At 37.3% G+C, this 115,048-nt stretch overlaps 1 long non-coding RNA gene across 1 annotated transcript; it reads left to right on the forward strand.

Moving 5' to 3' along the window:
* Positions 1-27,648: 27,648 nt before the first annotated feature.
* LOC119535520 lies at positions 27,649-86,383 on the forward strand. Its single transcript, XR_005217191.1, has 2 exons — positions 27,649-27,922; positions 86,023-86,383. It is a non-coding gene; the product is annotated as an uncharacterized LOC119535520 (long non-coding RNA).
* Positions 86,384-115,048: the final 28,665 nt, after the last annotated feature.

Raw genomic sequence — 115,048 nt, forward strand, 5'->3', positions numbered from 1 at the left:
CTGCTTGTGGTGGTTTGAAGTTGTGTGTACCCAGAAAAGGTCATATTCTTTTAATCCATTCCTATGGGTACAGACCTACTGTAGGTGGGAACTTTCGATTAGGTTATTTCTATTGAAATGTGAGCCACCTCATTCAAGGTGGGTCTAGATCCTCTTACTGGAGTTCTTTATAAGAGGATAAAATGCATCCAGAAGCTAAGAGCTGAAATTAAAGGAAGCTCACAGAAAAAGCCCCAGAGAAGCTGAGACGAAAGTCACTAAAGCCAGAAGCTGGAAGCAACGAAACCTGGGAGAGAAGGACCAGTAGATGTCGCCATCTTCCTATCTGACAGAGGAGCCCAAGCTCACCAGTAGCCGGTCTTCAGAAAAGGTATCATCCGGTTGATGCCTTAATTTGGACATTTTACACAGCCTAAGAACTGTAAGCTTGTAGGTTAATAAAGCCTCATCTTAAAAGTCAACCCATATCTGATACATTGCATTTTGTCATCTTTGCCAAACCAAAACACCTCTTAACTGTGTTTACTTTTGCTTTTTGGAAACATACATTAGAACCTTTGTTTTAGAGTTAACCAGTTGGCATTTTTTGATGATTTTTTTTTTTTTTTTAATTTGGAAACTGATACCCTAATTTGTACTTTTTTCTGCATTTGCACAGGATATTTACTTTATCTTTTCTCTTTTCTCTTTCACTGTTTCTTTTTATTTCTACTAATATATAAGCATTGGATCTATTTCAAACCCAATAGTTGTTGCACTTAGAATTTTAAGTGACATAAATGAACTTATTTTATTTAGGCAAAGACAAAGATGATAGTATATTTATTAATGATAAGTAAGACTTACAGAGAATTTACTGATTGCCAGACACCATATGAATGCTTTATAATAACAAAGAAATTAATCTTCACAACATCTGTCCGAGGTCAACATTCTTATCAAACTCAGTAATATTAGTGTGGCGACCACAGCTTTCTTGGGGTCAGTACTTCTGTGATATATTTTCAACTTTTATTTCCAAACTTTCCATCTACTTACATTTAAAGGATGTTTCTTCTAAATAGCATGTAGTTTTTTTTTTTTTAATCCAGTTGTACAATATCAGTATTTTAATTCAAGTGTTTATTATATTGACATTTAATATAAGACCTGACATCATTGGGTTTATATTTGCCATCTCATTATTTGTTTTCTATTTGAACCTTCAATTTAGAATATTTTTCTTTGCATTCCCATATTCTTTTGGAATAATAATACACTGTTCATTGACTATTCCATTTTCCTCTTATTAGGCTGTTAGTTATATATTATTTTCCTATTATTTTATTGCTTGCTAGGCAACTAGAATTGCATACTTGACATATTATGATCAATAATATGCTTTTGCCCAATTAGACTAGAATTTTAGAAGACTTTAGCCCTATTCATTCCTTTTCTACTCTATGCAATCTTGTGGCTTGTATTTGTAATTTCATGTGTAACGTAACTTCCTCAATAGTCATTTATAGCTGTCTACTTGTTTTCACATTTTTGTGCTCTCCTTTTTTTCATCTATTTCTATGCATCTTTCTGAGATCAATTTACTTTTTATAAAAGTGAATTTTTCTTTTAAGGCAGCCAAGTTGGTAATAAATTCTCTTTTTCTTTTGCCTGTATTTATCTTCATTACATTTGGAAGACTATTTCATTGTCTCTTGAGTTCTATATTGCCAGTTATTTTTTTTTTCAGTACATGAAAAATATCATTCTGTTATCTTCTTGCTTGAGATGTAAGTTGTCAATTTCGTTTTTACATTTTGAGGTGGTTTTTATTTCTTCCCTCTTTGGTAGCCAGTTTATTTGGTTGCCTTGCAATCTTAGGTCTCAGATGAGTTCAAAAAAATACTGTGATATTGTTTTCTATCCAGCTTTTTCCCCATTGTTAGGGTGAAAGTAATATTCTTTGTAGAGATTTATATTGTAAAAAGAAGCAGAAGTCTGCACACAACAAACTAGTAGATCACCTGTAACTCCAAGAAAGAATTGCAAGGGAAATTATAAAATATTCCCAGAGCTATGATAATGAAAATGCAGAATATCAAAGCAATGCTCTGAGTTTAATGCATAGCTTTAATTGCTTTCATTTATAAATGAATAATCAAAAAAAATTAGTTGATAAAAGGTTTAGGGTCTTAGAATAAGAAAAGGAAATATTTTGTAAGAAATCCATTTAATATACCAGCTACAAGATGAAAAAAGATATACAATACTAAAACTGATTAAAAATTTGAAAGAACACTGTTCTGAATTAAGCTAAAACTTGCAACTTAGGTCTTCTTTTTTATTTTTAAACTTTTAATTTTGAAATGCTTTCAAAATAATAGGACAGTTTCAGAAATAATAAAAATTCCATATATACTTAGAGTATTCTTTTTTCTATAGCTTTGGTGACTTTGAATGAACTGAGAACTTAGAAGATATAAGCTTGAATCTTGTCTCTGTCATTTATTCCTCCATTTATTTATTCCCTCAAAAATTTTATTAGCAATATGGGAATTAAAGAATGACAGGGCTTAAAAGGTACAGAGGAAAAAAAAACTAAAAAAGAGAGGAAAGTGAAGTAGGAGTCACATTTTAGGAATCAGTTTGGGATATTTCCATTTAAACTGCATCTATAAGCACTCAAACTAGGTTGAGACTTCCAAAAAACTGTAACAAAAATAGTGCAAAATCTACAGACATCAATGATGGAGGAAAAGTAAGTTCTGGAAACTATAAAATATTCACATTACTAGATTCTTAATTTCAGAAATAAATTATTGGAAGATTAAAATTTTGCATGTAGAACTGAGCATAGATTTTATTCTGAATATTTATAGGCATGGAATAACAATGAAACAAGATTTTCACTGTGGAACCCTTAGGATTTCTGTAACAAAGAAACTGCTCAATAGCTGATTCTGTACCTTAGATTATAAGTTTCCAGGGTCTGAAAAAGATCCAAGTTTTTATACTATGTCTACCTCTCTTCAACCTACATATGTTTAACTCCTTTTAAAAGACACAAAGTACTCATCTGCTTTTTCCACATTTCCAGTTATCATTCATTTTTTCAGACCAATGTTAGAATATCTGCAATGCAATTACACAACAGTTCCCCAAGCTCCAAGCTGACCTGCAAGCTCTTTTGGATAAATCAAGGAGTGTATGCCTGAGAGATCTTCAATTCGAGTGAGTAAATAAAGACTTCTCACATACTGAAAGCGTGAGAAAATCTACTACAATGCCTTGATTTGCTGCCATGGCACATTCAAAGGAAATATAGATGAATACAAATATCAGTCTGGTCAATTTACCAATATAATGAAATACATGTAAAACATCACTAAAAGGGATTCTCCAATGGTATTCAAAGTTATCAGAAACTTATGACATAATGTATAGCAAATGATTTATAAACTATAAAAATAAAATATATTGCAAAATTAAGTATATTCATTATTTTTTATCAAACATGCTTTTGCTAATTCATTCTTCTATCAAATATTTGGTCAGCGCTTACTATGTACCAGATACTAGGTAAAGAAGTTTACATTAGAATGGCAAGTAAAAAAGACAATCTCTGATCTCTTGGAACATACAGCTTAGTAGGAGAGACGGGCAATAAACAGTAAAGAGATAACACTGAAATCTGAACTCTAAAAGGAAATAAGGAAGGATGTTTTAATTTTCCTGGAATAAGTATTGTCAATGAAATATGTATATACTCCTCCTCCCAGGAGATGGAGCTTAGTTCCTCTCCCCTTGAGTGTGAGCTGGACTTAGGAACTGACTTCTAAAGAATAAAGTGTGGGAAGAGTACAATAGCAACTTTACAGTGGAGAAATCTGGAAGCCACCACCTTAACTAAGAGAACAAGGTTACCATCACCAGTGACAAGCCATGTTGCTATCATGACCCCCCTAACATTATATGGTGAAAAGAGCTCTTGACCTCTGTAGTCTTCTTTGCCAACACCCATAACCCCAGTCCAGTGATGAGAACATAGGACAAATCCAGACTTGAGATGTATTGTTAAGGTAGGTTTGACTAGATTTGGAGACGGGTTGGTTATAGTTGGCAAGGAGATGTTAGCAACAGAGGATGCCCCACTGGTTTCTAAGACTGAGCAGCTGGTTCACTGTTTTATTACTGAAGCAGATAAAATAGGTTTCAGACTTTGTTTAGGTTTGGAAATCTAATAGTTGTGATAATCGTGTTGTATAGAGGATCATGAGGCTCCAGATAGATATCTGGGCTTCCTGTGGCCATGTGGGCATTGTTTAAATGAGATGATACTTAAAGGGGATGAGAGGGGATGGGCCAGCAAGCAAAGGAGACTGGGAAAGAAAGACTGAGAGGTAGAAAGAAAACCAGAAAAGAGGGAAACCAAGAGATGAAGCTTTCAGGTATATGGGGAAAAGCAAGAGCTGACTGCAGACAAGAGGTGAAGTAGAAGATGGTCCATACATTTTGTCACAGATGACTTTTATCAGGGCAGTTACAGGGGAGTGACTTGGAAAGAAGCCAGACCAGCATGAACGGGAGGTGAGAAAGCGGAGTCAATATGTGGAGGATGCAATGGGGGCTTGAGACAGTAGTACCTGGATGGGAATGAGTCCCAGAAAGGCACTGGCTTATTATTGTGGTGGTGGTTGCTTGTTTGCATTTTTTTTTTTTTTTTTTTTTTTTTTTTGCTTTATTTTTATTATAAGATGGAAAGTATATTTATTGCTAATGAGAATGATCCAGTGATTAGTTTAAGATTAGATGCCACAGATTTGCATTCACAAAACTGGATTTTATGGAGAATGTACTATGATTCTAAAGCAATATATAAGAAGTAGTCGTATGAATTAGTAATGGTACTAAAGAAATTGAGTTTTCAATTGGTCACCTCTGTAAGGCAGTAGCAGTCTGTTCCATCTCATAGTGAGAAGTAGGAACTCAGTGTATTTTATGTTATGTTATTTTATTTTATTTTACTTTTTCCATTCTGCCATGAAACTATACCACATCTGCTACTGTTTCATGCATGCATTAAATTCCTGAATAGTATTATGCTGTTTTTAATTCATTCCTGGCCTTTTTCTCTACATAAATTTCTACTTTATTAATATGTAAATACATATATTTCTTGTTAAAGCTGCCCTAATATAGCTGGAAAGAGTTAGGAAATAAATAAGTAAAGTAGTTGTGCCGGTTTGAGTGTATTGTGTCCCCCAAATGCCATTATCTTTGTGGTCTTGTGTGGGGCAGGCGTTTTGGTGATGGTTGGATTTGCTTGGAATGTGCCCCACCCAGCTGTGGGCAATGATTCTGATGAGATGTTCCCATGGAGGCGTGGCCCCGCCCATTCAGGGTGGGCCCTTATCGGTGGAGCTATATAAATGAGCTGACTCGGGGGGAAGAAAGAGAGTGCAGCTGGGAGTGATGTTTTGAAGAGGAGCAAGCTTGCTAGAGAGGAACGTCCTGGGAGAAAGCCGTTTTGAGGCCGGAGCTTTGGAGCAGATGCCAGCTGCCTTCCTAGCTAACAGAGGTTTTCCGGAGGCCATTGGCTATCCTCCGGTGAGGATACCCGATTGCTGATGTGTTACCTTGCACGCTTTGTGGCCTTAAGACTGTAATTGTGTAGTGAAATAAACCCCCGTTTTATAAAAGCCTATCCATCTCTGGTGTTTTGCATTCTGCAGCATGAGCAAACTAGGACAGTAGTTTAGGTCCTAGAAACTTACTTAATTATCAACCTAATTTGCAACCATTATGATAAATCACTTGCAATTTTCAACTGAATATGTAATAATTATAAATTATTCTAAAAAGTCGACAAATTCTTAATGAAGAAATTTATTTTTTCTTTTCCTTAAGGATTTTACATGGCATATTAGATGAGCCCCTAAATGTATCATGGTTTCTCACCATGTTAGAGAATTGTAATGTCCTAATAAAGACTTGTTAACTTTTTACACCAGTCAATGAAAAATATGCTATACTTATGTAATTAAACACAATCTCATTAATCAAATTTAATTATGTTTTTACTCATTGAAAACTAATCTGCCATTCAAGTGATATGTGTTTATACGACATGGTTCTGCCTGATTAGGAAAAGACTAGAAGAATTACTGGAGGAAAAAAGGGTTGATCATAAACAAAATTAAAGTGCATATTGTGATGGAAATTTTCAATTTTATGCTAATTCATGTGAAAATAAATAGTATGATAATACGAATAGCAGCATCTGACATCTACTAGCCACTTCGTATGTATCAGGTACCATGTTAGTGGATAGATGAGGGTTATTATCTCATCTAATCTTCCCAACAACCCTAAGATATCGGTGCTGTTCATATGCCTGCATAACAAAAGGAGAAAACTGAGATAATGATTCATCTGCTCAAGTTTACTTAGCTAATAAGCTGCAGAATCTAAACTTGAATTCAGGCAGCCTTGCTTCATAGCCCAACTTCTAAACCATGATGTAATACAAAAATGAGATGTCTTAAGAGGCAAAAATATCTAGACTCAGACCTCTATTCTCTACCCTCAATGATTTGGCCCTAGACCAGGACATATCAATGTTAGCATCTGGTTTATATCTTTAGCATCCACCCTAGTCATCTTGGTTTATCTCTCTTTTATTTTATCTTCCTTCTGAAGCAACTGAGGCAAACAGATCTTTCTTGCATGCAGGTTGTTCATTTACTTAAAATCTTCAGGTGGACCTCAATTACTTTGGTTGATATTACAGCTTCTGGCCATATGCAGTGCCCTTAACAACTTTGCATCTGACTCTTTTCTAGTCTCAAATCCTGCTATATAAATTCTTGAAAAGAATGATTCAAGCATTCATAGACAAGTTGGCCTCTACCTCAAGTGTCCTTCCAAACTGTGAACTTTGGAAACTCCTACTTTTGCTTCAAGGCTAAGTTTAAATGTAAACTCATATTTATGATACATTATCAAAGTTATTGGCTCAGCGTAGACACAAAATGCACATACTCTGAATGGATTTTTAAAGGAAATAAGATGCAGTTAAACTGGGACTTGGGGGAACAAGGGATTTGATTGAATCAGCTCTCAATCAGAAGTAAATGAAGGCAGATGGAGGTCAGCAGCAAATGAAGTTGGCGTGCTGCCCATATCCCCTTTTTGCCTTGCACCCGGCTGACTTCCTACGTCAAAGCCCTGTTGCTTTCTGCCTAAAGGCTTCTCCTGGCCACATCAACGGGCTCACTCATATTAGTCCCCAGGAAGCAGCCTGCAACCAGTTAAGGATCAACACCCAGTTTCCTTGCCTCTCAGCTGGGACAACTCTGGGAATTGCTTTGTGCACGTCCCCAGTGGGGTCCCCCATAGTAACTCTTCATGAACATGTCCTGCCATGGGGTTTTCCTTCCTTGCCTGCCTTACTTGCTTATTACCTGAACAGTGCCTCCCAGGAGCACTTCCTAAAGAAATATGAGAACCTAAATCCTTAACTCAGGGTCTGCTTTTGGGAGGGGGGGGACCCAAACTAAAACTGAGACCCAACCAAATGTGCTCAGGTGGTGAGGGGAAACTAGCTCATTTGGTATGTCCATTCCTTGAGCTCCCAATTCTATGTCATGATGGGACATAACATATGGGACAGAAATTCAAAGCCAGTAAGCAGAAAAGAAGCAAAATCTATGGAATATGATGAGTCAAGGGTGCCAGTTATTTGCTGTTAGCATTAGCTTGTGCCTCCATGGCAATATCACATAGAAACAAAATGTACTCCAGATATCCTGAAAGGGCCCAGCCACTCATTTACATGTTTTCTTAATAGCCATTTACAGAACTTCTTAGCAACATTACAACAATGAACACTAGGCAATGATTCCTGATTAATTTAAAAGCAAGCTAAGTAGTTATTTTGGAAATTATCCTGTGACCATTTCTGAAGCTGATAACTAGCTATGTGAATTCTGCCAAGTCAATTAATCTTGCTAGGTTTCAGTTCCCATATGTGAAGGGTGGGGATTATTAGATGCTTCAGTGAGATATTTATTAAATACCCAGATAATTGTCCACAACTAGTGTTCAATAAATACTTCTGGAATCTGGGTGGTGCTGGCTTTTTTTAAATACCTGAAATATTTGCTTCAATTATTTTTGAAAATAAACTGGCAATGTTTCCCACAAATGCACTGGTAGGTAGCAAAGACTTACTAAGAATGATCGGTTTCCCCAGGATGAGACTGGACCTGGCATCATGGGATTGAGAAAGTCTTCTTGACCAAAAGGGGAAGAGAAATGAAACAAAATAAAGTTTCAATGGCTGAGAGATTTCAAATGGAGTTGAGAGGTCATTCTGGAAGTTATTTTTATGCATTACATAGATACCCCTTTTTAGTTTTTAGTGTATTGGAATAGCTAGAAGGAAATACCTGAAACTATTGTACTGCAACACGATAGCCTTGATTCTTAAAGATGATTGTGTAACCATATAGCTTATACAGTGTGACTGTGTGATTGTGAAAACCTTGTGGTTCACATTCCCTTTATCCAGTGTATGGACAGATGAGTAGAAAAATGGGGGCAAAAATTAAATGAAAAATAGGGTGGATGGGAGATGGGATGTTTGGGGTGTTCTCTTTTATTTTTATTTTTATTCTTAGTTTTTGTTTTTGGAGTAATGAAAATGTTCAAAAATTAATTGTGATGAATGCAGAACTATATGATGATAAAGTCAACAATTGATTATACACTTTGGATGATTGTATGGTATGTGAATATATCTCAATAAAATTTCATTAAAAATATAGGTTTTGATTCATACATTCCCTTCAGTGATGATTTTGATGTTTTTACAAATTCCAGCTTCTATTTTCTATATGTAGTGCCTCTACCTTTAAATAGAAAACCTTTATCCCTTATTCAACCATATAAAGAAATCTCTTCATTCATTAATGAAGCATTAAGTCAGCAAGTGTTTGTCCCATACTCAATAAAGGAGAGCAGGACAGAGAAAATGTTCATCCAATGTAAGGAAATTTTATTGGTTGCTGAATTCATTTGGCATCTCTGAGTCAATGTTAGTGCTCAAAAAGTTTTATTTTCATAGTGTAATTTTGATAAAAATGTTTAAATAGCAATTAATTATTTTATTCATGAGTATTTTTCAAGCACATACTAAATGTTAGAGACTGATTCTATCACAAGATGCAGTGATTAAATAAAGTCGGAACTTACACTTGAGAATATAAAATGTAGGGTCCATTAGAGAAAATAATCACATAATATCAGGTATTTTAAAGAAAATAGCTGTACCTGTAATACATAATGATAGAGGCAGCTATTTTTGATTGGGGAGTTATGGAAAGCATCTCTGAGAAACTATCATTTTAGCTGAGTAGGGTATGAGGAAATGTGTCATATTAATGAATTCAAGGTACTGGACAGCTAATGGGCGTGGGAGGAGGTTTGCAAAACCACTTGGAGAGGAAATAAATAGAAATGGCTAAGTTTGAAGAGTTTGCATATGGAGTGAGTCTACAAATTCATAAATGCAATGTCAAGGGGAAAGCAAGGGGTGAAATGAGAGAATGAATAATGTTTTGGGAACACAGTAGAGAGAGAATCTTGGAATCTTGGAGGAAATGCCATTCTGGGAAGCCACATGTAACAGAAAATGTGGAGAACTGAAGGTCAAGTGTGTATTTTAAAGGCAACTAGGTTCAGGAGTGGTAGTGGTGGAATGCATGTCCGAGAGCAAAGGCTGAGAGAAGTTCAGGGTGTGGAAATAAGTGACAGTTGAGTTTGGTTGGAGAGTAAGATGAATGGACGAAAATAAAGGAAGAGCATGTCCTTCTCTATCATTATACTGTGAAATTTTTGGTAATGGAAAAAAAATCCCTTTATTCATCTTTGTATCAGATAGAACCTGGAGCATGAAAGATTTTCAACAAATCTGTTGAATAAAAGAATGAATGTTTTGAGAATAAATTAGTTCAAAGACCAGGATTTGAGTTCTGTCTCTAGAATCCATTTACTACCATGTGAATTACTTTGGGCAAGTACATTAACTTCTCAGAGTCTCAGTTTCATTTTCCATTTAATGTTATTTATTAACAAATGACAGGGAGTTATTGCTCAAGTGAGTGAGGACAAAATCAAGATGCTATCTGATATTCAAAGACACAGAAAATTTCCCTTTCATATTTTCTTTATGAGGAAAGAATGGAAGATTTCTTTAAGCACAACTGTGGAGACACAAATCTGAATAAGCCACCATACTGCCCTAGATATCTATCTAGTGGGAAAGACAAAAGAAACAGGCATTTAAAATGAAATAGGGAGGCGGGGCAAGATGGCAGACTGGTGAGCTGTAAGTTTTAGTTACTCCTCCAGGAAAGTAGGTAAAAAGCCAGGAACTGCGTGGACTGGACACCACAGAGCAATCTGTCTTTGGGCATACTTCATACAACACTCATGAAAACGTGGAACTGCTGAGATCAGCGAAATCTGTAAGTTTTTGCGGCCAGGGGACCCGCGCCCCTCTCTGCCAGGCTCAGTCCCGGGGGAGGAGGGGCTGTCAGCTCCGGGAAGGAGAAGGGAGAACTGCAGTGGCTGCTCTTATAGAAAACTCATTCTACTGATTCAAACTCCAACCATAGATAGACTGAGACCAGACACCAGAGACTCTGAGAGCAGCCAGCCCAGCAGAGAGGAGACAGGCATAGAAAAAAAACAACACGAAAAACTCCAAAATAAAAGCAGAGGATTTTTGGAGTTCTGGTGAACACAGAAAGGGGAAGGGTGGAGCTCAGGCCTTGAGGCGCATATGCAAATCCGGAAGCAAAGCTGATCTCTCTGCCCTGTGGACCTTTCCTTAATGGCCCTGTTTGCTTTGTCTATTAGCATTTCAATAACCCATTAGATCTCTGAGAAAGGCCGTTTTTTTTTTTTTTTTTTTTTTTTAATCCTTTTTGCTTTTTCTAAAACAATTACTCTAAGAAGCTCAATACAGAAAGCTTCAAAGAATTGCAATTTGGGCACGTCAAGTCAAGAGCAGAACTAAGAGAGCACTGAGACAAAAGGCAATAATCCAGTGGCTGAGAAAATTCACTAAACAACACAACTTCCCAAGAAAAGGGGGGTGTCCACTCACAGCCACCATCCTGGTGGACAGGAAACACTCCTGCCCATCTCCAGCCCCATAGCCCAGAGCTGCCCCAGACAACCCAGTGTGACGGAAGTGCTTCAAATAACAGGCACACACCACAAAACTGGGCGTGGACATTAGCCTTCCCTGCAACCTCAGCTGAATGTCCCAGAGCTGTGAAGGTGGAGCAGTGTGAATTAACAAAGCCCCATTCAGCCATCATTTGAGCAGACTGGGAGCCTCCCTACACAGCCCAGCAGCCCAGAACTGCCCTGGGGGGACGGCACTCACCTGTGACATAGCACAGTCATCCCTCAACAGAGGACCCGGGGTGCACAACGTGGAAGAGGGGCCCACTTGCAAGTCTCAGGAGCCATACGCCAATACCAAAGACTTGTGGGTCAGTGGCAGAGACAAACTGTGGCAGGACTGAACTGAAGGATTAAACTATTGCAGCAGCTTTAAAACTCTAGGATCATCAGGGAGATTTGATTGTTAGGGCCACCCCCCCTCCCCGACTGCCCAGAAACACGCCCCACATACAGGGCAGGCAACACCAACTACACACGCAAGCTTGGTACACCAATTGGACCCCACAAGACTCACTCCCCCACTCACCAAAAAGGCTAAGCAGGGGAGATCTGGCTTGTGGAGAACAGGTGGCTCATGGACGCCACCTGCTGGTTAGTTAGAGAAAGTGTACTCCACGAAGCTGTAGATCTGGTAAATTAGAGATAAGGACTTCAATAGGTCTACAAACCCTAAAAGAACCCTATCAAGTTCAGCAAATGCCACGAGGCCAAAAACAACAGAAAATTATAAAGCATATGAAAAAACCAGACGATATGGATAACCCAAGCCCAACCACCCAAATCAAAAGACCAGAAGAGACACAGCACCTAGAGCAGCTACTCAAAGAACTAAAGATGAACAATGAGACCATAGTACGGGATATGAAGGAAATCAAGAAGACCCTAGAAGAGCATAAAGAAGACATTGCAAGACTAAATAAAAAAATGGATGATCTTATGGAAATTAAAGAAACTGTTGACCAAATTAAAAAGATTCTGGACACTCATAGTACAAGACTAGAGGAAGTTGAACAACAAATCAGTGAACTGGAAGATGACAGAATGGAAAATGAAAGCATAAAAGAAAGAATGGGGAAAAAAATTGAAAAACTCGAAATGGACCTCAGGGATATGATAGATAATATGAAACGTCCGAATATAAGACTCATTGGTGTCCCAGAAGGGGAAGAAAAGGGTAAAGGTCTAGGAAGAGTATTCAAAGAAATTGTTGGGGAAAACTTCCCAAATCTTCTAAACAACATAAATACACAAATCATAAATGCTCAGTGAACTCCAAATAGAATAAATCCAAAAAAACCCACTCCGAGACATATACTGATCACACTGTCAAACATAGAAGAGAAGGAGCAAGTTCTGAAAGCAGCAAGAGAAAAGCAATTCACCACATACAAAGGAAACAGCATAAGACTAAGTAGTGACTACTCAGCAGCCACCATGGAGGCAAGAAGGCAGTGGCACGATATATTTAAAATTCTGAGTGAGAAAAATTTCCAGCCAAGAATACTTTATCCAGCAAAGCTCTCCTTCAAATTTGAGGGAGAGCTTAAATTTTTCACAGACAAACAAATGCTGAGAGAATTTGCTAACAAGAGACCTGCCCTACTGGAGATACTAAAGGGAGCCCTACAGACAGAGAAACAAAGACAGGACAGAGAGACTTGGAGAAAGGTTCAGTACTAAAGAGATTCGGTATGGGTACAATAAAGGATATTAATAGAGAGAGGGAAAAATATGGCAAACATAATCCAAAGGATAAGATGGCCGATTCAAGAAATGCCTTCACGGTTTTAACGTTGAATGTAAATGGATTAAACTCCCCAACTAAAAGATATAGATTCGCAGAATGGATCAAAAAAAATGAACCATCAATATGTTGCATACAAGAGACTCATCTTAGACACAGGGACACAAAGAAACTGAAAGTGAAAGGATGGAAAAAAATATTTCATGCAAGCTACAGCCAAAAGAAATCAGGTGTAGCAATATTAATCTCAGATAAAATAGACTTCAAATGCAGGGATGTTTTGAGAGACAAAGAAGGCCACTACATACTAATAAAAGGGGCAATTCAGCAAGAAGAAATAACAATCGTAAATGTCTATGCACCCAATCAAGGTGCCACAAAATACATGAGAGAAACACTGGCAAAACTAAAGGAAGCAATTGATGTTTCCACAATAATTGTGGGAGACTTCAACACATCACTCTCTCCTATAGATAGATCAACCAGACAGAAGACCAATAAGGAAATTGAAAACCTAAACAATCTGATAAATGAATTAGATTTAACAGACATCTACAGGACATTACATCCCAAATCACCAGGATACACATACTTTTCTAGTGCTCACGGAACTTTCTCCAGAATAGATCATATGCTGGGACATAAAACAAGCCTCGATAAATTTAAAAAGATTGAAATTATTCAAAGCACATTCTCTGACCACAATGGAATACAATTAGAAGTCAATAACCATCAGAGACTTAGAAAATTCACAAATACCTGGAGGTTAAACAACACACTCCTAAACAATCAGTGGGTTAAAGAAGAAATAGCAAGAGAAATTGCTAAATATATAGAGACGAATGAAAATGAGAACGCAACATACCAAAACCTATGGGATGCAGCAAAAGCAGTGCTAAGGGGGAAATTTATAGCACTAAACGCATATATTAAAAAGGAAGAAAGAGCCAAAATCAAAGAACTAATGGATCAACTGAAGAAGCTAGAAAATGAACAGCAAACCAATCCTAAACCAAGTAGAAGAAAAGAAATAACAAGGATTAAAGCAGAAATAAATGACATAGAGAACAAAAAAACAATAGAAAGGATAAATATCACCAAAAGTTGGTTCTTTGAGAAGATCAACAAGATTGACAAGCCCCTAGCTAGACTGACAAAATCAAAAAGAGAGAAGACCCATATAAACGAAATAATGAATGAAAAAGGTGACATAACTGCAGATCCTGAAGAAATTAAAAAAACTTATAAGAGGATATTATGAACAACTGTATGGCAACAAACTGGATAATGTAGAAGAAATGGACAATTTCCTGGAAACATATGAACAACCTAGACTGACCAGAGAAGAAATAGAAGACCTCAACCAACCCATCACAAGCAAAGAGATCCAATCAGTCATCAAAAATCTTGCCACAAATAAATGCCCAGGGCCAGATGGCTTCACAGGGGAATTCTACCAAACTTTCCAGAAAGAACTGACACCAATCTTACTCAAACTCTTTCAAAACATTGAAAAAAATGGAACACTACCTAACTCATTTTATGAAGCTAACATCAATCTAATACCAAAACCAGGCAAAGATGCTACAAAAAAGGAAAACTACCGGCCAATCTCCCTAATGAATATAGATGCAAAAATCCTCAACAAAATACTTGCAAATCGAATCCAAAGACACATTAAAAAAATCATACACCACGACCAAGTGGGGTTCATTCCAGGCATGCAAGGATGGTTCAACATAAGAAAAACAATCAATGTATTACAACACATTAAAAACTCGAAAGGGAAAAATCAATTGATCATCTCAATAGATGCTGAAAAAGCATTTGACAAAATCCAACATCCCTTTTTGATAAAAACACTTCAAAAGGTAGGAATTGAAGGAAACTTCCTCAACATGATAAAGAGCATATATGAAAAACCCACAGCCAGCATAGTACTCAATGGTGAGGGACTGAAAGCCTTCCCTCTAAGATCAGGAACAAGACAAGGATGCCCGCTGTCACCACTGTTATTCAACATTGTGCTGGAAGTGCTAGCCAGGGCAATCCGGCAAGACAAAGAAATAAAAGGCATCCAAATTGGAAAAGAAGAAGTAAAACTGTCATTGTTTGCAGATGATATGATCTTATATCTAGAAAACCCTGAGAAATCAACGATACACCTACTAGAGCTAATAAACAAATTTAGCAAAGTAGCGGGATACAAGATTAATGCACATAAGTCAGTAATGTTTCTATATGCTAGAAATGAACAAACTGAAGAGACACTCAAGAAAAAGATACCATTTTCAATAGCAACTAAAAAAATCAAGTACCTAGGAATAAACTTAACCAAAGATGTAAAAGACCTATACAAAGAAAACTACATAACTCTACTAAAAGAAATAGAAGGGGACCTTAAAAGATGGAAAAATATTCCATGTTCATGGATAGGAAGGCTAAATGTCATTAAGATGTCAATTCTACCCAAACTCATCTACAGATTCAATGCAATCCCAATCAAAATTCCAACAACCTACTTTGCAGACTTGGAAAAGCTAGTTATCAAATTTATTTGGAAAGGGAAGATGCCTCGAATTGCTAAAGACACTCTAAAAAAGAAAAACGAAGTGGGAGGACTTACACTCCCTGACTTTGAAGCTTATTATAAAGCCACAGTTGCCAAAACAGCATGGTACTGGCACAAAGATAGACATATAGATCAATGGAATCGAATTGAGAATTCAGAGATAGACCCTCAGATCTATGGCCGACTGATCTTTGATAAGGCCCCCAAAGTCACCGAACTGAGCCATAATGGTCTTTTCAACAAATGGGGCTGGGAGAGTTGGATATCCATATCCAAAAGAATGAAAGAGGACCCCTACCTCACCCCCTACACAAAAATTAACTCAAAATGGACCAAAGATCTCAATATAAAAGAAAGTACCATAAAACTCCTAGAAGATAATGTAGGAAAACATTTTCAAGACCTTGTATTAGGAGGCCACTTCCTAGACTTTACACCCAAAGCACAAGCAACAAAAGAGAAAATAGATAAATGGGAACTCCTCAAGCTTAGAAGTTTCTGCACCTCAAAGGAATTTCTCAAAAAGGTAAAGAGGCAGCCAACTCAATGGGAAAAAATTTTTGGAAACCATGTATCTGACAAAAGACTGATATCTTGCATATACAAAGAAATCCTACAACTCAATGACAATAGTACAGACAGCCCAATTATAAAATGGGCAAAAGATATGAAAAGACAGTTCTCTGAAGAGGAAATACAAATGGCCAAGAAACACATGAAAAAATGTTCAGCTTCACTAGCTATTAGAGAGATGCAAATTAAGACTACAATGAGATACCATCTAACACCGGTTAGAATGGCTGCCATTAAACAGACAGGAAACTACAAATGCTGGAGGGGATGTGGAGAAATTGGAACTCTTATTCATTGTTGGTGGGACTGTATAATGGTTCAGCCACTCTGGAAGTCAGTCTGGCAGTTCCTTAGAAAACTAGATATAGAGTTACCATTCGATCCAGCGATTGCACTTCTTGGTGTATACCCGGAAGATCGGAAAGCAGTGACACGAACAGATATCTGCACGCCAATGTTCATAGCAGCATTATTCACAATTGCCAAGAGATGGAAACAACCCAAATGTCCTTCAACAGATGAGTGGATAAATAAAATGTGGTATATACACAGGATGGAATACTACGCGGCAGTAAGAAGGAACGATCTGGTGAAACATATGACAACATGGATGAACCTTGAAGACATAATGCTGAGCGAAATAAGCCAGGCACAAAAAGAGAAATATTATATGCTACCACTAATGTGAACTTTGAAAACTGTAAAACAAATGGTTTATAATGTAGAATGTAGGGGAACTAGCAGTAGAGAGCAATTAAGGAAGGGGGAACAATAATCCAAGAAGAACAGATAAGCTATTTAACGTTCTGGGGATGCCCAGGAATGACTATGGTCTGTTAATTTCTGATGGATATAGTAGGAACAAGTTCACAGAAATGTTGCTATATTAGGTAACTTTCTTGGGGTAAAGTAGGAACAGGTTGGAAGTTAAGGAGTTATCTTAGGATAGTTGTCTTTTTCTTACTCCCTTGTTATGGTCTCTTAGAAATGTTCTTTTATTGTATGTTTGTTTTCTTTTTAACTTTTTTTTCATACAGTTGATTTAAAAAAAAAGGGAAAGTTAAAAAAAAAAAAAAAAAGAAAAAAGACAAACAAGGAAAAAAAAAAAAAAGATGTAGTGCCCCCTTGAGGAGCCTGTGGAGAATGCAGGGGTATTCGCCTACCCCACCTCCATGGTTGCTAACATGACCACAGACATAGAGGACTGGTGGTTTGATGGGTTGAGCCCTCTACCGTAGGTTTTACCCTTGGGAAGACGGTTGCTGCAAAGGAGAGGCTAGGCCTCCCTGTATTTGTGCCTAAGAGTCTCCTCCTGAATGCCTCTTTGTTGCTCAGATGTGGCCCTCTCTCTCTGGCTAAGCCAACTTGAAAGGTGAAATCACTGCCCTCCCCCCTACGTGGGATCAGACACCCAGGGAAGTGAATCTCCCTGGCAACGTGGAATATGACTCCCGGGGAGGAATGTAGACCCGGCATCGTGGGATGGAGAACATCTTCTTGACCAAAAGGGGGATGTGAAAGGAAATGAAATAAGCTTCAGTGGCAGAGAGATTCCAAAAGGAGCCGAGAGGTCACTCTGGTGGGCACTCTTACGTACACTTTAGACAACCTTTTTTAGGTTCTAAAGAATTGGGGTAGCTGGTGGTGGATACCTGAAACTATTAAACTACAACCCAGAACCCATGAATCTCGAAGACAGTTGTATAAAAATGTAGCTTATGAGGGGTGACAGTGGGATTGGGAATGCCATAAGGACCACACTCCACTTTGTCTAGTTTATGGATGGATGTGTAGAAAAGTAGGGGAAGGAAACAAACAGACAAAGGTACCCAGTGTTCTTTTTTACTTCAATTGCTCTTTTTCACTCTAATTATTATTCTTGTTATTTTTGTGTGTGTGCTAATGAAGGTGTCAGGGATTGATTTAGGTGATGAATGTACAACTATGTAATGGTACTGTAAACAATCGAAAGTACAATTTGTTTTGTATGACTGCGTGGTATGTGAATATATCTCAATAAAATGATGATTAAAAAAAAATGAAATAGGATCTATAAAAGAAACACGTGATATTGCAAAGTTCAAACAAAATAAAGTATATAACCATTCTTTCTAAAATGTAAAACAATGTACCAATCTGTATCTATGTCTATTCTATATCTATATTTATATCCATACAAATATATTATGATTTCAGTCTGTCTTCTAATTTCCTAGAGACTTGCCCTTAGATTTTTCACTTTCATAAGACTTTGTGCACTGTTGGAAGACATGAATTAATTAAAGTTGGTAATCCATGTAGTGTGTTCTTGTTATGTGCATGTAGATTACTAGTCAGGGGATCAGATCAATTTAACTGGACAAAGGTGGGGTGGAAAATTGCTCATGAGAACCAAAGCACTAGGGCAGGTCAGCCATGGTAGGTGCCTTAGCTGGGTTTGGTTCCTAGGTGAATAAAGCACAGCATAACATTACAATGGATTTATTTCCAGTGTGTAATTATTTTGAAAGATCCTAAAGGTCATTGGGATTGAAAAAGGAAAGCCTTAATTTTTCTTGGTTTAGAGGGCCAGAAATCATGCAACAAAAATATTAGCTTCAGGATTTGTGTGAAATATTCTGGAGCAGTGAGTCTTAGAAAGCCACCAGTGAACTACAAGCAGCTGTTGCTATTTAAATGTCAAAATAAAAACACACAAGCTTCCTATGACGGAATCTTTGACATAAGCACCTGGGAATCTGCATGAAGTTCACAGGTGATTCTTAAGGACACAAAAGTTTTAGAAGTACAATTCTAAAGAGTCTACCCATTTAAAATTTATGATTATATTCACTTGTTTTGATTTTCTCTTGTGGATTTTGAAATTATGATAATCATAATTGAGCTACAATTTCCTGTACTTTGAAATCTCTTTGATGTTTACTTGTCTTGCTATCTTTCATCAAATAACATGTTTCTGCTAAGTTGATCTAACAAATAGATGTCAGAGCTCCAGAATATGTGAAGTTGGATTCCCCAGCATAACACCTGGGTATTATTTTTTTTTAATCTGACAGCAAAACAATGTCATAGTAGTTCAGTCTATCCTTGATTACAGAGACTCACAGATTCCACCAGTGCCCCAGTGTTTTTCTTCCTCACTTAGAAAGGCTGCACATATTTTCTGAAAGACTGTGTACTTTAAGCCAATGTCCTTATAGGAAAGTTCATAGCTAAACTACGGGATATCTGATAGTGAGATAGAAGAAGTAACTGTATTACCAAAGTATCTCTATTCTGGGAAAGGAGGTTAGATTGATATCATAGAGATCAACATGCTTTGAAAATTTTCTAATCAAATATCAGACTAGGTAATCAAAGTAGAACTAATAGAGGGAGAGAGAGAGAATGAATGAATGAGGGTCGTTTTCAAGTGGCAGCCATATACTAAACCAGTATTGATATTTTGCAGAGAATCTAGTATAAACTGGACCCTCCTTCCATCCCATTTAGTAGCAATTAGAAAAATCTATAACTAAAACAGTAAAAGTGATTTAGAAAAAGAGATTATTCCCCTTGAAAATTACAATGTTAAACACATTTTGGATTAAGGTTGAAATTCAAAATGCAATGGCAAAAAGTTCTGAGAAATAATAATCAAAAGCAAGCATATAAAAGTGCTCCGAGGAAAAGGTCACATCATGAAGACACTTAATCGATAAGAATTTTTAAAAATAAAAAAATAAAGAACTCACTGTACAATTCAAAAGTCTTAAAATCCTAAAAAGAGTACAAAGCAACACAAGAAATGACGAAACAAATCTATCAAAATTAGTGAAGGAAGATGTAGGGCTCATATGAAGTGCCTAGAAGGGAGCACCTGGGAGAATTCTGGGGTGCTGGAGATGTTCTATTTCTTGGTCTTGGAGTGTATGCAAAGTTAGTGAAAATCCTTTGGGGTGGGCTTATGACATGTGCACTTTTCCGTTTGTAGATCTTAGGTCCAATTTTGAAAACAGAATTTTTTTTCCAAATTAAAATCACAATAAAATACTAATGTACACTCACTAGAAATGTTAAATTTAAATGACAAACATGTTGGCAAGGATCTGAAGCAATGGACATTTTCATATCCTGCTGGTAAGAGGGTAAATTAGTGCAACTATTTTGTAAAAAGGTTTGATCGTGTAAATATTTATATTGTATAACCTAGAAATGTCACTCCTAGCTATATAACCAACAGAAACTCATCTGTATGTTTGACAGAAGACTACTACAAGAAAATGATGTGGCAGCACAATCCAGAATAGCCCCAGACTAGAAACACACTTATTGTCCATATTCATTAAAAAATAAAAATATAAAAGATTATAGTACATATAATGGAATCCATTACAGCAATAAGAATAGTATGAAATGAATGCACCAAATTCTTAAGCCAATTAACCCAGTAGTAAAGTATATAATATATGATTCCAGTTTTATAAACTTCAAAATCAGAAGAAACTAATCTATTATGATAAAAGTCAGGTTATTGATTACCCCTTGGAGATTGTGACAGAGGGTTCATGACAGAAGGGGTCTTCTTGTGGATTGCTATTTTTGTATTCCTGCTCTGTGTGTCACATACGTTGATCTGCTTACATTGTGAACATATATTAAGGTGTTCATGGATATGTATATATCTTATAATTTCATTTAAAATGCTCTATTCCTTAAATAGGCATACAAACAATGCCATCCCCTCAGTGCCAAGCCCTAGTTGCAAGAAAGTTTCAAAATACTCTGCATCACCAAAAGGAGCACGTGTTCCTTTGAGAAATTGCAGATTCCAGATACAAGATGGGAATTGCCTAGAATCGACATGCAGCGTTTTGCTTGATCAAAGACAAGTGGAATAATTGTAAAGAGATACTGACACTAACATGAAGTGGCTACCCCAACTTAAGATGACCAAATTCAAGTGTCAAATAGAAGAATGTTTGCAATGGATTGAATTACATCCAGTAGATAAAAATTCATGCTTTGGTGATGGATACTAAAGTAAAAAGTCAACATCTTATTTATTGATCATTGCCAATTTCTAGGGCAGTAGCTCGTTATTTGAAAATTGATAAAAGGAGAATAGATCAAGCATTTATATCACCTTTAAATTACCAAATAGTTAATGTGGAAAGCTCTTTACAGAATAATGACAGGAGAATAAATGATGTAACTAGAAAATTACCCTTTAAAATCCCAAGTGCAATGGTGGATTTGGGCAAAAGTGATCAGTGTATATAGAAATCATTGTCAAAAGTTGACATGGTGTTATATAACAGATAGATCAGGTTTTCATCCCCACGCTTCATGGACCAAATTTTTCATCACTCAAAAGAGGTTAACTGGACAGTATGTACCACCTGGTTTGAGGGATTAGCAAGTCCACAGCACTACTATGAAGTAGTTCTGGACAAAAATTAAACCTGGATCTTATTAAACCTCTGGATCTGAGTATTGGCTTACAGCAAATTCAGAAGTTATAGGAAAATGTCAAATAACACCATGGGAAAACTTTCAACTAAATCCAACATACAATACATTCCACTGGAAAAATGACAATAGCAACATACTGTCTTTCAATTTCTCCAACAAATAAATGGAGTGTGAAATAAAGGAATGGGAAAGGACTGTTTGGGGGAAAGAAAAAGACTTAAAAGACCCCTCAACCAAATTTTAGATTTTGGACTTTGTTTGGATCTAAGGACTTAGTCGAACTAAGTCTGAGCAGCCTGCTTCTCATCCCTTTTCTCATGATACCCATGTTGGCTTTGATTTAGCATCATTAGGGGATGTACATCCACATCCTCTGAAACACCCTCCAATAAAAAAGAGCCAGTCCCCACCAGGACAGAGATATTCCAAAGAAGATTGCTTGTATGAATGAAGTTCTATTTGAAATCATTTCAAAAATTTTGTTAGAAGCTCCTTCCCTGTCATGGTTGCCTCATTTTGCCTTACGGATTCCTTTGTACGTGATTCATACGTGGGGGCTTTCTTCATCCTCTTTGGAGGCTGAGCTAGAGAAGCAGCAAGAAAGACCTAACCTCTTTCCTGGGTGTCAGGGGAAGAATCTTTCTTGGCACATGTCTTTCAGGGTTGATGCTCCTTTTTTTTTTTTTTTTTAAGATGACTTGCTTCTGGAAAGCTTTACACTGCAGGAATGTCTGGGGAGAAGCGAGACTCTCAAAACCTGGCTAAAAATTTGGCTTAAACTATAGTATATAAAATTCCATAGGGCAAAAATGGCTACAAAGATAAATTTACAGTTTCAAGTTGTTTGCTTGGGACATGAATTTACCCTTGAGTCAGTTCGGTTCTTTAGTTTTGTGTAAAGCTTCTGACCTGCTCTTTCAGTTATACAAATACAGAAGCAGCCCTTTTTAGAAATGAAGAAATTAGAGAGAACATTAATGCAAGGCTGAAACTGTATAATAATGCAAGGAGATGTCTATTGTGGACAGGAATGTATCACAGGAGATCTTTTTTCTGCAGAGAAGTGCATCAAAAATTTTAGAGTGTCCATGTGGGAAGCCCAGGGGTGGAGACTCCTGTAGAATGGCCTAGCCAGTAGACACGAAGGCAGCTGCATTAGAAACTCAGCTGTAAGTAAGCTTCTGTGGATTGTATTTCCTTCTGCTGTCAGTGAATATTTAGGAAGGTTTATCAATAGCACATGGTCTCAGCAGCTAACCAGTGGATACTAGGATATTCTCAATGGAATATCTTTATGAAGACTTAAACACACAAGCATACCTCTAACATTGTCTTACACTACATTATTTCTGATAAAATTCAATCAAATAAATCTTTCTTGAGTTTCATATAAAAGCTATAAAATTATGGAATTCCTTTAACTTTATAATTTTTCTATAATTTCATCTTAAGTTATCATCTTTGTTACCACTTGTCTGTTACAAATTTCTAAAAATTAACAAAATGATTTAAAATATCACAAATAAATATGATGGAAAAACTTGTGGATATAATTTTTGAATTCATGTATAAATCTTTTGCAATATTGAGACCCATGACAAATAACATATTCAACTATATGCTTTGATAAAAAAAATTACATGATGTCGTGATACTTCGGAAAGTTTAAAAAGTGTGTATTTATATTATAATACAAATATACAGATTCAAAATTTATGAAGTGAAATTACTTCACTGACTTTATTGATAAGGGTTTTTTTTGAAATGCTTCATGCAGGTAACCAAATCCCATTATGAAATGATCATTTGATTAAAATTGACATTCAGAAATGGAAAAGCAGATAAGGTGTCTATTTTTAATAGTAGTTTAAGAAAGCATATTCCTGTTTAGAGAGGAATATCACATACAGAAGACTGTGTATAACCAAAATTCTCCAACATTTCAGCCATGAATAAACAAACATGATTATGATGATGATGTTGGTGATGATGATGATGATGACATGTATACATTTTTTGCAATCACTAGAGTTACCATAGAAGTCTAATGACTAGCTTAAATTTGGAATAAAGTGGAAGAGGTATTGTGTCTTTCCAATGTTATTTTGAACTGTGTATGGCAGGATAATGTTCTACATAAATTCTCTCACTGCTACCACTACGAAGTCTCCCACTCACCCCATCCCTGGGAATCTTTGGTGAAATAAAAAGAGACAGAGATGCTGTTAAAATAATGCACTGGAGTTGAAAAGCAATTCTTTGCATTTTGGTAATTGTGCCTACTTCATCATAGCCAGTTTATTGTCCCTCAGACGAAATCCAAGAGGAGTCCCATTTTGGCCACTTGGATGGGATATCATTGGGGTACACTTGAGCCAAGGATGTTGGGTTGGAAACTTTTGTAATGAACCCTAAATAAGGCACGTGCTGATTACTCTTGGTTCATCTAAGGCAACACACATGGCCTTTAACCATAAATTGAGGGAATTTGAGCTATGGATAATAAGGCAGAGATGAATAGATAAGAAACCTGTCTCATCTAAAGCACATCTAGGATGTGTAAAGACATTATAAGATGAATTCTTTATTGTTAAGTTCTTTACATCCAAAGTGAAAGTTCATGACATCCATTGAAAAGCCTATTTTGCAAGCCTGAAGTTGAGTAAGGGAATTCTGAAGGGTAATTAACTTGAAAAAATCTTATTTTAATCACGAAACATCCTGAAACATTCCAAAATTTTTCTGTGGCTCTACCAGTCATAAACAAAGAAATTCTTACTCAGTATAGTAAAAGGAGGAAAGATTTTAGCACACATTCACAGAGTGTGACATTTATGCAACCCAAGTGTTTTAAAGCATTTTGTTATTGAAGTTTTAAAATCCCTATATGAGAAGAAATGTCTGCAAATGTGTTTTTTGTGTTCCCAGTTTGGTCCGAAATGTACTTGGGTCTATAGATAATTAATCTTTCTTCCTCTGCTTTGGAGTCATAAACAAGAGACATTCAGGGTATTGAAAGAAACAGATGAAAATTCTGGGTTGCCTTCACCCAAAAAGATGAATAAGTCTAAACTTTCTCTTCTAATATTTTGGTCACTGTTTTTTCAGCCTTTTTCAGTCATAGAGTAGCACATGCAGCCAACACATGAAGCAGTAAACAAATTAAATGTGTGCTTTGCAGAGGGTGGGAGATGGGGAGGTGGGGTCAAGGGAAAGAGACATTTCCACCCATCCCTTCCCTTCTCCCTTTCTCTACTTGGAACAGCTCTTGAAGCACTCTAGGTTCTAAGGAGCACATTTGAAATCAAATACTCTGCATTATCAGGTCCTTTCTAAATCTCAGATGTCATAAAAGCAGAGATAAAATATTTAGCCCTAATAATGAATTGCCCGCACCCTTTCTGTGCACCATTCATTCATTTATTCATTTATTGATTTACACTTCATAACTTTTTATAAGCCTTGCCTTGTTTCTTATGCTGTTTCTTTCTTTCTTTCTTTCTTTCTTTCTTTTTAATGGATTGGTTGTGAAATTTGACATCTTCCCTCACTCCTGCTTTTCTAGCCATGCCCTTGGCTTCTCTTTTGCCCACTTGCTCTTAGAAACTCATACTGCTCCTGGCCAATACAATGCTGGGTTTCCTTTTTCTTAGCTGTGTGCAGCCATCTCTTGAGTTACATCTCAATGGTCTAGCCTCAAACCTAAGGGGGTCAGCATTTGTATTGAGGATGAATTGATCACAGTTTACAAGATATTCAGGAAGCCCGAGGATCCTTTCCTGACTGGATCTTGGATGAGTGGCAAAACTGTAAGTGTTTTTGATTTGTTACAGGATTGTGTTTAGATATGGTTAAAATGAAGGCAAAAAAATGACTTAAGTTAAATGGTCCTGACACACGTATTTTCTAATCTACTGTCTCAACAAATTCATTATGGCCTCTTATAGTCACACAATCATGGAATCATCAGGGAAAGTGACCTTAGCTTTGCCCCTGAAATGACTTTGTCCCAGAAATGTTTTCCTCAGCTATGACCTCCCACTGTGTCACTGGGCCTCCCCCTCCCCAGTAAAATGTGCAAAGAGAAGACTTACATGAAAATATTAGGAATGAGTTATTATTAATATTGATGGAATATTGCCAATATTTTAAATTCTTATTTTTATTTTCAAATTTTATATATCAAATAAATTCTGCTTTAAAAATTTGAAAAATAATTTATGTAATTAGAAATAAAATTTAAAAGAATCTGCCTGAGAAGATAAAGAGAAAAGTCTTCTGTTATTCTTCCTCTTTCATAAACTGTGAAGAAATTTGTTGAAAAGAAATAAAAATGCTATAGACTACCAATTTGGTCAACCAAAATAAGTATCTCTAAGGTATAACAGTGTCCTGTGGACAATTCTTCCATGCTTCAGACTTACAAACTTGCAACTATGTGTTTCAGTGCTCATTGATGCATAGTCAAAAGAGACATTCTCTTCTCTTGAAACTATTTTCAATAATATGATATATAATAATTTAAGTATGCTACACTTCTTCTCTTTTGTTATTAGGAATCACATGCAACAATATTTATCGGAATCCCTGTACTTACAAGGCACAATTGCGTAGCAAAACCGAAAACAGCAAGTGTCTCTGTGAAATTCCATGTATTGTACACCCCCCTGGCTTTTGGTAGAGGTATGCAGTCAGCTCAAGACACCACTGCAGGAAGGCAGCTGGGCAACTAAATATGCAACCTCACTCTCCTGCCTTCTTCCAATCTGCAAAAACTCACCATTGGCTGAACACTACTGGGATCTAGAGGATTGAGTAGCGAAAAATACAACCCATACAATTAATGCAATACAGGCACAGAGCAGGGCAGAGGAGGGTGGAGAGGGGTTTTAGAAACAAATGGAAGATTTTCATCAGAGTTGCTAAAACTCTTCTCTGAAGCACTTGGAATAGATGTGTTGCCCAAGTTGCATGTTGTTATTGCTTTTCAGATTTGATTGTGTCTACCTATTATTACGTGCCCTGCTGAAAAACCACCAGCAGGCCTCCCCTGGACTCATCAGGGCTTACTGCTGTAAAATACATGACATGCAAGAGCATGGAATGGGTGCTTCATGCAGGTAACCAAATCCCAAGAAGGGTGGAGAAGGAAGGGGTTGATCCATATAAGCCTAGTGACGCTACATGTTTGACACTGTTCTCCCCTGGGGAAGAGACGATGAAAGTGACAGTAACTTGATCATTGGGTTACAGTGGGGACAGACAAAACTCTGCAGTGTAAAAGAAAGCTTGCCTTGTGAATATCAAGCAATCTGTGGGTGACGTTTTTGAACTATGCAAACATCCAGGCTCCATTCTCTTTTACTTCAAGGTTTTAGCAGCCATTGACAATCCTTGCCCTAAACAAACATTTTCCTAAAAATGGCAAAATCATCCAATCTCAATTCTGCCATTGCTTCTGCATTCATTAGCTGCCATTCTTATCAACCCGTGCTTCTTGGATTCCTGGGATCAAGGCCTTTAATTTTTTTTTTTCCTTCTAAATTTACCAACATTCAGATTAAGCTGTTAGCATAATAGCCATCTCCAACAGTGGCAAATCATTATTATTTTCTTGCTATTTTTAAAACAACTTTAACATTTGAATACCTTTGTGGGCAAAAGGTGAACAAAACCTATTCATCACCTGCATGAGAATTTGATCTGTTAACGTCTCAGCTACTTGCCTGGAAACAGGAAAAGAGGGAAGGTTACTAAACAATACCGAGTATGGTAAAATTGAACACTCCTTGGAAAATTTAATCTGGGTTTGAAAAATAATAAATACCTGATAGGAAGGCATATTTTTGGCTTCCTGTGTCCTAGAGACCCTGGAAGCTATGCCCATGGTGTTGTTGGAAGAGACATTAGTTCTGGTAGGGAGTGAGGCGAATAAAGACACAGCAGGTTTCACACTTCTGCTTGTGGATTTCATCTGCTTGCACCTGGGTGCACTGATGTGTGGCTGCTGCAGAGCTCCCACCAGAGGGATAGCTGATGCACCCTTCTGGCAGCTGAGAGAGTCCTGCCCTATATCCTCCTATGCAGACCGGTCCATGCATGGCCTGTGGTAGTCCAATGAGTCTGAGTGTCTAGTTGGACCTAAGACCCTTTGTTGGGTATTACAGGGCTCCCCTGTACAGTGCGAAAATAAGATGTCCTAGCAATCATCTACTTATCCCCTCTTCAGCCAAGAATTAGATTTCTCTGTGAAGTTCCATGGAGAAATATGTTTAGAAAATTAAAGATGGACTTCAGGAGTGCTCATTGCTGTTGGAATATCAGGCTTCGAGGGTTCTTCGGTGAGTAGGAAAAAAAAATATATGTATATGTATATATTTTAAAAACCCTGAATCCTTGATACCAATTCCCATTTAAATTTAACATTGGGGAGATGTGCCGTAAGTTATTTAATATTTCTTGTGGATCTTTTCTCTTATACTGAAACCTTGCGAGCTAATACTAAGATAATTACTTATTCTTTTTATCCTATAGTATAATTTTGAAATAACTATGCCAGAAATTCTACAGACAAAAGACTATGGAATACAGTATGTTTTTGTGTTATTGATCTTTTGCACCTTAGTGTATAATCCACTAAGTTGTCACAAACATGGTGGTGCACTCCAGGTCACTAGATACAGTACTTTTGTCTTTGTGGTTATAGTATCAATTTGATATCAAATTGTTTCTTTTATCAGCTTGTACTCAAATTATGGTTCTTATTTAATAGCAAAAACATTTATGAGGCTCTGTGTCAAAACTGTGTTACAAATGTATACTCTAAGAAGCCTCAACCCCATTCCTCTTGCTGACTACAATGAAGAATTTTATTAGCTTCTTGTTTATTCTTTTAATATTTATTTTTGCATAATATAATTTACATTTTGAATATGACAATATGATCAATATGATATGGTATGATATAATGTAATATTATTTAAAATATACATATACTTCAATTTCTACTGCCAGCACATTTATTTTCTCCTAATGCACTGTGCTTTCCAAGCCAAACAATTTTCTGTTTTCCCCTACCTTTATTCATATTCTTTTTTTATAAGAGAAGTTATGAATTTACAAAACAGTCATGCATAAAATATGGGATTCCTATACACCACACCACCACCAACACTTTGCATTGGTGTGGAACATTTGTTACTATCGATGACAGCACTTTTTTTTGTTTATAGGTGTACTGTTTTTTTTAACAGTAGTTAACTTTGTTACAATTGATGAAAGATTATTAAAATAGTTCTATCTATTGTCCATTATTTACATTAGGTGTATTTTTCCTATATATCACTCTATTATTGCCACCATGTATTAGTATTATACATTTTTTATAACCCTTGAAAGAATATTCTTATAATTGTACTATTGACTACACTACATCTTCTACAATAGGACTGTGCTGTGCAGTCCTATATTTTATCTTTTAATATTTATTATAGTAATATATAAACCCTAAAGTTTCCTCTTTTATTCATATTCTCCTGTATAGTTCAGTGCTGTTGATTACATTCACAATAATATGCTACCATCACTGCCATCCATTTCCAACCCTTTGCTATCAGCCTAAATAGCAATTCTGTACAAGTTAAGCACCAACTCCCCATTCTCAAACCCCAATCTATTTACTGGTTACCTATATTCTAGATTCTAACTTTTTGAGCTTGCCTATGGACACAATATATGCTTCCATCTTTTGGCAATTGTGAATAATGATGCTGGGGACATCAGTGTGCAAGTGTCTGTTTCAGTCCTTGCTCTCACTTCTCCTGGGTATATACCTAGGATTGCCAGATCACATGGAAATCCTATACTTAGCTTCCTGAGGAGCTGCCAACTGTCTTCCACAGTGGCTGCACCATTTTACCCTCCCACCAACAACGAATAAGTGTTCCTGTTTCTCTATATCCTCTCCAACACTTTTAGCTCTTTGTTTTTCAACAATGGTCATCTAGTAGGTGTGCAATATTTCATTGTGATTTTGATTTGCATTTCCTTGATAGCTAGTGATGTTGACCATCTTTTCATGTGTTTATCAGCCATTTGTATTTCCTTTTTGGAGAAACATCTATTTAACTCTTTTGCCTGTTTTTAAATTGGGTTGTTTGCCTTTTCATTGTTGAGTTATAGGATTCCTTTACATATTCTAGATATAGGACCCTTATTGGATATGTGATTTCCAAATATTTTCTCCCATTGTGGGGGTTGTCTTTTAACCTTTTGGACAACGTTTTTTGATGCACAAAAGTTATTAATTTTAAAGAGGTTCCATTTATTTTTTTCTTTCATTGTTTGTGTTTTGGGTGTAAAGTCTAAGAAACCATTACCTCCAAAAGATATTGAAGATGCTTCCCTACATTTTCTTCTAAGAGTTTTATGGTGCTGCCTGTTATATTTTGGTCTTTCATTCATTTTGAGTTAATTTTTGTATATAGTGTAAGATAGGGCCCCTCTTTCATTCTTTTGCGTATGGATATCCAGTTCTCCCAGATCCATTTTTTTTTGAAGAGACTATTGTGTCCCAGTTGAGTGGACTTGGCAGCCTTGTCAAATACCAATTGGCCATAGATGTGAGGATCTATTTCTGAACTCTTAATTTGATACCATTGGTCAATATATCTATCTTTATGTTAATATCATGCTTTGTTGACTACTGTAGCTTTGTAATGTGCTTTAAAGTGAGAAAGTGTGAGTCCTCTAAATTTGTTCTTTCCAAGATGTTTTTGGCTATTTGGGGATGTTTACATTTCCAAAACTTTGATAACTGACTTTTCCATTTCTGCAAAGTAAGCTGTTGGAATTTTGATTGGGATTGCATTGGTTCTGTAAATCAATTTGGTTAGAATTGACATCTTAATGAAAATTAGTCTTCTGATCCATGAGCACAGACTGTCCTTCCATTTATTTAGGTCTTCTTTTCTTTCTTTTAGCAATGTCTTATTGTTTACTGTTGGTAAGCCCTTTATGTCCTTGGTTACATTTATTTCAACTTTTTTGATTCTTATAGTTGCTATTGTATATGGAATTTTTTTCTTAATTTCTTCCTTAGATTGTTCATTACTAGTGTACAGAAACACTACTTATTTTGAGTGTCGATCTTGCATCCTGCCACTTTGCTGAACTAGTTTATTGGCTTTAGTAGCTTCCTTATAGAATTTTCAGGACTTTCTACATATAGGATAATGTCATCTGCAAAAAGTGAAAATCTTACTTCTTCCCTTCTTCCTTTCCAATGTGGATGCCTTTTACTTCTTTTTCTTGCCTAATTGTTCTAGCTAGAACTTCTATCACAATGGTGAGTAACATGGAGAGAGCAGGCATCCTTGTTTTGCCCAGATCTTAGAGGGAAGGCTTTCAGTCTTTCACCATTGAGTATGATGTTAGCTGTGGGTTTTTAATATATGTCCTTCATCATGTTGAGGAAGTTCCTCCTATTCCTATTTTTTGAAGTGCTTTTATCAAGAAAGTTTGCTGGATTTTGTCAAATGCATTTTCTGCATCAACCATGATGGTAAAGATACCACAAGAAATGAAAATTATGGATCAATTTATCTAATGAATAGAGATGGAAAAATCCTCAACAAAATATTTGAAAATTGAATCCAACAGCATATTAAAAGAATTATACACAAGGATCAAATGGCTTCTATTCCAGGTATGCGAGGATGGTTCAAGACAAGGAAATCAATTAATGTACTACACTGTATTAACAAATTGAAGGAAAAAAAACAACACATGATCATCTCAATTAACACAGACAAGGTATTAATACTCTCTTGATGTAGCAAATTAAAAATGGTAGAACAAGCAGATCACCCAAATTTAGAGTTACTTGTGAATCTAAAATGGCAATGTGAAAGTGCATGGAACTCAAAATACTTTGAAACAGGAAGGAAAAGGAAGTTAAGAAAGAGGGAAGAAAGGAGAGAGAGACAGAGAGAGATACTAACCTCCACGGGACTCAGATTCATTCCTGTCTAATGGGTTAGCAAAAGCTCCCACCTCATGGAGTTACGTAAGAATTAAATGAGATAAATAAAGATAGATAACAGAACAGTAGGAAAACAGAGGGAAAGATTCTTTCAGACAGTGGAGGTCTTGAAACTTGAAGATAGAAGATAAGTCGTTAGAAAAGAAGAGAGTAAAGTTTGTTCAAGTGGAGATCAGTACAAGAGCAAATTAATTCAGTTGGGGAAAGTTTAGATTTAGGGCATTTCTGGACTTATTTGAGGATACCCTCTTCCTCCAAATGCAGTGGGAACAAGACATATAAAGGACCCTAAATCCAGGTGAGGAGACCTGTATGAAATGCTTCAAATCAGATGATTAGGTCTTTTCTTAGAAAAGCTGAGGGATTATGGAATTTGAGAGTTTGGTCTGTTGCATTAAGTTAACTATGGGGTCAAGGAAGCTATGTCTTCTCAATGACCCAGTTGAAGCCCATTAATGCTCCATAAGAACATAGTGTTCCAGTTACCTAAAGGGAACCAGTACTGCAGGAGCCCCCAAAATGACATGAGGAAGGCAGAGGGAAGAATCAAAGGCAGAAATGGAGGACTTAAATGTGACATTTATCCTGGGGAAGGTCTGTCATGAAGCACTAATGATTTCTTTGTTTGAGAATGGGAAGAACTTGGAATGTTAGAATTCCTTGTAGGAGAGAAAAGCAGTCCCCACAGATATATTTGTATGCCCTTAATCCAAAGTGGATTTACCAATAAAAAGCAAGCCACTGTCACTTCAATTCCAGTTGCTGTGAGTACACAAGACCCTCTTTGTTTCATTTCCTGAAGCCATTTGTGCAGTTGTTTCACTCAATTTTTCCCCATTGTGGCACTTTGTGCTTGTTGACAGAACCTCTTTCCTTTGGTCAAAACTTTAGAATTCTTATATCTCTGATTAATAAATTTCTTGCTTTGAAAAAGAAAACTATAGCCATATAAAGTTTGTCCATCGGTTTTAACAAAAATGTGTAATGTCAGATATCACCAACTTAGATGAGATCAACTATTGCTCACTACCTGTTCTTCACAATGTGTGGTGTCCGAGCATTGACTTTAAATTTCAAGAAAAATGATTACTTGGAATTATGCTCAGTTGTTGGCATTTTGTATTAGAGGAGACCCTTGACATTTGCAGATTTACTATTCTAAGTTTTGTCTATTCATGAACTAATATGTCATGTAATTTGTAATTTTGCTGAGGCATGAATTTAAATATCACACACTGCAAGGCTGGCAGTAACTCTTAGGTTGCTAAAAACTGTGTTTCTTTTTGATAAATGATCCCTAAAACTAAACTAGGCTATTGTGATATTAGGAAATTTGAGAATTCTTGCAGTTCTCACGAGTTGCTTAAGACACTCAACAGAGCTCTCCTATGTATCTTAATAAGTCATATAGATGAATGCAGAATGGATTGCTCAGCAGAGAAAAAAACAAATTACTGTTCAATTCTAGGGCATTCAGTACTATTGAAATTGCAGCAAGAATTGGGGTAACTAGTTACGAGCTACAAATGAAGAAATTGGTAGTGTGTTTCAGGGAGTTTGTAATTCATCTGGAAGGTAAAGATGCACTTAGATGAGTGTACTAGGTTAACGGAAGTGAGAGTTCAAAGGCCCTCTTGATGAATATCACTTTGTCACCCACTGTTCCAATTTTTTTTCTACCCTTGTCCTTTTATGTCAGGTCAGTCTTTTTGTTTGTTGTATAGCAGAGTTCTCAGTTTTCATATTTCTTAATTACATGTCTGCAATTATAAAATGTCAGCCTTTAAAATGCAGATTCAATCATCAATATGCCAATAGCCTAGATATTTCTATTCTTTTCAGAAGAGAACTGAAACTGTTTTTGCTCTTGTTTCCAAGTAATTAAAAAAATGCCTGCTACATAACACCTTTTCTCTGTGTTCATGTTTGAAAGAGTTTTCTGAACCTTCACATCTTAGGCTCTAAAACAGATCTTCTAAGTTAATGTCTTTTGAAAGACCACCTACCATTGCTTAAAAGTTTTTTATTGCAGGAGAACCTAAGTTGGTGGCTAGAGAGACAGGGCAAAAAAATACCTCTGTGAAAAATACTAGATAAAAGCCAGAAAGCAACTCAGAACATCAATTCCAGTGATGCACCAGCTGGACAAGGTCTGCTAAATCCACAGGGACCATGCACTTGGTGACACTGGGAGTCTGAGTTTTGAATCGAGTGAGTAAGCCTGCTGAATATCTAGCAGCTATGCTGCAGTATGGGGAAACTGTGGGTTGGCATTTGGAGACAGACTAGTTCTTTTTAAAAAAACCCAAAAGTAGCTGCAGATACAGCAGTGAGAACCACACAGTGACGCTCAACAGGAACGAGCTGTGCGAACACCTCAATATCTGACGTGGAAGAAAGTCTTTCACACACCTGCTGCAGTTGTTTCAGAGCGAAGAAGGCAGAGGTTAGCCAAAAGGGGAAAAAAACCATGCCCTTTGCAGCTATCTTCCCAGCGGGCTGGAAACGCTCCTGCCTGGTGCAGGCACCTCTGGCCAGAGCCATGCCAAAAAACCCAGTGTGACAGGAAGTGTTTCCAGCAGCTCACACACACACCACAGTATCAGGAGTGGACAATAGCCTTTCGCACACCCACAGCTAATTGTTCTGGAGCTGGGAAGGCAGAGCTGTGTGAAAAGGGGGAAATTAACACACCCCATTCAGCCATCCTTACAGCAGGCTGGGAACGCCCCTACATGGCCCGGCGGCCCAGAACTTCCCTTGAGGGACAGCATGCACTTGTGACGTAGCACAACCTTCCCTCAGCAGAGGCCCTAGAAGGGCACGGCTTGGAAGGGGGATCCACTTGGAAACCCCAGGAACCATATGCCAATACCAAGGACTTGTGGGTCAGCGGCAGAGAGAATCTATGGCAAGACTGCAATGAAGGTTTAGATTCTTGCAACAGCCTTAAATCTCTGGGAACACCTAGGAGGTTTGATTATTAAAGCTGCCCTCCCTCCCTAACCACTCAGACACATGCCCCACATTCAGGGCAGACAGCACCAACAACACACCCAAACTTGGTGCACCAATTGGACCCCACAAGAATCAAACCCCCACACACGATTAAGACAAAGTTGGGGAGAACTGGCCTGAGGGGAATAGGTGGCTCATTGATGCCACCTACTGGTTAGTTAGAGAAAGTGTACTCCACCAAGCTGTAGATCTGACAAATTAGAGATTAGCCTTTGAATAATTCTACATATCCTAAAAGAACCCTACCAAGTAAAGCAAATGCCAAGAGGCCAAAAACAACAGAAAATTTTAAAGCATATGAAAAAAACAGACGATACGGATAACCCAAACCCAAACACCCAAATCAAAAGATCAGAGGAGACACAGTACTTGGAGCAATTAATCAAAGAACTAAAGAGAAACAATGAGAGCATGGCACAGGATATAAAGGACATGAAGAAGAGCATGGCACAGGATATAAAGGACATGAAGAAGACCCGAGAAGAGCATAAAGAAGAAATTGCAAGAGTAAATAAAAAAATAGATGATCTTATGGAAATAAAAGAAACGGCTGACCAATTAAAAAGATTCTGGATACTCTTAGTACAAGACTAGAGGAAGCTGAACAACAAATCAGTGACCTCGAGGACCACAGAAAGGAAAATGAAAGAACAAAAGAAAGAATGGGGAAAAAAATCAAAAAAATCAAAATGGACCTCAGGGATATGATAGATAAAATAAAACATCCAAATATAAGACTCATTGGTGTCCAAGAAGGGGAAGAGAAGGGTAAAGGTCTAGAAAGAGTACTCAAAGAAATTGTTGGGGAAAACTTCCCAAACCTTCTACACAATATAAATACACAAAGCATAAAGGCCCAGTGAACTCCAAATAGAATAAATCCAAATAAACCCACTCCAAGACATATTCTGATCAGACTGTCAGATACTGAAGAGAAGGAGCAAGTTCTGAAAGCAGCAAGAGAAAAGCAATTCAACACATACAAAGGAAACAACATAAGACTAAGTACTCAGTGGCCACCATGGAGGCAAGAAGGCAGTGGCATGACATATTTAAAATTCTGAGAGAGAAAAATTTCCAACCAAGAATACTTTATCCAGCAAAGCTCTCCTTCAAATTTCAGGGAGAGCTTACATTTTTCACAGACAAGCAAATGCTGAGAGGTTTTGCTAATAAATGACCTGCCCTACTTCAGATTCTAAAGGGAGCCCTACCAACAGAGAAACAAACAAAGGAGAGTGAGTTATAGATAATGGTTCAGTACTAAAGAGATTCAATATTGGTTCATTAAAGGACAATAAGAGAGGGAGGGAAAAAATATATCTGACAAACATAAACCAAAGGATAGGATGGCTGATTCAAGAAATGCCTTCACAGTAATAACATTGAATGTAAATGGATTAAACTCCCCAATTAAAAGATATAGATTGGCAGAGGGGATCAAAAAATATGAACCATCAATATGTTGCATACATGAGACTCATCTTAGACACAGGGGCACAAAGAAATTGAAAGTGAAAGGATAAAAAATATTTCATGCAAGCTACAGCCAAAAGAAAGCAGGAGTAGCAATATTAATCTCAGATAAAATAGACTTTAAATGCCAGGATGTTATGAGAGACAAAGAAGGCCATGACATTCTAATAAAAGGGGCAATTCAACAAGAAGAAATAACAATCATAAATGTTTATGCACCCAATCAAGGTGCCACAAAATACATGAGAGAAACACTGGCAAAACTAAAGGAAGCAATGTCTGTTTCCACAATAATTGTGGGAGACTTCAACAAATCACTGTCTCCTATAGATAGATCAACCAGACAGAAGACCAATAAGGAAATTGAAAACCTAAACAATCAGATAAATGAATTTGATTTAACAGACATATAGAACATCACATCCCAAATCACCAGGGTGCACATTGTTCTCTAGTGATCACGGAACTTTCTCCAGAATAGACCATATGCTGGGACATAAAACAAGCCTCAATAAATTTAAATAAAAATTGAAATTATTCAAAGCACATTCTCTGACCACAATGGCACAGTTAGAAGTCAATAACCATCAGAGACTTAGAAAATTCACAAACAGTTGGAGGTTAAAAATGAGGGGAAATGAAAATATTCCCAGATAATCAAAAGCTGAGGGACTTCACCAGTAAGTAGATCAGTCCTATAAGAAATGCTAAAGGGAATTGAGCAAGCAGAAAGGAAGGGACACTAAACAATTGACTGAAACCACATGAAGGAATAAAGATTTCCAGTAAAGATCACCTAGTAAATACCAATACTACTGTATTTTTGATTTGTAGCTCCACTATTTACTTCCTACAGGATCTAAAATACAAAAAGTATAATGATAAATCTGTGGTTTTGGACTCAATGTAAAATATGTAATTTTTGACAAGAACTACATAAAGGTGGAGGAATGGAGGAGTATAGGAACATAGTTTATGTGTCCTATTGAAGTTAAGTGGGTATCAAAGAAAACAAGATTGTTATAGATTAAGGATTTTAAATTTTAGCCCCATGGTAAACACAAAGAAAGTATCAGGGAATATGATAATAGAGATGAAAAATAGTGTATGGTTTACGAGAAGTGGGGGAAGGGGCAATGGGGAGTCAATAAGAAATGAGTGTAGAGTTTCTGTTTGAGGTGAAGGGGAATTTCTAGTAATGGATGGTGGGAAGGTGATGGCATTACAACATTGTGAATGTGATTAATCCCACTAAATGGAATGCTTGGGAGGGGTTGGAATGGGAAGATTTATGCTGTATATATGTTTCCACAATTGAAAAAAAAAAGACAGTTTAAATAGATAATGACAATTAAATGCCATAGATGATCCTGGATGAGATCTAAGGATAGAGGAGACAAGGCTCAAATGGACACAATTGGGACATAAGAAAAAATGAAATATAGAATGTAAGCTTTATATCAATGTTAAATTTCTTGACTCTCTTAACTACACTTACTGTGATTACATAAATGAATATTCTTGTTCATAGAAAATGTATATGTGAATTACATTATTTGTTCAAGGATATGTGCAACTTGCTCTCATATGTTCAGAAGACAGAGCAATAGATGATGGATGATAGGGAGGGAAGGAGGGAGGGAGGGAAAGAAAGAAATGGTAAAGTGACAAAATATTAAAGTTAGTGGATCTGGGTATCAGTGGAGGGGGGTTGGGGCAGGCTGGAGTTCTGTGTATGGGGTTTGTATTATTTTTGCAACTGTCCTGTAAGTTTGAATTTATTGCAAAATAAAATGTAAAAAAAAAAGTTTTTTATTGCTTCTTGGAAGCAGATCTTGCTGATTACATCTCTTGTCATTAAATCTTTGTCTTCACCAACTGTGGTGCTCTCATGTAGAACAGAAATAACAGAATTTAGGAGAAAAGGGCTTGATACATTGAGATCAGGAAGTTTTAGATTTCCTCCATTAAATCTACAATACCTCCCCTGACTATACTATAAAATATGACATACAGAGGCTGTATCTTGTTCATCCTTGGTTCTTACAGTGCTGGTACCAGTACTTACTATAAGGATGCTCAATAAACATTTGTGGCATGTCCACGATAGGTATCAAATTTAAATGCTTTTGGATGGCCTGACTATTAGCTTCTACAAGAGGCATTCTATAACTTCTGGCCTCACTACAGATGTCTTCATTCAGAAGTAATCTCCCATAAAATGCTCTTTATCAGATCAAGTTATGGAGGTTCTCCCCAAAATAGTCTTTTGATGAGTTGTTGCGATGCACATAAAATGTAATGATAAAAATCTGTATGCTTGAATTGTAACTCTTGATAATAAAATCACTACCATTATATACTGGTCTATTCAAAACACTGTGGCTAATTAGGTTCACACACCTGACAGATGGCTTTTCTCTCTTAAATTGATTAAAAGCAATTTAATTACTGACAAAAGAATTCACAGCTAATTCAGGGGGAAAATATGAAATTGATGCATCTGATGAAAAGTGCTGTTATAACTTGGCATCTGAATATAGATTGCATGTGGTAATCTCTTTCTCTATACAAAATATTCATGTAAGAAGAACATTATTTACTGATTCATCAGCACTTCAAATGTCTCAATAATTAATTGTATATTTACAGAAAAAGATATGAAAATGAATTTTCTAAATTAGCTCTGATGATTTCAACTAATCATTACTTTATTGGATGTTTAGATTGAAATCTCCATTCTGCTATTACTAGATATGAAACCCAGTTTATTCGTCTGTAAAATGGAACAGATAATTAATTTGTCAGTGATGGTTAGGAAGATTTGGTGATACAAGGCTTGTAAGGCACTTAAGGCACTAAACAGATGTTAGAAAGATGTTAGCAATCATTGTTTTCATATTTCCATAATTATTATTCCCATGATTAAAGTAATATTTGTGAATAGGTATAATGACCAAATTACATCGTTAGAAAACAACCAAACAAACAAAGCTCGAGTGGCCCTGAAGTAGATCCTCAGACAAAAACTCCAATTAAATATATTCCCTTCACTCAAGGAACTAAAACTCTAGTAGAAAGGTTAAAACATCAAATTATTGAAATATAGATGGAGAGATAGGGTTAAATATAAAAGTATGTGCTGAGGGATCCCGATTAAGAGCTACTTAACCGAGGGACACTGGGAAGCCTGCCTGGAGGAGGTGTCACATGAGATGAGCTTTGAAGTTAAGGTAAGAGTTAGGGCACAAAATGGAATGTGGGAAAGGCACACCAAGGAGAAAAAATGTCACATTCAACGACACAGTGTGAGAGAGTTTAAAGCTTTCAGGAATTGAATGTATATTAATCTTGTCTGGGTTTTACATAGATAGATAAATCATGGATAAAAATTTCCACCCTAGAATGCTTATTATAACGGTCCCTAGATTGTAAGCTCTTACAGCAGTCACATCTATTTCTGAATTGTAATAGCTATCTCTGGATTCTAAGATGCTGATCCCTTTGTGTATAACCTGATCAATCCTTGGAACTTTGGGTATCTGTGTGACACCTGAAAATCAGAGCTAGAAATCGGCAGATATGAATGTCAGTATTAGCACATACAGCAATGTTTTAAAAAGCTGAAGAAGAGTCCAGACTTCAAATAGAGATATGAATGAAGCAGATGTGGTTAGGACTAGGGCAAATTGGATCAAAGGGTAAAGGATATACTGTGTTTTAAAACTCCAACTTCCATGTGAGACCAAGGGAAGAGATGTTTAGTTGGTGGAAGATCTACATTTCCTAAACAATTTAACTCATATGGTTTGTTCAAATACCATAATTACATGGAACTTTGATCAGGAAGTGAGACCTGGTAGATTTGTATAAGTTAGTGTGAAATAGCGACACATCCCAAAATAATTTGGGCAGAGAATAAAAATATATATGCAGGGCCCCCTGAGGAGCTGGGGGAAAATGCGGAGGTGTTAGGCTTCCTCACCTGGATTGTTGCTGATGTTCTCACAAACATTGAGGACTGAAAGTTTGGGATGCCGAGCCCTCTATCTTGGGACTTGCTCTTATGAAACTAGTTACTGTGAAGGAGAGGCTAAACTTGCTTATAATTGTGTCTAAGAGTCTCCCTCTGAGTACCTCTTTGTTGCTCATATGTGGCCCTCTCTCTCTAGCTAAGCCAACCTGGCGGGTGAATTCACTGTCCTCCCCCCTACATGGGACCTGACTCCCAGGGGTGTAAGTCTCCCTGGCAACGCAGGATATGACTCCCCAGGATGAATCTGGACCCAGCATTGTGGGATTGGGAACATCTTCTTGACCAAAAGGGGGATGTGAGATGAAACAAAATAGTTTCAGTGACTGAGAGATTCCAAATAGAGTTGAGAGGTCATTTTGGTGGACATTCTTATGCACTATATAGATAACCCTTTTTAGGTTTTAATGCATTGGAATAGCTAGAAGTAAATACCTTGACCTTGAAGATGATTGTATAACAATGTAACTTACACGGGGTGACAGTGTGATTGTGAAAGCCTTGTAGATCGCACTCCCTTTATCCAGTGTATGGATGGATGGGTAGAAAAATGGGGACAAAAACTAAATGAAAAATAGGGTGGGGATGGGATGGTTTGGATGTTCTTTTTCACTTTTATTTTTTATTATTTTTACTTTTTCTGGTGCAAGGAAAATTTTCAAAAAATAGATTGGGGTGATGAATGCATAACTATATGATGCTACTGTGAACAGTTGATTGTACATCACAGAAGATTGTATGGTATGTGAATATATCTCAATAAAATTGAATTAAAAAAATAAATTCCACTCTACAGGAGCTATGATTTTAAGTATAGAGATAACTAAAACTCAATAAATAAAACTTCATGGACAGAGGAAGTGAGTTAATGAAAAATCTTACTCAGGAGAGGAGTACTTTGAGCTCTTAAGTCTGCTGAACTAAGACAGAGTTAAAATGATACCAAGTTTGGTGAACACATCTAGAACATTTGGGTGAGTATAGATATGACAAGTTGACTCAATTCATAAAACTGACAACCAAGGAGAACAAGAATGGAATGCAGTAGAGCAGAGGGTATGTTAGAAAACTCTGGACTGCCTCATAGATAATTTCACTCCCCAGTCTGGGTCAACCAGAGACTGAGGACTAATAGGTTTTATGGGAGCCATACAAAGCACAGGGCCTGCCAGAGAACACAGGTCTCTCTATACCTGAGGGAGGCTGCCTACAGTGTGTACACGTGCTCTTACTAACACTTCAACCTCCATGAGTAATACAACTCAATCCATTCACACAGAAGGAGTTGGCTGAGCCAATACAGTGACTCCACTATCGTTAATCTCAGCTTGAATCAAGGCCTATTTTTACTGTCCCTGGGACTCACTTGTGTGTCCAGGCTTTGGTGGATTTCATGACTTGGGAATCTCAAAAACTAAGTTCTACCCCAGCCCTGGGGGACAGGCTTCCCTTCCGGAGAACTAATCAAGTATAATCCTAAATATTGAATGCTAATGAATGAATTCAGATTTTAAAAATAAAAGTCATAGCAGGGTTTGAGAAGTGAACCTCCCCTGAATTTTTTACCTCTACCACTCATAACAATTGTGAATGGGCCTATAAAATGTAATCTGTGCATTCATGTGTATAGAATCACTTCCTCAGAGCATAAGGTAGAGGAGATGAAAGTTTCACCTCAGGGTGTGTTCTGAGACATCACATTTATTCCTGGGTATAAAGTGACCCCTAGAAGCTCTGTGGTGCCAAGATCCTCTTAGGCCTATGCGTTAGTCAGGGTTCTCCAGAAAAACAGAACAGATAGAAGATAATTATAGGAATTAATTGTAGTGAGATTAATTAAAGGAATTGGCTCTGGTGACTGTGGAGATTGACAAGTCCAAATTCCATAGGGCAGGATGCAAGTTGGAAACCTGACAAAGATGACATTGTGTTCCCTAGTAGGTGTTGGCTGTCTGCAGTAGAGATAAAAATTCTTCCTTCTGACTGTTGAAATCATCAATTCTCCCTTAAAATCTTCAACTTACTGGATAAGGAGACTCCTCTCATAGCTGAAGGCCAACTCCTTCGTTGATTGTCAATCTAACCAGCCATAAATGCAATCAGCTCACTAATGATTTATATCCATGAAATGCCCTCACTGTGACACTCAGGCCAGTGCTTGCTTAGCCAAACAACTGGACACCATAACTTAGCCAAGCTGACACATGACACTAATCATCACAGCCCCAAAATGGGAAATAATTTTTTCACAAAGGTATGCTATTCTATAGTTATTTATCTATGAGTCAGGTAAAATGAGACTGTATTTGTAAAATACTAAATACAGAGTCAAGAATATAGCTGATATAGCTATAGATAGATAGATAGATAGATAGATAGATAGATAGATAGATAGATCTGATAGAGCTGATACTCAGTAATTGGTTGTTAAATTGGGCTGGATGTAAGGGATGAGTTTTTTTTGAGAGAAAATGGGTCTCAAAAATTTCTCAAAGTACCCTCCAGGACATAGCATCATACACAAGTTTCCTTGACTGTGAATATCTTTCTCTTTACTGCTTACCAAAGTATTATAAATACCTCCCCCAGCATCATGCTCTGTCTTCTGGAGAGGTAATAAGTACTGAAAATTGAGGGCTTAGAAAACAATCAGAGGAGAAACTAAGATGGCGACTAGCTGAGACAGGGTGAAGAAAAATGTCTCCATGAGAAACACTAGCTAAAAACCAGAAAGTGACCTAGAATACCAGTTACAGTGGTGCTTCAGAGGGGCCATATGCTTGGTGAAACTGGGAGTTGGCACTCTGAAATGAGTGAGTGTGCTGGCTGCAAGACCTGCAGCCACACAGCAGGCTGGGGAAGCCAGGGTTCAGCGTTTGGAGACCAGCTGGCTCTTTAAAAAAAAAAAAAAAAAGGGAAAAACCCAGGAGCGGCTCCAGCTGCGATTTTGGGAACCACGCAGTAAAACACAGCAAGAGGGGGCTGGGCCAGCCTCTCAGTGTCTTGCCGGGAAGATAGCCCGCTGCAGATACCCTTGGGTCCGGGGGAATGGAGGGGAGAGCCGGAAGCAGAAAGAAACCCCATGGCTAGCAGCTGGCTCCCTGGAGGGCTGGATAAACTCCTGCCTGGGGCCGTGCCTAAAGCCCAGAGCCACACCAGACCAGTTGTCCTGGAGCTGGGAAGAAGGAACTGAGCAAGGAGGGGGCTGCTGAGATGCCCTGTTTGGCCATTTTTGCCTCAGACTGAGAGCACGCCGCCTCACAGCCCATTGCCCCGGGCTTCCCTTGAGGGATGGCGTGCACTGGGGACATAGTACAGCATTCCCTTGGCTGAGTTCCTGGAGGAGCGCGGCTGAGAGGGGGGATTTGCTCGGAGAGCCCAGGGACGCTACGCCAAGTCCAGTGGTTTGTGGATCAGCGAGAAAGAGGGTCTGGGGCTGAACTGAAATGAAGGCTTAGACTCTTGCGGCAGCCTTGAATCTCCAGGATCCTGGGTGATTTGAACACTAAAACTGCCCTTCCTCCCTGGCCACCCGTATACACATCCCACAGTCAGGGCAGATGGCTCCAGCAACACACCCAAACTGAGTTCTCCAATTGAACCCACAAGAATCATTTCCCCACACACTGTGGGAACAATGTTGAGAACTGGCTTGAGGGATATAGGTGACTCACAGACGCCATCTGCTGTTTAGTTAGAGAAAGTGTACGTCACCAAACTGTGTTCCTGAAAGATTAGATCAATATCCCTTTTTCTTTACAACTTGAAAGAACCCTATCAAGCAAAACTAATGCCAAGAGGCCAAAAACAACAGAAAATCTTAATGCACATGATAAAACCAGAAGATATGGAGAATCCAACTCCAAACACACAAATCAAAATATCAGAAGATACACTGTTCCTCGCAAAATTAATCAAAGAACTACAATCGAGGAACGAAAACATGGCAAAAGATTTAAAGGACATCAAGAAGACCATGGCCCAGGATATAAGTGACATAAAGAAGACCCTTGAAGAGCATAAAGAAGATATTGCAAGAGTAAATAAAAAAATAGAAGATCTTATGGAAATAAAAGAAACTGTTGGCCAAATTAAAAAGACTCTGGATATTCACAATAGAAGACTAGAGGAAGCTGAACAACATCTCAGTGTCCTAGAAGCCCACAGAACAGAAAATGAAAGAACAAAAGAAAGAATGGAGAAAAAAATTGAAAAAATCGAAAAGGATCTCAGGGATATGATAGATAAAATAAAATGTCCAAACTTAAGACTCATTGGTGTCCCAGAAGGGGAAGAGAAGGGTAAAGGTCTAGAAAGAGTATTCAAAGAAATTGTTGGAGAAAACTTCCCAAACCTTCCACACAATATAAATACACAAAGCATAAATGCCCAGTGAACTCCAAATAGAATAAATCCAAATAAACCTACTCCAAGACATATTATGATCAGACTGTCAAATGCTGAAGAGAAGGAGCAAGTTCTGAAAGCAGCAAGAGAAAAGCAATTCACCATATACAAAGGAAGCAACATAAGACTAAGTAGTGACTACTCAGTGGCCACCATGGAGGTGAGAAGGCAGTGGCATGACATATTTAAAATTCTGAGAGAGAAAAATTTCCAACCAAGTCTACTTTATCCAACAAAACTCTCCTTCAAATTTGAGGCAGAGCTTAAATTTTTTGCAGACAAACAAATGCTGAGAGACTTTGCTGATGAAAGACCTGCCCTACTTCAGATTCTGAGGGGAGCCCTGCTGGCGGAGAGATAGGGAAAGGAGAAAGAGATATAGAGAATTTTAACAGACATATATAGTACCTTACATCCCAAATCACCAGGACACTCATTTTTCTCTAGTGATCACAGATCTTTCTCCAGAAGGGACCATAAGCTGGGACATAAAACAAGCCTCAAGAAATTAAAAAAAAAAAAAAAAATTGAATATACTCAAAGCACAATCTCCAAATACAATGGAATACAAATAGAAGTCAATAATTTTTGAACTATAACTCCACTATTTACTTCCTACATGATAAAAAATACACAAACTCTAAGAACAAATCAGTGGTTTTGAACTCAATGTAAAATATGTAATTTTAGACAACTATATAAAGGTTGGGGAATGAAGGAGTATAGGAACATAGTTTATGTGTCCTATTGAAGTGAAGGTGGTATCAAAGAAAAACAAGATTGATATGAATTTAAGAGGTTAATTTTAAGCCCCACAGTAAACACAAAGAAATTATCAGAGAATATAATCATAGAGATGGAAAGTAGAGTTTGGGTTAAGAGAAATGGGGGAAGGGGCAATGGGGAGTTAAGAAATGAGTGTAGGGTTGCTGTTTGAGGTGAAGGGAAATTTCTAGTAATGGATGGTGGGAAAGAGCATTACAACATTCTAAATGTGATTAATCCCACTAATGAAAGGCTAGGGAGGGGGTGGAATTAGGAAGATTTAGGCTGTATATATGTTTCCACAACTGAAAAAAAAAAAAGTCTAACTAGATGACAATTGAATGCTAAGGATGAACTTGGATGGGACTGGAGGATAGAGGACAGGTGGCTCAAAGGGACACAGTTGAGACATAAGGAAAAGGAAATATAGAATGTAAGCTTTGTATCATTGTTGAATTTATTGTACTTCTTAGCTGCACTTAATGCGATTGCATAAAAGAATGTTCTTGTTCATGGGAAGTACATACGTGAATTATAGTGTATGTTCAAGGATGTGTGCAGCTAACTCTCATATGTTCAGAAGACAGAGCAATAGATGATGGATGATAGATAGGGAGGGAAAGAAATAGCGATGTGACAGCATGTTAAAGTTGGTGGATTGAGCTATCGGGGGATGGGGCTTAGCGTAGGATGGAATTCTGTGTATGGGGCTAGTATTGTTTTTGCAACTGTTCATATAACTTTGAATTTATTTCAAAATTAAAAAAAAAAAAAGAAAACAATCAGAGACTTTTTGAACTCATTGAGGTGGTGACTGTTTGGACAACAATACATATTTGACACTGCAAGCCCAGAACACAGGAGGAGGGTTTTATGAATGTGCTCAAGCCAACCCTGTACCCTGTGGAAAATCACTGCCCAAGCTTTCCCTGGATAATGCTTCCTTCCATCACCTTAACAGACCCCATGCCATAAGGAATCTTATGGGGTCTTTATCAAGAGAAATATTTGGGAGGAGATTGCCATGGCTGGCTTTGCTCTCAATTCTGGCATGTGTGGCAACATGGTTCCATATCACAATCTTTTCTTCCTGCCTTTCCCCTTGGCATACTTCTCCAGCCATTCTAAACTTCTCCACAGATAATTACTCAGAGCTTGTTTTAGATGGGTCCAAGTTGATGGGAAGAGCAGGAAGGATATCTCCATGTCTCAGAGAACACAATATAATCAAGACTTGGAAATATAGGCCTCCTGATGTATTGCTGACAAACCACACTTTTCTCTGAACTCTTTCTCTAGGACATCATGCTAAGACCTGGTCTCAGGCAGCAAAACATATATCAATAGTAGCTCTTTATGAAAACACAAAATTTCCCTAGTTACCAATGTAATACAATTTAGCCTTGTTTCCTCCAGAGCCTATTTCATCACCTGGAAAACTAGGCTTGGTTTCAGGCAGTTTATTTTGCCCAAACAGATCACCAATAGAAACAGGTATTCCCCATCTGCCTCTCCCTAACCCAGCTATGTGGACAAACTGAATTAAGTATCTACAATACAAATGGTCTTCCAAAAAAAAAAAAAAAATCCTGTACATCAAGGCATGTTAAGGTGTGGTAGACAAAGAAGAAAATTCTATGACCTATTATCCAAATACCTGGTCCTGTGATAGTACACACTTTTGAACTTAGTGTTATCCTTTAGCATGAAAATGAGTGGCATAGATAAAATACATGAAGGATTGGTGGCTTGACTGCAGTGAAGTTTCCATCAGAGGGTTTTCTTCAAGAGAAAGCTAGAAAGTAGGGTCAGGTCTCTGAAATACACCTCTGTATTAGTTAGGGTTCTCCAAGGAAACCTGATGATTTAATAAACCAGCCTTCTGGTTAATTGCCCAGCCACAAATGTCCTTGCAGTAATGGTTAGACCAGTGCTTGCTTGACCAGACACCTGGACACTATCACCTGGCCAAGTTGACACATGAACCTAACCATCACAAGCTCTATCCAGTCTCCAACACTTAGTCTTCCTCCTCTGCCTTTGTAATCATAATTGCTCCCCATCAGGCTGTCTTTCCCATGAGAGCTGCATCAGAAAATAGTGCTCCTTTATCATTATCTTCTTTCTTTCAAAGACAAACTTATTAGAAGTGGAGGGAATTTTTTATTAATGATTAAAATGCTTCTCTTCTTTTAAGAAAAAAAAAGTTTAATAACCCTAATCTTACAGTTGTCATCAGCTGATTAATATAATTTTACATCTCATCCAACATTCAATATGACTTAACTTTCTCTAAGATCAGATGACAACATTATTTCAGAAAATCCCTGCTTACAAAGTGAAATGTATTCTTCAATATCCACCTTCAACTGACAATTGGAATATCAGCTTTAACTTTTCCCCTAAATACAATAGGGCAGACTGTATTGTTTTAGTAGTAAAGAGTAAAGTGAGATGATAAAGTGGACCCAGTCATACTAGAAGCAATGGGACAAATGAAGTCAACCAAAGAAACAGAAGATGAGAGAATTGTGGGCCCAAGGCAAGAGAACACTTCCTCTGGACCCTGGAGTCTTGGGTCCTCGACTGGGCCATCCAAACAACCCACTACATTTGGATATGAAAGTTAATTATATATTGCTTTCCCAAAATCTATTCCCAGCAAGTAATTTGGTCTTAATAACTCAAAACTCTGTAAGCCTAGATACCACCGTTCCTGCCATATATTCAGTGATTAACAAGTAAAAATTAAATGGCCAGAAAAGGCTTCTTGAGCAAGTGGGGTTTGAAGAGGGTCTCAGAAATCAGGTGAGATTTGGGCCCACAGAGGGGAGATGAAAAATTCCTCCACGTGTGGAAATAATGTAAGCAAAGGGTCAGTGCAACTGTTCAGGTTTTGGTGTGTAGGGTATGGGATTCGGTTAACGTAAAAATAAGTTATTTGTCTGAAGACTCTAGGAAAAACACTCTCAAGCAGCAGAAGCTGAATGTAATCAGTTGAGCTGGAAGGAGGTTGTGGGTCCAACTCATGGCAAACAAATCACTGCCATGTGGGAATTTTTCCACATGAGTCTTATGTGCAAGACAAACTTCAAAATGTGGGTGGCTGTAGAGTTTAGTCCTCGAGAGCACTGGCTTCAAATCCTGACTCAGCATGCAGTAAGAGTATGACTTAGAGGGTGCTACCTATTTTGAACAAACCTCAGTTTTCCTCGTCTGTAAGAAAAGCACAAAAATAAGATGTGCCTCTTGTGATTCTTGCAGAGATTAAATGCATCAACTTATTTCTGGTATGTAAAATCTGAATGAAAGTTAGATAGCAATAACAGTGGCTGCACAAATAGTTTTTCCTCACTTCACACCATATGTGGACTTAGGGAATTAGTCTCCACTCCATCCTCACCCACCACAATGAATAACATGGTTCTTTTGTAATGCCACACTGCACTGCTTACCATCAACTCCATTTGCTCTCTTTGAGATGTTGTTTTCCTAACACCTCATCTGTTATCTGTTCCTTCTAGCCTTTCCAAGGATTACCTAAATGTTACCTTTTCTTTGAAACCTTCCTTGATAACTGAGAAAGAACTATTTGTTCTATGTGTTAGCTAGGATCTTAAATGACACCCTTTCAAACTTACTACCCTGAAGGCAATTAATTACCTCTGCCCCTGTATTGACAATCCTAAATCCTTGGCACAGGGTTCATTGTAAAAGCCATGGGTGCAGATTAGATAACTGATGGATGGGAAATCCTCATAGTGTTGGCCAGTGATCTCTACTTTCACACAGTAACCAACCAGAGGCATCATCTAATGAACAAGTATAGTGTCATTTTAAGATTCAAAATTATTTTCCTATGAAACAAAAGGGCAGATATCCTCATTCACTGATTTATTCATCCCATCATCTATTAATTTCTTTGCTCGAAATATATTTAGTACCTTTTATTTCATGCAAAACACGAGTACAGTTATCGCCATACCAGTGGGAATACAATGTGGTCACAAAATAAATAGTCAAATGATGGAGAGGAGAAATAAACAATTACCAAATAATTGCATGCCATATGTCAGTGCTATAAAAAAGATATACCAAGTAGGTTTGACAGCCCATTAAATATGCTTTAAAGAAATATTACAAGATAAGGCCATGTTTGACCTGAAGGATGAGTAGAAATTAAAGTAAATGCATAAGTGTGTGCATGCTAGACAGAGTATCAGCATGTACAATATCTAACGAGAGTAAAATAATTTCAAATAGGCAAATATAAATAGAATCTAGAGTTTAGGAGGAAGTAGAGAGAAATCACCTTTGAAATGTGCACAGGGATCAAATCCCTTCCTTGATTTCTCTCCTGTCGCTCTCTGTTGGACTTATGTGCTAACGTAAGAAGTTAAGGACATTGTAGGTCTATGGTTACTATAGTTAAGGAGAGAATAGAAAGGAGAAAATCATTGGAAATTATTAGCATATAGATGGTTATTGTAGACTTAGGGGTGCATGAAATTGTCCAGGAGAATATGTAGACTGAATAGAAAAGTCAAGTGAGGCCAAAACTAGGAGAACACTAATATCTAAGAGGCACTTGGGAGAATAATTGCCCATAAAGGAGACGGAAAAGAGGTAGGTGGAGTATGAAGAGAACCAGCATTGTGGGATCTCACAGAAGCCAATGTCTGTCAATGGGTTCCAAAAAAAGAGGGACCAGTCAACAGTGTGACCTATCAGAATTCCACTCTCTTCATATAACGCCTCACGTTGAGTTATTTCTCCAGAGAACTTCATAACTTCCAGAATCTCCTGTCACTGTCTGATAATGTGACATTTATGATGTGTACAATGTTATTTTTATAAGAAATTTTATTGGAAACAAAATTCTCATTGGCTTCTAAATCAAACCTTGAGTGATAGATTCTAAATTAGCAGAGTTCATATGAGATCTTTATTTTTTCTGTGTGTACCACAATGCTCAAGATAGTGCTTTAAGCCACCAACTTCATAGGAGAACACTTCGAGTTTGATTTTTAGGTCTAAATCAATATAGAGCATTGAGCTCAAGAGTAGTAACTTACTGTTTTGTGCAAGGTTTCAGTATTCTAACAATCTCCCTTCAGGGCCAAATTCACAATTTACAACTGCTTTGAAAAGCTGTCTTAAAATACAGGTTTTAACATACATACTTTAAAGTTTTGATGTAAATGTACCTCTTGTCATTTCCCTATAGAAAATTATGCCCCCCCAAAAAGAAAGAAAATTATGCCAAATATTCATTTTGTTTCCTTCAATTTCTCAGAAAAATAATTCTTCTACAATTAACTTTAAATAAACTATGGCCTCCTTTTTCCCTATTTCATAGATTTAATCATGCATCTGGCAGAATAAGGACTTACAACTACAGCAGCAGCTGGAAATTTGGTTTTATCTCCTCATTCCTGCCTTAGATGGGCAATAAATCTAGCTTGGAAAAAATTAATTGAATAATACCTGTGCTTTGAACACTCTAGTTTCTCAAATAAAATTTTTCCTCAGTTTATTTTTTGTATTTTTTTACTTTTTGTCTTTTTTCATGGTGTCATTTTTCTTGATCTGTGTTGATAGAGATATAACACCATGAAAAAAACATACTTTCTGAACAATGAATGTGTTTGAGTTTGTGCATATTATTGATTTTCATTTAATTGAGAATAAAAGAAAAATATCTTTAACTAAGATGCTATTTTTTGTTTTGCAAACTTTCTTTTCAGACTCCTAAAGTAGTAATTGGTTCCCCTCACTTCAGAGAACCATTCAGTTGTTATTTTGACAATAGATTCAAAGTAATAAATTCTTACCATTTATGCCTCAAATACCACTTTGGTACAAGTGAGTTGTATACTAATGTTTTACAGTCCCATTTGAATCATTTAAAAGTGATAGAATGTACTACCCAGTATCATTTCAAAATTAGAAAAGAAATAATGCTTTTCTTTGTGTTACAATTGACAAGTAATTTCCAGTACATTGTCTCAATTGGCCTTTTCAGTTAGGAAAGGTTTCTTTCTACCAGTTTTGCAAGAGAAGTTACTGAGGCTTGGAGAAAATGAAGTGTGTTATCTGTACCAGGTGGCAGTACAATAGGACTTCATCAAAACTTTAAAGTGCTTGAGTGTGTGTGTGCATGGTGTGTTTGGGTGTATGTAAATGCCTATATTTTAAGACAGGTCTTCAAAGCAGTATTAAATGACAACTTTGACTCCTAAGGGGGATTCTGTTAGAATCTGAAAGCTCATATAGAATGACATGTTATTACTGTTGAATTCAGTGTGTGTTCATTTAGACAGAAATAGAGTGCTAAAAATGATGGGCTGGCGATTTGTAACCAGAAAAATAATTAAAAAAAAGACAGGGCTTGCTCCTCAATACTGGTCAAATTACATGTGCTCCCTAAGTCTCAATTTTCTTATTTGTAAGGAGAAAATAATACTTCTACCCCATGAGTAAGAATTTCCTGAGATGAAATGATAAAAGTGCATGAAGAACACCTAGTGCAATGTCTGTTACATTAAAGGTGCAAAAAAAAAAAAAAAGTACAATGCCTCCTGCCTCATTTTTTCTCAGTACTATCAAAATAAAATTAAAATGGAATAGCAACAGCTTTTGTTTTCACTGCTATAAATTTTATAGCTTGACTTATATGCATATAGGCATGTAGTTATGTATATGGTTTAGATTATTACCCTCCACAAATGATTTAATTGCCTCAGAGCAGCAACACATACTATAAAATGGCTTGATAAAACCCATAATACAAAATAAGAATGGGAGTCAATATAAATTCCAACACAAGTTCAGAGACCAAAGCAAAAAAGGCCACATGTTCACTATTATTCCTATTTGCAAAATTTAAACTTTGTTTCTAATTTCTAATTTATGAAAACCAAACAGTATGCCAACTGGATAGTGTCACTTACGTGGAAATATTGGGCTAATTCAATCTCCCATTCACAATGGAAGAGACTGAGAGCAAAGCCGGAGCCCCAGAGCTGGCTCCCAGTGGAGTCAGACTTGAAACCCAAGACTGTGGGACCCAGGTGAGTGAGCATGCTCAGTTCTGCTCTCACGCCCAGGCAGGTGCCATGTCATCTCTCCCTAGACACAGTGATTGGGTGGTGGTAGAATACTGTATCAATCACACACCAGAAGCACTTAATTAGTAATAGCTGCTAGTATTAAAATAGTTAATATTACATTTGAAAACACTCTTTAATTGACCAACCGTAACCAAGAAATCATTTTAGAAATTATAAAAAGAAATTTGAAAAAGAGGGAAATTTTTCAAAGTTAGAGAAATTTGTGTCCATGATGTCATACCATCCTTAGTTATTTGACGTTTTAAGAGAATATCAGGGCTCCATTTGTATGTTTCAAAGCTCAGAGTACACAGGAACTGTCGACTCACAGGTCACATGGCTCCTTGTCTCTATTTCAACAATAATTCAGCAATGTACATGTAAAAACAGTTGCTTCTTTTGAAAAATTGCTGTAGATATTCTTTGAATTTATTAATACCTAATTTTGATATTAGTATCAGTACCTCTGCTTTCAAAATTTCAAGCTTCTTGCCACTCAAATAGCATTACTCTGAAAAGTCTGAAAATTTTTCATTTTCCTTATTCTTCATGCTACTTTTTGGCATCTAACTTCCTTCTGTGAGTACCTCTGAGATTAACTCAACCAAGCATGACTTTTTGATAATTTCAAGACATTCTCACTTTCTTTCAGATATCTCTGCTTATATTCCCTCTTGTCGAATAAAAATGGTATCCAGATGGGCATAATATTTATTTTCTCAAAAATAATCTAATTCCTTCATTGGGATGATAAGTAAGTCAGCTTCTAGTTTCATAGTTTATCCGCATAGGAGTCCATCAAATTGTTTTCACAGTGGAAAGAGACAACCAGGTTTATAGTGCAAAGCAAAACAATAAAATCTCATTTCTGAAAAGTCTGCAAAGTGCTGGACAAGGTCAGTGGGTACCAGAATGATTTTGAGCTATGGTATAGAAGATAAAATACCCTTTCTAAAGTCTTACCTTTGGACAATCAGTCTTGTAAGGCCCTACAAGAGGGTCAGAATAGTAAAAGAAAGTAATAGTAATGACAGCTCACAAAATGTCACAGATTGAGTTCAAGAACCTTGGAGAAGCAGAGTTAAAGGACATTTTTAATGGCCATCAAAGTACAACTTGCTTCTTATCACTGCATAATGTTATGGCCCTATAAACAATGTGGCTCTTCTATTATTTCTAAAATATTGAATTGCTTCCTCGTTCCTTTATGCTAATAGGCAAGGATTCAATTGAACCCAGACAAACAGCGTCCCTTGGCTGATTCTGAGTTTTCTTCTGTTAATTTCCATGTTACTTGAGATTTCATTTATGCTAATAATATTCTAAAACTAATAACCATATGTTTATATGGTAGCAAGGAAGAATACAATATGAGTTAATAACAAAGCACAATAGCCTAGAAAATTGCTGACACCATAAAATATCAGCTTACCATAATTGTCTCAAACTTCTCTTGATTATATTAAGCCTCCAGATGCTGACATGAGCAAAGCCAAGGTATAATGGCACCTCAGAGGTAATATTATTTACCATTTGCCTCTCTCAGTTTCAGCATTTTGAAAACTATGACAATAACCCTTACATGACCACACACCAAAACTGTGGCAAGGAAGTGAGATGCTGGGTTTGGATTTGTCTTGAGGATAAACATTGCATTGATGCAAATGTGTTAAGGCATAGCGCTAATCCTCCTATTTGCAAATTTCATAGAATTCCCTGTGAGTTCACTGAGGTACAAGATCATAAACCTTTCCAATTGCTTTCTTAATCCAAAGCCTACCAGGACTTATTTCCCTTGACAGTGATGGAGCCAGACATGCCTCCATCTAAGACTAAGTCATGAAGATTTCAAAGGAAAAGAGAAAAAATCATAGTCCTTCTACTCTAGGAGCTCAAAATCTTGTAGTCCTTAACCATGTAAAAATAGCAAAATGATTAAAGGAAGCAATGAACAAGGAAGCTCATAATCTTATCTGAAAAGTAAGGAGTGATTTGTGATTGTAAGCCTTGGAAGGGTATTCTAAGGCTAGGAATGATATAAAGGCCCTTAAAATCACTATTACAGAAGCCAAATATAAGTATTCATTACAGAAGGAGCCAAGACAGGAAGGTAATTTGGTAAAGTAGGAGAGTGCTGCTGTAATTAGGTACAAGATAAATTAGGACTGTGGCAAGATAATGGAAATAATGGACATATTAGGCCCATATATAGGAAGATGCATCATTCTGAGGTGCATAAAAGAGAAGGTTGGATGTAGAATGAGAAGATCAATTTGTTTTAGAAATTATAACATAAAAATGAAATCAGCAATTTAGCACAGAGCAAAAATTTCCAACAGAACTTCAGGAAGCATCTACAGATGCTTGTGTGAAAAGTTCAAAATTATCTTTTCCCAGGCTGCTTATTGTGTCTATGTATGTGTGTACATATATGTCTGTGTGCATGTGTGTATGTGTTTTTGGAGTGAAAATAACTAGTGGATAGTGCCAGATGAAGGAAACTTCCTGAAATCTTTAGCTCCTTGCATAATTAAAAAGTACAAATAAAATATGGTATTGATATAAACATATTCCAATTTTGTAACTCTTTCATGGTAGCATCTGGGTAGTTTGAGTATTTTATATCTGTGCCACATTGGGCTTCCTGTTGGGTCACTGGGCAAAGATTTGCAAACTGCAACAGACTTTTGAGATCTGTGCACCAAAAGCTACCTTACCTGGGGAAGGAAAAAGTGAAAAGACATTCTAATGACTACTGAGTCCATATAAAAGATCAATCAGTTGTTGCTGTTCTCTGTGAATTTTGTATCATTATACTGCTTTCACCTGGACCTGTTTTGCATCCACAATGTCCCACACTGCTCTTTGGCAGTTGATTGTTCAAGTCTCCAAATTCTCTTTTTATTCAGGCAGGACTCAATTAATTTAGAAGGGGATATCCCAATCCTTTGTCCATGCAATGTATCTTTCACTGAATAAAACTCTATATTCCTTCTCAAGTAAAGGAACTCATATCAGTATTCCAGCAATTTATAACCATATTAAATCTATGACTGGCAGTTTCTGTTCTGGTTTTAATCAATATGTGGAAGAGTACAAATTATTTACCTTTCACCTGATCAACCTCCAAGAGGTCATAGGGGAAAATCATCAGCATACAGAGAAACACAAGCAATCCCTGGGGAAGGCTTTTCGGAACAAGAATATGTTATAAGGTAAGGATAGATAATGGAGCCAGGAGGGAAGTTGCCCAGGACCAAGAGTTTTGGTAGCAATAATTTAACAGGAATAGATCTTAGAAGTTTTGTTCTTGGACTGCCCCTCATCATTGCTTGAGGGCAATCTAAGCTGGTGTCAGCTCCCTGAATAAGAGAAAAGTTGAAGAAATCTGGTGGAGATTGTGTAGCTGCTTCTCCACCCTCCCCTTGTCCTCCATATCTGATGTCTCTGGAGTTTTAACTCACATCCTCATGGCTTCATCTCTGATTTCAACCATGTTTAGAGAGAACTGTTCTGGGCAGGTGTCTACCCGCTTCACTCTGGTGGCATCTTGTCATGAGGATGCACCACCTGTTTCTGCCCTTTGGCAACACTGCCACCTCTGCCAGCAACAACCTCAGGCAGTTTACAAAATTCCTGACTTAGCAATATTGCAATTACTTAGTTGTTAATGTTATCAATTACATAACATCCCCTCAGACTCAGAACATTTTACCTAAGGAGATTGTGTAGGAAAGGGTTCACTCAGAAGCCTGTGTTACTCAAACCCTACATGTCCCAAAGAAAAGCCTGCCTTTAGGACTTGCCCATGGCCAGCTCCTGGAGAGTCTTTCCTGGCCTTTGGAACATTCTGCCTCAGAGGGTTTTGCATGCCTGAGGCCCTGGGCCAAGCTGTACCAGGGTGACCAAATAAAACTTTCCTGACAACATGATTGATGGTGAATGTCTGTTTATCCTCTGAGGGGCTGAAGTCTGAGTAGCTGAGGTAAGTCATTTGGGACGTACATTCATACACACTAACCTCAATAAAATCCCTCGACACCAAGGCCCAGGTGAGCTTCCCTGCTTGGCAACACTTTGCAGGTCTTGACTCACATCACTGCTGTGAGAATTAAATATGATCTGTGCAATTTCACTGCGGAAAGGACACCTGGAAACCTGTGCCTGATTTCTTCTGTTTTTTTTTCCCATGGGCCTTTTTCCTTCGCCGATTTCAATTTATAACCTTTAACTGCAATACACCGTAACTGTGATTTTAACAGCTTTCTTTTAATTAATTAATTTTTTAGTCTTGTGAGTCCTCTGGTGAATCACTGAGCATAAAGGTGGTCTTAGATACTCCAATCCAGTGGTATACACCTGTGCCAGTTTGGGTATACTATGTCCCCCAAAACGCGATTGTCTTTGATGCAATCTTGTGGGGGCAGATGTATTAGTGTTGATTAGGTTGGAATTCTTTGATTGAGTGTTTCCATGGAGATGTGACTCAATCAGCTGTGAGTGAAATGTTTCACTGGATAATTTCCATGGAGGTGATACCCCACCCATTCAGAGTGGGTCTGAATTAAATCACTGGAACCATATAAATGAACAAACAGACAGGGGGATCTCAGAGCAAATGCCCCAAGAGCAACATTTTGGAGAACACCATTTTGAAATGCAACCTGGGAGCAAGCACACACCAGCCATGTGCCTTCCAGGCTAACAGAGCTTTTCCGGACACCAATGGGCATCCTTCAATGACGGTACCCTATTGATGCCTTACCTTGGAAACTTCATGGCCTTAAGACTGTAACTTTGTAACCAAATAAACCCCTTTATAAAAGCCAATCCATCTCTGGTATTTTGCTTAATGGCAGCATTAGCAAACCAGAACAGCACCTAAGGACGCCTGCGGGTCAGTAGTGTCTGCTCACAGAAGCCAGGGCTTACCATCTACTATCTAACTTGAAAGCTGCCAGCCTCACAGAACAATGACCTGAGCGATTAAATACTCAGCAACTGTGCCTATTTGGGGTCATCAAGTTGAAGATTTAGGGTATGGTCTTCCACGGTGTGGAATATACACTGATTTAAAATCAATATATGCAGAAACATCCTGTATAGCTAGAATATTTGGTTTTAGAAATCAAGGGATGAAGGTGGAATTCACTCCTCTCAGCATAAGTACCTATGCCCAAGTTGGGCACTTAGTTCTTCCATCCTTAGGATCTGCTGGATGAGAGATCCTTTTTACCCTGTTGGTAGAATATATTCATCAGGAGTTCCAATAAGGTTTCCGCTGATGACCACCTAATTATTTTTGGTTACTCAAGGGAATGCACCAGCAGGAAAAGAAAGGAGATATTATACTGGCAGGAGTAATTGACTGAGATTTTCTCAGGGTCTTGTTAAATGTTGGGGTCTCATGGGTGAGAATAGCTATGGACAAATGCAGCAACCAGGCCCTGACACCCAAGTCCCAGACCCTTCCAGGACGTCTGGCCCACCCCACCAGAAAAGCAACGTGGTCTACTAAGATGCAGATTAAATGTGAAGGGAATCTAGAATTAATGGTGGATGAATATTATCAGTTGGGACATTGAGGACAGTAGCTTTATTTTAACTCTTGTGATTACAAGTGCTGTTTAGAGATCACAGCCAGACAACACTTGACAATGCTGTCACTTTTAACACTGTTTTCCTCCTTCCCCTCCTCCTCCTCCTTCTCCTCTTCCTCCTTTTCCTTCTTCTCTTTCTTCTTCTCCTTCATCGCCTTCCTCTTCTTCCTGCTTTTCCTCCTTTTTCTTCTCACTCTTTCCCTCCCTTTCTTTCTTTTTTGCCCCTTGTGGAAACAAAACACATCAGAACCATCTTTGCTGCCACAGAAACATTCTCCACCTTTAGAGACAATTGATTCCTAACATGCTCTGAATCCTCATCCCCTACCAACATTAAGAAACAATGAGATTTTCTATATAGATGAGACTGTCAGGTTAGACGCTCTGCCCAAAATTTTGGTGTGGTTCTGAATGTGTGTTCAAGTTTTCCTTCTGATAGTAATTATTTTTTTGAGTCAGACTGCCAATGTGATTTGTAATTCATTTTCTCCCTTAAATGCAACTTCAGAATTTTTGTCGCTTCTTATTTTCCTACCTCTGCGATACGTGTACTCTTAGCCTATAAGTACTTTGATATTTTGACAAAAAAGTTTAAAAAAACATTTCTGATATATTTCTAAGGGAAATCCTGCTACAATCCTACCACTAGCATTTAATATTGTAACATTCGTTCCCTAAATTTTTATGTATTATGATTATATTACTTATTTTTAAATGTCCAGTAAAAATCCCTCTCTTTGGTAAATACTTCTACTCTAACATATGGAGAGTTTTAGAAAAGACTCATAATTCAATTAATTTGTCTATTATTTCTCAACTTTTTTTGAGCACCCATTAATTGGAATTCACTGTGCTTTATGTAGTGGTGAGTAAAAGGTAAATAATATACACTATGTTCTAGATGCTTACCATTCCAGCAGGAAAAGAGTGAATCTAAATACAAGTGTTCTAATACTGGTGTCCAGAAAGGGGAATTAAATTGATTATATATCATTTGATCATGCTGTTATTATGTCAAGAATATCAATTTGAATGACTGTGTCATCTGAGGTTCCAGTTAACACAGAGAAGAGAGAAACTGAAGTGAATTCATATATTTTCTGTTATTGGTGCCTTAGGCAAAACTCAAAGAAAAAAATTTTGAGTATGACTAACATCTGTCAAAAGGGTCATCTTTTATCTCAGCATTTCACATTTCCCGTCATACAGACCACCCACATGTTTGACAGGAGAGACAAGAGAACGAGCTCTGTTCCAACACTGTTAACCACTTGATGTTGGAAGTTTCTCATTTCCTCTCCCATCCACCATGGGTAAGCTTCATGAGGGTAGAAACCTCATCTGCATCACTCAACACTCCTTCTAGCACCTAGCAGTGTTTGGTACATAGAAGTTAACAATTGTTTGTTGACTGAATTAAGGTGTGAATGAATGAAAAAGCAAATTAACAATTTCTTGACCTACATCATTCACTTGGGAATACTTAGTATTTTCCATAGGGAATATGAAGTATTTCAGCATCAGTATAACTTTTTGCATATTTCCATGTCCAGCATCACTTGAACAGTGAAAATCAAAATTAAAGGAGTCATTGATGAAAGCTAGGGGAAGTTTATAGGAAAACCATTCTATTGTAAAATAGAGTTTAAGTTATCATTAGGTAAAACTCAGGATGGTAGAGGGCTGCAACTACTTAATAATTGGGAAAATGGGGAAGGATTATCAACTAAAATAGATTTGTCCATAAAGTTCTGCCACTGAAGTGTGGAGCACAGAAAATTTCCTCCAATATTGACTAATACCTCTTAGCAAATATAGATTCAAACAATGTTGACTCAAATAATATGCAAACTTTCAAAACAGTAGTAATGTTCTGAATGCCTTATATGTGTTAACTTATTCAAGTGGGTGTTTCTCCCTTCATTTTTACTAAGCGTGGACTAGCTACAGAATATTAAACAACATGCCCAATTTCACACAGCTAGAAAGTGATGGCACTGGCATTCTAACCAAGAAAGTGCAGCTACAGGGCTGGCTCCCCCAAATATGTCTCATCCTCATGGCAACACAAGAAGCACATCACGTATGCATTTTCCCATAATGATAATGACGTCTTGTCCTGTGATAACACCCTATAATAGCTTATATGGACCGTCAATGCTTGGTAGTGGATTAATTTGTCAGAATAGTCACACATTTTTGAATTGCTAGTCTAGAATGTACTATAATATTGCTGATATCCTTTCCATACTATTCATCAATATTATTTCCAAACACAAAATCCATTGTTTAGATGCACCATGATGCATGATTCAAATGCTGCAACTTTGGGAGCAGTTTCAAATGAGATTTAGGGCTTTGTTTTTATTCTTGAGTACCTCTTCTTATTCTGCCAGATGAATTATCAGCATTATTTCATGTCTTAGTATTTGTTTATAAACATTTATCTTGTGATGGAAAATTTAAATAGAGATCAGCTCTGATGCATTGTAAATCTAGCAGTCTAAAATTGCTTTGTAAAACTTGGTGATTTATCCAATTAGTTAAATAACACTCTTAGAGCTGTGCAAAGATTTACTGACCTTCACTATTTGAGATAGTCATGCAAACAACCTTTAAAAATACCTAATTGTAGACATTTGAATCAAAAGATCTATGTCATTACTCAGTGGTGGGCTGAGGAAAGAATATTAAGTTCCTAAGCTCTAAATTATCCTTAATAGCTAAACGCCACAGTTAGCTTTTATCTTTAGAACCAATTTCCTTTCACTACATTTGTACTAAGAGTTCTGTGAAAGAAAATGCTAAGCAGTTAAAACATAAACTAATGTAACCTTGTAGAATTGCTTTAATAATGCCATTATTGAAAGGGAATAATCTACAGAAAATATGATAAGACTTATCACCAGTCACTGGTTTTAGAAAACAGATTTTTGTTCATTCCATAATTCTGAAAAGATCATACAAAGACTCTTTGAAGGAGGGTGTTTATTGTGAATTGCATAAAGGATACAAAAAGATTTTACTTTTGCTTCAGTGGTCACATAATTGACTCTGATGAATCAAAATAAAAGTTTAAGCATGTCTGAGGGTAAGTTGACATGAATTAAGTATATAAATGTAAGTTTTTAAAAGTATTGTAAATAAAATAAGAAATGTCCATGCAGCATTTTTTCCAACAGATGCTGTTGTATCATTCATTTTATATAGATTAGGGAGATTCAAATACAGTACATTTTCTATTGGTTAAAAAAAAAAGTATTATAAATAAAAATGCTATATTAAAACTAAAGGCAAAAATAAACAGTTTTAAAAATGGGATGAAGGTGCTTTTTAAAAGAGAGCCCAAATTTTGTTTTAGTACACTGGATGTGTAAATTAGAAAGAATCAAACTGGAAATGTTATAGGAGAAATAAAGCAACAATAAAGTTGTGCTTACGTAAAATTCAAAAGATATGAACTTTGTTATTGACTTTGACATTTAGGAAATATAGTCAAAATATGTACTGAAGAACATATGATCTAAAATAAAATTAAAGCCGTCTGCTTACTAACACATTTTAAAAAAATCTACTTTGCAGGTTGTGCTGGTTTGAATGTATTATGTCTCCCAGAAAAAGCCATATTCTTTGATGCAATCTTGTGGGGCAGACATATTAGTGGGGGTTAAGTTGGAATGTTTGGATTAGGTTGTTTGCATGGAAGTGTGCCCCACTCAACTGTGGGTGATAACTCTGATGAGATATTTCCATGGAGGTATGGCCCCACCCATTCAGGGTGAGCCTTGATCAGTGGAGCCGTATAAATGAACTGACAAACAGAAGGGACTCAGTGCAGCTGTGAGTGACATTTTGAAGAGGAGCTACAGCCAAGAGGGACGCTTGAAGAAAGCACAGGAGCTGCAGATGAGAGACAGTTTGAAGACGGCCATTGATAGCAGACTCTTGCTCCAGAGAAGCTGAGAGAGGACAAACACCCCAAGAGCAACTAAGAGTGACATTTTTGAGGAACTGCAGCCTAGAGAGGAACATCCTGGGAGAAAGCCATTTTGAAACCAGAACTTTGGAGCAGACACCAGCCATGTGCTTTCCCAGCTAACAGAGGTTTTCTGGACACCATTAGCCATCCTCCAGTGAAGGTACCTGATTGCTGATGTGTTACCTTAGACACTTTATGGCCTTAAGACTGTAACTGTGTAACCAAATAAGCCCCCTCTTATAAAAGCCAATCCATCTCTGGTTTTTTGCATTCCGGCAGCATTAGCAAACTAGAACACAGATTACTATAGAAAATAAAACAAGCAATCATAATTTATAAAGAAGAAAAATTTTCTGGTACAGAGGATGGGCAAGCAATTTTTTTTTTTTTTCAGAAAACATGGCCAATAATTTTTCTATTTGGGGACAATATGTTAAATATTTTAATGGAAAATATTAATAATAATAATATTATAGTTTTAGCAAAAATTTGCTGGTTAGTTTCTATGTGCTCTGCATGTTACTTTGTGTTCCATCATTTCAAGTGCATTTTTTGTTAATAAGAATTTCAAACACCTTCCCCTTGGTTGGCCTGGGTGCAAACAATTAGCAACCTACTTCGTGTAGGCAGAGGGAGGTATGTTTAGATAAGGGTTTTAGAGCAGCACCCCTAGAGAAGAGAGTGCTGGCATCATGTCTGGGACTGTAAATACGGTCTTTGGGACTCAGGGATTATGTACAGGGAGAATAAACCAATAAGTAAATATACTGAGTATAATGGAAGCCAGGTTACAGAAGGCAGTCACAAATATGGAAAAAAAGAAATTAGGCTCAGATTAATGCTGTGGTGCAGGGTTAGAATTGAAGTTACAGGTGTGATTCATGGTTTTTATTATTTATATGAAAGATTATATGTAGATCCCTGTAGATATATGTGTGTATGTAGCTCTGTGCATGTAGGTAAATGTATATCCATGAATAAATTTTTTTTTCTAGCTCTATTTGCTAAAAGGAAAAATGACACCCCAAGCACCAGGAATCTTTGGACAAACGTCTGATGCTCGGGCTAGGGAAAGAAAGTACAAATTGAGCCTGGAACACTTTGTTGTGCCGGAATGTAAGGAAGTACTCAAAGAATAATGGCACCTGTCAAATGGGCGTAGGCGCTACCTTGAAGGAGCTCCCAATGGCCAACTCTGGGAAATACTGCACTTCAAAATAAGTAATGACAGCTTTACTTTTTTGCTTGGAGGAGACCCAGTTGTCCTGCATGCCTCCGCCATGATGCCCAATTTCAACCCCAATGAGATCAAAGTATGGGATGTGCACCTGTGGGGAAGGTGGTGCCTTGCTCCCAAGACTGGCCCCCAGGGTCCGTCTCCAAAAAAGTTTGGTGATAACATCACCAAGGCAACTGGTGACTGCAAGATGTAAAGATAATGGTGAAACTGACCATTCATGACAGACCAGCCCAAATTGAGGGGGTGCTTTTTGCCTCTGCCCTATATATCTAAGGAACCACACAGAGACAGAAAGAAGAAAAACTTAGAGAACAATGGAAATATCAAAATATCACTGTTGATGAGGTTGTCAAAACTGCTCAATGGATGCAGCACCGATCTTTAGCCAGACAACTCTCTGGAACCATTAAAGAGATTCACAGTCTGTGGGTTGTGAGGTTGATGGCCACCACCCTTATGAGCTGTAGGTGACATCAACAGTGGTGCACTGGAATGCCCAGCCAGTTTAGAATTTCAAAGGAAAATATTTCAATAAAGGATCATTTCACAACTAAAATAATAATGATAATAATAATAATGATTATAATGATAATAATGACAGTAATGATTTGTGATACATTGAGTTAAATAGGAATATATGTCAATACATAGGGGACATAAAGTATGCTCTACATTATAGAACACCAGCTAATAAATTTAAATAGAATGAAAGAATTAGAAAAACACTATTTGGCAATGATCATAATAATAATAAGTTCAGGCAGTGAATGCCAAAACTAGTGGGTACAAGTTTGATGTGGAATAGGATTTGTATAGAGTGTCAAAATATTTTCCATATAATATTTATCAATTATTTATTAATTAATAAGAGTAATTGTTAATTAACCTTCTAGTGTGGGAAAAAAACAGGTATCATCATAACAAAGTAAAAGATGTAACATCACCGGTAATGGGACAAATCAACATCATGAGCCTATGGATATTATGTAATGAGAACAAACCACCATTTCTGTGGCATTTCTGCCAAAAAGGGATAAATTACAAGGAAATGTCAACCAGTCCAATCTGAGGAACTTTCTATAAGGAAACAAGCCCATAACAAAATATCAAAGGGATGAAGCATAAGAAATCAAAAGACTGAGGTATTGTTTCATATCGAAGGAGACTAATGAGACATGTAATTAAATATATCATCATGGATGCAATTGTGAATCTAGAAAGGAAACTGTCTTACTTTCCTAGGGATGTTGTAACAAAGGACCAGGAACTAGGTGGCTTAATTCAACGAAATTTACTCTCTTACAGTTCTGGAGCCCAGAAGTTTCACATCAAGGTGTTGGCAGGGTTGGTTCTTTATGGAGGCTCTGGGGAAAGTCTTTTCCATGCCTCTCTCCCAGCTTCTGATGATTACTAGCAATCCCTGGGAATCTTTGGCTTGTCGTTGCTTCACTCCAATCTCTGCCTCCATTGCCATGCAACCCTCTTCCCTCTGACACTTCTGTGACTCTCTGAGTCAAAATCTCCCCGTCCTTTCTCTTATAATGACATCAGTCATTGGAACTTGGGCTCATCCCAACTCAAGATGACCTTATCTTAACTTGATTACATCTGCCAAGATCTATTTCCAAATAAGGTCACCTTCACAGACAGGGGAGGTTGAGATAGTTGCCCATATCTTTCTGGAGAAAGGATTCAACCCATCTCAGAAACTATTATGATGACTGGTGAAATTCAAGTGGGTCCATGTATTAGATACTAATAATGAATGAATCAATATTCATTTCCTAATTTGGATTTTTGTACTGTAGTTAAGTAGGGCAGTATTTGTGTCCTTTTCATGCCTACACATTTTAATACGCATCTCTGAAAATATGGATATGCACATGTATAGATTTTTGTAATCAGGATATAGAAAGTTTCACCACTGTGAAAATCCCCCTTACATGAGCTTTTTGTAGTCACACACCCCCACTCAGTTGTTCTGCCAATACCACACAGTCCCCTTATTGTACCTACAGAGTAAGCCTCAACTTACTGTGGGCTTCAGGGATTGAACTAGTTTCTGTAAATTCAGTGGTGATGCTAGCATTTGGCTTCTTTATCACCAGCTGCCAATCAACTGAGCAATCTTGCTCCTAAGGGCTGGGATGCACAAACACAAGCTCATGTGTGAAAGAAAAACATCAAAACCATTTACGGAGTTTAAATGAGTATGTATTAAGTTCACTGATAAAAAAAAAAAAGCGACCTTTATATGTGCTTAGGGATTGAGGAAAGCACCCTCACTACCTATTTCATCTGATTACAATATTTCAGATATGAAATCATGCCATCTGGCATTTAGGCTGTATTTAGTTTTTATTAGATGGCTCGGCATTCGGATGATGTGAGGATTAAGTGGAAGGTTTGATCTGACTTTTCATTCTGTTTTCTTCAGCAGTTTTCAGCATGTATCCTTGAATATTTTTTCAATGATTTGTGAGCTGAAGTCATTCTTCTGATTAAAGCAAATCTGGTGTCATTTATTTAAAACATGACTAAATTAATATGTTAATGATTGTTAATATTCTGATTTAATAAACAGCTTGTCTTTGCCTTTCCTTCTCAATCCACTCGGAACATTTTGATATTCATGTTAAACAGCTAGCTGACAGTCAAGGTGGTTATTTTTATTTTGATCTTTATAGGGTGACAGGTAGCTTATAAGGAATGAGCAACAATTTATTGCATAAAACCTTTCTCTGAGACAACTGCTTCTAATAAAAGAGGTATGATGTGGCTGTAATAAAATTAGCCTCGCAACTGATTATTTCCAGCAACTGGTTGAGGTTCATATGAGACAGATGGAAATAATAGATGGCTTTATGGCAGTGCAGTGAAGATGCTCCCTGCCAGATGCTGGACAGTAATGAATATTTAACTCAGAATCTAAAAGTTATTTTCATAGTAAGTATATAGCTTGACTGTTTTCTTGGTGGAAACTGACAGCTACGATAGGGGTTGCTTTCTGAAAAGGAAATGTCTTTGGAGACAAGCTGAAGGGGAGAGGCTCTTCATGCCCTTAAAGCAACCACCTGGGCAACTGTGGTTGCCAGTTTCCATCCTGGCAGGTTGACATCTGCTCACAGGATGCTTTCTCAGTGCAATGAAGAAAGGTCACAGTGGCTGTGCTTTGGTCGGTGTTGACTTCGGATATACCAGGAAAGTGCTGATTTCAAACTGGAGAAGGGAAATGAAAGCCCAGTTGCTCTCAGACTTGGATGGACCTTCTTCAAAGGCACTCAACTTGGAGGCTCAGTGCCCTTAGAGTAAAACAGAACCACGGACAACAATTAGGGATGGGTCCACTTTCTCAAGGAGCACAGAATTGTCCCGTTGAAGTTCCTCTTTGTTGCTTCCGGGTGCTTTGAAAAACTGCACAAAACATTTAAAGGTGCCCATTTGTGTGCTTGCTTAAGTCATATCCTTGGCATTAATGTACATTAAAATACTTAATACATTGAGAGCAAAATCACAAATTGATAATGAAGACATGTACCTGAACTTGTGGTTATTCTAACTGAAACTTATGCTTGGTTGGATGATCAAAGTGACTTTGATATTTCATTAGAAATCTTTGGTCTTGCCTTCAATTCAAGGGGTAAAAGAGTTGCTGATATTAAAGCTAGCTTATTTGAAGTAATAATGTAAGTTTTCAATCCTTAATTATCCAAAAATGTATAATCACTACAGAAACACTAAAATATACACAAAATCAAATGTAATTGGTAAAGCCAAACTAATTCAATAACCTGGAAACAACCGTATTGGTACATAAATGTAGAAACTTCACCACAAATTCAAAAATAGATGTATTTGCATGTGTGTACCTTAATGCAATTATTTAACCAAAATCATATAAGTAAATTACTAAAATTGGAACCTATTGCATAATAAGTCTTTTCATCCATAGACTACTCTTCAGATTCCAGATATATAGAATGAGATAATAGTTTTGAATGGCTGCATATTTTTTTTAACTCCACTGGAAAATATATATTTTTTTTAAATTTTTACTTTCAAGGCTCTAAAAAACACTGTGATAAGCAAATTAGTAATACATCTTCTAAGTTCTATAATTTTATTAGAATGAATAAAAGTTCTTATTTTCATATCTAAGTCTGCACATTTCCTTAGAAATGTTGATATACCAACATTCACATCAACAAAAATGTACATATAAACATTACATGTGTTTATTATATTATTTTAAGTATATAAAGAAGTTTACATAAACATTCTTTTTGTCTGAACCTATATGGTAGCTGACACAGTGTGCAAAAATATAGTTTTACATTTATATTGTAATAATATTATATTGATACTGTATTCACATGTTAACCTATTGTTATACATTAGAAATATTATTATACTTTATTTTCAAGTATAATTCCTTTGTGAATTGATTGCTAATGTCCTTTGCTGGTGCTCTTCTAGTGATGTGGCTGTATTCTGCTCTCCAGATTCATGAAAACTGCTAATATAATCAGGATTGCAGCATCTGTCTGCCTTAGATTTGCTTTTTTTTCTGTTTGCCATTTTTTTTCAGCCTCTTGTATGGCTATTGTGTTCTTGTTGTCTTGTTTCTGTGGAGAAGATTAAAATATACATGTGGTCACATTTATCAACTTTGTTTTAAGCTCAGCATTTGACAACATCCTTCAAAACTACTTACTTCTGTCCAGATGACGTATATTTTCAATTGCATTTAAATGGTTAGTCTCAAGATTCACCCTGAATTAGTGTCAGTGTGTGCTGTAAGGCAAGTGAAATGATTCTAACTTCTATTTTTCAATTTTCCCTGTATTATTTTACAATAATTCATTGTTCTCCCTCAATTTGAAATGGAAAAAATTGTTATATGGAAATTTTTCATATACATAGTCTTTGTATCTTCTTCTTGAGTAAATATTTGATTTCACCCACCTGTCTCACTCTTCTGAATAGCATGTTTTGCTTATAGTTCTTTCACCTTTGCTAATATTGGTTAAAACAAACCCTTCTCTGTAAAGCTTTTGCTTCAGAGTCTCCCAGGCATTTTCCCACATTTATTCATCTGGGTTAACTACAGAATCATTTTGTTATTTTATCAATGATATTTCTTTGCTATTGGCCACGTGGTTTTGAATTTAGAACTGAAATGGTTTGATCCTCTATCACTTGGTACATTTAAATTGGAAGCAGAAGAGGAAGAGGAAGAGGAAGAAGAAGAAGGAGGAGGAGGAAGAGGAGGAGGAGGAGGAGGAGAAAAAGAAGAAGGAGAAATGCTATTTGCGTCAAACATCAAAATGGGAGCCATACTCTAGACCACAACCCTCACTGGTGAAATCTACCAAACTATTGTCTCACAGGATGTAGGCTCTGTGTCTTGTCTCCTATGGCCCTGTGCTTAACAAGGAGCAACGGCCCTGTGAGGTCTTTCCTTCTATCCATGACAATTCCAGGGAGCTAGTTATAGTCTCTAATTGTCTTGTGATGTGTGAATTCTGTACCCCTTTCTGTAGGGAGTATCCCCTCTCCTAAAGTCCTCTAAAGCACTTTGCCCTCCCTAGCTCTTCCTTGGAAAATTTAGTGCAATCTTCTCAGTTAGCTTGGCTTTCACAATAAAGAAAGGAAGCAGGGGAGATTCAATGCCTTCATGTTCTTGTACATTATGTAGTGCAAACCAACCTCCCCTGAAGCAAAGGCATACATTACTTTTTAGAAAAAGGGAATGGAAAATACAGAGGAAAAACATACGTGAATAGCACAATCACCTATCCTCCCCTATGGGCTGCAGTGCAAAACGATGGTGAACAGCGAGGTGCCAGACTTTTACTCCTGGTCCATGTGGCCTGCTCTCATCCGTGTAATGTGAAACAGGGATTGCTGCTCGCTGGGCCTCAGGCTTCTCCCCTGTAAAAGGTGACAGATGGTGACTTTCAGCTGGGTCTTTCTCCTGACAGTTCTCAGTACCAGATTTCTCCAATTTTAATTCCTGGACACAGACCCCAAGGATTTGGCTCCCTTTCCCTCTTTTAGGAAAGCTACTCCTAAATCTCTCTGCGTAGAGGTTCCTCCTTATACCAAACTAATGTGTGCCTGAAGATGTTTTCTGCTAATTACCATGGGGAAACCAATAGAGGTGGGTGAAAAAGCATATACAGAGAAGTTAACAAGCTTAGAAAGCTATGATGGCAAGGATCCTTGTCTATAACTATTGATTTGCTTAGAAATTTGTAAGTAAAACTTGCCTTAGGATTTTTCTTTTATATTATTTCCAAGGGAAGGGGCTCATTAACTTTGCCTCCTCTCATAACTTTAATGAAGGCCAAGTGATCACTTTTGTAATTCAAGGTTTTCTCCAGGATCTGATGATGGAATTTGCAGAATCCTTAGAAAAAGAAGGAAAGAATAAAAGAAGGAAGGAAAGAAAGAGGGGGGGAGAGAGAGAAAGAGGAAGAGAGAGAGGGAAGAAAGGAGGGAAGGAAGGGAGGAAGGAAGAAGGGGGAGAGGAAGGGAAGGAGGGAAGGGAAAAATTAGTTGTCTCATCTCATCATGCAACTACTTAGTCTTGAGCCATATAGTTTCCATGATACCATGGATAGCTTAAGATATGAGCTTCTCTGGACATCTCCTCTCAGATGGTCTGACCCCTACTATGCTGCTGGCTCTGAAAATCTATGATAAATGCCAAGGACAGGCCAGAACATTGAAAGTATTTTTAAGAATCATTCCCTATATAGAAAGTTTTACTTTGATCTTACAGCCCATGCCTTTCACTTTGGGAAACTGTTATTTTATGATTGCTAAGTTAATAGTGTTCACAGTTACAAAATAAGAGAGAAAATATAAGTCTTTAAAAATTATAGCAATCGCAAAACACTACCAAGAGATACCTTTTTATTGCTGAGAGTTGAAGAAGTTATCTAAGTGGTATCTGATGTATGCCATAATTGAAAAGATGTATCATTCTCCCTTCTTTTCCACAAATATTCTGAAACTATGGTCTCCAACTGTCAATCTCACTGCCTCCATCTGTCTACAAGGACCATTTTTAAATAGATTATTGTGTTCTTAGAGAAAACCAAGAATAGTTTAGTTATAAAAGGGCACAGGTAAAGGAATAGAAAATGTGTTGGTTTTTGAAAATATATCAATTTACTTTGAAAAGATGCTCATAAACTTCTTGAACAAATTCCTGGGATTAGACAGACTTAGATTTAGAGAAATAAGATGTCATTGTCAAGTTAGAAGTTAAAATCAGATTTGTTCCTGCTTAAGGATAAGAGCGGCTGCCTTCATTTTACCACTGGGAAGAGGGATGGCATTATAAAATTCCCTTCCTGCTCCCCTCACCATAGTGTTACTCTACCTTCACACTGGGAATGAAATCCACAACTGCAAATTTTCTGAACATACACAAGCGAGGAAACAAGCCTGAAATTTTGACTAACATTTTTAATTGTTTGGTATGTTTGCACTAGTCAAGGAATTCAGGGTTATGATAATAAAACTGATTCTGCCTCATTCCTTCTCTCTTCCACACTAACTATGCACTAAAACAAAAAGGAGAGAAAAATTTCAAAGGCACATCTGACAAACAGCTGGAGGAACATTACCAGCCAAGGCTCACTGGTTCTCTTTGCCAAAAAGTGTGGGCAGGTGAGGAAAGTCAGAAATAGGCAAAGTTTTCCAGGGTAGTGGGGGCCATTTCACCATCCCAGAGTATACTGTCCATGCATAATCTTTTTTCTGCACTTGTTCAGATGCTTTGATTCCCAAAATGGAATGAAGCTGTTGCTGCAAGTGGAAAAATAGGGAGCTTTGCTGATTTCCTGGGTAAAATGAAAATGAAATAGCAGAGCTTGGAGGTGTGGAGTAGATGGTGTGATTTGGAGTTTGTATGGTGTTTGTGTGTGTATGTGTGTGTGTGTGTGTGTGTGTGTGTTCAAACCATTGTCTTCTGGTAAAAGATGAAATTGTCTTACTTATTATGTACATACCGCTTTAAAATACACAGTAATGAACTTCATTCTTTGTGCTAAGTCTGCCAGATAGTTGGATTAAGAGGGATATCTTCAGGTTGATGGAATTGAACACAATAAAAGACTAGAAAACAGCAAAACTTTAAGCAGGTACACCATCTAAAGCTCCAAATTCAAATCTGAGAATGTAAATAAATATTGGATAAAGTATAAGATATAGTCAAAATATTTAACAACCATCATGAACACAGGCATCAACCTCTTAGAAAGGTTCTCACAAGTCATTAGAACAGATGCTGTGCGAGGGTGCTGGTTGGACTCAGCCCTGACCAAGACTGAAAGCTCATCCACACAGCTTGTGTAGGAGATTCTAAGCTCATCTAGAGCCCTCCAAAATAATGAATAAACATAAAACAAAGCCAGACAGGGGGCCTCCAAAAAGATTATCCACTTAAAAAGTATAGCCTAAACTCAGAATGTACAAGAAGAACATATGGAGGGAGAAAATGATAATGATAACAATAAACTAACACAATCAATATAAATAAATCCCTGTGAGGCCAACATTGAATAGTTCAGTAGTTGAGCAATCCAGCTCAATTAGAACAATTAGGAGAAATGTAGATATAATCAGCCATAGATGAAATCAACTTACTGATGGTTTAAATCCATGAAATATCCTCACAGTAACAAACAACTGGACACCATAACCTGGCCAAGCTCACACGTGAATTTAACCATCGCAGGGAAAATGCCACTTTAGATGGGATTAAAGTTTGATTATCTTCACAATTCCGTCTAACCCAGACTCCATTTACCAAATTCAGTGATTTCCAGTCCTTTTATATCCCCAGCTTAGGTGCTTTTACTCTCCCCTTCTCTCTTTTATTCTAGAAAGTCTAGCCTTCAGTAGTTTATGTAGTATGCAAATATCTTTCCTTTTTCTACCTTTGATCACATCTCCTGGGTATCCTTTGATGACCTCACCACTTCCCTCAATTGCAAAGTTGCAAGGCCCAACTCAAACCACCAATGTTATGAGGTTTTCTTGATTTCTTCAGGTAGATGACCTCCACTCCACTCTTTTTGCACTATAGCACTTGGATTACTACCTTTACCCTGAAAAATAAGACATGTTCCTTCATGATCATGATCTTTTTATTATTTCATTGGCTAAAAAAAGTAACGCACTTAACAGCAAGCATTTTCTCATATTCTCATGAATATTCACTCATATACTGACCACAGGACCTTGCATTGGCTTAATTGTAAGTTAGTGAATATAGCAATTCTGCATTTGTTCTATCTATAACATTTTAGGAAAAGACATGCAAAATTAAATTATGAAAAATAGAAAATAGAGGTCCAATATCTAGCTCTCATATGTTTTATATAGGTCTCAAATATTGACCCTTTAAATTTTTGTCCCCCTTTTTCTATAATAGACTTTGTTTTTAGAGAAGTTTTAGTTTTACAGAAAAATTGTGCAGAGAGAGAGTTTCCATTCTTAATAGTATTGCATCTTCCTATCCATGAACATGGGCCATCTCTCCATTTATTTAGATCTTATTTGATTGCTTTCATCAGAGTTTTGTAGTTTTCCTTATATAGAACATATACATATGTTAGATTTATACATAGGTATTTTATTTATTTGGTGCCTATGTTAATGGTGTCGTGTTTTTAATTTCAAATATTAATTGCTTGTGTATAGGAAAGCAATTGAATTTTGTATATTTAACTTGTATCCCAAAATCTTGCTATAATCAGTCGTTTAGCTCCCAGGATTTTTTTTTTCTCAATACTTTGGGGTGCTCTACATAGATAATCATATATTCTGTGAACAACAAAAACAAAAAAATGTGTTTCTTCCTTCCCAATCTGTACACATTTTTTTCTTTTATTATTTTATTGCATTAGCTAGGACTTCCAGAATGATGTTGAATAGGAATAGTTAGAGGGGGCATTCTTATCTTGTTCCCAGTCTTAGAGAAAAGAATCTTGTTCCTCACCATTAGGTATAAGGTTATCTGTAGGGTCTTTTTGTATATGTTCTTTATCAAGTTGAGGAATTTCCCCTCTATTCATATTTTGTTAAGAGTTTTTATCACGAATGGGCGTTGAATTCTGACAGATGCTTTTTCTGCATCTGTCAATATGATCATATGATTTTCCTCCTCTACTTTGCTGACATGGTGAATACCGTTATTTGATTTTAGAATGCTGAATCAGCCTTGAACACCTGTAATTAATTCTTCTTGGTTATGATGCATGCATAATTCTTTTTATATGTTGTTTTGATTTGCTAAAGCTGCCAGAATGCAAAATACCAGAAATGGATTGGCTTTTACAATGGGGGTTTATTAGTTCACAAATTTACAGTTCTAAGGCCATCAAAATGTCCCAATTAAGGCATCAATAGGATGGTATCTTTTCTGGAGAAAGGCTAATGGCATCTGGGGTTCCTCTGTCACTTGGGAAGGCACATGGCTGGAGTCTGCTGGTCCTCTCCTGGGTTAGCTTCTTGTTTCTACTGCTTTCTCCAAAATGTCTCTGGGCTTCTGTCTTAGCTTATCTCTCTCAGATCCTGTACATCCTTGCTTGTTTCTCCCAGGGTTTTTCTCTCTAAGCGTCTGGGGAGGGGGGAGGGTCCTCTCCTAGCTTCTCTGGGGCAAACTCTGGGTTTCATCTCTTAGCTTCTCCTCTGGTTCTAATTTCAATGGCTCTCTCCAAATTGTCTCTGGCTGTTTTCTCTCTAAGCATCTCTCTGCTTTTTTCAGAATGCCTCTGCCAGTAAAATAATTAAGACCCACCTTGAATGGGTGGGGTAACATCTCCATGGAAATAATCTAATCAAAAATTCCCACCCACAATTGGGTGGGTCACATAACCACAAAACAACCTGATCTGAAGGTCCCACCCACAATAGGTCGGCCCCCACAAGACTGGATTAAAAGAACATAGTCTTTCCTGGGGTACATAATAGATTCAAACCAACACATATATCATTAGATTTGATTTGCTGTTATTCTGTTGAGGATATTTGCATTTATGTTCATGAGAGACATTGGTCTATTTTCCTTCCTTCTTCTGGTTTTGGTATTAGGATAATGCCAGCCTCATAAAATGAGTGAATAAGTTTTCCTTCTGCTTCTATTTTCTGGAAAAGAATAAAGAGATTGATATAGTTTCTTCTTTTAATGTTAGATGAATTCCCTAATGAAATCATCTGGGCCTGGTGCTTTCTGGTTTGGAAGTTTATTAATTGTTGATTAAATTTCTTTGAACGATATAGACCTATCCAGATTATCTATTTCTCTTTGTGTGAGTTTTGTTTGATTGTGTCTTTCAAGGAGTTGGTTCATTTCATCTAATCATCCAGGTTATATTTGCAATTTGTGTCTTGTCCCACTGCCTACCCCCCCTTCCCTGTCTTTCTCAGTTAGCCTGGCTAGAGGTTTATCAATTTCATGAATCTTTTCAAATAACCAGCTTTTGGTTATATTGATGTTATCTATTGCTTTCCTGTTTGCAATTTCATTAATTTCTGCACTAAGTTGTATTCTTTCCTTTTTTATGCTCCCTTTGGATTCAATTTGTTTTCTAAGTTCCCAAGAAGGAAATGTAGATTGTTGATTTTAGATATTTCTTCTGTTCTAGTAGATGCTTTTAATACTGTACATTTCCCTTTAAGCACTGTCTTTGTTTCATCCCACACATTTCAGAAGTTTCATTTTCATTTTCATTTTGTTCAAAACATTTTAAAATTTATTTCCAGAATTATTTTTGTCCCATATGTTATACTGAAGTGTGGTCTTTAATCTCTAACTATTTTGGGATTTTCTAGCTGTCTGTTATTGATTTCTAGTTTAATTCCATGTGATCTGAGAGCATACTTTGTAGATTTTCTTTTTTTTTTTAATTTTTAAGGTATGTTTTATGGCAGTATATCTTAGTGAATATTCCTTGTGACCTTGAGAAGGATGTATAGTCTGCTGTTGGGTGAAATATTCTGTAAATGCAAATTAATCCATTTCATTGATGGTGCTGCTAAGTTGATCAGGGTAGGTTTTAATGATGAAATTACATCATCTAACACTTTCCTGTATTTTCTTTTAAGCACTTCTGCTCATAGGAAGTCACACACATACAATTATCAATAGGCAACTATGAAACAGATCCAGCTCTATACAGCAGTGGGTAAAAGGTGCTAGACCTGGAATCCTGATGAAGGCATATTGCCCCTTTCTCATGAACTACAGAGGACTGAATGTCTACTTTTCTTACTACATAACCACCGATAGAAGCAAGGCTGGTCTGCCCCATGGAGGAGCCCACTCACTGACCAAAGTACAGGAAAGAGGGGAGTTAAGGAAGGTTGTCAAGAATGACTGCAGGTCATTGGTCACATTACCTTCCTCTACATGGGAAAAGTGGGCCCCAGAGTGCTTTGGGCCCTGGGAAGGAACTAGCAAGGTGGGCACTGGGATGTGCACATACTGAGGCACACTGTGTCTGACAGTCTCCTGTGCAGGTGAGACAGATAACCCTCCACACTTCGGTGGTGAATTTACTGCTGTGCCGAGGAAGCTTAGACTGCAGGATTCTGCCTCTCTCCTGCCCATTCTAGAGACATGGCAGAAGACATAGTCATTTTTCAAAAGTCATATATATTTTTAAATTTTGCAAAGTAAGATATTTTATATGCAGTTTCTTAAAACAGTTTTCCCCTGTCCTTCAAGAGGGCTTTGCAAATATTTTTTTTTTCTCTTCCCAAATTACTCTGGGATGTATAGGGGCTTCACACTAACTTGTACAAACCAACCAGATCTCAATCCCTATTCAAGTTTCCATGTAATTATGGTGTTTGTATAAACTGATCATACAAGTTAAATTATATACTGTGCTACAGAAAATATAGATTTTGCACCAAAGAAATGTCTCTACCTTTGTTCCAACAAAGAAGTTGAAGTTTTAAAACACTGTCAGTATCATCCTTTACCCTTTAGTCTGATTTACCTGACTCCTAACCAAGTCCATTTTGTTCATTTGTCTAAATGAAGTCTGATCTCTGAAGAAAAGGGATATTTTTTTGATTTGATACATTTTAAAAAAAGACACAAATATATGTTGTCTATAAAAACCTGTTTACTTTGCCCTTCCTATCCCTGATACTCCTTTCACCAAAGATCATGGGCCAGAGTTAATATTCTACCAACCACTAAGAATATCTGTTGCAGGTATATATTTGGAAACTAGAGAAATAGCTGTGACATCCAAGCAGATTCATTTGACCCATTGAAACCCAGAATCAGACAAAAATTAAAAAAAAAAAAAATCATCAACTGGACTCCATTAGCTCCCAATTTCCCAGTAGATGACAATGGAATCTCAAATCACTTAATATAAATTTCAGCTCAAATCCCATGATGAGCAATCTTGGAAAAATCAGGAGTATTTCCCCATACCCAGTGCATGGTTGACAAATGGCCCTTAGTCCCTTTGGAGAAAGATTAGAAGAATATTTCCTGTCTACATACATGATAGAGTTGCTGGGATCTTACTAAAGGGCTCCACTTTAATCAATGAATTTAGTCTTCCCTTAATGTTGAAATCTGATGTGTATCTGGGAATTGAAAGAGGAACTGCGATTTTCTGTTGTATGTGGAGTCCTTCTTGTCATCTCTTAAATTTTTGTAATTATACAAATTGAGCAAGGTTGAGTTAGCTGCCTGTCTGCCTTTCACTCAGGAAAGTTTTGATCTTAATGTCCTCTGGATGCTCCAAGGAAAAAGAGCCAGTTGGCTGTCAGGTTGTATGTACAAACAAACAAAATGCTCTAGCACTCTCACCTCCTTTAGCCTCTTTAGTATTATGTTAAGGAAGCTCTGATATCACAAATTACTTTGTAGTGTCCATCTTTGTGGCCAGGCCTGCAAGGTGCTACCCTTGCAAATGATTAGACTCAGCTCTACGTGTTTTTGCCCAAACATTGACTGCTTACAATGACTTCAGTGCCCCCATTTCAATGGTTTGTTTTTCCCTCAGTCTAATTTTCATGACCCTCCTGATCTAACACCCTCCAGATGTATTCCACCATTTATTGTTATTACATTTGAGCCAGGTCCTGAAATTCTTTTCACATATAGGCTATTTTGGGAGACCCTGGAAATTAGTCTGGAAGCAAAAAGTGGACTAAAAGCAATATCTTACAAGAATCCTCCTTCAAGTGAGGTCATTCTCCAAGTAAGGGGAAGGGAAGCTGTTCCTTTGGCAAGGTAACAGGGAAAGGTTTTATTGGCCAAGAAGGTCCAGAAAAATTTGAGGGTTCTAAATTTCCAGGGTTATCCACCAAAATAGCTGTATCTCATGACTCCTGATTCCACTCTTTTTGACACACAACCCTGACTTCAACAGAAGACCAGCTTGTAGCCTGCAACAACTAAATGCTTCACCTGATTTCAGCACAGCTACAAGAATGAGTCCCTTTATAGCTCCTGTAGATGCCTTCTGACCTTTAGCACAAGCCTTAGGTTTGCCAATTAATTGGCCTGGACCTATAATTTTAGGTCTTTAAAGTTATACTGTTATCAAGACTCTATCAGAATGGCCATCATCCTTCACAATACTTAAATTACATTACACCCTTCTCAAAAAATTAAGCTGCTACTAATCTCCCAACCCCTCTCCTTCTATTTGTACCTAATTCCAATTGATCACAGATTAAAATCTGAATAATTGTGAAATCACTGCATGCCAGAGTTTATTACCACTAATAACAATGGTATCAGAAGAGTTTGCAATCTAATCCCCAAATCCTTCCCTGAGGATCTGATTTTGATGATTCTGTATACTTTGAAAGCTCTTAATTTGCATTTTAAAGTGCCTCTGAACAATATAAAAATGAATGACAAAAATTCATGCAACTAATTTAAAATTTTCCCTTTTGTTTTCTTAGAACAACCTCAAGGGCAGATAGAAACCACCATGACAAGTCAAGAAAGAGTTGGTGGAAGAAAGGAAAAAGCTTTATATTTTACTGTCAATATATTTAAGACCTACTCCTGTGCTAGCTGGGTTATCCACAAAACAGAGGTGAAATAAGGATTTTGTACTCATGATTCCTTGAGAGAGCTAATGACCCCAGGGCATCAAGAATGAGAGAAGGGGGTTTTAAGGAGGGGAGGGATGGGAGGTGATACAAGCTGATGTTTTCCTAGGCTGCCCACTGCTTCATGATGAGCTACAAAATGACACAGTTACATAGCAGGCAAATCTCTAAGACTCATGGATGTCTTTAGACAGGTGATGTGGAGAAATTGTACCTGCTCTTGATCCATTAAATGAAGGCACCATGATGCTGAAAACAAGACACAATGGTTAATGTTAAAAATGATCCAGAACATAATTCTTGCTCCTCCAGAATTGAGTTTTTTCCTGTTGGAGATATTTCTCCACCACCTTGAGCCTCTGCTATCATTTGCACACTGAAGATATTACCCTAAGCTGAACTGAGTGAACTGAGTAACATTTATCCTATATATGTTCATATCATCTTGCTTTTCTTCTTTTCCCACATGAGTGTTTTCATTGTTTATCTTGCCAGAAAGTAGGGAGTTAATTATTCATCTCTGATGAAGCTTATTTATTGGCTCAAACACATTACCTGGCTCATAAAACCTGAACACACTTGGTAGAAAATGAATCTATTTTTAATGACTAAACAGCACTCTTTCCACAATTGTTTTAAAATCATTACTTCATTGACTATGATTTAAGTTCAATAGTATAATAGCAACAGCACTGTTGTTATTCTGTAAGAATATACATCATTTAAGGATGTCAGCGATATTGAACCTTCATGCTGAATCCAATTTCTTCCATCCAGGCCTAGTAATTTCAGAAGTACTTCATAGATAATAGCATTTTTAAACCCTTGAAAATTAAGAGGTTTAATTTTATTTAAAATAAAGAATATAATTTGTGCTTTCTCTTAAAAATTGGGAAAATCCTTTTTCTCTGTAGGGAAAATTTCCATGAGGCAATTCAGAAAGATTTTTCTGTAGTTATTAGTTATCAACTTTTCTACTGGGCTGTAATTTCTACAACCAGAGAAGTGACTTATTAACAGTTATAGAAAACTTGCTATGTGATGGTTAGCATGTCATCTCACTGAATCCAAAAGGTATACAATTTTTTGGATTGAGGAACTAATAATCAAATATTTCAAGGTTTTTATTCAAAGATATGTATTCCACAAGGAGTCTTCACACCAAATCTCCTTAACCTCATGCCTCCACTCTTGAACATGAACAAGACAGAATTTTTTTCTGTTGTTATAACAAGCTGTTATAACACAGTCCTTACTGTATTAGTTAGGGTTCTCAAGGGAAACAGAGCCAATAGGAGATATCTGTAAATATGAGATTTTATAAAAGTGTCTCATACAACTCTGGGGATGAATGAGTCCAAAGTCTGTAGGGCAGGATGCACAAGTCCAAATTACATAGGGCAGGATGCATGAGTCCAAATTCCATAGGGCAGGCTGGGAGTTGGCAACTCAGATGAAGGTCTTCAGTGAACTCCCCAGCAGAGGCTGGTTGGCTGAAGAAGAAAATGAGGGTTCTCTCTCTCTTCTCCCTTAAAAGTCTTCAACTGATTGGATTAAATCCAGTTGATCAAATTCTCTCATTGTGGAAAACCTTCCCTTTCTTGATGTAATCAGCCACAGGTGCAGTAAATTGATTGATGATTTAATAAACCAGCCTTCTGGTTATTAACTAGCCACAAATGTCCTTGCTGTAACTGGCCACTTCTTGCTTGCTCAGACAACTGGACACCATCACCTGGCAAAGTTTACACATGAACCTAATCATCGCAGTCCACTTCTTGTGTGGTCTGGTTTGCTAAGGCTGCCTTTATGCAAAACACCAGAAATGGATTGGCTTCTATCAAGGGGGTTTATTTGGTTACACAGTTACAGTCTTAAGGCCATAAAGTGTCCAAGGTAAGTCATCAACAATCGAGCACCTTCACTGGAGGATGGCAAATGGCATACGGAAAACCTCTGTTAGTGGAGAAGACATGTGGCTGGGGTCTGCTCTGGAGTTCTGGTTTCAAAATGGCTTTCCCCCAGGATTTTCCTCTCTAGGCTGCAGCTCTCAATGGCCATCTCCAAAATGTCTCTCAGCTGCAGCTGCTCTGAGCTCCTTCTGTCTGTGAACTCTTTATATGGCTCCAGTGATTTAATTCAGACCCATCCTGAATGGGTGGAGTAACATCTCCACAGAAATTATCCAGTCAAAGGCCTTGCCCACAGTTGACTGAGTCACATCTCCATGGAAACATTTAATCAATAGGTTCCAACCTAATCAACACTAATATATCTGTCCCCACAAGATTGCATTAAAGAATATGGCTTTTTCTGGGGGACATTATATATACAAACCAGCACACCTTGTTGACTTGGCAGCTATACACATCACCTTAAACCATACTTAATCCCTAAGTAAAACACAATAACAGACATGTATTTCACCTAACAATACTCAGCTGTCCTTTGTACAAATGGAAATGCACTAAATCTCTCCAGAATAGAGTTAAAATCTTTGGGTACCATTCACTCTTAAACTTGATACCCTATAACTTAAATACACCACAGTCCTTACTTCTGTAACTGGTCACATGCATCATAGTTCATATTTATAACTATCTTCTTCCACTACCCATTCCATGTTCCCTTTACCCTCAGCAAGTACTTCAGCTGGCCTTGGTTCTTTGCCTGGTGGGGTGACCCAAACCTGCATTCCTGAAGTTTTTGGGCCATTGGTAGTCCTGCCTGGATTGGGTTGTTGCAGTTTTCTATTGACTTTAACCACAGGGCATGGTAATACTAAGAGAGGCCTTAAGGGATCTCCTGTATTCCAGGAAAACCCTTCTTTACCTCTATTGTATAGTTGCAGTGCCAGTTCCCCTTGATAGTCAAGATCAATCACCCCAGCCAATACAGTAATCCCCTTGTTTGCCTGTTGATTCAGAGGCATGAGAAGACCAAAGTTGCCAGGTGGCAGTCTTAACTTCCAATTCAATGGAATCATTGTTGTTTCCTTGTAGGAGCATTCTGCCTTTTGGAACTAAGAGCTGTAGAGCAGCAGAGCTTAAGGTTGCAGGGACAGGAAACAAAAATTTTTCTAATGGATCACTAGGGGTGATAGTGAGTGGTGCCACTCCCATTTTCACCCCTTGATTTCTGGACCCATGAATCCTGGCTATGGGAGAAAGAGCACAATTTGGTGGATGCTGATTCAGAGCATACACAACCTCCTGGAGAACATTGCTGCAGCCCTACAAGGTATCGCCACCTATTTGACACTGTAATTGAGTCTTCAATAAGCCATTCCACCATTCTACCAATTCAGCTACCTCTGGATAATGGGTAACATGGGAAGAGCAGAGAATTCCATGAGCATGTGCCCATTCTCACACTTCAATTGCTGTGAAGTGTGTTCCTTGGTCAGAAGCAATGCTGTATGGAATACCATAAAAGTGCATAAGGCATTCTGTAAGTCCATGGATGGTTGTTTTGGTGGAAGCATTGCATGCAGGGAAGACAAACCCATATCCAGAGGATGTGTCTATTCCAGTTAGAAAAATTGCTGCCTCTTCCATGATGGAAGTGGTCCAATGCAATCAACATGCCATCAGGTAGCAGGCTGATCACCTTGGGGAATGGTGCCATATCAAGGACTGAGTGTGGGTCTCCGCTGCTAGCAGATTGGGCACTCAGCAGTGGCTGTGGCCAGGTCAGCCTTTGTGAGTAGAAGTCCATATTGCTGAGCCCATTGCATAACCTTCACCCCTACTACCATGACCACTTTTTTCATAAGCCCATAGGGCAATGACAGGAGTGGCTGGAGAAAGAGGCTGATTGGTATCATCTTATCCACTTGATTATTAAAATTTTCCTCTGCTGAAGTCACTGTCTTGGAAGCATTCACATTTTATGTTTTTTGCTCACTCAGAAAGTTCTATCCTCATACCTCTTCCCCACACTTCTTTGTCACCAATTTTCCAATCATGTTCCTTCCAAGCCCTTACCATACAGCCAAATCATTAGCAAAAGCTCATAAATCTGTATAGAAATGCACCTCTGGCCAGTTCTCCTTCCAAGCAAAATGAACAAGGTGCAATGCTTGAAATTCCACCCACTGGGAAGATTTCCCCTCATCACTGTCCTTCAAGGACTTCCCAGAAAGGGGCTTCAATGCTACAGCTGTCCGCTTTTGGGACATCTATAAACCAAGCCTAAGTTTTCTGTTTCTCAGTCAAATTATTGTAAGGAATTCCCCAAGATGCCGTAGCTCTGGGCTGGGAAGGATAAGGTAATGTGGCAGGAGTGGGGGCCATAGGGATTTGGGCTGCTTCCTTATGTAACTTGCTTGTGCCTTCAGGCTGCACTCAAGCCCTATCTCTTATATACTATTTCCACGTTATGATGCAGTGCTGCTGTGCATGCCTAAGTTTATGGCTTGGTAGATCAGACAACACCCAGCTCATGATAGGCAACTCAGGTCTCATGGTAATTTTGTGGCCCGTGGTTAAGTGTTCTGTCTCTATTAGGGCCCAGTAGCAGGATCAAAGCTGTTTCTCAAAAGGAGAGTAGATATCTCCAGAGGATGGTAAAATTTTACTCCAAAATCCCAAGGGTCTGCATTGGGATTCTCCTATAGAATTCAGCCAAAGGCCCCAAACATATCTCCATTTGCCACTGACACTTCCAGCATCATGGATCACTTGGATTATATGGTCCAAGTGGCAGGGCAGCTTGCACAGCAGCCTGGATCTGTTGCAGAGCCTCCTCTTATTCCAGTCCCCCTCAAAACTGGAAGGTTTTCTGGTCACTTGGTAAATGGGCTGGAGTAGCACACCCAAATGAGGAATATGTTGTCTCCAAAATCCAAAGAGATGAACTAGGCATTGTGCCTCTTTTTTTTTTTTGGCTGTAAGAGGGGCCAGATGCAACAACTTATCCTTAAACTTAGAAAGGATATCTCAACATGCCCCACATCATTGGACACCAAGAAATTTTACTGCGGTGGAAGGCCCCTATATTTTTGTTGGATTTATGTCCTATCCTCTAACAAGCAAATGCCTTACCAATAAGTCTAGAGTAATTGCTACTTCTTGCTCACTATGTCCAATCAATGTGGTATCATCAATATAATGGACCAGAGTGATGTCTTTTAGGAGGGAGAAATGATCAAGTTCCCTGCAGACAATATATCAGGGCTGGAGACATGAGATATCCCTGGGGTAGAACAGTAAATGTAAACTGCTGGCCTTGCCAGTTGAATTCAAACTGTTTTTTTTGGTCCTTACTAACAGCTATTGAGAAAAAAGCATTTGGCAGATCAATAGCTGCATACCAGTTACCAGGGTATGCATTGATTTGCTCAAGCAATGATACCACATCTGGAACAGCAGCTGCAATTGGAGTCACTACCTGATTAAGTTTACAATACTCCACTGTCATCCTCCAAGACCCATCTGTTTCCTGCACAGACCAAATAGGAAAGTTGAATGGGGATGTGGTGGGAATCACCACCCCTGCATCCTTCAAGCCCTTAAGAGTGTCATTGATCTCTGTAATCCCTCCAGGAATCAGGTATTGCTTCTGTTTTACTATTTTGCTAGGCAGGGGCAGTTCTAATGCCTTCCACTTGGCCTTTCCTACCATGATAGCCCTCACTCCATGAGTCAGGGAACCACTGCGGGGATTCTTTCAGTTGCTGAGTAAGTGGGGAAATAACCACAAAATGGCTCCAGGGACCCACTGGACCCACTGTGGAGAGGAACCAGATCTAAAACTCCATCAATCACCTGACCTCCATAAGTCCCTACTCTGACAGGTGGACCAGAGTGATGTTTTGGGTCTCCTGGTATTAATGTCACTTCTGAGCCAGTACCTAATTAACTCAGAAATATCTGATCATTTCCATTTCCTCAATGCACAGTTACCATGGTGATATGCCATAGGTCTTCCTGGGAAATGCTAGGAGGAAGATTAATAGTATAAATTTTGGGTGGTTTAACAGGGTCCTTCCTCAAGGATACCTGGTCTTCCCCTCATTCAAGGGGCCCTGGATCTGTAAACTGTCTTAAGTTGGTTGATTGAAGAATTTATTAAGGGTCTGTGAATCTCATTTTTTGTAATTCAAGTAAGACTTCAATTCACTTGACCTAGAATTCTTCTGCTTATACAGATCAAACAAGAAGTTAGTAAACTGCCTACCAAATTTATTTCTAAGTACTCCATGATCTACAAGCCAGTGCCATAAGTCTCTGTGAGTCAGATATTTTGACTGCTGCTTTGAGTCTGCTGTCCATTATGGTAGACATGCCCACCTTGTCTTTGGTGCTTAACTGCTGCTATGTGGCTTTTCCCAACTCGAGATCTGATTATCCCCATTCTATCTAAGGATTCTAGTTCAATAACAGCAGTTCCCACAGTAACATTCAACCTACAGAGAAGAGTGACTACAGAGCTCTATAGGGATGATTGAGCTAGTCTGACAAATTTATTCCTCATGGTCCTGGTAAAAGATATCCTTTGGACATACCTGAGGTGTGTGAGCAGGTCTTCCATGATAAATACACTCTAACATTCCAAACTCTCTAAGACTTTGGATCCCCTCCTTTGTAACTGATAAACCATTGTGATGGTTTGGATCTGTATGTACCCCATAAAAACATGTTTTTAAATCTAATCCATTCCTATCACTATGAACCCACTGTACATAGGGCCTTTTGATGAGGCTACTTCAGTTAAGATGTGGCCCACCTCAGTCAGGAAGGGACTTAATCTTATTACTGGAGTAATAAGTGGAATGAAATTCAGACAGAGAGAGAGAAAACCATGGAAGCAAGAAGCTGAAATCAATGAAACCCAGAAGAAAAGAAAGAGACCAGAATATGCTGCTATGTGCCTTGCCATGTGAAAGAGGAGCCATGCTAGCAGCCGGTCTTTGGGAAGAAACATCGCCTTGTTGATGTCTTGATTTGTACAGTTTCCTGGTCTCAAAATCATGAGTGAATAAATTTCCATTGTTTAAACTGTCCCATTTTATCTGATTTGCTAAACTACCATAGTAAAGTAAATTAAAACCCAAATTTTTCTTCATAGTTATCCAAACAAGTTTCTTTTATTCTTTATGTAACTCAAGAAAAATGATAAGTACATTAAGGATGAAATGTGGTATGTTATTACAAGGTCCAGCAAATAGATGCTCAGCAAATCTTTGTTGAGGATCAATTGGAAATACTACCATAATTTGCTCTCTTTCTAACAAACACAATGAAAATTTGAGATAATATGGCATCAGAGGATTTAGAATGGTGATACATTCTACTTGATGATGGACTTGTCCAGAAAGCACACAGTTGTTAATGAAATTATGCAGGTTAGTATCAGGGCAAAATCTGTGGTGCAAGAGGTCTGATGAAAGTTTTTAATGGAATAAAGGGTTGAGAGTCATTTTAATATACAATTTTCAAGCTACAAATACATTGCTCAAAATTTGATAAATACCTATTGTGGTGGATTGAATTGTATACCCCTGTTTGGACATAGTCTTGGTTTTGGTCTGCATTCTGGTAGATGAGGACTCATTGTAAATAAGATTCCTTAAAGTCATTACTTCAGTTTAGATGTGGCCCCATTTAACCAGGTTGGGCTTTAATCTGGCTTTTTGGTTTCCTTTACAGGCAGGAAGAAAGTCAGGGAGAGAGAAACTAGGAGGCTACCATTTGCATTGCCATGGGACAGTAAAGCCAAAGACCAAGGATTGTCAGCAGACAGCCTCAGAATGCCACACTCTCTGGGAGAAAGACTTGCCTGACTGAAACGCCAAATTTGTACTTCTAGCCTGGAATAAATTTCAGTTGTTTAAGCCATCCTATTGTATGGCATTTCTTTAGCAGCCAGGAAACTAAAATAACTATCACCATAGTTCAAGATCTGAGACTCTCTTTTATACAACTTTGATACCCAGTATTTGATACAGGTCTTGATACTGAGTAGTGTCCATATTTTATGACTTAATTCAATAAAATTAATATAACATTTCATTTATCGCCTTATGATCTTTATGACTTTCTACAGAAAAATATTTTATTTCCTGTTTATATATAAAATCCCTAATTCCAATTTCTGCTTAATTAATATACCAATGTTACTATAACTGTCAAATTAATACACACAGCCCTGGTTGTTTGAAGAAATCTTTGATCTGCACATTCAAGGTGAAATCCCACTTTGTTAAATACTGGAAACATTCAATCATTATCTTCAAGAGTACAAATAAATTAAACAGATTTCATACCAGGATGCCAGACACATAAAGAGCCTAGTCATTATTTGTACCATTCATGAACAAGACATACCCCTATGCAATTTAAAGAAGGAAATAAAACATGTATTCCAAATGCTAACCCCATAGTAATACAATTGTTTAAGGATGCTACACCTGGGAATGCTTTCTGAGGCAATGCAAGTTAATATAATGATAATAATAACAATGATAAACAAAATTACAATAATTGTTTGCTTGGTTCCTACCAGATGTGAGCTACTGTTAAGGGTGTGTATGTATACATATATATATATTCCATTATTCCATTATTTCTTGTGGTAATCTTTGTGGTAGGTACTCATTCTTCCTCTTTCAGGTGAAAGAATTAAGGAACAAGAGACGGAAAAATTGGTAGCCTATCTTACTTAGTAAGTAAGAGAGCTCGTTTTATCACTCTTTGTGGTGTCTGCAACCCTTTGCCATTCAAAGGCAAGATCACCTCATGTTTAAGTATAATTCACAGTAGATGATTGACTGATGGTAATTAAGCAGAATATGTATGGCCTACTGTTTGAATATACGGGAGTAAATTTTTAGTCATATTTATTTATCTAAAGATTATTGAATTTGAATGATTAACCAACAAAACTCAAAAGAGATGAATACATAAGCCAGAAGCCCATTTCTTTTGTCTCCTTAGAAGTTTTCAGGCTTCAAGCTCTTTGAATTGTATTTATTTTATCAGTATTTATTTTGACATTGATCTCTGTAAATAATTTCCTTCAACTTTATTTCTAGCTTAATTTTTTAATTTACAATCTTTTTTTTCTTTATTAGAGAAGTAATAGGTTTACAGAGAAAACATGCCTAAAATACAGGATTCATAGGAATACACTACTCTGTAACTGACACCTTGCATTGCTGTGGAATATTTGTTACAATTGATGAAAGCACATCTTTATAATTGCACTATTAACTATAGTTCATGGTTTAACTTAGGGTTCACTATGTAGTGTATTTCCACGGAATTTTAAAAAAAATATTTATTCTGTCACCATGTATATAATCTAAGATTTCAACTTTTAATCACATTCAGATCTATATTTCAGTGCTATAATTATGTTTATATTGTGCTTCCATCATTCTAAATAGGAATCCTATATGTTTTAAGCTTTAACTTCCCATTCCCTATCCCACCTGTCACCTGGTAACCTATATCCTAGATTCTGACTCTGAGTTTGCTTACTCTAATGGTTTCAAATCAGTGAGGTCATACAATGCTTGTTCTTTTGCATCTGGCTTATTTCACTCAACATGATGTTTTCAAGGTTCATCCATGATGTCACATGTGTCAGAACTTCATTCCTTTTCACAGCTGAATAATATTCCATTGTATGTATATATCGCATTTTAATTATTTGTTCATCATTTGATGGGTAGTTGGTTTGCACTCTTAGAGTTTATCTTCTATTCATCATAATTTTTAGGACTATGTATTACTAAATAATTATAATAATACTTAATGTCTGTTCTCCATGTCTTTTTAGTTCACTTCCATCCCTTTCTTCATCACTCATATATTGGGATACATTTATGAACTTTATCTTCAAGTGCCCTTGATTCTATTTTGCATTACCCTCATTGATAATTCCTTGGTTGTGTTATTTTTTTTTTTTTTTGCACTTTAAAGTATGCAGTTATGGTCATATCTTACAGATACTACTTTTGTTTATTTCAGCATAGAATGGAACCCTTTTCTAATATGTTTGCATTTATACATGAAAATACAATTCAGGTCAAACATTTTTTCTTCTTATTTTGCACAGTACTTCTCTTCACTGTACCTGGGTGATTGGATGCATTTAAGGAGGGGTCGCTAGGTGTGTAAGGGTGATTAACAGTTGGCCTCAGATACAAGGTGCTTTTTTATTTTTATTTTTTGCTATTGTTTTCTTTTACCCACATATCTCAATGGCTACCTTTGAGAACTCATTCCCAGAAATATGACTGTGAATACTATTTTCCTCAAAGATTGTGGTTCTCAAACATTCATTTGTAACCTGTGCAAACACCACCTCAAATTTAAGGGAGGATCTTTCAAGGGAATATTCAGAAAGCTCGCCATGTGGTCCCTGCAGTCTAGAAACACGGAGACTGGGGATTGTTCCTTAAACACAAGACGTTGGCTGGAGCTCTCCTTGAGTGCCAGTAATGACTTTCTTCCAAGTAAAGGACAAATGTTGTTCTTGAAGTCTGCCTAACTGACCACAGGGACTCTCACAAAAGCTTCTGTTTGTGGTGCTCATTTGGAAGCAGAATCTGAAGGGAAATTGTTATAGGGGTCAACCAGAGGGGTGTTATCCATCCAAGGTGTGGTGAGGGATTTTCTCATGGGACTATGAAGAAACCGCAAAATAACTGTGCAAAAGAAACCCAATTAAAAATAGAGAAAAAGACTTGAAGAGACATTTTTCCAAAGAACTTATACAAATGGCCATAAAGCACATGAAAATATGCTCAAAATCATTAGCCATTAAGGAAATGCAATTGATATATCCCTGTGCACCTGTTAGAATGGCTACTATTGAAAAATGGAAAAGTACGAGTGTTGGAGAGGATGTGGAGAAATAGGAACATTCATTTATTGAGTGTAAAATTGTGTAACCACTGTGGAAGATGGTTTGGCAGTTCCTCAGAAAGTTAAGTAAAAACTTACTATATGATCTGGGAATCCCACTTCTAGACATTTACTCCTCAAAAATGAAATCAGGTGCTCAAACAGATATTTGCACACTGATGATCATAGCAGCATTATTAACAATTGCCAAAAGTGTCCATTGCCCAATGAGTGAATAAACAAAATGTGGTACATACACAGGATGGAATATTATTCAGCCACGAAAAGAAATGAAGTTCTAATACATGTGACAATATGGATGAACTTTGAAGAAATAATGATGAGTTAAATTAGGCAGAAACAAAAGGACAGATTTTGTATGATTTCACTAATATGAATTAATTAGACTAAGCAAATCCTGGGGTCAGAATGCAGAATATATGGGTTACTGGTGAATGGGTTTGGGGTAGGGAATAGGGAGTTAAGGCTTAAAAGATTCAGAGTTTCTATTTGGGATGATGGAAAAATGTTGTTAATGGATGATGGTGATGGTAGCACAACACTGTGAAAGTAATTAACAGCACTGAATCATACATTTGAGTGGTTAGAAAGGGGAACTTTACGCTGAACACAATTTCATTTAAATTTTTAAAAAAGTCCATGTAGCTATGTAGCTGCACAGCACAGTGAACCCTAAGTAAAACCACAGACTATAGTTAATATTAAAATTATTAAAATATGCTTTCATCAATTGTAACAAATATTCCAGAGCAATGTAAGGTGTTAATAATAAGGTGATATATGGGAACCCTGTATTTTATGCATGACTTTTCTGTAAACCCACAACTTCTTTAATAAAAAAAATAATAACAGCACTAGAGAAAAAGCTAATATTTAGGCATCAGAGGGCACCAATGACAGATTTCTGTGGTAAAAGTCAACGGAAATTGAGTTTCCCTTTTCCTCTCTTCCTGCTCTCCATCCCAAATCAGTATGATCTGATGAGTGGGAGAGAAAGAATAATAGAATCAGGGGCTACATGGTATCTCTTTGCAAATGCAGGTTTCATGTCAGAGTTAGACCTGAGCTGAGGGAAGGGCTGAAGATTTTATATAGAGGACACATTGAAAGTTTGAAGTCAATATTTGAAAATGTCCAGAAAAGCTAAGGGACCTATTATGTCCCTTCAGGGTCAGAGAAGTTAGAAACAACAAACCTTCTTGGAAAGACAGTACTTTTGAGAAAAAACAAATACAGCTATTAGATGATTTTTGACTGAGTTGCACTCACTCAGTACATCAGTTCTTTCTCTGATTGAGCTCCCGTAACCGAGAGTCTCTGAACAATTGGTACTGAATGCGCTGTCCTTGGTATTTCAGAGCTCAGCAGTTACGTGTCCATTCTCTGCTGGAGAGATTATGCTACAGAAAACTCTACCTGGGCTTAGGGCAACTGAAATTTTATAGTAATTGCTGCTGTACCCAAAATGTTTTATTGTTTCATATCTTTTTATAGATATTTATGGGATGAAGTTTCTGGTGTTGACATATAAAAATAGTTCCAGCTTTATATGGAAACAGTTCCATTGCTATATTTGTTCCCAAAATAGCACCCATTAATAAGCTATCTTTTAAAATCTTTTCTTTCCAAAATGAAGATCACCCAAATCAATGTTTCATAAACTGAGATATGAGTATATAGAAAGGAAAAGAGTGGTGCATGTTTTTAACGACTATTTTCCAAATATTTCTGAGGGAAACATCATCAAAATAAAATCATCAAAATAAAATACTTACATTATGCTATAATAAATGGTCATATTTTTGTCATGTGACGAAAAATTCGATCGGGTCTTGGACAAACATTGACAATTCACAGGTGTTTTCTGCATAGGCTTTGCCTATTGCCTCACCTACAGGGTTGGGGCTGTGAAAGGATGTATTCAATCCCCAGGCCGTAGGTGAAGCTTCACAGGGAAAGCTGAAGAATTGTTTATTGCAATCCTCTATTTCAAAATTGCCCTCCAGGTCTCCTTTTCACTACACTGCAGTTTGTTTGAGCTCTAATATTAAAATAAATTAAATTCTCCCATCACTTCTTGGGAGATGGAGAACAACTGTCATCATCCTTCTCTTGTAATCACCCATTTAAAGTTGAAGACAGTTATTAAATCTTCCATTTGCTTTTCTATTTTTTCAAAAAGCCCAAATCACTTAATCTTGGCTCATAAAATGTATTCCCGTTCCCATTATCTTTTCATTGAAAGAATGATCTTCCCCAATGACATGACAATCATTTGTATGTTGTACTCAGAAAAAGAACAGGAAAGTGTTATTAACTGTTTTGGTTGAACCATTTGGCTTGTACAGAACTTTTCAATTAAAACATATATCTGAAACCTAGGGGAAGGTATTCATCTTCACTCTCTTAATCTTTCCTTACAGATAAGTCCCATTTATCTATGTTTAAATTTATTTTATTTCTACTTTCAATGTTTTACACTTGAATTATATCATTTGCTCAAACCTTTAGATAGTTAGGACACTAAGAATTCCAATGAAAGGTCAGTTTTTAAAGGATACTGTCCAGGAAGTACAATGTATATTAAAGTTTATTTTCATATACATGAGTCATATGCTACTTTCAGAGGGAGGAGAGAGAAACCTAATTTTTAACAAGAATACTATCTTGGTGAAAGTTTAGAAAGAGAAATATTATCTCTATAAACAGCCAAATGTCATTTTTCGATGTAAATTTTATTGGCATGCTTTACACACCTAAAGGTATGTACACATAAAGGTGTATAAATCAGAAGAAGGCATATCGGCTTCATATTAACTAACAACATCTTCAAAGACCCTTTTCCCAAACACTGTCACATTCACAAGACTGAAAGTTAGGACCTGATCATGTCTTTTGGGGGTGGGGGTGTGGGGGGGATATAATTTCACCCATAGTAGTTGAGAAATTTAATCTTTGTTTCACAAGATTTTGGAGCACTATACTCTGTTATTCAATGACTTTCTGCAGAGTTTTTTAATCCTCCCACCTCCAAGAAGCCTCAGAATTTAACAGATTTCCTGGTTGGAATACTGGCCACATGCTTGCACATGTATACCTACAGTTCTTCGGGATTACGCCCCCTTATGGTACATTGTTCAGAATCTGCAGACAGAGTAAGCATGGCCCCAAAACTCATCTCCCCTCATGAGGTTCTCTCCAGAGAATTAGCTGCCCAGTTCTGATTTCCTCAGTGGTTCTCCTTTGACTTCCAACCTGAGATTTCTTTATTTCTTCAGGCATTACGATTGCATTGATGAAAGTTCTACTGGTATCTGCTCCACTCCAAAAGGGAGCAGAAATAAAAAATATGAGTTAATTTATTTCAGACACTATATTAAACTATCAAAAAATTTTACGAAAAATAAACCCATCATTTTATAGCAATTACTATATTAATCTTGTCCCGTATCATTGTCCCATCTTTGTAGAGGTTCATATTACTTTGATAAAGAGAGGAAATTAGAGATTGGCATTATACATTTCCACTTATTATTTTATTATGTGTTTTCCTCTGCTTTCTTCAACTATAGTTTTTCACTCCCTGTTCCAGCCTCATGTAATCAATGGGAGCAATAGGTGTATATAGTTTTCGCTTTCTCTCTTCTTATAAACTGTATAAATTTTCTGCTTCCAAAAGTGGTTGATTGGCTCTGTTAACTTTCTACTGACAAAAAAAATATATAAACTAGATTAGATATTAAAAGTGAATATTTTTGTAAAAGAGCTATCATGGCCTCAAAGTCACACAGGACAGCAATCTTAAAGGGAAGGGAAACTCAGAGACGTGACCCCAACTTGACACTCCTTTTTCCCATAAAGCATATGTTGACTTTAAAACAATACTGTATTGGTGAGGATGTAGGGTAAAAGAATGAGGGAAACAATCCAGAGTTTGAGGGAACACAGACTGATAAAATCAGTTAGAAGACATTTTTTCAATAGGTATTAGATTTTAAAGCTTGCAAACACTTGGAACAAACAATTCATGTCTATGAAGCCAAATCATAGATATGAAATGAAAAGTACAAAAAGAAGGTGTGAATAAGGATGGTCACAGTATATTTTTGTAATAATGCAAAAATATTGTACTGATGCAATATCTCACAGCTTTTAAAAGTGAAAGAAATGAACTCCAACAAAAGTATCGGGATATGAGGAAAAGGTACTCTCATCAAAAGATTTCCATTATCCATCTAAATTAGCATATATGTGCATATATATTCATAATTAGCATATACGTTAGCATATGTTTGGTAATTAGAAATAAAATAAGTTAAATTATAGACATAGATATAAAACAAAAGTGAGTATACATACACTTATGTGTATACTTCCAACTGTACACACCAACTGCTAATGTGTGTACCTTACAGATATAGAAGTGAATATGATGAGGGAGGTGAGGGGATGAGGAAGTCACTTGAAATTGTATTCTATACATTTTGGTGTTGCTTGAATCTTCTATAATGATAATATCCATGAATTCCTTAAGTAGTAAGATTTTATTTTTATATGACATTGCTGTTGTGAATCATTACTCTCTCTCTTTAAATTTAAATTAATCTGTGTGCCCATTATTTTCAGTGGAGAAGAATCCCAAGGCCTTAGTAAGACAAAAAATTATAGTTTGAGAGTTCAACAAGTTCATTTTCATTGTATCATCCTGTAGTTCCCTCTTAGTTTACCTGCTACAACACTTAAACCCACCTTTGTGGTCTACAGTTTGCAAGTGTAAAGTGATTGATCAGATTGATCAGAGAGAAAAAATAACTGTATCAGAATATCTAGAAATTGTGAGACAATAATTTTTTACATATTATGATCATGGCTATTTCAGAACATTAGAATATTTGGAATAAATCATATTGACACAGTTGAATTGAAGAATATGCTCTGTCAGTTAGAGAAACTGTCAGCAAGATTCCCAGAGACACGTGACAATGAGAAAGATATTGTGCGCAGTTCTGGTATTTTCTGCATCTGCAAGAAGAAAGGGAAACTTGGAAGGTTTTTGTGCAGAGGCCCTTGTCTGAGGCTTTCTGGAATGAGGTTAACTGATGGCCATTTCACCTGCTCTTTGTCCTTTTTCCTAAGGGGCCAGACCATGGAGACTAAACGAGATGACCTGGGTTGCTGCCTGCAGCCTCTCTAGAACCTTTGCCACATAAATGAAGTCCTCCAACAAGAGTTGCAGAGTCAAACATCTTTGGAGACCAGGCAAGCATTACAAAAGAGAAAAACATACCAGATGTCAGGAAAATCAACTGCCAAAAACATAATTAAACTTCCCTTTTATTGATTGATTCTTTTTAGTGATGCATGATGTCAACATTTAATAAGATGTGTCAAATGAAACAATGTCACCAGCACAACTAAGGCTGAAGGTTTATTGAAAGACTTCTAGAGCAGGGAAATCTTAAACTGGGGGAGGTGGAGTAAGAATCTCAAGATGGTGAGTGGGTTACAATGGCTTATAAAGACAATTAGAGGATTTCCAAGTGGGAAGTTATAATAATTGGTTCACACTTAAGTTCTTTATTACATAGGAGAGTCTTATGAAGCAGGAGCAGATAGAACAGACATACATTGATTTGCATAGTGTATTTATCCATTTTTAATAGGCTATGCCTACCAGACTGAGACCAGCTAATCACTAAATGTCGCAAAAATTGCAACTTTCTTGGGGCTGCTTCACTGTCTTGGAAAGTCCTATCTTTGGTCAGTTTTTGTCTTTGGAAAATCCCTTCCAGGTGTCAGAAAGGGGTGTACTCCTGGCTACTCCCAATACATGTGGCTGCTTTATTTTTATTTAATAGATTCAAACAAATCTTGGACAATCCAGATTAAAAAAGACCCAGTGATGAGGAAAGGCAAAAGAGGAACTGCCGATAAAGAAGCGTGACGCTAGAGCGAGACCCAGCAGTGAGCTTGTCTCGCCACATCAGGGAGAGAGGTCAGGGGAGCTGGTCTGGGATCCACGGCTTGGCAGTACTTAGAACTGCTCCTGAGTCACCCCAGTGAGATAGCCTGAGCTCTGGGAGAGATGAGACCAAAAGGTCTCAGACGCAAGAACACTCTGGATTCAGAGAATGTGTGGTGGCTCCTGCACTGGTTATTTCCTTGAGAAAAATGCCTACGAATGGATTCATAATGGTGGCACAGTGAGCCCATCAATGACAAAGGCCTTCCCTCTGACCACTGGCACAGGTCGGGCCACATGACTTTCTTTGTCTAATGAGAAATTAACAAACATGATGCTAGCACTTGAGCTTTGGAAACTGTCCTGTGGGAATGCTGCCTTGAGACCACTTGGGTGAGAAAAACCCTGGGATGAAAGACCCAATGAAAGGAGAGGTCCATCAGGAGAGGACTCACCTGTCAGATACATCCTCATGAAAGAGCCCAGGAAGAACCCAACAAACCAAATTGGGAGAATCCATAAGCCATGGTCATATTCAGGTGATTTGCCCTGCAGCCTGAGGTAACTTAAACAGGGTCCTCGCCACCACCCTGAACAAGGGTCTCAGCCTCCAAAGCTTCAATCCATAGCAACCCTTCTGGGTGCACATTTCCTAACCAAGAGTCTCAAATGCCATTGTGTTCCAGAGCAGCACCACAGCTCCTGCCACACTCAGTTGCACCTCTCACCTCTTAGTTCTGGGTTCCTGGCTTCACTTCTCGGCCTCCTGCAGTATTCACCAAGAACCCCCACCACAAGCCCTTCACAAGTAGGTTGTAAATAAGCTGCCCTCTTCCACAGGAGGGGTTTGCTACTCAGCAGTCTAACTTCAGGGCAACTTGCAGCAGCTGCTGCTGCTTATTGGTCTACTGGGTATTTGATCCAAATTGCACAGCCTGGCATCTCATGGAAGTGCCTGAGGTAGGAAATCAAAAGAATTCTATCCAGAGGGCTCTGGTCCATTTTCTTTGGAAAAACACAGAGGAGCTGGCAGTGCCAAAGAAGACATAACGTAGTGGTGAATGGTGAGGGCTCTGAGGTCCAGTGGCTTGAATTTGAATCCTGGTTCTGCCAATCATCTTTGGTGACCTTCTGGAATTTTCTTAATCTCCATATGCCTTTAATTATAAATGGGGTTAATAATAATATAGACCTCATAGAGCTGTAGTGAGAATTCAGCCAGTTAATACTTGCATAACCTTAACAACATCTGCTACATAGTAAGCCTTTGAAGCTTATGCACTCTTACTACAGGGACTTGGGAAGGTGTCTTCACTTTTGTGTGCCAGTCTGGTTTCTACTCAGCTGTAGTCAGAAACTAAAGTAGGAGTGGATGCAACTGGATTTCTCCAAAATGAAACAAAAACTTGTAGGGAAACTAGCTTGGTCTTCTGCACTTCCTGTTTTGTCCTAAATGGAGACTTCAAGACCAGACTAGGACATACATTTACATCCCAACTTGTAGAAGGACACCCAAGTTACATCATTACGTTTGTAAACCACTGAATATAGCATCCAGTGCAACCAAGGAGAGGATAAACATAAACGTTTCATCTCCTTCCTGGGAGGAAACTAACAGGACTATGGAAGTGTTTCCCACTCCTCAAACCCCAGCCTTCTCAATTAGTTTTGGTAATTGCACTGCTTTCATTTCCTTTTTCCTGTATGAACCAGTGTTCACAGGACATTTCTGGCTTTGAGAATTCACATGACCCTTAGTTCTCTTTCCCCATCCTTTGTCATGAGATGGACAGTGACAAGCACAGGGGAGGTGGCCTGTTCCACCCTGTTCATAATGCAAAAGTTTTTAGTGATATTGTCATAGCAATGAGGTCAATGTCAGCTCTGTGCCTTTGATATTTAAAGGCAGCCTATGATCCCCAAATTATCAAATCCTCCTGTGAAAAAGTATAAATAATAAAGGTGCTCATTGGTTAATTACATTTTACCTTTAAAAGTATTGTAAGTTTCAAAATCTCATAGAACTGCAACCCACAAATAAGACACAATTTTTTTATTTCAAGTCAAAATGTTCAAACAAACACTTTAACTATCACAGAGAGCCATTTGTGGTTTATTTAAAGGAATTAACCAACTCAACAGGACAGAGTGAGTGAAGTATTGTGGTTCATGCACATATTGAGGTAAGAATCACACAGAATTACTTTGGAAAATTCTATGTTTTTGAACCACACCTTGAGTCCCATTTTTGTTTTCCAGGATTAGTCATTAAGCCAAATCACTTTTAGAGACATTCCTCATATTTTCTCACATTCTCCTTTGACAGGCCCCATGCATTAAGAACAGAACCAAAAACAAAAATCAGTTGTGGCAGCAAGGGGAATTTATATGCCTATCCAATGGAATTTTTTTCTGTTTGACAATTTCTAAATTCAAATATTAATAAATCCAAATTCCTTGACATTTTTTTCCCATCATTAACTCCACCCCTCCCCCATTTTTTCCATTTTCCAGAATTAAAATATTATTTAATTTTCAAATCCGATTAGAAAGAGAAGCCTTTGAGGCACGATGTTCAGGACATTTTACCAGAAGATTCAAGGCCTTAACAGATGATCATACTATGGAGTTCAGTACATACATCCTTCCAAGGAGAATGAGATTGATTAAGGAAGAGATTGTGAATCACACACATGCACAAAAAAAAAAAAAAAAAAAGCCAACAAAACAAGATGTTAAAAGAACTAGACATATCATAAACATCATGTGAGTCAGCATACAAATTGCCAGGTTGTTTGCATGCATTAGTACTCAAAAAACCAATGAGTTAATGCTGTTGTTCTTTCAAACTTAAATGTCCAGTCATTTATAAGAACACTTTTATAGAAATATCCTTGTTCACTATGTTCCTTTGAAGTAGGTAGAGGGTAAGGTACAGAGTTAAAACTTCTGAAACACTAGGGACTCTCGTTATGGAGTTTGTGCCCATAAGGGGACAATGAAAATTTCCTTTCTGCCACAAGGAAGAACTTTGTTTAAATCATCCCACATAGATCAACTCTGCAGGCAGAAGTGCAAACTGCAAGCAGAACTGCAGCCCTTTCTGGTGTTCAGTAAGCTTTTACTTTTAGGAAACGTTTCCTTTTCTGAACTTTACCATTTCGTGTTATTGTTTATCAACTTTTTCCCCATTTCTTTTGACCTCAGATCTCCAGGGCTTAACAACTGACTCTCTTTCCCCTGAAGCCTCATCACAGCCGGTTCATGAGTCAGTCTAGAACAGGAGTCAAGACCTCAATCCACCATGTGGTCCAAATCAGAATAAACAACTCATTGATTCATTGCTGCAAGCCACGGGCTCTGGTGAAATCCCAGCTACCTACATGTCCACAAAGATACCTCTTTAGGACTGCATCTGCCCAGAACACTGTCCTATTTGATGGGACCCATGGAGATAATAATCATTTTGTCTTCAATTTAGCTTCCAAGAATAAGATTTATGATTCTTCCCCAGCAAAATTCTTGCTCTTTGGATGAATAGTGTCCCCTGAAAAGAAAATCTAAATCTAGTAGGGTATTATTCATGTTGTTTTTTGTTTAAATGAATCACTATTCACATAGGGATGCTAAGCCTTTTGACAATGGAACTTTGTGGGATGTTACTAAACTCAGTCTTATCACAAATTCCAGCTCCATTTTCTTCAGTATATTATGACTGCTCTCAAATTAGAGTAGTTGACCTTTCTGCATCCCTACACAGCTAAATCAAATAGTAACTGGAACCTGTGATATTCCTGTACACCAGATTCTTCCAAATTGTATGCAAAACACTAATAGAAAATTTTCATAAGTATTTATGGAAGGTGTTCCAATTGGGTTATGAAAGTGTGCATGCCATAAATTTCCTCTGAAGGTCACAATGCCGATTAGTATATTAAAGATACTAAGTCTTGCAGACAGAAAACATGTTTAATCTTCTTAAACTCACATTTTCTAAATTTATTTTTTCGGAGACAATATTTAGCAAAATACGCTAGTAACTATTCTGCAGAACAGTATCCTATAAACTCTAAGGAAAATGCAATAACTTCTGACAGCAGCTATCCAAAGTGATGCAAAATTCACAGGTGAAGGGCACAGATCTCCACAAAACTGCCCTTACTTCAGACACTAGCTGCAAAGTTCAGGCGTTTCCAGGGCCACAGTGACTTTTGGCTAACTGGCTACAAATTCCAGAGTTCCAACTACCCCCTCAGGTTTGATAAGTCACTAGAATGACCCACAGAAAACAGCAAAGTGCTATTCGTATGGTTACAGTTTGATTATAGCAAAAAAAGATACAAGTCAGAATCATCCAAAAGAAGAGAAGCACAGAGTGAGTTCTTGGAAGGTCCCAATTGCAACCTTCAGTGTCCTCTCCAGATGCAGTCAGAATACATCACCTTCCTAACACATCAGTGTGTGACAATACATAGAGCACTACCACCCAGGGAAGCTCACTCAAGCTTCAGTGTCTGGATTTTTTACTGAGGCTGCAAGACGTAGGTGTGGCTGATTGAATCCTTGCCATGTAGTTGAATTCAATCTCTAGCCCCTCCTCCCCTCCCTGAAGGTCAGGCTGATATTGTGTCATTCAAAGCCCCAACCCTCTAGTCACATGGGTGATCATTCTGCATGGCCTGTCCCACCCTAAGACTACCTGTAAGTCCGGCCCCACCCTGAGTCATCTCATTAGTATAAACTATCGGTTGTCCACCATAAGTGACCTTGTTAGCATGAATGACCACATATGATCCAAAGGGCTCAACATAAACAACAGAGATTACTCGGGATAGTCCAAGGTTTAGAATTTGAGCAAAAGGTAAGACCTTTCTTTGGATAAAGCTCATTCTTCACTACACAGAGAATAATAGTAATCCTTAAATTATTTAGAAAAAAGTTTCTACTCTATTTCTTGTCCTCTGTATTTTGGCTTCTCATGTTTTATGGCAAATTTCGATTCCCAAACAGCTTTAAACTTTTCTACATCTACTTCACTCTCCTCATCCATCTTCATATGTCTATATCTAAACATACAAATTTCTTTCCCATAATGTAATCACATCTGTGGTCTGTTTAGGACTTCTTCATCAGTGTCTAACTGTTGTACTATCCTAGCATAGTATACACACTTAACTTTGAAGATAACAATAGCATTGACTCAAAGGGACCCCCTGCATCCTCCTTCCTGTTATCCTCAGTAGTTCTGTTTTATTTTGTTCTGTTAATCCTGATAAGCAACCCTGCCTTCTGTTTTGCTAAGTTCAGAGCTTCTCATTTTTCCTAAGTGTCCTTATGCTCACAGACCCTTTTTACAAACTAAAGAGAGTAAAGGGATGTTTCTCATCTCTTACCATACTTTTTTCCCTTTTGCATTGCCTTCAACACATTCCTTTTCAACCTTCCCAACCATGCCCCTCATTTTCTGACTTTAATTGGCTCCAAGTGTTTTGAAGTTCTAAATTCTAAGGAGTAGCCCTTTTGAGCCTTAAAATGTGAATATAATACAGAATATTTTGTACTTCAACAGAAAAATAACAAACAAATTTTAATTTTTACAAATGTTTATCTATTTCCATCTGGTTGCTTGATTCAGAGTTTTCCCTTAACAAATATATACCACCTTCATATAGCAACCTAACCAAATTTTGCGGGAAAAGGAAGCAAACAGACAGTAGCAAAAAACAAACTTCTCTAATGACTCCAAAAGAAAGAAAGGGAGCAAACAATGAGTAATTGGTGGTTTGTCATGTTGTTTATAGGGTAACTGGGCTGTTTTTAAGGAGAACATTTCAGCCCATTTGTGATTGTATAAATTATGGTTGAAGGCAGTTTTTGTTTCTCTCAGATGCTGCAGCTGCATGGGAACTATGCTGAGAGAATTTGATATAGTATTGACATTATTTTATGAAAGCTGTGCCAGGCTTTATTTGTGCAAATGGTAGAGGAGAGACCCAAGTGACTGTCTCTTGTTATGAAGAATATCAAAGAAAATAAACAGATGGGAGTAATCTTAGACCTAAAACTAAAAAAGAAGAAGAAAAAAGAAAAGCTATGCTAATTTCTGTCACATAAAAATACTGTTTAGTGAGTAGTTCATTCTCTAGTCACCCTCATGAAAAGTGACAGAAAACAAGTTAGGTAGATTGAATAAACTTTTCAAAATAGACTTTATGGAAACATCTGTAGAATACTTTTTGATGGATCTGATTTATTGATTTTTTTCATATTTTTTAAAAGCAGATTTTTTCCCTTTCCTTTTGAACTAAAATAATTCTTATAGGATTTGCACACGTACTCCAGAAGAGGCAAATGGTAATATTTTAGAAATTCAGATATCAACACTTCTAGGCCCAGAATAAACTTTTGGTTTATTCCAAAAGTACCCATAATCACATCACACCCTTAATAAAAATGTCTAAACGTGCCTGATTGCTAACACTGTAGAGCCACTGTCTTACCAGAGTATTCAAGGATGTCTGGGGTCTGGAATCCACCCTGCTTTACTTCTACTAAGTCACAACACTTCCCCCTCATTCCATTCCTACCAAGAAACCCCAGCTCCTAGTCACACCTTATTAATTTCCATTCTTAATAAAACCAGCCATTTTCAGGCTCTACGTCTTTGTTTTTGTTTCCTGGGTTGCTCAAGCAAATATCATGCAATGGTTGGCTGAAACAACAGGAATGTACTGCCTCATGGTTTTGAGGGTAGGAGAAGTCCAAATCAAGGTGTCATCATGGGGATGCTTTCTCCCCAAAGACTGGTGTCTGGGGCTGCCACCTATGATCCTTGAATCCTTGGCTCCTCCGTCACATGGCAATGCACATGGCAGCCTCTCTATTCTTTCCTGGGCTCCACTGACTTTGATCTTTTGACTGTTCCCTCTGTAGGTTTTTTTCTCTCTTGGTGACCTTCCCTATAAGTCCTTCAGTAATAGGATTAAGACCCATCTTGGGTCACATCTCATCTGCAGTAACCTCAGCAAAGGGTCCTATTTACAATGGTTCCACCCACAGAAATGGATTAAGTTTAAGAACATATTTTTTCTGGGGTCATAGCTCCAAGTCACCACAGTCTTTGTGCAATCATGGCTAAGGACAGAGCACTTTTACTGTCTGCTATGAACGTCCCTGCAAAATGTTGCCATCCTTCACATGGGGTTTTGAAAGTTTTCTAGAATTCCCTCCCATTTCCCATAATCGTTGTTGTTATCTTCATGATCTGGACACTATCATCGTCATCGTCATTGTCAACATTAGGAAAGGGGAGGGTATTTTCAGTGTCTTCATGTTTCTACCACAAACCACAGGAAAGTGAAATTGTGAGTTCAGTTTTCATGGGGACTGACATATATGCAGTTTAGATGGCTCTTTTAAGAAGACTACAAAATACAAATACAAAATATTAGCTATAAAAATTAGTGTGATTTTAGAATGAGAGAAGATATCATAATAAATTATAAATTTTAAACAGCTGATAAATGCCATAAACATTACAAAATCCAGGTAAATAACATGACATTTTCATTAACAAACTGCTTGAAACACTTAATCATATTTTTCTATATTTTCTTTGGATGCTATTTGACTGCTCTTTCATGCACAATTATTTTGGAATATCAATTTTTTTCAAAGAATAAAATATTCAGTGCCCTCTATCATGAGTTATCAAAAATATTATTGATAGCTTGGGATAGTTTTTTTCTTAAGCTATATGACTGATCATTGCTAAAGTCAGATGAATTTTTAGGATTGTGTTAAATTAGGAAATGCATATGAGCTATAAGACTTGGTGAAAACTAACTCCTTTAAAATGCATCTCTGTATTTTTTAACTTTGCTTTTCATCCACTATGACACACTTCCATTGCCAGGCACTGGATGACATGGCTACACCCACTTGTCCCCATGTCTGGAGAATCCACAAGATGTGAGGGCTATTCCTGGAGCTCTTTCCTGCTCCAGATCAGGTAGTAATGACCAAAATATTCAGGTATGCATTGGTTGGCAAACCACAAAAACAGTAAACCCAAATTACATACATCCCCAATTTAAGTTTTCCACAGGGTATCCTAAAATTCAGAAAGTTACTGCAAACACCTGCAGAAGTGTAAAGGACAGCATTGGGAACTGCCAATTTAGCAGGTTTAGCCCTTGATCTTGGGGTTTGCCCTTATAAAGTTTGTTACTGCAAAGAGATGCTAAGCCTACTTATTATTGTGCCTAAGAGTCACCCCCAGAGAACCTCTTTTGTTGCTCAGATGTGGCCTCTCCCTCTAAGGCCACTCAGCTGGTAAACTCACTGTCCTCCCCCCTACATGGGACATGACTCCCAGGGGTGTAATTCTCCTTAGCAACATGGGACATGACTCCTGGAAATGAGCCTGGATTGAGATAACTTTGTCACATAGGAAGGCATATGGCTGGCATCTGCTGGTTCTTCTCTGCAAGGTTTTTCCTTGCTTTCAATTTCTGGCTTCAGTGGCCTCATTTCTGTTTTCTGTGGGCCCTCTCTTAGCTTCTCTTGGACTTTTCTGTAAACTTCTCTGAGTGTTTCTCTTTTAGCTTCTGTATGTGTTTTATCCTCTTTTAAAGGCCTCCAGTTAGAGAATAAAGACCCACCTTGAATGAGGTGTCACATCTCAATTGAAATAATCTAATCAAAAGTTCCCACCCAAATAGTCTACCCCCAGACAGGAATGGATTAAAAGAACATGACCTTTTTCTGGGGTACATACAACTTCAAACTACCACATTTCCCAATAATGACCTTGTGAGCCTTCTCTCCTTCCTTGCTAGATCCCATCCAGGATCATGTACGGCAATCAATTGTTGTTTCTTTTTAGTTGCTCTTTCTTTTTATTTTAATTGTAGGAACATAGATATAGCATAAACTTTCCCTTCTCAACAACTGCCAGACATGCAATATGACGGAATTTATCATATCCACAGTGTTGTGGTATACTCACCACCTACCATTACTAAAAATTTCTGATCTCACTAAACAGTAATCCTACATCCACTATGTACTATCTCCCTACTCCTCCTGTCCCTGCCACTGGAAATCTGCACTCCAATTTCTGTCTCTGTAAGCTTGCATATTCTCCAATATTTTTTTTGTAATTACTATGGGACTTAAATGTAACATCCTAAATTGATAACAATCCCATTTGCTTTGATACCAACTTAACTTTCATAGTATTCACAAACTATGTTCCTGTATTTCTCTATCCCACCACCTTTGTGTAGTTCTTATCACAAATTAAATGTTTATACATTATGAGTCCCAAACCACTGATTTCTCATTACATTTTGTGCATTTTCCCTTTAGATCCTGTTGGAAGTATTAAAAAAAAAAAAAATGGAGTTCCAAACCAAATGTATAATAGTAGTAACATATATAATTATCTCTGTTTATATGCTCACCAGAGATCTTTATTCTTCCTGTGGCTTCAATCTATTGTCTATTATCCTTTCCTTTCAGTCTGTAGACCTCTCTTTAGTATGTCTTGTTGGACCAATCTAATGAGGATGAACTTCCTCAGCTTTTGTTTATTTGGGAATTTCCTAATATCTTCCTCATTTTTGAAGCAGCTTTTCTGGATATAGAGCTCTTAGTTGACAAATGTTTGCTTTCATCAATTTAAATTTGTCATCCCACTGCCTTCTTGCCTTCATGGTTTCCAATGAAAAATTGGCAATTAACCTTCCTCATACATGACATGTTGCTTCTCTCTTATGGCTTTCAACATTCTTTCTTTATCTCTGGTATCAACAGTTTAATTATAATATACTGTGGAGTGGGTATAGGTTCCACATGTTCATTGACCTTCTTGGATGTGTATATTCATATCTATCATCAAATTTGGGAAGCTTTCAGTCATTATCTTTTTGAATATTTTCTCTGACTCTTTCTGATATTTTTCTCCTCCTGGGACTCCAACAATATGAATATTGGCATGCTTGATGATATCCCATGTTTTTCTCAGGCTGTATTCAACTTTCTTCATTCTTTCTTTTCTCCTTCTCAGACTGAATGATTTCAATTGTCTTATCTTCAAGTTATCTGATTCTTTCTTCTGCCAGTTCCAATCTGCTTGAATTCCTTTAGAGATATTTACATTTCTGTTACTGTGGTCAGTGTGTTTGGTTCCTTTTCATGATTTCCATCTCTCTATTGATAGTTGCTTTGTGATCATCTATCAGTTTCTTTATTTCCTTTAGTTCTCTGTCCATGTTTCCTTTGAGCATATGCAGGACCATTCTGTAAAAGTCTTTGATATGTCCCAGGTCTGGCCCCCCTCATTGGTGGATTCTAATGCTTTATATTCTCCTTTTCCTAGGCCCTCATTTCCTGTTGCTTTGTGTGTTTTGTAATATTTTGTTGAAACATGTATATTGTGATATTTTAATGTGTTTTTCCTTGAATTTAGACTCTGAAGTGTCTGTTCCTTAAGCATGTATCCATCTATTGTTATGAAAGAGCTTTCCTTGATTGCTAGGAGCCAATAAAAAAAGGAAACACCTTTCCTAGTCTTTGCAATTGACCTGTGAGAGTGCTCACCCTCAGGGCTTAACTGTGCAATGAGTTTAGAGAATAGTTCCAGGTCAAAGCACAAGCAATGCTCTAATCCTTTCTGCATGCATCTTGTCTTGGGTATGCATATGTGGCCCTAGGAATTCCCCCATATCCATGGTTCTGAATGTCCCCTCTTCCCTAGGAAAAAGTTTCCTCATGGATACAGGCACTAAACTATGTCTTACAGCCAGCAATGCCATGCTCCAGGCAGCATGGCTTGACTGTGTTTCCAAAGTCTTCTGTAGGAGAAATCTACACACAGGGCAAGTTCAGACAGTGAATCCCTCAGGCCATCACCAGACAGATCAGGCCAGTATGTGCATTAGGTTTAGTCTGTTCCCTCTTGACTCAGGACCAGCAATCCACACATGGAGGTCATGGGGATCATGGGCTGGCTCCATGCTGAGCTGGTGAGGGATGAGGAAGGAGCCTGCCAGGACATGGCAAAATACTACCACATTTAGGTAGACTGGATTTTTGGTTCAGTCAGTGCTCATTTTTTTACTGCAGTACTTTAAATGTTTTCTGGAGCTTTGTGAAAAATGTTTCTGCTAGTTCTTGCAATTGTTCAAGGTTTCTATATGAAGATGGACTTCTGAAGCATCTCACTCTACCATCTTGAATGGGGTGGGGCATTATTCATTTTTTTCAGTGTGTTTTGACCATTTATATTAAATGTGATTGTTGATATGATTGTACTTAGATCTACCATTTTATAATTTGTTTTCTCTTTGTTTCTTCTATTTTTTTGCAGCCTTGTTCTCTTTTCCTTAATTCTTTTGCATTACTTGAATATTTTTGGATTTCATTTTAATTTTTATTGGCTTTTTTGGCTATATCACTTTGTCTTTTTTATTTTAATGGTTGCTGTAGATATATATATATATATTCATAATCTACATAAAGTTAGTATTTTATAATTAAGGTGTGTTTTGAATATTTACAACCCTATTGGCACTGTTATTTCCCATTTATAACATCCACTTACATTGAAACCCTAATCAACTTATAGCTTTTGCTTTCAGCAGTCATATAGTTTTAAAGGAATAGTAGGTCAAAAAATGTTTCTACTTATCTATTGTACTTACCCAGATATCTGTCATTTCTTTTGTTCTCCCTTCGTTCATGAATTTCCAAATTTACCCTCTGGTATCATTTCCCTTCAGCCTGAGAATCTTCATTTAGCCTTTCCTTTAAGAGCAGATTGGCTGGAAAATAATTTTCTTAATGTTCCTCTAAGAATGTCTAGATTTTGCTTTCATTGCTGCAGCCTATTTTACTGGATACAGAATTCTTTCATTTAAAATTTTAAATATTTCATCCATTGGTTACTGGCCTCTGTGAATTCTAATGCGTGTTTATGTGTGTGTTTATTAGATTCTGTGTGTGTGTACATGCGTGTTTTGAGTTTTTATGTCTTCCTCAAATTTGGGGAACTTTCAGCCATTATGTCTTTAAATTCTTTCTATATTGATCTCTTTCTCCTTTACTTCTGAGACCCAGTGATATGAATATTAGACCATGTGATATTTAATCACAGGTCTCTGAGGCTATGTTTATTTACTGTTTCAATCTTGTCTCTTTTCATTCTTCAGAATGTGTAATAATTAATGATCTATCTTCATGATTGTTGACTTATGCCTCTCTCATTTCTATTCTACTTTCAACCCATGTGGTCAATTTTTTTGGATATTATATATTTTCAAATCTAAAATTTGGTTCTTTTATACAGTTCCTATTTTTCTGCTGAGAATTTCAATATTTCCATCTGTTAATATAGTGCTCATCTTTCCACATGATGGAGCATAATACAGTAAGTGTTTTAAATTCTTTGATAATTCTAACATCTGGGTCATCTCAGGTTTAGCATCTTTTGATATCATTTTACTTGAGAATTAGTCAGATTTTCTTGATTCTTTATATGTCAAGTAATTTTAGATTTTATCCTAAGCATTTTGAATCTATATTGTGAGAATCAGAGTTGATTGTTTTATCCGATAATCAACCTGTTAACACTGAAACCACAAGTTATGTCTCATCTCCTTGATTGGTGGTTCACTCACAGTTCAATTTTCAAAGCCATTGCTCTGTTTTTGTCTCTTCAATACATGTGCCACTCAATGGCTACTCCAGGAATATGGCTGTAGTTTATTTCATAGTTCAGTTTTAAAGGCTTTGCTATGCTTCACTGGGCTTTTTTCTCAGATGCCACAGTTTGGGGAGAACCCAGTAATTTTGCTGGTTTATATACAGAATTAGGGAATACCTTTTTGTAGCTCTCTCCTCTCAGTGACACTCCCCATTCTTTACTTTCTCCCAAGGGCCTCTGCAATGGTTTGGAGGCTTTATGGACCCCAGAAAAGATCATGTTCTCAAGGCTAATCCATTCCTGTGGGTGTAGACCTATCGTGGGTGAGATCTTTTGATTCAATTTTTTCAGTTGAGGCATGCCCCAGGTAGATCCTAATCCTCTGACTGGAATCCTGTATAAGAAGCTGAGAGAGAAAGACACTAGAAAACAAAGAGAAACCACAGAAACAGAGAGGGAGCCACTGAAGCCAGAAGTTGGAAGCAATGAAACCCTGGAGAGAAGGGAGAGACCAGCAGACATCGCCGTGTGCCTTAAGGACTGCCAGTAGCCATTATTTAGGGAGAAAGCATTGCCTGTTGATGTCTTCGTTTGGCCATTTTCACAGTCTCAGAATTGTTAGCTTGTAAGTTAATAAATGCCCATTGAAAAAGCCAACCTGTTTCTGGTATATTGCATTTCAGCAATTCTAGCAAACTAAAACAGCCTCAATGTCTGATCCTTTAGCTAGAAAGCTGGATTTTGTTCAGAATGTTGCTTTTATCCATGACTGAGGCCAATCTTGGGAAGAAGTGGTGAAAGAAAAGAAAAACAAAAAGAAAAAGAGTTAAATGTAGGGAGTGCCCACACATTCTTTGGACCACAGGGTCCCCTTTCTTATCTCCTCTGCCTTGATGGAAGCTTTATTTCCACACCACTTCTGCTGCCACTCTGTAGTAGTGAAAATTTCTAACTCACAATGGCTTTGAAAAAAAGCCTGGAATCAAAAAGGGAAAAAAAAGAAAAGAAAAAAATCAGAGTTATCTCCACACTTGTCCTGCAGGAAACTCCTTCCCAGGTCTCACTAGAAAAAAGTAGGTGTATTAGTCAGGGTTCTCTAGGGAAACAGAACAAACAGGAGATATCTGTAAATATGAGATTTTATAAAACTGTCTCATGCAACTCTAGGTATGCATGAGTCCAAATTCCATAGGACAGGATGCACAAGTCCAAATTCCATAGGGGAGGCAGCAGGCTGGCAACTCCAATAAAGTCTGCAGTGAACTCAGTAGCAGAGGCTGGCTCACTGAAGAAGTGAAAGTTCTCTCTCTTCTCCCTTAAACGTCTTCAACTGATTGGATTAAATCCAGCTGATTGAATTATCTCATTGTAGAAGACTCGCTCTTCATTGATGTAATCAGCTACAGAAGTAATCAATTGGCTGATGATTTAATAACCAGCCTTCTGTTTTATTAACCAGCCTCAAATGTCCTTGCAGTGACAGTTAGGCCAGTGCTTGCTGGACCAGACAACTGGGCACCATCACCTGGCCAAGTTGACACATGAACCCAACCATCACAGTAGGTTTCTATCACAATTTTGGTGTCCACAGTCACTGCATGCTTCCAGAACTCAGCCTTCTCTCAGATCAAAGCCAAACGATAAAAGAGATAAAAACCCTAAAAGATCAGTAAATACTGCTGTGCAGGCTGGTCTCCAATTTGGATTCCCCTCTTCAACCTGCCTACTGTCGTTCATATTTCAGGGTCATGGAATTTTAGTCATAACTAATGGGAAAGGATAGAATGTAATGGACTATCTGCAACCTGACTGGTACAGGAAATCCTTTGCCATAGTGTCCCGGCCGGCGGGACGTTCAACGGAAGGCTCCGAGTCCTGTGAGGGAGGAATGGTATGGGACAAGAGACACGAGGAATGACAGCAAGACAGGTTTCTGATCAAGCTGCAAAACTTTATTGAAGAGGCAGGGTATATATACCCTAAGGTAGAGGGAGTGGCTAGTACGAACGGGTGGCGGCCTAGGATTGGCTGCTGCTGTTGCTAGGGCGGATGGCAGATGTAAGGCTAGCACAGGATTGGTGGCTACTGTTGCTGGGATAGAAGGCAGGTAGTAAAGCTAGCACTCTAGATGTGAATCTTAAGCGCAAACGGCTATCACTTCCATAGAAGGCTGAGGGCAACTTAAGCCGCTATTGCATCAGCCCCAGCTGTCATGTTGCATATCTCCGGCATCGCTGAGGGTGGATTTTATACATGCTACCTTAATCGTCCCCAACACCATAGTTTTAACTGTTCTTACTTTACTAACTTTTTACATTGAATGCTCAGTTCCACAGTTTTCAGGCTTTTTCTCCCTTTCTAATGAAGTACCTTAAGGTTCAAATTTAGTCCTTCTATGTTAAGTGAACTACAAATATTTTAATATGTTCTTCATCATTTTTCTGTTTATTTTAATTTTAGTATTTCCCTTTAAGATACTTTTTTGACTGGTTAGTTATTTCAAAGTGTTTCATAATTTGAATGGAGTTTTATATTTTCTTCTAATATAATTGCATTTTCAGCAAATAAAATGATTTGTATGATAATGATTTTTGGAATTGCTGCAATTTGCTTTATGGCCTAGTACATTCTCAATTTGTGCAAATGTAACAAATATGTTAGAGAAGAGCATATCATTTTTTCTCAATATTTAGGTGCAGGTTTCTTAAATGTTCAAGAAACAGTTTTTTTCATTATGTCATTTAAATATTGTAGTCTTTGCTACATTTCTTTTTTGTCTGATCTATCTGTAATTGAGGGGGTTTCATCAAAATCTCCCAGATGATGCTGAATTTGCCAGTTTCACCTTGCAGTTCTTTTAAATTTGCTTTGTGTATTTCAAGACTATTTTTAGATATAAACATACTGATCATGATGTCATGAATTCTCTGCATCTTATATCACATCATAAAATCTGCTTGGTCTCTGTCCTACCTTATTTTCAGCATCTTGCCATCCTTATGTTCTATCTTTTTTTCAAAGAGCACATGTTATTTATTTTCAGTCTGTTAAGCTCTGTCCTTTAATTAACAAATTAAATTTATTGGCATTGATGGTAACTTTCGATAACTTTGAATTCTATTATCTGTTTTTTACTATGTATTTTTATGCTTTTGTTTTCCCTTCCATGGTTTAAGTAGATATATCTATTGAAGTACAATACATATACAGACAAATGCATTCTCAAAAGGGTTTAGTTAATGAATTTCAACCCAGTTCAAGAAAGAATTACAGCAGCACTGTAAAGCCTCTATTTTCTCTGTCCCAACTCTATAATGTCCCTCCTTTGCAAAGATAAGTAGAATCGTAATATTTAACAGCCAAGTGTAAGTTTTTATCTATTTTTGAAAATCATATAATGTAGTACATGGTATTCGTTCTTTCACACCTGGCTTTTTTAACTCAACATTATATTTAAGGACTCATCCTTTTTGATGTGTATAGCTATAATCCATTCATTTTCATTTTAAGAATATATCACAATTTATATATCCATACTAATATTGATGTTTATGCAATGTTACTGGTTTTGGCCTCTTATGAATATTGCTGTGGTAAATATGTTTTGGAATTTGCCAGTTTACACTTTTATCTAAAGTGAATGAATCATCTACCCAAACCCTTTCAGGCAGGAGGGTAAATCTGATTGCTATTTTTCTAGAAATGGAAGTTCTCTTGGCTTAGGTAGAATCAGAGAGCATTTAGTCTGGGACTAGTTTCTTCACACTCCTGAGGCAACACTACCCACACATTCTTTGGATGTTGATTTCCATCCTGGTTGGCTGGGATACAAACTCTAGTCCTGTGTCAGCTCTGGGGATTATCCTCCTAATCATTTAGTGTGGTTCTTTCCCTAGCCTCAGATAGGTTTGTCCCACCAGGGCTCAGCTGAATAACTCAAGGGAAATTTCAATGGATTCCCAGCTCTCTCTTTGTTCTCTACTCTGTGAACTATAGCCACTTTGGCCTCAGCAGACTCCCAACTCCATCTCTTTAACTCAGTGAAGCCTCTGAGCTCCACGTGGGTTCCTTCTCTTTGCACTGAAGACTGCAAAATCCTCTCCAGGCAGTAACTTGGGCAATTGTAGGGCTCACCTTGTTATTTTCTCTTTTATCACTGTTTTGCATTAGCTAATGCCCATCGTTTGAAAACCACTTACTCTATTTCTATTTCATCCTGCTCTAAAGTTCTTTCACACAGGAGGGTGAATCTGGGTATTTTGCTCCCTCTTGAATAGTAGTAGTAGAAGCCCATTATGTATTTTTAATTATATTTTAAATAGTTATAGTGAATAGATTATTTTAATATTCAAAAACTTGGCTGACATCTCTGATTATGTTTTATAGATTGTGAGTAGAACCCTGGAATTTTTCATTTAGAAATGAGATTTTGCTTTATTTCCTTCACTTCTAACATTTTATTTATATTTCCATTGTATCAGCTAGTATCCTAGAATATTATTTAATATTACAAATGATCGTTTCTTACTTTAAAGATGATGTTTCCATTATCTTTTGTTAACTGAATTTTGGGTTTGCTGTAGATTTTTATGTACCAATCCTTTTTCAGATTAAATGCATTTTTCTATTCCCAATTTGCTTTTAATTTTCCTTCATTTGAGGGATTTTTTAAATTTTCAAATGCTTATATTATAGTAAGTTATAGTGCTATATTTATGATTATTATATTGATGTGTTTTCCTTATAAATTTTTAACAATTATGTGTATCATCATTAAGATATTGTTCAATTATTTTCTTGTCTCTATCTTTCCTCTATTCTTTTTGTCTTGGTGTTGTTCCTTTTAGGTAATGTGGGTGATTTTGAGATTGTTCTTTGTCTTTAATATTCTGTAGTATCACTACTTAAATTCTTCAATCTGAGTATAGTCTTTCATTATTTCTGTAGAATCCTCACCATTTGTTATTGAATATTACCTTTACCCGATTCAGTCTGTTTATTTTCTTTCCAATGATCATATTTTTCCAACATCCTCATCCTACTTTTCATGTCTTACATACTTTTCCCATTTTAAAATATATTTATCTCTCTGTGGTGAGTTTTGGATAGTATCCAAAGATCTATCTTCCAGTTCATAAATTATTTCTTTAACAACAATTAATCTCTTGCTTAATCCAGTTACTAAAATCCAGCTGTTGAATGTTTCCTTTATTAGTAGTTCTTTTCTATCCTACCTTTCACTAGGTGAAATGTCAGACATTGTAGGTTGGATATTGCTTGATTTCATTAAAAAAATGACCCTGCTAAACTATACCACCTCCCACCTCCATATACATTAAAACTTTGGAAGATGGAGAATAGCATTATCCAGACAGGTTTTATGAGATAAGTCACACAATCCAATATGATTGGTGTCTGTATAAATAGAGGAAATTTGGGATGATAAGAGAGAGATACAAAAAGAAATCCACGTTACAGAGGCAAAGATTGAGTTATGCTGCCAGAAGCCAAGAAACACCGGTTCTGTTGACCACCCACCAGGGGCCAGGGGAAAGGCAGAGAATAGAGTCTTTCCTTTAAGAGGCAACATGGCCTTGTTGACATCCTGCTTTCAGATGTTTAACTTCCAGAATCGTGAGACAAATATTTCTGTTGTGTGATACAACTTTGGAGCTTTGTTATGGAAGTCCAAGGAATCTAAGACAAGACTTAAGTCTGTTCAAAGTAATTGAGAAAGATCTCACAAAAATGGAGGGACGGGTTACTTGTATTTCAGTTTCCCCCAACACCATTATTAGATATGTTGAGATTATGTATTCTTTCAGATTTAAGTTGACAGGAGGCACCTGCAGTTTCTCACAACTTCCATCTCTAATCAAAGCAAACAATTATATCAAGTTACATAAATTCCACCTGTAGCAAGTGAAAGATTTAATTAACTAAAATTTTGTATGGGAATAAAATGCAGCCTCACTCATGAATAAATATGGTTAAATGAATTCTTCTGACAAAGAAATAAATCAACTCTTAATGTCATTAATGCTGATGATACCACCATCTCATTTTTAAAGAATTGCAATGAGTGCAAAACTTTATTTTAATAATTTGTAAGTACCTATGCTGCTGAATTTTTAAAAAGTTTATCCTGTTTAAAACTATACAGCAAATCTTTCACTCCTGAGTCTTTAGCCACAGAAGCAAACATTTAATTGAGTTGTTTCTAAATGTGCCTTGAGACTGGAAGGACCTGGCACTGTGCAACATAAATGCTTTTCCTTGTTTGATATTGATCCCGTTACTTTGGTGACATCAATTCAATGAAGGAGTTGTCTAAATTTAGATGATTAATGTGGAACCATCATAGCAAACCAATTGTTCAGCCTTTAAAAAGATAGAGAAGCTTAAATTATATTTTCTCAATAAAAATGCACATGACAATTTGCCCAGTAACAAAAGCTCTGTTTAGGCTTAGAGCTATAGATAACCCTTTTCTCTTCTTTGGATTTGGTCCTTGTAGTTTTTTTTTGTTTTTTTTTTTTTTTTTTTTTTTTTTTTTTTTTTTTTTTTTGGTCTAAAATGTCTTTCTGGCTTTAGTCTTCAGTTAAACTTCATTGAGGATTCACTTTGGCCCTTGGTTATCTGGTGCCTGCCAATAAGGGACAGCAATATATCCGAGAGTTTAAACAGACTGAGGAAAAATACTCAAACCTTTCTTTAATTCTCTCTAGAAGGAAGCAGAGGAAATTCTCATCAATAATTGCATCATTTCAAAAAGGTTTCTATTCATCTTCTGTCACTTAATCCTGCACACTTGCAACTTCATTAATCTTTGCTTTATTTAACTGAAAAGAAAGAAACCCAGGGACATTTGATACTTTTTTCAATTCTAAATAAGCAGATATAACTGGGACTTATGGCCAGTTCTAAATATAAAAACCAATTATCTTCTCCTTCTAATATGATTTCCTGGAGATACAGTGCATAGAAGCAGCACACATTTCTCTAAAGCATAAATATCCTTCTACTTCCCAAACTAAAATATATGGTGCATATGTCACTCAGTTTAATACTCTAAAAATAATTATTCAAAGTGTCACAGTAATAAGAGTTGATGTGTCTTCTTAGTGTTC

The sequence above is a fragment of the Choloepus didactylus genome, chromosome 5, assembly GCF_015220235.1.
Source record: "Choloepus didactylus isolate mChoDid1 chromosome 5, mChoDid1.pri, whole genome shotgun sequence".
NCBI lineage: Eukaryota > Metazoa > Chordata > Mammalia > Pilosa > Megalonychidae > Choloepus > Choloepus didactylus.